Here is a 131643-nt window from a genome sequence, read left to right as displayed (position 1 = left end):
GGGATGTGTACATTGTTTACGGAGAGTTTTTGTTTGGCTCAGGCCACACTGTATTCCACCCTATTTTGACCTGTGTTTTAATTAAGGGCAATTCCTATGCAAGTTTAGGCAGAAAAAACCTACAACTCATCCAAGGATTCCCCAGCCAGTATAACTGAATTCTTTTCACATAAGATTGTGGAGGATTACACCCTAAGACATTAATTTAAAAATGGGAAACTTAATTCCCAATTTAATTTCCTAAATTAATTTGTTTTTAAGAACAATATGGAAGGGTTTTTCCTCTGACTGGCAGAGGCTCCCATGCAAAGCAGGTTCTCTCTCACAAAACTACTGTGTGCTTGTACAGCCATTTTGTCTTGTTTTCCTTAATGGGTTTTCTGCAGTGAGAGAAAGAGGGAAGACACATTTGGAAACAATGGGAGGATTCACGAAGAAGATGTCATCATTTGGCCTCCCTGAAAAAAATGTGAACAAGGCAGAAATGAGGTGATAAAAGCTGTACCCAAAGTACTCTGTGTCTCCTTCCCTGTCATCCATAGATCGTTGTCATTATGTTCCATCAAGTTATCTCCAAGTTATGACAGCCCTCTGAATGAGTGGCCTCCAAAACGTCCTGTCCTTGACAGCCCTGCTTAACTCTTGTAAATTCAAGGCTTTATGGACTCCATCCATCTAGTGCTTTGGTTGTCCTTTACTTCTTCTTCCTTCAACTTTCCCTAGCATGATTGTCCCCTCCAGTGAGTCTTGCCTTCTCATGACATACCCAAAGTATAATAGCTTCAGTTTTGTCATTTTTGCTTCTAGGGAAAGCTCTGGATTGATTTGACCTAGGACCTTTTTGTTTGTCTTTCCATCAGTCCAGGGCATTCACAGAGCAGTCCCCCAGCACCGTATTTCAAAAGCATCAATTTTCTTCCTGTCTGCTTTCTTCCAGCTTTCACACCCATACCGATTGCCAATCAATAAAACTGTTCTGTAAGGGCATAGTCCTGTACATGTTTAGACAGAAAAAAGTCCTGTGAGTCCAAACTGGTGGGGGAAAGCTGGGAGTCACAGTACTTCTTTCTGTCTAAACATGCATAGGATTGAGTCCTAAGGCAATCTGTACTGAGATCTTATCAGCCAGCAAATACAAGATTCTGCCATGTTCTACCAATGTTCTATCAGATTCGGCATACTTCAGCCGAAACACTTTCATTTCAGTATGATACAACATATTTAACACATTTTCCCAATGGTTTGCCCTCTGGCTAAGGCATTGGTATATTTTCAGTTCAAAGAGTGCAGCCATAGAAGTCTTCAGATAATGTAATGTGCCCTTGTTTGGATGCAATATTCTCCAACCTGGGGACCTCCAGAGCTTTCGGATTACAATTCCCAGCATTCCTGCCCACTGGTCATGCTGAGTAGGACTGATGGTTAAAGTTTGGAGGGTTCTCAGTCTGGGGAAGCCTGGTTTGGTCTTATATAAACAGTCATTAGAGTAAAAGAATGACCCTTTATGGTGACTCTTAGAAGCATCTGAACTGACAATTTCTAGACTGCTACTGAAACTACAGATATCCCACTTTTTTCATCATAGCACCAACAAAAAGGCTTAGCTTTTTCTAATCTTTACTCAAAATAATTTATGTCACTGAGCAGTTGGAATTTCCTGTGGGACAGGAAATCTATGTCCTGTCCTGGCTCTTGTTTTGACTTGACTGAGAACTTGAAATCATTACCAGGGCCCTAGACTTATTCTGAAATGAGTTGCCCTACTGACTGTAATCCTTTCCAGCAAACAGATTCTGTTCTTAGATTATCAGATCACCAGATGTAGCACTGAGAAGGCTGTAAAAGTTTCTTTCCTCCTACAAAGGATCACATCAGGAATGTTTTCTGAAACATTCCTGAACAGCCAGAAAGCCACGGTTTTGATCCAAAAAAGAGAAAACATCACAACATAGTTGGGTGGTTTTATGAGCTAAGATAATTTTGTCTCCTCCATAGCCCATGACGGGGAATTTATAGTAGGCAGGGGCCTAGATTATATATACTTGAAAAGTATTCTAATTATATGTCCCCCCAGGGCAATAGACAATATGCATTTGTTGTGAAAGCAACAGGACACAAATGTGATTACATCTAAGAAGGCATTCACAGCAAGGAATGCAAGATATGTGTGGTTGAAACTTTACTGCATTTCCTCCTTTCTTTAAAAAAAAAAAAAGATCACTGTATAAGAATTCCTTAGAATTTTCTGTTCAGAAAAACAGTCAGACTAAAGTATAAGACCATCAGCACTTGCTGCCTGATGTACATATATTTGCTTAAGAACACATTCGAACACAGCTTTAATGAATAAATGAATGAACTAAAATTATTCCTGATTAATCATAGTTACAAGTTTTAAGCAGTGGGACTGTCAATTATGGCATCACTATTTATTTTTTAAAGTTATATTACTTCTGAAGTATTACTGTGATAAACACAAAACTTTAACAGATGATTGATTTCATTTATTAATGCTATCTCATCCTTGCAAAAATGCCTACATTGAGGTTTTGGTAACATATCCAGAAAGAGGCATGAGGTTTAATCAACTAAAAAGTTTTTTATTTGTTACCTGTACTTTTAAAAAAATGTGCATGTTTTCATCTGAAGCTAAAGGTGCAACACATTCTCATGACAAATGTTCACACAAGCAGTTTCTTTTACCTAGGTGACTTTGTGTAATCCTACAACACATCTGTTCAGATGCAAATCCCATTAATTCAATGGAGCTTCCAGGTAAATCTGTAAAGAACTATAGCCTTTTTTAACAAAGAAATGTCCTGCTATTTTGAAATTACTGGTTTTACAGAATGTTAGAGCCAACCCTTGAAATATATTGGACTTAGATTATACTAACATGGGATACAATCTTATGGGTGTGTTTGCATGTAATGGCAACCTGCAAATAAGCTACGCAGGTTGTGGGTTGATCATGAAACAACCCACGATATTCCTGACAGATGATCAGACTCATTGGGCTTAATGCTGTTCTTCTCCTCTGTGGTGTTTCATAATTACTGAGTTGAGAGTTAGAGGATCTTGCCATGAAAGGGATGAAAGGGTCACTCCATTTACAAACAAAAGTCACTCATGACTTTGGTTTCCCTTGACAGTTCACCTTGACAACTGTCAAGGTAAAACAAATCAAAAAATGAAGTCCTTTGCAGACTCTGACAGCGAACACCCCCAGGATATTACCTAGCTGATGCAAAAGTCATCCAACTAAAATAATAGTGAAATTTTAAATGGGACAAAATTGCACAAATTTCTTGTGCCAAGAAAGAAACTTGGGCATTTTGAAGGGCTTGTCACTAGCTGCCAACTTGGGATCATGAAAAGCAGTAACTAGGGGGAAAGGGTAAAAGTGAGGTGGAGGGAGAGCTCTGACAAGCATTAAAAAAGCTCACTATTGCAGCAGAGGGCATAAAACAAATGGTGGCTGCTCCACTGTGTTGCTTGGACATCACTGGGGCAGCTGGCACTGGCAATGGCTCAAGTTGGTCTGTCAAGAACAGCAAGAGCTTTTCTGCTTTTGCCAGGTGCCTGACTAGCTGCCTCCCACAAGCCACAGTGGTGTTCGTCACATAGGTTCAGATGACATGACAACCCATTTTAGGTCCAATAACTCCAAGGACAATCCATGTGTTGTTGGGGCGGCGTATTGCTCATGAACAAGCCATCCTATTGGAGTTGGTCCAGGTTCACATGACAGAACCCCCCATGGCTTGTCAACCACAATGGGCTGTCATGTTGCGTGAACTCAATTCGTGATTTCCAAATTTCTATTAACTGGAAGAAAGCGAGAAACTGACCACTAGATTATGTATCGGCCTAATAGTTTGCATAAATTGAATACCAGCTTTCTGCAAGCAGTGCCTTCAAAATGTGTTGAACTAAAACTTTCACAATGATCAGCCTGGAAGGTTGCCTGGAGCATTATGGAAACTGTAGTCCAATACCTCTGGAAGTGACAAGTTGAAAAAGGCCATTCTACACTATTTGCCTTGTGATAAGCCTCCATTCCTGTGTGTTGAATCCCTTACAGGCCAAGGGCTCCTCTTCTCAAGCAATGGGTGACTTAAAAAAAAAAAGTAAACCTGTTGCCCAAACCAAAGTAATCCCTTCCATGATGTGTGTACTGAATATTTTGTGGCTTCTCTGGATTATCTTGAAATGACTAAAATATTATAAAAGACAGTCATGTTTTAACCTGATTCTTTGGATAAACCAGCTCTAAATAATGTACGTGTGTTGGGAGGGGGGAAGGTGGTTAAGAAGAGTTCTTTGTTGTCTAAAACATTCTCATGACCTTTCAGGTGACCGAATGCCTTTGAGACCCCCTGGATCGTTTTTTTTTTTTTTTTTTTTTTGAATCCCAGGTGTTAGCTATCCTGGAGTTCTTTCACATGCAATGACTCTCAAAGTCCAGAACTTTTCTTTTCTTTTTCTAATTATAAACCTTCTTTTTCCCTGTTAATTCCCAGAAGCCATCAACAGACTCAGCAGGAGAGAAATGCTTTCATCTTGCATAACACTTTACTTACCAACATTTATTTACCAGTGTGCCATTTTCCCTCCAGTAATATCCTAACCTTGGAGCCTAATGATTAAACCCATATGCCTTTCTGAAACCTGGAGAGTTTAATAATTAGGTCAAAAGAGGAGGAGGAGAAGTTGAGAAAGGGCAGCTCAACCCACACTGCCATTCCCCTGCCCCCAGCCCTCACCTCCATTCCCAAATTGATTGATGAGGAAGCAAGAAACTTTTTAACGCTGCAATAATAAATTTGCTCTTTCTCATTAACATCTCCTCTTGCCCCCACACAAACTCCAGGAAAGAAGCAAAAAAAAAAAAAAATGCACAACCTCTGTGATATTGTTTGGTGGAGTGGTACAAGAGATTTTTTATTCTCAGATATCTGTCAGCAGGGTAATGTCTGCCCTAAGCCACCTCAGCACCCAAATTCCCTTGCTGGTCCACTTCCTATCTGTCTGCTAACACCCAATCAGGACTGACTGTACCACCAGGTAGACTAGAGTGAGGCAGCTGCTTCAGACATTATGGAAGGAAAACAACTGGATAGTTATTTTATTTATTGTGATAACTTTTTACTGCCAGGAAGGGAAGAAGCACTTTTTCATTTTTCTGCCTCACCTGCCAAAGTAACTTGAGCAGCCTGGGTTACTATGCAACATGACTTAGATAGATACTTAGATTTAGACTCGGACAGGTACTAGATGCTAGGCACCTCAGGCAACAACTGTCTTGGGCTGCCCCAAAGCACAATAAAACTGCTATCTTTGTTCTGGGCTCTTCAAATCAGGGGTAAGCGATCCAAAGCCTTCCAGATGTTGCTCCTGACATCCCCAAGTATTGGCAGTGCTGACTGTAGTCCAACAAGATATTTGTGGCTGCAAGTTGCCCACTCCACTTTAATTTAGTTCAGGGCTATGCAGAAATATAGGCTAAGATTTGCATTGCAGCTTCCGTATGTTGTGAAAAGAGGTGTTTTACCATTTGGGATGCTTCAACATACCATTAATTGACTCCCCCAGATTGCCTGCTTTCTGAGCTGGGCAAGTAATGGAGCATGCTTTCCTGTACTACTGGGAAGGGCAACAGCTCAGTGGCATGCAGAAGATTTCAGGCCCAGTCTCCAGCATCTCCAGACAAGGCAGAGAGAGACTTCTGTCTAAACTCCCGCTACTTATTATAAGCAATCGTGAGCTAGATGGGCCAAAGCTCTGACTCAGTGTTTAGGTTCAGACAACATGATAACCCACACTCAGAGGTTGTATATGAGTTCCATGTGGCTGTTATTGAAATGTGGGCTATTGCATTGTTTGAACCTAACTAAGGTAAGAAATCACGGTTAACAGCCCATGATTCAAACCCAACAACAAACCATGGTTTCATGGTTTATTGGCACAGATGGGTTCAGACAACTTGATAACCTACAATTTTAACATCAACCAATACTTAACCCAACTCAGCTCATACTCAACCCCTGAGTGAAAGTTACCATATTGTCTGAACTCAGTCCATATAAGGCACTTTCTGATATTCCAATTGCAGTTTTTACAGCAGAACCCTAATAATGTGAACTGAATTAAATCTAAGCAACTGAAGTAGCAACAAAGTAATTTGTGTGTGAAAACAGTCTTTTATATGTTACTATTTATGAGTACAAACAGATATGTTCACTGTATATAAGAGGGTGCCTTATAAGCAGGGATGCAAGCCAGAACTGACATCATATTTTAGTTTAAAGCTCTTACTGTCAGCAAGATTTAAGAAGAGCATTTCAACATGAACGTAACTCCATGGAACATACACACAGGAAATGCATTATATCTCTCAATAGTGTGGAAAATCCATTGCAATTTCATTTGTAACATACAACAGAAGGGTAATTATTTATTAATAGTGGAAGCCATTCATCTGGATGCATCCCAGAAATATTTCCAACCTAATTTATCATTTTATACACTTTGCTTCTCCAGTCTAAATAAACAGGCACTTTACTTGTCAGGTTTTTCTGCATTCATTTCCCATCTTCACTATATATTTGCATAACTAACTATTTTTCTCTAGCATAATTTTTCTCATTTTACAGTGAGTGGCAAGTCACTAAGTGATAAAATAGGATTTAGAAAATATGGTATCTCACACTGATGGGCAGAATATGGATGGGTTGTCATTGGGCCATGTGTTGTTCTTGAAATGTAGGTTATTGTGTTATCAAGCCATGGCTTGCCAACCATGAACATCCCATGGCTTGTTATGGAGTTGTGAACTGTGAGTTGTTCAATATGGTTTGTTATCACAGTTGGGTTTAGAAAAACTCCTTGCATGTGGGTTATTAAGTTGTCTGAAGTCAATCATGGAGTGTGTGTGTGGAGTGCAAGTTGCAACACAGAGGTGCAAAGATTCAGTCACAGTATAACAGCGCAGGCATGCTTATTCAGCAGCAAGTTCCATGTAGTGAATACAGCTCACTCCCACACAAAGCATGTAGAGGATTGCAGCCTAGTACTAGAATTATTATGGGCATGATCCTGTTCACCTTTTACAAAAAAAGAAAATAGAAAGTAAGAAGTCCTACGAACCTGGCAACTATAAGATTTTTTTTTCTTTCAACATCCATAGGATTGTACCTTTAATACAAGTATTAATTACCCCACCTCCAGAGCCCAGACTCATGGTGCTAACACTACAAAGGCTTAGAACCTGCAATAAACAAGGTTGAAATGGAAGAGATGCCAAGGTATACTAGATAGGAAAATATAGAACATGCCCCATTACTTATCACAATAAAAATACATTTGGCAAATAGACAAATTGCTTGAAAAGAACTGTATTAACATTATTTAAAACAGCAAAAACAGAATCCTGAGGCTGCATGAACTTTCATAGAACTTAATGAAGGTAGGTTCTCACCTTTCAAAACTTGTGCCATATGTGAGGCATAAGCATTACTGCAGCTACAAAGGCTACAGGCACAGGAGTAAAAACATGAGTCTTGTGGCACCTTAAAAACTAACAGATTCCTTATGGTATAACTGTTCCTTCAGATGCATCTGATGAAGTAGGCTCTAGTCTAGGAAAATTTATGCCCAAGTCTTTAAAGTGCCAGAAAACTCTTTGATGTTTTGCTGTAACCAACTAACAAGGCTCCCCCTCTGGAAAATATCTATGTGCGCAGCAGATGTTAAGAATTCATCTGGCTCTATTGTGTTGTCATCTTAAAAAAAAAACAGTTTACAGAATATAACAAACTTTGTGCCTGATCCTACAGATGCTTTTAAAATTGTGCAAGTTTAAAGAAACAATGTTATCCCTGATGAAGTACTTAAAGTCTGTTCCTTGCCTATCTACTTAGCTGGTTAACTAGCCTTGCCTATCTGTGGCTTTTAAGAACCTTCCTTGCTCTCTTATGACTCACCTCTCACTATGGTCAACTCAATGGTGATTGCCCTTCCCCCAGCCTATAAACATCTTCTGGACACAAAATATACTCAACAGGCAGCTCCTGATCCCAGTAGGGCATTTTCTCACCATATATGGAAGGGGGATGCTATGTTAACTCATGGTTTTAAAGACAGAAATTGAGAAATCTACCAAATGGTTCCCATATGGCCTAAGATGTGGTCAGGAAAAATGTGTAAGAGAGAATTCCAAATTTCATTTTTTAAAATTAGTACCATAATCAGTTAAATCTGTATTAAGTATTGCAGCTAATTGGCAGTATCACTGGAGTTCTGGATCAAAGTGCAGAGGCACCTTTGACATTTGCTAGTTTACTGTGGTATGTGTTCCCATGAGTGGCAGCTTAGCAAGCTGCTTCAGAGGGGTGGCCAAGCTAGTATGTTGCAGCAGAAAAGAACAAAGACTCACAGTTAATTTTGAAAGCTCCACAAGACTCTTTGTTCCCTTTCAAATGAATTGTCACAAACTTTGCATAACCTCATCTTTTTTCCCCTCCAACTTGTTAACTGATATATATGTAAAATAAGCACAGAGACTATTCAGGAGTAATAAGTAAAGAAACAATCATCTTAGCACAGGGAGGAGGTAATTAACACATGTCCCACTAGTCAGACATACTGATTGCATTAGGAGTGATTGTGTACTAATTCAGCATACTGAATGTTGTGGATGGTCAGTCAATGTGCTTGTTCTGTATATGTGTGAGTTTTAATTGAATTGTTGCACACTGTAGTTCTTGCATTTCATTGCCACCTTATGCCCTCTTTTACATGCAGATCCCAAATTCTATCCCCTGTGCCCCCATCTATATACTTGCCAACTGAAGATAACATTTCATGTATTGATGAAACAGACTCTATTCCCAAATCTTATGTCAGTCTTTAAAGTGCCACAAGCCCATTGTTTGAATTTAGGAGGCATGGGATGCACAGTGGAAACTGAAAAGGCTTCATGGGAACAATGAACTGATCAGCCAAAATAAGTGACATGGAGAAACCAATCTGTAATTGTGTGCCAACTTTTTCAATGCTCTTGCTGCTCCTATGCTTTTAATAAGACACAGAGACTTTTTTTGCTAAATAATTCTAACAAACATGTCAACATCCAAATATTCATAAATGACCAATCTGCCATGTATTCCAGATAAAGGGATGAGCTATAACTTTAAACATTATGGGACATTAGGGTTTGATGCAGGACTTGAATTCCTTTTCTTTCTTCAACTACCCATACATCAATCCAGTATTCCAGAGTACTGAATCTAATGGGCAGACAACAAGATAGCAGCATTCAAAATAATCCCACAATTGCTTATGGTTTTGCTAAGTGATCTGTGATTCACACACAAGAAATATTCAAAGGCCAAGAACATTATAGATGTTTAACATTAGCATCACTTTGACCCACCCTGATTATGAATGAAAAGATCCTTAATCCAAAATTCAAGTCTAAGTAATGAAATTGCCTTTTATTAGGGACAACTAAAAGCAAGCTTTTGAGTTTTTCACAACCTGTCTTCTGGCTGGAAGAGAAAAAGTACCAGAAGATGGTTGGGCATCTTATTTAAGTTCCAAAGATTACAATTCGTTAGAGTTTTCAACTGAAATACAGGAGGTATTAAGCAGACTAACAATGCAATCCTGTTCATGTCATGTCATAAATCATACTGACTTCTAAAGTAAGAGTGTATGGGGTTGCAGTCTAATGCTAAGCCTAAATTTTACTCATTCACCAGGTACTCTCCTGGGAACAAGCCTCACTGAACTTATCTTACTATTGAGTAGACCTATAGATACACTGTGTAAGATTGAAATCCCACCTCAGTTGTATAGTAGAACTTGTAAATAAAGGTATATAGGGTTGCACTGTTTGTTAGGTTGGCGTCTATTAAGAACAAGACTGATTCTATTTACCAAGGGCTGTTAGTACAAAGAATTTATAATGGCTGTTTTCCCACTTTTACCAGTGCATTTTTTTTAGTATCAGTTACATGGATCTGAATCCAATACTAAACAGAACACTTGGGCCCTGTGAGAGAATGCAAAAGAAATCTGGCAGTAAAACTTGAGTGCACACAAAGCAAATAAAAAGTATTTTGAGTAAGACACTGAAAAGGAGTCACTTTCCCTTATACCATACATGGCTACTATAGATAGCTACTTAAAAGAAATGTAACATATTTTGGCTAAGGCTACCCCTGCTCAGAGTTTGTACACTACATATATATTCGCAGGTACATTTAGTATGAGCAGAGTACTTATATACACACAACAGTCAAGTACTACAGTTGAACTGTTCCTTAAATCTTCAGGAACTGAAAGTGCATAATTCTAATGGCAGTAATATTATAAAGGCTTCAGGGTGTGAGTCCACTGAGATACTGAACAGTATTTGATAAGGTGAATTCAGATCCTGCATTGTCTGTTTTGAATGCAATCTCAAAGTGTTCTGATGACAAAGTTTCGAAGGTCCCCTGTTATAGCAATGGGCCAAGCCACAGGCATACTGAAGTGAAGCCCTACATCTAAATATTTGTCCCAGAAATAATCTGAAGGGGCTAAGTTCTTTGCCTGATTGTTAGGTAAACAACTGTCAGGAGGCAGCATTGGTGAGGAGACAAAGGACAGGAGTTCTTGTGCTAAACTCAAGGGTCTCTGCTGCAAGCAGCTCCCCCTGAATTAGCCTGAATTGCAGGCTCTTGCCCACCCCCTCTAGCGCTTGCGTGGTGGAGCCTGCCTCTTTTTAGTTTCCTCTCTCCCAGTGTCAGACTTGCATTCAGGCTGGAAGGAAGAAAAAAGCACTAAAGGGTAAGGAGAGCAAAGTTGCATGCATCCTGGTTCGGGGCAAGGAGAAACCCTGCAATTTCCTAATTTTCTTCTTCCTCTGTAGATAGAAAGGTGAAGCTGGGTGGCTCCTTTCTTCTTCCCTCTCTGGCAGAAGTGATGAGATGGGGTTCCTCCAGGTGCATGTTTGCTGTTTCCTAGGTAATAAACTCTTGTTGTTGTTGTTATTATTTTGAAAAAGTAATCTGATGCCTTACTACTTTAGGCAGCTGTTGTAATGGAAGACAACTTTGTTGCATTGGAGAAGTTGCTTTTGTTTTTCACTCAAAAAACCCTTTTAGGGACAAATTTCAGATGTGGCTGTAGCAGGAGAAAGTGCTGTAGCATGAACTTTTGAAGGCAGTGTCATTCGATCTAGTATGGGAAGCTGCATTTGTTTCTGTTAAGTGCCTACTCTAATTCCCCCCCCCCCCCATTTCTTACTGTTCTCTTCCCTACGGCTCTCCTGAGATTGCAAGCTCTTTGGGGCACAGACCCTAAAGCACTCAAAACCTCTATAAAACATTTTTATCATTCTGAAACTTGCTTCTGTGTAAACAAGTGAGCTGTTGCCTACAAAAGGGTACGTTGCAATGAAAATCGTTCTAACATGTTAGCTTAGGAGTTCGTTCAGTGGGACATTTACGATTCAGAATCATACGCCTACTGCCACCGGAGTCCATACTGGACATAGTCCATACTGGACATAGTCATTTAAACAGGAGCAAAGCTGCGTAGAATACGCCATGTGTAATCATGTACACAGCGATATGGGCGTAAATTGTGCTGAATCCCGCAGGGTTACTTTTGAATAGGCATGCAGAGGATTGAATGGTAAGGGTTACATTTCTGTGGGAGTCAATTTTTACGTGGATTGTTTACTCAGCGTTTACTCAATAGGCTTACTTATGAGTAAACGCCGCCAACTGCTTCAGTTTGGGACTAAGCTGCGGAGGAAAAAGATGTGATACTCTACATATTTTCATTAGAATAACCTTTGAACAGTTGGAAGTTTACTCGTGAGGAAACATTTCAGACTATCTTAGGCGTTACCTCTGCCCTACATTGGGGGCAAGCTTGTCCGCATCGTCTGAAGAGTCTGTCCCGCCATCCAACTTGCACTCACTTCTTCCCGTGTTATGCCAAGAGCAGATTTTAATCTGGAATGTATCATGCGGGAATATTACTTTGTGGACGCTAAAGCAGAACAGGTCCAATGTGAGGCTGACATACCCCATTCATTGTAATAGGTCTGCTCTAAGTAGGACTTAAATCGACTATGACCCTAAGGGCACATAGTAGCCAACAGAGTTTTAAGGACTTGGAAACGCCACCGGTTTAGTCTGCAGTCCTGTGATCACTTACCAGAGTAAGCGGCATTGAATTCAATAGGACCTATGCCTGAGTAGTCTTGCATGGGATCGGGCGGTTCAGAGAAACAGATGCATGCAATACGCAAAAGCTGAAAACCTAATTAAAATCATATTTTAAAATAAAAATTATCCGGTCTAATAAACATCCCTTTGGTGCAGCTCCCCCAAAGGGAATGAACGCCCTTATTGGAAACGGGATCCGCTCCACACACACGGGATTTCTTGCAAGTCTCCCGCCTTAAATCGAAACTACCCCCTAACTTTTCCACTCGTTGCGCGGCCGGCCACGCGATCCTAGCGCTAGCCGACGCGGAAGTTAGGCCCGCGGAGATAGATCCGCACGGCTTGCCGCTCCGGACTGCGCGCGTCCGAAGGCGGTCGCCGTGGCGGGACCGCCCACCGGCTCTCTGCTCTTCCCCGAAGCCGCGGGTAGGGGGCGGCGGCGGCGGCGCGGAAGCTCCAGTCGCCCGCCTGGTGCCTGTGCGCGCGCCCCTTCCGCGCAGGAAGGTCGGCGGCGCGGAGTCTGCAAGGGGCGGGCGTCGTCTGGCGCCAGATGGCTTTCATAGCCTGCCTGTGCTCCCTCGCTGGAGGGTCCCCTTCGCAGCTGGGTTGTGTTCCCCTCGCCTGACGGGGGCGGCGGGAGGGAGAACCGGATGGGGTTCCTCGCAGGGGGGAAAAAATTTGCGGGGTTTTTCGAGTGCCCTGCGTGGTCGCTTCCCCTTCAGCGAGGCGATGTGGCCGCCGGCGAGGCGCTAACGCCCCAATTTTATCCCAGCCCTCTCCTCCCCGCGCAGTCTTCTCCGTGTGTATTGGGAGCTAAATCCCCTTTGATTTCAATGGGATTTACGTTCGCTTACAGGAGGCATGTACTTATCAGGGAGAAAATCCCTCTGCCTCCGGGGGCTTACGTTTGCGTAAAAAGCCCTAATCTTGAAGGGGTTTCCTGCTGAGTAGATGCATACAGTTAAATCAGTGAAACACACAAGCTGTGATCTGCCTGCGCCTAGACCTGACCCATGGGAGTTCAACCTTACGGATATTTAGAGGAAAATATATCGTCCTTTCCTTATTTCAGCTATAGCTTGCTGCGGCCTTTCCTCCACCTTCTCCCCCATTTTACCTAGTTGTAGGAACTCTAATGCTCATTGTGTGTGACTGGCCTAAGAGTATTTTATGGCTGGTGTTAAGGATTTTAACTGGGATTTCTGCATTTTGGTCTGGTATCTGTATAACACAGTGTACTTAGGGACACCATTACTCCAAGTAAAGGAATGGAGAGGGGGTGGAACATAGTAACAATCCTAGGCACGTTTAAAACAAAGCATATGGTAACTCTGTTTTGGAATGGATCTGAGGGAAAGGATAAACATTCATGTGAAATTGCCTTAGAAATCTTCCCAGCAGAAGGTTCTTGTGCTAGTGGGTAGTGTTATTTATTACTGAATCTCCATACCAGAAAAACTGTCACATGTTGAATTCTTGCCTGCTCTGCAACTCTTAAAGAGGAAGGACCCTACTAGAAAGAAAGAAAGAAAGAAAGAAAGAAAGAAAGAAAGAAAGAAAGAAAGAAAGAAAGAGCTCCCTGACTTCTTTTGTTTTTATCTTAACATATTTTAAACCCTGTATCAGATTTCTAAAATGTGTATTGCAGACAGCTAGAATGAGATGATGTGTGTGGATTCCCCCCCCCTCGCTTTGGATGCACTTAATAGAGAAGTTAACAATGAGGACAATAAATAATTAAAATGTGTCACTTTTTGTACATCTTCTAACTGAACATGGAGACTAAATTGAATGAGCCAGTTAATTCATACTGTATATGGCCAGGTTGTACATCATGCATTTGAGTTCTTTTTCTGTTTGAGGTGACTAGCTGAATTCATCATCATGGATGGAGAATTGAGATCCTCCATGAACCCATTTTCCAACACAATGCACTCATTCAGACATCTTTCTAAACAGTTTAGAGTGGTGTATTCCCTGCAGCCTCATAAGTTGAAATGCTCAAATATTGTTACCTCAACTCAATCTGCTATCCAGATGCATTGGTCTACAATCCTGATCATCTCTAGCCAGTATGATTGCGGGTGACAGGAATTGTAACCTGACACATTTGGAAGGCACTAGGTTGGGCAAGGCTGGTATATTTCTTAATCTTGAATAACACAGATCAGATATTTATCTTATTTTTATGAAACTGAGATGGTGATACTAATATTCCCAGCACTAAAGTGTTTCCCTTCAGCAGGCTAAATTCTTAGCCCTTTCTCTTTCTCCCTGTTTCAGGCCTCTGGGCCATCACAATAGCCCAGGAACCAGAATATAGCTATGGATGTGCTGAGGGAAGCTGTTATCCAGCCACAGGAGACTTGCTGATTGGCCGAGCTGACAAGTTAACTGTCACCTCCACATGTGGGCTCCACAAGCCTGAACCATACTGCATTGTGAGCCATCTCCAGGTAAGCTGTAGCAGAAGGGGATCTCAGAGAAAGCATCCAATTGATATAAATGAAGGACAGCTGATCATAATAGTGCTGCCTGCCTCCTCCTTTCCCCCCTTGGTTTATCAAGCAGCCCCACACCCTCTGTAGATAAGTAGAAACATCTGGTGCTGTCTACTGGTTGAGAGGAAGCAGACTCTATCCCTCAGGCTCAGATTTGTTTGTACAGTTGTATGAATCCCACTGTTTCCTGTCCTTGTTTGTTTTTGCTCCCTGAATGCACAGAACAGCCTTCTCCCAGGCTTATTAGGAGTGTGAACCTTCCTTTCTGACAGTCCCAGTTTAAAAAAACCCTTATCAAACTCTTGGGAGTTCTATCCCTAAATACAGGCAATTCTAGGAAAAGTTCAAAACTTGTTATAGGTAACACTATTAAAGCTCTAGCTCTAATTAAAAAGAAATTGTCTTTAGGCATGATTACACAGAAATGTATTCCATTCCACTTTCCTAGTTTAGCTTCCTTTAGTGCTAAAATGAAATCTTTTAGCATCAAAAAGAAGATGCAGCAAGGTAGTACAAGGTTTATGCCACAATTCTGTTTCAACTTATTGGTCTGTGCTAGCCCAAGATATTTGGCTGTCCAGAGAAACTGGAGAATGCAATTCAACCAATTCCTCTGAGGAGCCTTCTTGATACTACACTGAAGTGCAGCTCCTAAGTTGTATACCGCTTCAGTGAGGCCTCTAAAACAGAAAAAAAAGAAAAACCAGTTAGGAACCAGTTAGGAATATTATTTTATTTAATAATATTACTTCATACTACAGTGAGGTTGTAAGCCACATTTTTTTTGCAAAACAGACTAGCTGAAATCTTCAGACTAGCTGAAGCAGAGGTCCTCAAACTTTTTCAACAGGGGGCCAGTTCACTGTCCCTCAGAATATATATAGACTATATAGTTTGAAAAAAATGAATGAATTCCAATGCACACTGCAATTAAAAATTAATTAAATTTAGAATTAATTTAAAATGAATTAATATTTTAAAATTAATTAAAATTTTAAATGTTTGCTCGCTTGCTCAGAAAAGGCCGGGGTGGAGGTGCAGGAGCCCCGCAGCTTTCTCCAAGTAAGCTTTCTCCAACATGGCTTTCCCCAAGTAAGCCGCTCCGCCTCAGCTTGTCTGCCCCAGGCTTGGCCAGTGGCGGCTTGGTTGCTCGGAGAATGCCATACGGCCTGGCCACTCCCGGACTCGGTGAGGCGGTGGTGGTGGCTTGCTCCCCTAGAGAAGGCCAAGCGGCCTGGCTGCCCATGGGCTTGCATAATTAAAAATAGATTAAAAAGGTATTTTTCTTACCTTTAATCCCTGTTTTATTAGTTTCTTCATCATCTTTGTCTTCATTTTTCTTTCTCTTCCGCCCACACTCTTCTGTTTCCCACTCCATATTCCCGTTCTGTGTATGTGTGCAATTGGGGCGGGGGGAGAGCCAGCGCACATGCAGTTGAGCTGTTGCAATTTGGTGCATGCACCAGCTCTCTCTCTGCTCAGTTTTAAAGAACGTCTGCACCAGCTCAGAGCTTTTGGACTCACTTGGAGATTGTTTTCTCCGACTGAATCCAAAACCTCTGAGGCGGGCTGGATTGGGCCCATGGTCTGTAGTTTGAGGACCCATGCTCTAAAGCTTATGTGAAATATGTGGCTTATAAATTACTGCAGAAGTAAGAATTGAGCTGTCATATCAAAGTGAAAACATTAAGTTGAAAAGTTGTATTGCTCTTTGCCCAACCAACATGGTGCTACAAGAGAATTTTATGAACCAGGGGTCGGCAACCTTTAACACTCAAAGAGCCATTTGGACCCGTTTCCCACACAAAAGAAAACACGGGGAACCGCAAAACCCTTTTGACATCTAAAATGAAGATAACACTACCAATACCGGTTTTTACCTTAATGCTATGTATATCTTCATTATGATTTAGCTGCAGTTCTTGTTCAGTCACTAAAAACTGTTATTTTTAATCTTACATTATAAACTAGTAGGACTCCTTTCATATATTTTGAATAGGAGAACAGCTTCCTGCAGAGTCAAAGTCAGTGCTAAAGGGCTGCATGCATTAAACAGCAAACCCCATAAGTTCGTCAGCAGTAAAAGCAAATGAATCTACGCACATATCATTAAACATTTGTTTTTCTTCTGAAACTTTTCTTTTCTTCGATTTATCCATGGTTGGCCTACGGGGAAGGGGGCGGGCTCAGTAAATCGGTACTGGTCCTCAGATCAGCAGCTGTGCTGGAGATATAGGTGTGTTTAGTGACTGATTAGCAGATAAACAGTCAAGTGCTGTGAATTGTGACAGGTCCCAAGCACAGCTTTTAACATTCAGATGAAGGAGATTACATTGGGACAAAGAGAATCTTTTCAACAGCTTTTGTGTAACATGAGAGCCTGCAGGAAGCTTGTTTAGCAGAGGAATGTAGCGATTTACTTAACTAGCTAGTGCTGAGTTCCTGAGTGGAGCTTGGAGCAGATCAGCGGCTGTGCCGGCACGTGTTTTGAGCGACGGAGCCGCAGCAGAGGGGTTCAAGAACCACATGTGGCTCCGGAGCCGCAGGTTGCCGACCCCTGCCCTAGACCAACAAAAAGGTGAACAAGTGGGTCCTAGATCAGATCAAGCCAGAACTTGCCTTGGAAGCAAAATGACCGAACTGAGGCTGTTGCAATTTTGGGCACATCATGAAAAGGCAAGTCTCACTGGAGAATAATGTTAAGGAAAGTCAAAGAAGGAAGAAGACGACGACGAAGACCAACAATTAGATGGATCAGTTCTATAAAGGAAGCCTTGAGTTTACAAGAGCTGAATGGAGCTGTCAAGACAGGACATTTTGGAGGGCCTTCATTCATAGGGTCGCCATAAATTAGAGACAACTTGATGACATGTAACAACAACAAAATTCTGCAGGTTCTGCATTAACGATCATGAATCCTAACTGTAACAATGTTCAGTTTTAATTTTAAAATGGTTTGAAAGTTGGACATAGCTTAACTATTGTGGAAACAATCTTCAGATAACATTTCAAAAAGGAAAACTATGACTTTTTTAGAAACACAATGTGTGACTGCAGACAGAGTAACAATATTTTATCAAAGTTAGTAAACAGCCTTACTGCCTGAGTAGATCTCATAATCTGTATCCCTGGAACTGCACCAGTGCAATCCTATACATGCTTGTCTACAGTCCTGTGCACACGTACACAGGAGCAAATCCCAGAGAACACATAAGATTACTTATGAATAAACATGTAGGAACACAATAAACATTGTGTTGTCAGTATCTAGTTATTCTTGTACCTAATAATCCTGTGTGCTTTGGAGGGGGAATGAGGGTGGGGGTGAGCAGGGGATTGTATCAGGGTCAAAGGGTATAACTGTTCCTAACTAGTCATGTGCAAGAACCCAGGTTCCACTGAACTGTGAACATAAGCCTAATTTCAGCTGATGTTATTAATACTCTCAAATTAGAATTGTTTACACTTTGGGAAAGTTATAATGCATTTACAATGTGTCCAGATATATTAACACAAAAATCTTCTGATATATTTCCTTTTGAGCATGATATATGAGAGCTGTCTAGACTAGTTCGTCATCCGCAGTCCCTAGCAACATCTGTAGTTAAAATTCTAATAATTTCAGGGAGTTTATAGGTGTAAATTTAAGTGAAACAATATAAGTAAATCATTTCTTTCTAAACCACATAGAAAAACACTCTATTTTTAATCAACAATAAAAAGAAATACTTATTTTAACCAAATATAAAGTGATGCAGCTCAATTTCACATTTGTAAAAGAAACAGGAAAAAGATGAATACAGATTTTTCTTTTTAAAAAATCAGACCAGGTAATACAGCAGCTCTTAAAACCAATTTCTAGTGAAAAACAGGCATGTACTGGGGTGCATCAAGTTTAGGAAGGCTCACAGATTAGGAATGATAACAAAAATATTTCAAGTCATCCAAGTGGGCACAGGGTAAAACTTGGCAATAAAGATATGGAAAGAAATGTAAGTTGTTTAAAGCACCAAAGAATTGTAGGAGGAAATGACTGGGATAACTTATGGAAAGGTTATTTGTTTATCTGAAGTATTTTTATACCACTCACCCAAAAAGATTTCCAGTGTGGCTTACATATAATCAATAAAGCAAGATAGTCTTTGCCTGCTAGTTTGCAATCTAAAAAGGCACAACACACAAGGAAAAGGAGTGGGGAAGGAAGAGGGAGAAAAATAATTTTAGCAGGGGTGGTATAATAGCCCTGTCTTCCCTCCCATCTCTCTCAGCTGCAATCAAAAGTTATTTTCTCTTTCCTTCCTGTCCTATTGAAATTGAAAATGTCCTATTGTTTTTATTGTAATTTATTGCTACATCATTGTTAAATTTTGTATATTGAAAACATTATGTATTTTATTGCATTTATAGTCAGTGTTTTTGCATATTGCTGTGACTCACATAGAGAACTTTGGCTGCTGGATGATAAATAAATAAGAATAACATGCTCATTTTTTTTGCATCCCCCCATTTTCTTTAACACCTAGCTTGATAAAAAGTACTGAACTGCTCAAAAGCTAGCTCATGACTTTGTGACATTATAACTCTAATAGAATTATTATCATTATGTGGCCTTTAGATTTTTTCAAAGAAATCAAAACTATAGCCCTTCAGATTAGTTGTGAAAGAAACCAGTGGTTGACAGAATGGCTCATCCCCTTATTAAAAGCACCAGATAGTATCCTACTGGCTACTAAAGCTAACATAAATTGTACTGCAGTGGGCTAAACTCTCATTACACATTGCCAATAGCTTTTGCTGGAGCTTCAGGTTCCCCATTGCAGCATGTACTATTGATAAGCACCAGACGAAGTTTAGGTTAGCCCAACATAATTCACATTCGCGCTTATGAGAAACAGGATTCTGTCTTCAGAGACCAGTAAAATATAGTACTAGGTTCAAGAATCTTTGATAGGATAATTTTGCTAGAGTAGGCTACCTATCCATTTAAAAGAAAGGATCATGCAAATATCTTTAGTCATATGCAAGTTCTACTACCATTTTCAAGCAGCAGCTGGAACTAGTTAAGGCAACAAGAAAAGACAAATATGGAAGGTCAATGAAATGCATATTTCCAGGAATGCTTGGAGGCTGGCTCAGATAAGATGCTTAACCTCTTGAAAAGAATTCTAAGTTATATGAGTAAGCTGAAATAAATGAGAAGATGGAGGTGATGCTGGTTTTAATTCTGAAGGTGCTCAGAATTAAGCCATATGAGTTGTTAGGAGACACTGAACTTAATCCAGTTCAACATCTCTATAAGTGAAAAGTTACCCATCAAGTCCCAAGTTGTTCTCATTTAATTTCAAAAGCAGTAATTTTTCAGAACTGAGATCATTTTATTAAAAGTTGCAAGGGAGAAAGTTAGAAGGTAAAGTCTGTTAAGAAGCTTATAGATTGTTTAAAAGAAAACTCAGGAATAAAAGATAGAACGTACACAGAAACCAGAAAAGGTAATGAGAAAATATGAGTACAATTAATGAGCACAGTCATGGAAAGAATAAAAGACAAAAAGGAAGACTGACCCAAGTCATTTTGCAGCCTCCCAAAGGGAGCAGCAAATGGCATCTCCACCCCAGTCAATGTGTAAAACATCCAAGGCCAGTCTAGTTATTTTGGCATCTGAGGAAGAAAATCCCACAAGGACTCTTCCCATCCTTGCCAATAAAAAACGAAACAAAAAACCCCTCAGTAACTACAGAACAGCTTGCTTCATTTTCATGATACTCAAAATCAGCTGCTAAGTGTCATTTTGTCTTTTGGCAAGGCTGGTCCTGGCAAGAAATCATTACTTTCAAAAATGGAAGTTTTGCAGAATGCAAATCAAAAGTAGCACACACTCAAGTTAAACAAATAGAAAATGACAATAAGGCAGGTTAGGAGTGCAATCCTATGTCCTCTCAATGTTGTATAGAACACAGGATTATTTGGTGCCTCAGTTCTTTGGTGCTTCATCTAGATAGTCAAGATTCGTCATCTAGAGAGAATAGAGACTGAGGTGTGGCTGAATTAGAATTTACCATCTAACTCCACCATACATTGGATGCATGTTAGCTTCCAAATGTGCAGGCTTAGGTGCAACTGAAGTAATGGAGATTGGATTGAACCTTGAAAAGGATTAAGGAATGATATAGCTAAGGGAAAAAGTGGACAAAGGCAGGAATATGTGGGTGTTCAATGGCAAATCCTTAAGTGTGGTTACAGACTAAGCTACAGCCTTTTCCACTGTGGTGTCTCAGATGTTTTGGACTACAACTCTCAGAATTTTAGATGGTTTATTCTAGCAGTGGCTGATGGGAGTAGCCCAAAACATCTGGAGGGTACTAGGTTGAAGGGGGGTATGCCAAAACCCACCTTCACAAAGTAGGTTTTGAGATTTTGGATGAAGTAAAGAGGGATTCCTAGGAGGCAATTCCAAGGATTTGGTCACCAAGGCACATCTGAGGAATTAAGGGAAACTTTGAACAGTGAAGGATTGTAGAGCTAGAATGAAGATCACAGGCATGTATTCGGATATAAAAATAGAGATATAAGGCTCAGGCAAGGGCATGGAGGCCTTTGAAAGTAAGGAACTTGAATGGGTTTTAGGAATGGACAGAAAAGCAGTGTAGGATTTAAGGAAGGGTATTACATGAACAGAGCAGGGGGATAAGTGAATAATTTTGGCAGCATGGTGGGTTCTGCAACATTTGTTTAACCTTCAGAGAACCCGAAATGATCAGGCTTGTATGAAATGGCAAGCACCAACCCCTGATTGCAGGTTGCATATTCAAAATAGTGACTGGCACATGTCATGTGGATTAAATAACCCACACTGAACATGGCATATCACAGAAACTGCCCCATCCCTTTATCTTCACACTTAAACGGTCTATGGAAACTGTGTGCATGTTATTTGGGATTTGCCAAATACTTTGTTACAATTAATATGAGGTGCCAGCCGCAAAAGTCCATCACTTCATATGCCCTTCCCATAAGCCAGTGCAGCCAGCTGAGATTGGGATTGGGTTACTATAGTCAGAAAGAGAAGTTTCTGCATTTTTAATCTGTTTGTTTCTTTCAGGAGGACAAGAAATGCTTCATATGTAATTCAAGAGACCCATTCCATGAGACACTCAACCCTGATAGCCATCTCATTGAAAATGTGGTGACGACCTTTGCTCCAAACCGTCTTAAGTTGTGGTGGCAGTCAGAGAATGGTATGCTATTGAAGTGAGAATTCTCTTAGAATGTAACCAGTTGCCCTTGTGATCTTAAATGTTCCTGTGTGCTCATAATTATCTATACATCTGCCTGCCTTGTAATTACGGCTACTGCTTCATAGTGTTTTAATCCTTTGAAGAAAGGTTGCTTTTCTTTTGTAAAACTAGAGCCTTAAATTTGAATTGAGTTTTTTTAAATCTTAAGATCTTGTTAGCACAAAAAAGGAGAAAAAAGCATTTCAGGAGCAATCTTATGGTGTTTAGCATATGATAGGGTGTACAGTATTTTAGATTCTTGGATCCAAGGTGAGAAACAGCTCTTCAGTTTCAAGGATTGGATTGTGATCACAGTGTTATAGTCAAAAATATAACTTTTAAGTATGGAGCCTGATCTTTTCTTTATAGATTAGATTAGATTAAAGCATATGAGGAAATGCTTCATGAGCAACAATCTCAAGATTAAGTTCTTAGAACAGTTCCTGCATTGAATTTTTAGTACAGTCCAGACCTTTTCAGTAGGTGCATGCAGTGTTTGGAACACAATCCCACCCAGCTTTTAGGAAGACTAAAAATTGTTTAGATATGCTTCTGAGATTGCCTGATGCTCAGAGTTTGATGATAATTCTTCTCTTATGTTAGTGGTTTTGTTTAATTTTATTGTTAATTTTAATTATATTTGTGATTTGCCTTGGAGGCCTTATGTGGGGTTGAAAAGCAGCTTAAGAAAATTAATGTAAATAAGTCTCACTATGGAATAACTGGAAAACATAGTGCAGAAAGAGATCTCCCTCTCTTCTGTCATGCCTTTCTCCATTCTACCATTTTGGATGCAGAATTGGGGCATGAAGACTTGGGAGGAGAATGTCTGCAAGTCTTAAAGAGTCCCACTGGTATCTACAGCCATTTAGGCCAAGTTTTTATGTGGAAGACTCTTGGCAAGCCTTTTCTGTTCCTGCTCCAGAACCTCAGGCCCCCTAAGCTAAGCCCCTCCACAGTGGGCTGTCTGCTCACTAAAGATTTGTTGATAGGCTCCAGCAGTATGCGGACTGAGAACTACCAGAAGTACAGACAGGATTTCGAAGAGGGAGAGGAACCAGGGCTGCCTTAACGCATGGGACTGATGGGCACTTGCCCGTGGGCCCCATACTAATCTGTGTATGTTAACCCTTGGAAAATTGGAAAACTTCCAAAAATTAACAGTAGTTGCAGTTGCTGTAGCGGCCCCAGTACACTGCTTTGCCCAGGGCCCATAATGCTGTTAAGACAGCCCTGAGAGGAACTAGAGATCAAATTGCCAACATACACTGGATCACGGAGAAAGCTAGGGAGTTCCAGAAAAACATCTACTTCTGCTTCGTTGACTATGCTAAAGCCTTTGATTGTGTGGATCACAGCAAATTGTGGCAGGTTCTTAAAGAGATGGGAGTACCAGACCATCTTATTTGTCTCTTGAGAAACCTATATGTGGGTCAAGAAGCAACAGTGAGAACTAGACACGGAACCACCGATTGGTTCAAAATTGAGAAAGGAGTTTGGCAAGGCTGTATACTGTCGCCCTGCCTATTTAACTTATATGCAGAGCACATCATGCGAAAGGCGGGGCTAGATGAATCACCAGTTGGAATTAAGATTGCTGGGAGAAATATCAACAACCTCAGATATGCAGATGATACCACTCTAATGGCAGAAAGTGAAGAGGAACTAAAGAGCCTCTAGATGCGGGTGAAGGAGGAGAGCACAAAAGTTGGCTTGAAACTCAACATTAAGAAAACTAAGATCATGGCATTTGGTCCTCTCACTTCCTGGCAAATAGATGGGGAAGAAATGGAGATAGTGACAGATTTTATTCTCCTGAGCTCCAAGATCACCTGCAGATGGGGACTGCAGCCAAGAAATTAAAAGACGCTTGCTCCTGGGGAGGAAAGCTATGGCAAATCTAGACAGCATACTAAAAAGCAGAGACATCACCCTGCCAACAGAAGTGCATATAGTCAAGGCTATGGTCTTCCCAGTTGCAATGTATGGCTGTGAAGGTTGGACCATAAGGAAGGCTGAGTGCTGAAGAATTGAGGCCTTTGAATTGTGGTGCTGGAGGAGACTCCTGCGAGTCCCTTGGACTGCAAGACGATCAAACCGGTCAGTCCTAGAGGAGATCAACCCTGACTGCTCTTTAGAAGGTCAGATACTGAAGATGAAGCTCAAATGCTTTTGCCACCCAATGAGAAGGAAGGGCTCCCTGGAGAAGAGGCTAATGCTGGGAACAATAGATGGCAAAAGAAGAATGGGACGGCAGAGGATGAGGTGGCTAGATGGAGTCACTGAAGCAGTTGGTGTGAACTTAAGTGGAATCCAGGGGATGGTGGAGGACAGGAGGGCCTGGAGGAATGTTATCCATGGGGTCACAATGGGTCGGACACGACTTCGTGACTAACAACAACAACAATAGAGTACTGTGTGGATAGATGAATTATAGAATTCACAACCACAGAGTTAAGGGTTTAAGCAAAGCAGTCTTACAAAATGGTTGTATTTACATTTCCAGTTTATCGATGACAGTTGTCTTATCAGTCTTTATCATCTTCAGATTTTATTTCAACAAAGCAGCATGAATCCTGCCACCATCACAAATGCAGTTTTTGAAAACAGCAGACGAGATGGAGCAAAAGTTCTCTACTTGTATATCTGGGTCAGTTATGGACAAAGCTGGGGATCCTGAAATAGTCCAATGGTTTTTGGACTACAGTCACCATCATCATTGGCTATGCTGGCAGAGACTATGCTGGCAGAGTTGGATTCCAATAACATTTGAGTGGACTCACTCCAGGCCTTGATGATAGTACTACCTTGTGACAAAGTGTTGCACTGAATTTCCCACTTTTCTTTTGCCAAGAATTACTCATTTTTCTTTCTAGCAGAATTTGGTCATGTCAGGATTTATTGGAGGAATTACTTAGAGCCATACTAAATATTCAGTTAATCACACATATATCTGGTTCACACAGGTTGTCACCCTTGTTTGTTTTATGGTGTCTTGTCATGACATCCATATTTAGTGCCAGTTCCTCAGGACAGTTTGTTATCCACACATAAACCATCCTAAGGGGAAAAAAAGCCCCTTGAGATCTCACTAATACCATGTTCTTCTTTCCTACGCAACTACTTCTCTGTTGTATTGCTAGAAATGACACTTACTGATTTATTTCTTCTCTCTGTTGCCTCCCTAGATACTGATACCTTTCTCTCCACCTTTGGAGAGATTTGCACAAATTTATTCTTTTAAACTGTTTGGGTTTTGCATACATTTGTAGTAGCAACTACTTATTCACAGTAACTACTGCAGTTTAGCAAATTTGTGCAGATCACACAGAATATTTTTAGTCTAAATTTAAAAATATAATTGAATTTGTAAAAATCTCCCCAAAAGTGAAAAAGTCTATAAAAATCCTTCTATTCCAGCAAATTTGTGCTCATTAGTGAACTAGAGGAATAGACTGCTGGGCTTGTGCTGCAAATGTACATAGGATATATACTGGAAGTGGGTGGCAGGACTAAGGGGGAAATATATGTAAAGTATAAATGTATAGTGTAATATAACTGCTAATGTAAATCATATTATGCTGGCATAATAAAGCTCTAGTGCAACACCAATAATGTTTGATACTGTGCTATTTGCACTGTACTAGAGGTTGCTATATATCATGTTCACTATACATAGGATAGTTACTATATATCAGGTTATGTAGGATAGCCATCATGCTATGTAAATTTGGGATTTTTATTAATGGTTTGGTTTGTTGTTTGTTCTGGATGTTGCATTTTATGACAGCTTTTAATTATTGTGTTTAGCTATTTTGGGTATAAATAATGGAAAAATTGGCTCTAAATGTATATGCCTAAGTATGGCTATGGATTCTCAGGGGAATGGCTTTGAGAACTGACAGGCCAGTCTCAGCACTTCAAAGTATCCCACCATGCTTCTGTTCTCAGGGCCATCCATGAATGCTTCCAGATAAGGCTTTTTTTGTGCAATAGCTCTGCCTCATTCATGGAATTATATAGGGGTCCAAGCAATTACAGAAGGGATATCATTGGAAGTACTTAAGCTTTGTAAGTAGTTTAAGATCCCATCAGTGAGGTTGTTCAAGGATAGGCTAGACATGCACATGGTAGGCATGTCGTGAGCAGAGCTGGCTAGGGCTGGGGTCAGACTAGATGGCCCAGGAGGACCCTTCTTACTCGCTCTGTTTCTGTGTTTCTATGTTTCTTTAAATTGTAAAATGTTTGTCATTCATGTACTACTATTATTTTTGCAGTTATCTGAGCCATTTTGATCATAGTAACATGCTTGAATAAACTATTAATATTATTGCTGCTTATTCATATTAAATGTTAAATAGTCATAGTAGCAAGAAGTATTACAGCTCCTATGTTAAGAATGGTTCTGAGGTATATGAGAATATAAGAATTGCAAATATGCATTTTGTGGGTGCTGTCTCTATATTTTAAAGCATTTTGCTGGTTACAATAATCAAGTCTACTAGTTGGTCCTAAACACTTTTATTCAGAGGTCTTATTGATTTTTGTAGAATTTGTTTCCAAACAGATGAACTAAATATTACAAATAGATATATGACTTTATACCTACTTTCCTTTTATCTACATGGATATTTCCCATATTGACCATCTTATAAAATAATATCTAGAGAACTAGCAGATACTATGCTTGTCAGTTTCTACATCAATACTGATTATTTTTGTAGTGATATTAGTCTATATGATGCTCTTTCATAGCTCTGGGAACAAAGACTGACAACAGCAACAACAAAAGTCTTTACTTTACTTCGTTTGACCAGACTGATTCCCTCAAGGAAAGAAAATGAAATTTGACTCTTGACAAATGTTCTTGTTTACAGTACAACTTCCCCCTTTCTCTCTCTTGGTCCTGTAGGAGTAGAAAATGTAACTATCCAATTGGATCTGGAGGCTGAATTCCATTTCACTCATCTCATTATGACCTTCAAGGTAAAGAATCCATAACATCTGCTCAAATCACAAATAAGCAGTGTATAATCTGGTCTTGGTCATGGGTGGTACTTAGAGGCTTAACTAACTATTTAAGAATAGAACAAGTAATATCCCTGACTTTGAGGAGATGTTCTTTAAGGCATTTTAAAAGTTATTAAAAGTGGAATGCAAGACAGAAGACAGACCACAGCACTGTTAGTTTTACAATGGATGTTAATTGGCTTGTTCTGTATTCTCAGATAAGTCTGCTTTGAATAAATCCCAAACACTCATAAAGCAGAAGAAGATTAAAATCTTCTCTTTGTAGCAGTGATACGTAGCTTGCCTGTTTCTGAAAGTAATGGTTGCATTTCTGCTGATGTAGAATTGAGAGTTGTATTATAAGACCACCTAGATTTCTCTGTGGTCTTATATCTGTATCAAAAGCCAAGCCTTAGTAATAGTATTCTCTAAGACAACAGAAATATTGGCTTTAAAATTCATTCGAATTTGGCAGCTGAAATCATCTGCAGGAAAAGAGAGAGAGAGAAAACATCTGTATATAAAGTGCTTTTGTTTCCTTTAAAACAGATGTCCTGGCAGGACAGATGCACCATATGGTTCAAAATACATTGTATTTGGGAAGAACACAATAGTTTGATTCTCCTGAGGTTTTTTATTGAGAATATCTCCATGTGGATTCCATTAGTTTAAAATCAGTGTGTAGTTTATCTGAAAATAATTTGGATAGTTAATTTTGTTCCTGGTAAACAGGTTATTTTAAAGGAGATCTTTATGATTTCCCTTAAACATTTTAAATAATTAGTCATCTGCCTTTAAACAATTATCAGTCAATACATTTCCTAAATATTAACTCTGTTTGCTATTTATCATAACATAGTTGCCTGTATAGATACTGAAGGATGTGTAAGAAGGCTTACAATTTAACAAACAAAAGCTACTATTCATCTGATGAAAATAAAATATTCTGTATTATAGAAATAAAATAGAGCCAATAACTTCAAACAATAACCAAATGTTTCCTTAACTTTCAACTCCATCCATTAAAATAGGGTTCCAGTTATTAATCAACTAAAAGCTTTAGGAGACAATCCACTTGGGATGCCCATAACCATCTAAACCCAGAAGATTATAGGCTTCCTAATCAAAGAGGAAGAAATGTGAAGGCAAAGGTCTCCATGCTTTTTTCTCCCTGCAAAGGAGGAAAGGAACTGAGGCACCACAAGGATACATTGTACCTTGGTGGTGCTGGTCTCCTCCCTTTGGTGCACTGCAGAAAACCCCCACCTCCAGCATCACTTTTACAACCCCAGAGATGTAGCTGGTATAGTTTTTTCCATGTTGGTTGTGAGGATGTGGGAGAAGAGGATCTGAATGCAGATCTGAATAATTTCCCAGTCTCAGTAGCTGAGGATCTCTGCAATTCTCTGGCCATTTTGATGGTCTCTAGCAATTAACCTTCCAATTAAGGCTGCAATCCTGAGCCACTTAAATTGGGAGTAAGTAGCACTGAACACAGAGGGACTTGCTTCTGAATAAGCATGTATGCCTTGGTACATAGCACACCATTTAGATCTTGCTGGCCTGAGAGAAACCTAGAGATATCTTGAACATAATTTATTGGGAAAAATGTTTGTAAGAACAGTTAAATGTTGGTACATAAAGCAAACAAATATAGCATGTGCTAACCAGGAATGGGGGGACACAAATTTATACTGTAAAATACAGACAAATTGTGCAAGCAAACCTTTGATCTTCCAATGAACTGTAGCACTTACAGTTCTAGAGTACTCCAAGTTCTCTTTTCCAGTAGTTAGGCTACTGGAAGTTACAGTAGGATTCAGAGAAGTAAGCCGTCAGGTACACCTTCAGTTTTATGACAACATTTAGCCTCCCTAACTCTTCATGGTGACCCTATCAGATAACACCGTTCCCATACAATTGGGAGATTTTGTTGCAGCAGGTACATCTTGTTCTGGCAAAACTTGGATTATTGAATTAATACTACTATTAGCATGCTCTGTGTCCCTATGACTCATTGCTTGTTTTGTGAACCTGTGATTACTAGAGGCTAATTGTTGTTTTAAACATATTCTGTAGATTGATATACATAGTCCTGATCATTATTTTTTAAGAAGAAGAAGAGGCAAAGAAAACAGAAAAATATGAAAACTGAAATGGATACTTGGAAGTTATTTCAACATAGGCCCAAATGTTGGGGCATTGAACCCTACTGCTCTTTTTTATTCTTAGACATTTCGTCCATCTGCCATGCTGATTGAAAGATCTTCAGATTTTGGGAAAACGTGGCAAATATATAGATATTTTGCCTATGACTGTGAGAATTCATTCCCAGGTGTTTCCATTGGACCTATGAAGAAAGTAGATGACATTATTTGTGATTCCCGCTATTCTGATATTGAACCTTCAACTGAGGGCGAGGTTGGTGGATTTATGTGTGATTGAACTACATTATTTGTGAGGTAGTAATTTGTGTGGTACTGATGAATTCTCATGTTTCTTTCAGGTCATTTATCGTGTGCTGGATCCTGCTTTTAGGATAGAGGACCCATATAGTCCAAGGATTCAAAGTACTTTTATAATCTTTTATCTTCTTTTATTTTTTTATGCTTACACTTGAACTGCTTTGCAATAGTTTCCTTATATGTTTGTTGTGCCTGGTGGACTATTGTTTTATTTTACAGACAGAAAAATAAGGCTGAGAAACTTTTTCAGGGTTGCTATAACAAGGACTTTGAAATCATGCAGCCATATAGTGAACATCATATTGGGTTTGAGGGAGGGAAGGTAGTTTGTTTCTTCACAGCACAGGTGACTTTAGATGGACTTCATGTGAGTTCAAAAGTGTATCTGATTGCAGGAGTGAGGACTGAAGAATTTTCATGAACTCCAACCTGTGTTCCCACTGACATCAAAGGAACGGTTAAACATGCATGCTTTTAAGCTGATGAAAGAGTGCTGAAATGTCCTCAGGTGTCCATCATGAAGAAGAATTAATGCATGCACACTGAAGTTTTAGTGGCTAAATGTGCTTAAACTCAAGCATATCAACACATCTGCCGTTTTCATTTCAGTACATCAAATTAGTTAATTATTTGTATAGGCCACTGCTTCTGGGTGATCTTCTTTCCCTCCCTATCCTGGAGACTCAAAGGGGCTGGGGAAACAGGATCTTCCACTTAACAATGTAATGTTATCCTTTCAACTTTAAGTGTTGAACTGACACATCTCACTATCCTCCACCATTTCAACACTAGTCTCCAGCTAGTTTGTTTGTTTGTTTGTTTAGGATTTTTGTATGCCATCCCACCGCTTATAGCCTCGGGACGGCTCACATAAATAAATAAACATAATACAAGTACAATTAAAAACACAGTTTAGAAAGGGAAGATACTGGCTTTCCCCTGCAACACACTTTTCACAGCTTTTTTTCAGGGTGTTTACCACTACAGTTTCTGCAGTTCCCTGAGGATTCTAAAAATCACAGAAATATGCATACTTTTGAGAACATAAGAAAAACCATTCTAGATTAGACCAGTGCTGCGTCCAATCCAGCACTCCATTCACATGGTGGCAAACCAGTTCCCCACAAGATCCATCTAACAAGAGAGCCCAAATTCCTCAACTTCCACTTCTGATAATGAAGCTAACACATATGTAGCTGGTAAAGCTAGTAGCCATTGACAGCTTTCTCCTCTATGAATTTTTCTAATCTGTTAAATCCATCCAAGTATGTGGTCATCACAGTTTACAGCAGCAGGAAATCTATAGTTTTATTGTGCATCATTGGAAGAAGTGCATCCTTTGATCTCTCCTGAATCTCCCATCAATCATCTTCATGGGATGCTCCAGGTTCTAGTATTACTGGAGAGAGAGAGAAATATTTCCACCATGAATAATTTTAAACATCTCTCTTATATCTCCCTTTACGTTTTTATGAGCTAACCAATCCTGGTTGTTTTAACTGTTCCTCAAAGGGAGTTGCTCCAAGTCCTTAATTGTTTTAGTTGCCCTACTTTGCACTTTTTCAACTCAATAATGTAGTATAAGGGCAGTATGATCTTGGCATTTGCAGTTCCTTCCTTAATTATGCCTAATGTACAATTTACCTTTTTCACAGCAGATGCATATTGGTCAACATTTTCATCCAGTTGTCACCATAACTCCAAGATCCCTTTCTTAATCAGTCATTACTAGCTAAGATCCCATCAACCTTTACTTGAAGTTGGTATTTTTTGCCCCAACATGTGTTACTTTACACTTGCTTACATTGAACTGCATTTATCATTTTCATGCTCATTCTCCAAGTTTAGAAAGATCCCTTTGGAGTGTCTCACAATCCCCTTTTAATTTTAATTACCCCAAATAATTTGATGTCATCAGCATATGTGGCCACTTCACTGCTTACTCTGAATTTCAGATCATTTATGAATAGGTTGAAAAGCATTGATCCTAATACTGAACCCCATAGGTCACCACTGGTTAAATCCCTCCACTGGGAGAAATTAGCATTTATTCCATTCTCTGCTTTCTGTTTTTTAACCAGTTGCTGATCCATAAGAGGATCCTCTCCCCTTTATTTCATGATTGCTAAGTTTGTTCAGGAGTCTTTGGTGAGGAACTTTTTCAAAAGTTTGTTGGAAATACAAATATACAATGTCTACTCAGTTGCCCCTGTCCATGTTTTTATTCCCAAAAAACTTAATAAGTTTGTCAGACAGGACTTTCCCTCCTGGAAGTCATGCTGACACTTTTTCAGCAGGACTTGCCACTCTATGTATGTACTGACTCTTATTTTTAATAACACTTTCAACCAATTTACCCAGAACAGATGTTAAACTAAGTGGCCTGTAATTTCTGCAGATCCCCCCTGCATCCCTTTAAAAAAATGTATTTGTATTGGTGTTACATTGACTGGTTAGGACTAGGAGAACAGGAAATTTGCACCTTTCGTTGCAACTGCTTTTGCCATTTATTCTTCCTTTTTTAGTGCTTTTCAACTGACAACTTTTTATTTATTTTTTATTTAAAACATTTCTATGCCGCCTGACAGTTCTATACAACTGACAACTTGACAATTGGACCCTTGGCAACTGTACACAAACCAGCCTATATGAAGTATCTCCTTGTGAATTTCTATGTATGTTCCCTATTCCACTTTGCCACTCTCTTTGATAACTAAAACATACAAAGAAATTGACAAGGGAAGACTATATATATTGGAGAGCCTTAACAACACACTTGTGAAAGACCAAGAAAAACAGTAATTGAAATTATAAACACAATTGTGCCATTTTTGGGGCTGAAAAAGAATCTTAAAAATTAGCCCAATCACATATTTGAGGAGCTGAAAGAAAAGAGAATGAAAAGAGACAGCAATTGGCGTGGGGAGGGGAAGACAAGATGGGTTCTGCTGTGAAGAACACTGGGATACCTGCTAGAAGACCAAGTAGGAAGGAATGAGAAAGAAACCAGTTGTTTGTCATGTGCACCATGGATTGCTCTGTAAACAACCCATGCTATTTAGCTTATTCAAAGGGTAGCTTACTGTGTTGTGTGAACAAGACAAAGGTCCAGGGCCTAGAGTGAAATTATGTGATTTAACTTTGCTGAAGCTAAGCGGGTTTGAGTTTGATTAGTGGCTGGTTGGGACATAGTGTTAGAATCTGTGCTGCTTCAGACTGAAGATGAAACAAAGGAAGAATGCAGATGCAATAGAATAAATTTAAAAACAAATAAACTTAACAAAGGAAATAGTTCTTTAATAACAGAGTGCTTAATCTCAGCATGCCTTAAAACTATGTTTAAGTCAGTCTCTTGTTTGGTTACAGGAGTAAGGAAGACAGTGCTTCCTTATAAGTGCTTGACATTTGTATATGGCAGGGGTGGCCAAACTGAGACTCAGGAGCTGCATGTGGCTCTTTGAGATTATTTTGTGGCTTGCTGCTTGCTGCTGCAGGTGCCCATGGGAGCCTGCTTGCCCTTTGCTGCTCGCTGCTGCCAAGCACCCACTTGTGACTCTCAAACATCTGACATTTACCCTATGTGGCTCCCATTGAGCAAGTCTGGCCACATCTGGTATATGGCAGAGAGCTGGTACTACTACTAAGACATGCTTATCTGAATTAAATATGTATTAAACAAAATTGAAAGATGGGTTTTTAAATATATGAAATATTTTAGATCAATAGGCATTTCCAATAGCAAAATACAAAGCACAGTGTAACTAGTAAATCTGGAAATAATAAGTTTCAAAAAATAACTGTAACAAAAACAAAGAGACTACATAAGTCCCTCCTATTTCCCCCTGTTCCCCTCACATAATGAAGCTGTTTCTAGGCCTGGGTTGCAACTCCCCATCTTAGCTATTGTCTGTGCTGGCTGGGGTGATGGAGTTGTAGTTCAATGCATGTGGAGGACACTACATTGAAGGAGGCTGATACATCAGGCCACTAGCTGCCATCATTGTTGTCAGCATTTCTTTTATATATTTATACAAGTAGATTTACTGTGGTTGAAAAATAGCAACCCAGATTTTTGTTTTGTTTTGTTCCTCCTTTCAGATATGTTAAAGATCACAAATTTAAGAATCAATTTTACCAAACTACACACCTTGGGAGACAACCTTCTTGATTCTAGAATGGAAATCAGAGAAAAATATTATTATGCCATTTATGACATGGTGGTTCGTGGAAATTGTTTCTGCTATGGACATGCCAGTGAGTGTGCACCCGTGCATGAATATGATGAAGAGGTGGAAGGAATGGTAAACTGCCTATATTGCTTTTCTAACAATTTTTGCTAACAACCATTTTGATTATGATTCTGCCATTCAGACTTAAGAAATTTGTTTCTATAAATAATGCCTTTCAAGATGTACCTGTGTAAAAAGAGGTAGCAAAAATAGTTTTCATATGAACTTAAAGGTGCTCTTGTGTTTATTGAATACTTAGGGTCAAAATAGGTGAGGCAATAAAAGACCTGTTGCTAATCAGATCTACCTCATGTATAAAACAGGGTATATCCAATGTCCAACTTTTAGAACAGGAGTAGGATTTAGCATGGGTGGGCAACATACAGTCCATGGAGCACATACTGTCCCCACTGCTCTCCTGAACACAGGGACACATAAATAGGCATACACATGTATACAGTGCATTGTATCCATGGAGCTATTAAGCACCAACATTTGCTTGCAAGCTAATTGTGACCTTTTCAGGGTTCCATAACTGTGACAGAGCATGAGTTAATTTTTCATTTAATTTAGATGCTGGGGGGATAGCCCACAAGAGGGGAGTCCAGGGGATGAAAATAGCCCACAGATTCCTGAAATTGTCTGCCTCTGATTTAGCAATCCCTGCTTTTGGGGGGTTTAAGTACTGGGTATCTCTCCCATCTCTATGCATCATAAGGACAGACTCTAAATGTTTAAATAAATGGGGCTGTCACCATCAAATCTAATTCATTTTCATAGCATCTTTAGTTTGTTTTTCTCTGCATGTAATATTTATATTTCTGCCTTGAGAGGGTGAGCTTTTATTGGTCTGCCAATCAACATGCAATGTTCTTCGTCGTGGCCTCTGTGCATCACACATATGGGTTGCTGCGCCTGCGCAGTGCCTAGGCCGGAAGATTAGAAAGCTAACGGTTTTTTGGCGGGAAAACTCCGCTCCCCTCCCCCTTTGTGGTATAAATAGAGTGGAGTGTCCGCCATTTTGCTCAGTCTTTGTGACCGCCGTTCGGTGTGCCTCGTGCCTGTTCGTCTCTCGCTATAGATCTGTGCCTCTTTGTTGTTTTTTCTCAAAAAGTTTAAACTTCTCTTGCTCCAAGTTTGTTCTTCTCCCCGATGCTGTCCGTTTTCTTCTTGAATTCTTTCTCTCTATATAAAAAAAATATGTATATATTATCTTACCCTTTATACTGTCCACTTTTCTTCATTTTTCCGCAATGGCGCAGTGGGCGGCATTCCGCAAATGTATTGAATATGGATCTAAAATGTCGCCAGCCAATCCACATGATCTATGCCTCCTCTGCCTCGGCAAGGGGCACAGGACCGACAAGTGCGGTCATTGCTTGCCGTTTACCAAGCAGGCACGGAAAAATAGGGAGAATCATCTCAGAAAACTCCTATGGGATCAGGCATTAATGCAGTCCGACCAACTGCTCCTACGGCCTGCTTCCTCTTCGTCCGCACCTCCGCAGCACTCCTCCTCCACTGTGAGCGCTCCAGCGAAGTGTCCTTCCTCGACCTCTGCTGACCCTCCTCAGCGTCCGTCAGACGAGGGCGCCGCTTCTATGGGGGCTCAGTCTCTGCCTTCTCCCCCAACTAAGAAACGGGAGAAGCGCAAGCATACCAGTCTGGATAAAACTTCCACCCATAAGAAGCTGAGGAAGGAAAAGGTGGATAAGCCCGCTTGCAAGAGCAAGAAACCTGACCGCCCAAAACAACGAGGCTCAGGTTCATCGGGCTTTTTGGTACCGACGGCCGCCACGGTACCGACCCCCTCGGGACCGGCCCTGCAACTCGTTATGCAAGTGACACCACCGGGATCCCCCAGGCCAGCCGCTCGGCCTGAGAACGTGCCTTCCCAGCAACAGGAGGAGCCACTTCGGGAGTCCATCTCTGATGGCAAAATCAAAGACTCTCCGCCGAGGGAACGCTCACCAACACCCATGCCACCTACTGAATCTCATGTGGCCTCACCATTACCTCCCAGAGGTCGCAGCCGTTCATCCGAGCGTCGAGATGAAAGTTGGTTGATTCCGGGATATGGTGCTCCCCCCGGTTGGGGTGGGTGCCAGCCATATCCCTATTTCCCTCGTGAGCATAGATCACCATCGGTCCTGAGGGATGTGCCATCCACCTCCAGGCATACGGAGACGAGGCGCCCAGCCTCCCCTGAAACCTCCTCCTCCTCAAACGATGACCGGCCGCACTACGTGGAAGACTCCAAGGACTCGGAGGTCGACTCCACATCCCCTGATGTGGCTGTCGCATATCAAGGGCCTGCTTCACCCGACGAACCTCATGTCTCATTCACAGAGCTCATGTCCCGCTTGGTTTGTTTGCTTGAAATCGAAGCCCATCAACAGCCAGGCCCTTCGATAGATCTCTTCTATGACGTCGTTCGGGGAGAGCAGTCCGCATCCATAGCTCTGCCGCTTATAACTACACTGCGCCAGGCTATGGTCCAGCCCTGGGACCAACCGGCCCAACCACAAGCGACCTCCCGCAGATATGGGGCTACGTATAGAGTTCGGGACGATGACATTCCCTTCCTGCTCCATCATGCAAAACCGAACTCTCTTGTGGTTGAATCCTCCCAGGGCAGGGAGTCCAGGGGACATACCGCTCCTCGGGACAAGGAAGGGAGGAAAATCGATATGCTTGCGCACCGAGTCTATGCGGCCTCTGGACTCGGCGTGCACATATCGAACTACGAAGTGACACTGGCACGTTACCAGTACTTTATCATGCAGAAACTGGATGACGTCGCTTCCTCCCTTCCACACCACCAAGCGGACCTTGCCAGGGTTTTTATTAAGGAGGCGATGCAGGTGGCGGTACAACAGCTGTCTACCGCTCGTCACCATGTAGACACCGATTCAAGGGCCCTCGTCAGCGCCATCTCGATATGCCGACATGCGTGGCTGCGCAATTGTAATTTCCCCGATGAGATGAAGCGCAGAATCGAGGAAATGTCTTTTGATGGTACCAGTCTGTTCCACCAGAAGACCAACCAAAAATTAAAGGCGATTCATGAATCATGCCTAACCGCACGCCGCATGGAGCTCCCGCAAAAACGTAAGTGGCAGTGGCCCCGGTCGTCCTACCGGAATCAACCATATTATCCAGGCCAGCAAAACTACCCTTGAACCCAACAATACCAACAAAGGCAGCGTCGCAGGCAGCAAGTACAACAGTGATTTTCCCCAAGGCTGTAGGCGATTCAATACCGATAAACGCTTACGTTGACGGCTTGCGCGAACCATCCTCTCTATTCCAGTACCACCTTCCCTTCTCCCTTTTGGGGACCGGCTCCAGGGTCAGCTCCCCATGTGGGAGTCCATTACATCTGATAGGTGGGTGTTATCTATCATCTCGTTCGGATATAGGATAGAATTCGATGTTATCCCTCCTTCGAACCTGATTCGCTTCACACCTTCTTCATCGGTGCTACGCGATGAAGTCTCACAGCTACTTCTCAAGGGAGTGATTCGAAAATTGTCCTGCTCGGAAGGATTGCATGGATTCTATTCCAGATATTTTACGGTCCTGAAAAGGGACAGTGGTCTCCGTCCGATCCTGGACTTACGAACTCTTAACAAGTACATCAAACCAAGGAAGTTCTGGATGACCAATTTACAGAACATTCTTCCATTATTGAAAAGAGAGGATTGGTTCGCCTTACTGGATTTGAAGGATGCTTATTTTCATATTTCCATACATCCTTCACACAGACGCTTTCTACGTTTTACTGTCGGATCCGACCTGTTCGAGTTTAATGTCCTACCCTTTGGCTTGGCCACAGCCCCTTGAGTCTTTACAAAGTGTATGGCACCGGTATGTGCACACTTGCGGACTCGCGGAGTACAGGTTTACCCATACTTGGACGACTGGCTGATCGTCTCGCAATCCGAACAAGCTCTCCTGTCTGATATACAAATGACCTGCGCTTTGCTCGATGCTCTTGGCCTCTGCATTAACTGCGACAAATCGACCCTTATTCCCACGCAGGTCATCGATTTCATTGGGGCACGACTCGACGCGACACGGGAAAAAGCTTTCCTCCCACCGGAATGTCAGAATGCTTTATGCAGCCATATTCATCGGATTCGACTACATGGAACGCTTCCAGCCTTGTCCATTCAGAGACTACTGGGGCATATGGCTGCTGCTATTGCCATTGGCCTGTATGCCAGGCTACATATGCGATCCATTCAACTGTTCTTCAACGCTGCCTTTCAACAGCAATAAGATCCTGCCACCAAGCAGATTCGGATACCGCCTGCAGTCCTTCACACTTTAACGTGGTGGACCATCACAGACAACCTGTCGATCGGCACCCCGTTTCAACCACCTCGGCCAACGACGACTCTGTACACCGACGCATCCCTCCTGGGATGGGGTGCGGCATGTTCGGGACTTTGGGTCCAAGGTACTTGGACCCGACGAGAGGTGAAGAAACACATCAACTTCCTGGAACTTCTGGCGATTTTCAACGTCCTCAAGGCTTTCGAGACTGTGTTATGCCGTCAAGTTGTCCAAATTGCATCAGACAATATAGCGGCAGTTTTCTACATCAACAAGCAGGGGGACACAAAATCTCCTGCCTTAGCACGCCTATCGATGGACATTTGGGACTGGTGCATACCGAGGAACATCACGCTTATGGTGGTTCACCTGGCTGGAACCGACAACGTTGAAGCAGATACATTAAGCAGACAGATGTCGACAACCCACGAATAGGAGTTGGACAAACAACTTTGTGAGGAACTCTTCCACTTGTGGGGTTATCCGGATGTGGACCTGTTCGCCACGCGACAGAACAGCCTGTGTGCCCTTTACTGTTCCAGAGCGGGTGTTGGGCCGGCATCGATGGGAGATGTTCTCATGGTCCCTTGGAGCAACATGACTTTTTATGCATATCCTCCAATCCCACTTCTGACAAGAGTGGTAACAAAAATAGCCCAGGACAATGCCACGGGGATACTAGTGACTCCGTGGTGGCTGATACAACCATGGTTTACCACTCTCTTGCTGCTGTCCAGAAGAATGTTCCTTCATCTACCAACTCTCTCGCACTTGTTAACACAACAAGGAGGAGCGATCCGCCATCTGGATATATTCTCTCTGAAGCTGACGGCATGGTGAATCACCTGATTCACGTCACCGAGTCGGTACCGGGGACACCTCACGCTACGGCTGACCTCACTAAACACATGTTATATGCAGCCCTGACTTCGAATTCAGCAGCGAATATCACGATGCCGATGCCTACTGACAGAGAAATTCAGGCAGTTATCGAATCTGCATTAAGACCGTCCACTCGTCGTTCTTATACGGCTAAATGGAGAAGATTCTCCTCTTTTGCGGAGTGCCATTCGTTCTCCCCTGCAATGGCTTCAGTCACCAATATCTTACAATTTCTTTTACATTTGCATCATGAGGGACTTAAACCGTCATCCATCAAGGTTTATGCAGCCGCTATATCCCATTATCGTGGCACTATATCAGTCTTCTCACAACCGCTGGTTCGGTGCTTCATTAAGGGACTACAAAATTTACATCCGTCTATTCGCCCTGCCATGCCGACGTGGAGTCTTTCTGTAGTGCTCCAAGTGCTTACCAAACCACCATTCGAGCCTTTAGCAACTGCGGACTTACGCCTGGTGTCATGGAAAACTGCCTTTCTAGTAGCGGTTACATCAGCACGGAGAGCTAGCGAACTTTGTGCTCTCCGCATAGACCCACCATTTCTGAAGTTCCATGAGGAAAAAGTTGTCCTTCGGATGGATTTCTCCTTTTTACCCAAGGTGGCCACATCGTTCCACCTGAATCAGGATATCGTTCTACCGGCTTTCTTTCCATCGCCGTCGACCCCGATAGAACGTGCTCTACACACACTCGATGTTCGCCACTGCTTGGCTTTTTACAGATCCCGCACTGAATCTTTTCATACTACTAATAGACTTTTTGTTAAATACGCCGAGCAAAAAAAGGGATCACCGATATCATCTCAGATACTCTCAAATTGGATCACTCAGACTATTGTCCTGGCTTATCAGCTATCGAAAATAGACTAACCTGTCTCTCCAACTGGCCATTCTACATGAGCAGTAGCGACCTCGTCCGCTTTTGCTGCAGGGGTTCTGTTGCAAGACATCTGCAGAGCTGAGATCTGGGCTGGTCCATGTACTTTCACCAAGCATTATCAGCTTGATGTACGTGCCAGACGGGACTGCTCTTTTGGTAGAGCTGTTGTCTCATCCGTTCTTTGATGAAACCTCCCTCCGCCGAGTCTGGTAAGCTTGCGAATCACCCATATGTGTGATGCACAGAGGCCACGACGAAGAAAAGCAGTTTGCTTACCTGTAACTGATGTTCTTCGAGTGGCCATCTGTGCATTCACACAACCCACCCGCCGGCCCCACTCAGTGTCGGTGAGTGGATATCGTGTTTTTTCTCAGTACCATACTATAATTTGCATCGGTACCATGTGGATTATGTCGCTGGGTGTATTTTTTTTTTCAGTACCGAAATATTAATGGCATCGGTACCGGGGGGTTATATCGCTGACTAGAGATTATTCTCGGTACCGTACTATAATTCACATCGGTACCATGGGAATATAACTGTGCCTTATCATTACTTTATTTTTAACCTCTAGAGGGAGAACGTGCGGTCTTCAAGACTGAGCAAAATGGCGGACACTCCGCTCTATTTATACCACAAAGGGGGAGGGGAGCGGAGTTTTCCCACCAAAAAAACGTTAGCTTTCTAATCTTCTGGCCTAGGCACTGCACAGGCACAGCAACACATATGTGTGAATGCACAGATGGCCACTCGAAGAACATCAGTTACAGGTAAGCAACCTGCTTTTATCACTTTCCCATTAAAAGATGTGAAATAATTTATACTTTGTCCTGCTTTACTGTTTCCAATCTTCTCAATGAAAAAAGCCTCTACACTTTAGCATGTATTTTGCTCTTACCTATCAAAGACTAATGTTTCAGTATATGAACCTTCATCAATAGAAGGAAATGACCTTCACTTCTGCACTTAATATAGTGAATTTTTATATGCATGCATTTCAACCTCTCTTTTTAAATTAAAGGTCCATGGACACTGTATGTGCAGGCACAACACCAAGGGTTTGAACTGTGAACAGTGTTTGGACTTCTATCATGATTTGCCATGGCGTCCTGCTGAAGGTCGAAACAGCAATGCATGCAAAAGTGGGTGTAATACATTTTATAATTTGTAGAGTCAGTGATATTAAATTCTCATGTGCTTTTCATAAGAACCTGTGCTCTTTTGCTTACAGATAACGCTCAGCTAATTTTGCTGAAGAACATTGTTCACAAATACTGTATTAATGAAGTACAGAATACACAAAATGCAAATGGAAAACTTTGTATATGAAAACATTTTTGATCAAACTGCTTATGTAGCTACTAGTTCTATAGTAAAATGTGGCTTTTAACTCTGTTCTCTCTGAAGAGAACTATCCTGCCTCCTCCACCCCATGTTGCTGAGCAACTTGTTAAAACATATGATCTGGCCAGGGCAACTTCTTCTTCCTTCTCTTTCTCCCCCCTATATTTTTATTTTATACTGATAATTTTAATTTTATATTTGTAAATCAATGTATTTTTTGTATTTTTATATTTAATGGTAATTTATTATGTACTATTGTATTTCAATGTATTTTATCATGTTGTATGCCGCCCCTTGCCGAAACCTCGGGGCGGCTTAGAAATGTTATAATAATAATAACAACAACAACAACAACAACAACAACAACAACAACAACTTGCTTTTGAAATTTTGGACATCCAGCAGGATTGTAATGATCTTGAAAGGACAGTGTATGGGGCTATTATGCCACCACTTCTCCAATATTTAAAAAGCTAGTGCTTGTTAAGCTGATTCCAGAATCTCTGATTGAATGTAGAAGGGAAAAAAATCAAAATGAAGGGGGAATAATTAGTAGAAAGGATCTGGTGGATCTCAGTAAAGTCTACTGGTAGACACAAGTAGTCCCCAGGCATAGGCCTGCATTTTCAATTTGTTTCATTTAAACAAATGGAGACCTAGTTCTAATAATATGTATTTGGAAGTATCATCTCACATTGCATATCCAAATTTTTATTGTTGCTATGTAGTTGTTGTTGTTGTTGTTGATGATATTATTCAACAATTTTGCACACTCCTTAAGAAAAGTATGGCAACCCATTATCGGAACTTAGCCAATGGCAAGTTGTGCAAATGTGACCCAATAGTGTGGCTTGATTGGAGGCAACAAGCTATTCTGCTTGTTTTAGAGGTTGTTGGACCCATGAAGGGTTGTCACATCATCTCAGCCCAGGTGACTGATCCCTTTGTGGATCCAGGGATACAACAAGTGAGCAAAATAACAAAAGCATATCCACACTTCTGCCAATAACAGCAGCTCCACCAAGAGCCAGGCAGCACTTTGGAATTGCTCTCATCAGTTCACCACCTTTAAAAAAAATTGTGTGCCAGAACTAAGCAGAAGCTGTTGCTGTTAGCAGTACGGAGTTGCACAAGTGCACAAGTCCAACTACCCAAAATGTGACACCTTGTCTGGTCAGTATCCTGGTAAGTGCCTGCTGTCAAAGCTGGCACTATCTATGGGCAATGACAAAGCCAGACTTCAAATCTGCATATATCCCTATCAACAGCCCTGCTTAGCCCCATCAAAAACCACATTTTAAAAGAAACCCCTCTTTTTGAGTACTGCCAAGAGCAAGAGCTCCTTTATGTAGCACCTAGAGGGTTGGGAAAGGATAGAAAAAGTAGAGTTCACTGAGAATTGTCATGTTCTCATGTTTCTTGCTGCAAACATGCTTTTTTTTTTTTTGCTTGCTTTTTTTTTTAATATGCGGGATTTTAATGATTGTAAGTCGCCCCGAGGCTTACGCGATGGGGGCGGCGTATAAGCTGTCTAAATAAATAAATAAATAAATAAATAAATGCAGCCACCACCTCCTTTTGCAAGCAAAGTCCTTTTTGTAGTTTTACTTTGTGCTGCCCAGCTCACCATTAGACAGCTGTCAAGAAAAAATAATGTACTGTTCCACAAACAAAGCACACTGCATAGTTTATTTGCAGGGTGTGTTGTCATGTTGTATGATTATGACCAATCTATAGTTTGAAGAATTGTATATCATGTACTCTTCAGAAATTCACAGGCTATAACAGTAAGGAACTGGAAAGTAAAAGGTGATTATGAAATAAATGATTGGTATAAAGAAGTTTGGAATATAGCTATTAATGATGAACAAACTTGTGATATTAAGTGGGAAAAGGGTTGCTAAGTAAAAAAAATTAAGATCTTTGGACACCATTCATTGAATATGTTTTAATAAAAGAAAAATGGTATGAGCCATCACAAGATTCAATGCAGTTCTGGAAGGGGAGTGGGAGTGAAGCAACCTGAATGAATCAATGATTTTACACTAAGTAGCATGTATCTGTTGGTCCTGGTAGAAGGTAGCACTGTTACTATTCTATTGTTTTAAAAAATATAAAAAAGAAAAAAGAAATTCACACACTAGTTTAACTACCAACTCCTGTTTAGGAAAGATCTTCAAAAGATAGCTTCTTCCCTATAGTTCCATGTGGGATTTTTTAGTTATAAATGTCTATACCAAGTACATGGCATGACTAAACAAGCTGAGCAACCAAGCTATAGCAGAAGCAATAACAGGGAAACTATATGTGTTAAATATAGTATTGACAGGAGGACAGTTGGCATTCAAAATAAATTATTCAATGATTTCTGTCTTTCTGAACTAGAGGTGGGAAATATCCAGAGTTGGCGAACCACTTTTCCCCACCCCATACTGTGACAGTTTTCCATTGAAACAAGGTGTATGGGTTGTATATGCTCTGTTTACAAACACAAATGCACTTCCCAGAGGTTTCCAGAAGCATCCAGAAGTTACTTTGTGCCATGTGCCTTGTTTTAGTTTTGCTGCAGTATTGACCACTGTCCTAACATTTTGGCACACAGATTGAGCAGTAGGGGCTACAAATCCAGTTGGGGGATGCATTGTCTATTGCTCTTTTATATCAACTCAAGATTGGTGCAAGACTGTGAGCAGCTAACCAAAGGCAGGTATAAATTATTCTAATGGATTATGCATATCTTTATCTCAGAAAAATGTTCTGTGGAACCATCACTGCTTTACTGTCAACAAGGTTTTTAAGGCTTGAATTTGGAATTATCTTATGTACTGGGTAGCTAACATACACTTAATCATGGTATTACTTAAAAGAATAAATACAGTTATTGTAAGAGCAGATTATCATTTGGAATTTGTCTCTTTATCCTAGAATGCAATTGCAATGAGCATTCCACACAGTGCCATTTTGATATGGCTGTTTATGTGGCTACTGGAAATATCAGTGGAGGAGTGTGTGATGACTGCCAGCATAACACAGTGGGGCATAACTGTGAGCAGTGCAAACCCTTCTATTTCCAGCATCCGGAAAGAGATATCCGGGACCCCAACATATGTGAGCGTATGTATACCCTCCTTTAATGCGGAATTTTATTTCACAGCCTTATGAGAGAGAATCAGTTAACAGCCCACCTGGATTGTCACCTTTCTCATTTCACTCATAGGCATTTAATATATGAATGTACATCTAAAAATCCTCAATATAAGTAAGGTATGAGGAAGGTTTATCCTAAAGTCTACTAATGGGATTTTTTCGAGTCACCCAAAATTCTGGAAGTACAGCATGCTTTTTATTACATTAGAACTGCCTTTAATGGTCAGGATTGTAAAGGTGCTGTGCTGTCAAAATATTTTAAGATATGATAAATGGAAAGGCTATTTACTAACTTTAGACTTAGATTCAGATGTTAGATTTTTTTATAAATGCAAGCGCTAATGTCTTCTATACAGTAGTTTAAGATTATACATTAAATGGTTTTTTGTCTGTCTCTTTGCTTAGCATGTGACTGTGATCCAGTTGGCTCTCAAAATGGTGGCATATGTGATCGTTACACTGACTTTTCAACTGGTCTCATTGCTGGACAGTGTCGTTGTAAATTGTATGTGGAAGGGGAACGCTGTGATTTCTGCAAAGAAGGATTCTATGGATTAAGTGTAGATAATCCTCTTGGTTGTCAGTGTAAGTAAATAAAAATGAAACTATTTTGTAAGCTTGAGTGAGAAGAGTAGAGGTGGTTCTGCTCTTTATACATTTAATTAATTTAATTTCATAATTTTTAGACCTGTGAATATTTAATTTTCCTTCAAAAATCCATTGTTCACTTTGCTATTGTTTATGTTTGATTGTTTCAGGATTTTGTAAATTCATGCTTTCATGGATCATTTAGGTGGACACAACTATACGATATCCCAGCCTCTTTGCTTGAATGTTCAAATTTCATGCTGAGTGGGAAGGAGGATGCTTTTGTTTCTATTTATTTTGTTTTTGATATAAAACTCTGCTATTTGTGGAAAGCATGCTGAGAATTGTAGGCCTTCTTCTGTCTAAACATACATAAGATTGCACCTTAATATATTAGCCTATTTGTGTTTTGTTTTTAATTGCAATGGCCATTCCAGTATATCATTAGGGCCCACTACCAAAAGAAGTTCTGACTGTAGGTCTTGTACTTTTGGGTTATACGTCTATGTTTTATATTTTACATTGCTTTTTATTATCATCTCCCCACCGGTTCTGCATTTAGAATGATTGTGCTTTTTATTGCATGTTTACAGTAACATATGTCTGCCTATAAGCAAAGTCAAGGAGTTAGTAGTGGTGAGTAGACAGTGGAGCGGTTGGGTGCAGTGAAACATGAGGGACAGCACTGAGGTAAATATGAGTATCAAAGGTTGTGTGAATTATAACCCAGACAGATAGTTCCTAATATATTTACTCATACTTCCTAACATAGCTTGCGCATGTAATCCTTTGGGCACACACCCTGGAGGGAATCCTTGTGACTCTGAAACAGGAAGCTGCTACTGTAAACGTCTTGTTACAGGACAGCACTGTGATCAGTGCCTGGTAAGTTATATTGCTTAAAAGAATAGAGATTTTATTTATTTCATGTTGAAACCTCTTCCAGATAAAGTATCAAGTGTCACATGTCTGTTTGGCTTCCTCAGAAAGGTCCAAACTGATTTGCAGCAACAAATGAGTCCCTATATAAAAGGCCATGTTTTAGAAATATAACATTAGCAATGTTGTAATTTCACAGCAATGAAATTTTACATTCTAAGGCTTAAAGGTTGAGCTGGCTTGCCCAGTGATGTCCAAACCATGCGGCTGCATCATATGGTAGCCTGTGGGGCTAGGCATCCTCTTGCTAATATCAAGCACAGCTAAGCCAGAGATCCCTAACCTTTTTGGATTCATGGGCATATTTGAGAAACTGTTATGGACACCAGCACAAATTGTCAAACCAGTGGTTAACTTTGGCATCTACCTGTAACATCTTTGGATCTTACAGTTTGTCTTATTTAACAAAAAGATGTGGCTGTTGGATTTTATCATTTATCTAATTCCTGGTTGTGTAGTAGAGCAAATACTTCTTTCAAATAAATGATTTTGCAACATATTGTAGTTGCATATTTTTGGGAAGAGATTTCTAAACAGATAAATTCTATACAGGAATAGACTTTAATATTAACTGAGATACTCTCTCCTTTATATGATTTACCTGTTTCATGGAAAATAACAGTCAATTGACATGGATTCTCCATGACTCTTGGACAGTTAAAAGACTCATAATACAACATTGGAAGGATAAACATTCACTTCCTATAATGCAGGGGACTGAGGACCTTCCAGTGCTTTCAGTATTTGAAAGGGTGGCATATAGACACCACCTTCAAATGGATACTTATTTAGGGACATTTGGCTTACTCTTGTTGGAACCTACTTATAATTGCTTGAAAGTTGTACACATTTCATATTCATTACCATGATAAATACAAATCAATTTATATATATTAAAACCCTCTCTTAGTTGCATACCTTATCACGGTAAGGCAATCTGAGAGTATAAGAGAAGCCAGGAGCAATGCTGCCAGGGACCAGACCTGCGTTACTGAATTCAATTTAACATGAACCAGAAGAACTGTGGACTGAAACCAGAGACACTATTAGAGAAGAATACCAAAAGGCAATTCCTGCAGCCAAAAAAATAAAAATGACAGACTCCTTGAAGAGGAATCTGATGAAGAATCTTCAATATTGGAAAGTAAAAGCTTCTCTGAAAGCAGTTGGAAGGAATAAAGCACCCAGAATAGATAGAAACAATAGAACTATTCCAAACTGCAAAGACTGAAACAAGAATCTGCCAATATTTATTGAAAACAAACAATGGTCCACAGATATGAAACATTCAATATACATTCCAGTTCCCAAAAAAGGAGATGCTAAGGAGTGCAGCAACTATAGAACACTATACTAATTGCCCATGCAAGCAAAGTGATGCTCAAGGTCTTGCAGTTCTTGTTGCAACAAAAACTATTAACTCTATTTGGAGCAGGAAATGCCTGATATTCAAACTGGATTTTGAAAACAAAGTGGCGCTTGAAATTATATTTCAAATATATGTTAACTACTGGAGCACACCAAAGAATTTCAAAAGATCAGTCTATGCTTTATAAAGTATATCAAAGCCTTTGACTATGTGGATCATGAGAAGCTATGAATGGTCCTGAAAGAAATGGGTATGCCTCAGGACTAGATTGTCCAAATGCATAAACGATGTTATGGACAAGAAGCTACTGTTCTGACAGAATATGGAGAAACAGAATGGTTTCCTATATGTGAAGGCATTAGACAAGGGTGTATTTTATCTCCCTAACAGTTTGATCCATATACAAAACAGGAAAGGTAAATTAGTATCAGATGGAATGAGTGAAAACTGGTAGAAGGTACATAAACAATCTAAGATATGCAGATGATGCCATATGACTGGCACAAAGCAACAAATTGAAATCACTCCCGTTGAAAATGAAAAAAGAAAGTGCAAAAACTGGACTGCAGATGAACATGAACATTAAATAAACAAAAATCAGAAGAATGATATAATTTTAATGTCATCAATGAAGAAATTGAAAATGTGGGATACTATGGTTTACTTATCATTTCAAAGGGAGGCTGCAGCCAAGAAATTAGAAGAAAGCTGAGACTTGGAAGGGCAGTAACAAAGGAACTCAAAGAACATTTCACTGGAAACTAAGGACAAGAACATGCACACTATTTTATTCCTGATCATTATGTATGGATATGAAGTCTGGATAGTGAAGAGAACTAACAGGAAGAAAGTTGATGCATTTGACATAGGATACTGAAGGAGAGTTTTGCAAATACCTTGGACCTACAAAAAGGTGAACCATGGGGTCCTAAATCAAATCAAGCCAGAACTTTCTCTGGAAGCATACTTCCAGCTTATCAGGAGAAGCCAGACTTCACTGGAGAAGACAGTAATGTTAGGGGAAAGTGAAGGTGGAATAAAAAGAGGAAGGCCAAATATGAGATGGTTCAATTTCATAAAGTAAAAGTACATGAGGTACAAGAGGGGAGCAGGGCTGTCAAGGACATACCATTTTAGAAGGTTTATCATAACTCAGAGATTACTTGTTGGTGTGAAATGACATATTGAAAAAGGAAAACATCATAACAAAAATATTTTATGGGTTTTTGGAGGTTCCACATTGGGGACACCTTCATGGGTGCCACTGGAGGTACTTTTGGCCACCATATTGGGAACCCCAGTCCTGTGCTGAGGTGCTCCTGTCCTGTGTATGATTGTGGTTGCAGTGGAAGAAATTAACAGGTTTTCTTCTTCCCCCACCCATGCTGGCAATGTATTAGAGATCCATAGGGTATCCCTTTCATATTTCTTTCCTAACAGACAAGTGAGCACTTAGCTATTACAATGGTTTTAAAATAACAGTGAAAGGGAAGGCATTGTTCCTTACTACTCATGCATAACTAAGGGAAAACAATGGCAGATAGTTGTATTAGTGCTCAGTGTTTTACCTGATCATTTTTATACTTTTTGCACTGCCTTGAGTTTGATTTGTGCTTGAAGTTCAGAGCTTCTACCAATAATGGCCAAAATTTTGCCATGCAGCCTGAACATTGGGGTCTGAGCAATGATATGGATGGATGCCGACCATGCGATTGTGATAAAGGAGGCGCACTAAACAATAAGTAAGTCTCATACTAATGAGAAACTTAAACTTTTTCATTTCTTAATGATCTGCTTCATCTGCAATTTGGTTATTTGTTGGTTTTTGTTTTTTTAATAACAGTACTCTGCATTCACACAGTGACTAGCATTTAAAGCACTTGACACAATAATATTTACAACAGCCATTCATGGTGTAGACCAACATTATACCTATCATTTTGGAAATTTAGTGGCGAGAATAGAAACATTAGCAGCTTGCCTGTAGCCATGCCACACAGGGAGACAGCTGCCCACCACTTTCTCTAGAGAAACCTGTCCCATCTAATATTCCAGATTAGTTGTTCATATCTCCATTCAATAAGTGGGGAAAAGCAAAATTATGGGGCCAAAAATGTACTTCAGGCAGAACATAAATTATTTTCTTTTCACTTTATGTAACTTTGGGTTACATAAAGAAAACAAGAAACAGATCTGGGGATACTGAAGACTAATCTTGAAGACTAAAAGAACTACTTAACTGAATAATGTAGTCCAGACTGACACCCTCTAGTCCTTGTGTTGGACTACAACTACCATCATTCTCACAAAGCAGGGTTGGGATGATGGGGTTGTAATCAAACTCATATGGAGAGGTTGAGAGACTGCCCCAATCTTTATTTCAAGCTTAATTCTACTGTGTGTTTGAAAATGACCCATTTAACTGAACTTATTGCTCTTAGATTGCTTATTTGCCCCAAGCTATTGGTTCATCCTGCAGACATCATATGCACTTTTATTAAAATTGTGCAGTAGAATAATGAAGCTGCCTTTGAATGTGTCAACGGCACTGACTGCAAAAACATCTGGAAGTGGGTGTCACTCACCAGCAGAAACTTGAGCCAATATGCTTTTCCTTTTTGGCTTTCTCAAGAAAATGGGCTCATTCATCTCAAAGATTTTGCTTAAAAACTGCTGCACTTGAGATGCCTATTTTTACAAGCCTGTTTCTAATTATTCACCAGCATGTTTGGAAAAAAGGAAGTTCCTAACTGCTTCTTCCAGCATAGAGTGTGGTTACAGCACCTGAAATGCACAGCTGTGGTTGAAAGCCTAACTTAGCATTCTGAATGCTGGAAAACAATCAGGAAGGCATAACAAAGGATCAAGTAATTGTCCAGAGAACAGGAAACTTCCCATATTTGTTAAAATCTATCTGGGATAGATATGATAATTTCACAGGAAGAAAGGATGTTTAACAATGACAGTTTTTTCCATAAATGGGGAGGGGGAATTTTTTTGCCATAAACAGTATCTTTCCTCATGGTTTTCAGCTGGCTCTGTACAAGAAAATTACTTGCATCTGAACTTAAACGTCTGTGTTAGGGTGTCTGCCTATGGAACAAGGCCTTGGAGTGTCATGTTGCCGGAGTGTTCAATGGCCCCTACAATTACTTGTACAGAAATTCCTATGACTGAATTGTTACTGGGTCTTGTCTATATGTATGTATGTATGTATGTATGTACTTTTGCAAAGGCTTTTTTAGGTGATGTGCTATGTAAATTCTTTTTCTCCTTTTCAGCTGCTCAAGTGAATCTGGTCAATGCCAGTGCAGGTCCCATATGATCGGCCGTCAGTGTAATGAAGTGGAACCAGGGTATTTTTTCATTTCTTTAGATCATTATGTCTATGAGGCAGAGGAAGCCATTTTTGGCCCAGTGAGTACCAGCTTTAACAGACAATCAAGAGATATCAGTTTTGTTGCCACAGTTTTACTTCTACTGCCTTACCATTTCTGTATATTCTGTTCTATTTATGTCTTGCTGGATTATTAGCACACAAGCCAAAAACTTGACAGAAATAAATGTGAAGTATCTTGGGTGGCAAAGTTATAAATACTAATGCGCCAATGGTCCACCACTGGATTGACCACTGGACCTTAATGGATGTGTTTGTGGCTACCCTAAGAAGGCACACAGTGCTTGTGCCAGCATCAGGACCTGTTGAGGGGCTCTCAACCATAATGCTGTGCATATAAATTATATCTTATTATATATACTTTGAATGTCCTTCATCTAGGTTATAGAATCATAGTTAGAAATTATTGATCTTGGTTCACTGGCCTCGAAGTGATAGATTCTAACCCACAACTAAGTCACACTAGCAGTTATAACCATGCTTCAGGAGGAGGGAAAGAAAGAAAGATGCAGTCTGCATGATCAAAATAAGCAACCATGGCTTTTTAAAGTAATGGCTTATGCCATTTTGCCAGGAATATAAAGGACCCAATTTCCATAATTGCTGCTTGGTCATATCATTTGAACCTGTGCAGTATGTTGGAAGGGCAAAGAACATTCAATAATTCTACAAAACCCCATAAGTTATTATAGAGCTCCCCCCCCCCCCCATCAAGCCATGTCCTCCTGGTTAGAACGTCATGGCAAACCACACCTAGGTGGCAGTTACTGAAATTGTATTCCACATGTGCCCAGCACATACTACAATGGCTTATTTTGATAATCCAAATAAAGTTTCAGAAAAGGGCGTATGGAGAAGAACTAAACAGAATAAAGGAAAATAGATTTTTAAAAAACTGTTGAAAGTGAATCATATGATGTAGTTAGGGTTATAGTTGGACCATGGGCCAATAAAACTTCAAGGTAACTTTTCTAGTCCAGAGCTTGTCATGAGTCACCTTAAAACATCTTTAGATAGATTCCCACATAGCTTAGCAGCATGCCTGACTGCTTTCCCTCATATAGAACTGTCTGAAACTTGAGATCCTATTCTGAGATTCTGTTCTGGGTGTCTTCAATTAAAGGGAGGTGACTACTAGAAAGAAAGCATTTTCAGTGGTGGCAACCCATTTATGAAATATTTTCAGAACAGCTTGCCTCATGCCTTCTTTATGGCCATTTCAGGACCAGGTGAAGCATTTTAACTCTCCCTGGCCTTTTAAATGTTGTGATCTTTCCCTTTACCCCACTATTTATGAGGCCTGATTTTTTAGCTCTTTTGCCAAACTAGTTTGCTGATAATTCTGTACTGAAATTGTTTCTCAGGCTGCTCAGAAAAAATATTTTTTTAAAAGACTCAAACACATTTCATTAAAGAACTTCTCATATAATTAGGAAGGACTTCTCCTGATTTCTCAGATATTTGACTTGCAGCTACATGTCAGGATACATGGTCTTAGATATTCAAGGAACATTTGATGTTTCTGTTCCCTCTAAATGTATTTTGTGCCTGATAAATAGGTTAATGTTGTTAGTTTATATATCAGCTATCATTTCATTAAATAAAAGTGGATTTATGCAATGTAATTTCATATCAGGTTTCCATGTAAAATAGTTACTCTAACTACGGGACAAGATATACGTTGATATAAAAAGCATTTATCGGCAAACAGGAACTGGCAAGGAATGGATGTGGAAAGAACCTATAAAACTATACTTCTAGCATTTTTTGCCTACATTCTTCACAATACACAATTAAAATACTATCTCATAATTTACTTCCTATTTTGCAGGGAGTGAGCATAGTTGAACGTCAATATTCTCAGGATCGTATACCTTCATGGACTGGCATAGGATTTGTAAGAGTTCCAGAAGGAGCATATCTGGAATTCTACATAGATAATATTCCATACTCAATGGAATATGATGTTCTGATTCGCTATGAACCGCAGGTACATGGTCACCATTAAGACACATGCTACTTCAACCTATTTCTTCTGAATTGAAAATAAATATGCTTTCAAGAACTCTTAGGATGTGCTTATGGAGGTTTGCCTACTTTTTATATTAATATTGTGCAGATAGTCTGTTGACTACCTAAAAGATCTGAAATCAGAATCTAAATAAGCCATTAGTTTTATATATAGCAGTTGTATATAGTTGTATATACTTGGATATATCAGGTATAATAATATTTTAATTTTTGTAATTAACAATAGACATCAGGAAATGTGTTGAAAGTGACCAATTGCATAGATCTAGGCATAAATATAGGAAACAAACTACTATGCATGTTTTGCATAGGCATTTTGAATTTACATATTATCATTAATATTTCAATAATTTATAAAGATTTTTTGCACATATTAGTGTGTTGGCAGAAAGAGAAGGTTGCATAAATTACAAGTCACTGGGATATAACACTGCTTCGTAGTATGGGAAAAATTAGCGTAATCCTGCAAGGCTCAGAAAAATGAGCCCTTGCACACTGGAACCTAGACTATTTAAAAAACCATGGGAGTACTAGACAACTCTGACACCTATTTGCCGTAAGTAGCAATGTTAGTGCAATCCCATGCATGTTTTTTTGAGAAGGAAGTCCTGGAGGCCTAGTCTGTATGTAATGATAGCCCTTGCATTATTTAAGCCCATGGTTTTTGGGGGGGTTAAAATTCTTCCATCCTCAATTCAAAGTACTGGGTCCTACTGTTATGACCAGGGGTCAACCAAAACATGAAAATCTGGCACACCTGAGCACTGCTAATTCATGCTCACTTCCTAAATACGCTCACATGGCACCTAAATATAAGCGCCTAAAACTATATTCTAAAACTAAGTCCTGCACTTTAAAATATGCTCCTAAAACTATATGGCTCTAAACAAATCAGAATTGGTTAGTTCAGCATGTATTGTGCTACAGCCATGTATTTTTAGGTGCTTATTTGCACATTTTTTCAGTGGTTAAAAATGTGCAAACCATGCCCTATCTTAGAGACAAAAGTCCATAAGCTGGATCAACTCACTCTACAGGCAGTTGGTGCCAGTGTGGGGTTAATGAACTGGAATATGGGGGTAGGGAGGGAATTGTGAAAATCATGTCAGATTCCTCACATATCCTAATCATGACTAACAACCCAGGAACAACTCAGAAGCCAAATCAAAGCAGAAGAGAAAAGCAAGCAAGAAACAGCATGCTTCTTGCTTTCATGGGGCCACACAAATTATTGGGCTGTTTAACCCATTTATTGCCATTACTTATGAATCAGGACTCTGTGTTGAATGAGGCTTAGTCCAACATTTATTGCTTATAGAGTTCCAGTTCCTGCATCAGACTAAATTCGTTCATATCCATGCAGAGTTCTTTGAGTGTAGAACAGTAAGATAAGCTAATATGGAATACTGTTCCTCAGTTACCAGATCAATGGGAAAAAGCTACCATCACTGTATACCGCCCAGGCAAGATTCCTACTAGCAGTAGATGTGGCAATACAGTTCCTGATGATGATAATCAAGAGGTATCATTATCTCCAGGTTCAAGGTGAGTATAAGAATAGGAATAAAATAGGCTGATATAAAAATGATAAAAAGTTGGGAGGTAAAGGGAAAAGGAAAGATTTGATCCCATATAACCATCTCAAATGATCTATTGTGCTTTAATATTTCTCTACTTCTTGCATACTTAACCATCAATGTTCTTTTTTCTTTGTGGATGTTACATCTGCTTGTGAATACAGATATGTAGTCCTTCCACGACCAATATGCTTTGAAAAGGGGCTGAATTATACTGTTCGATTGGATCTACCACAGTACTCTTTGAATACAGAGGTGGAAAATCCATACACACTCATTGATTCAGTAAGAACACATTACTTTTGACTAAATTATTTATGCCATAGGAATTGAGGGCACAATGCATCCTTTTCCATGAACTTGGCTCTTAGCATGAGTTTCCTGCCTTTATGACAACCTCAGACAGTGTAGGGTGAATGGGTGCCTCCACATGAGACATGCAAAGTCTTTGTCATAATGGCTGGATTTATTGCAGTATACCTGGAACAAAGTATGTACATCTGAGTGGCAACACGCAGAACAGGAAGAATAGTCTCCCTTGCATTCCACTTGCAAAGGGAGGGAATGATTGTGCCTGATTTTACCAGAAAACAAAACAAAACCCTCTGTAACTATTGCTACAATATACTGAAGAATATGCATGTCAGGAGAACTATGTCTCCAGCAGAGTAGGCAGGTTCACTCATCTTGTGAAGCTATTCTGCAAATAAGCCACCTTGAGCTGGTTGTTCACTGAACAACCTACAATACTTCTGTGAGAGAATTGGGCTCCATTTGGCTTGTCCCCCACTTCATTTCCCCTTCATTCCTCTTCCCAGTTCAGGCACGTAACCCAGGTGCCTTTGTGGTAGAAATCCTAGTTGCCTCAGTCACTACTCAGCTCAGTTTCTGGCACTGGTATGCTGGATTTGCTGGCTACTGAGGGAAGCTCTCTGCACATCAGATTTGACAGCTTTCCCCTGCACCCGTGACTCCGATTGTTGCCCAAGAGTACAAGACCTTCTTTCCATTATTTAGGCCAACATACTGATACCCTTCACTTGTCAATGTCATTGATAATTTCATCTTTGTTCTTGCTCAGGAGTAACTTTACCCATGAGAAATTCTTATTCTTTAGGTAGAACCTTTTCTATTGAGCAGTGGCTGAGCCTGAACTTTTCAGTCCCATGTGTTCCTTGGGGCTAGGTAACTTTTTGTTACCAAGGGAGGCAAATATGAGATCTTCAGAGAAGGGTCAGTGGCTATTTCCACGGAGATCTCAGGATCCCCTATTGTCCCAAGGCACATTGACACAAATAGTTCCCTCTTAGAGGTTCAGTTCAGATATTCCAAGTCAAACTTCCAGAAGTTTATTTTAAAATAAAATCTTGTAGACATTCTGAAAAATGTTGCTCATATTGTATTTTATATAATGTATAAAATTGTATTTTATAAGAATGGACCACAGAGCTTAAATAATAATATTTACCTGCTAAATTTGTTCTGCAGCTTGTTCTCATGCCATTTTGCAAATCACTGGACTTATTCACAGTTGGAGGCAGAGGTGATGATGTAACAACTAACAGTGCCTGGGAAACCTTTCAAAGATACCGGTGCCTGGAGAACAGCAGGAGTGTTGTGAAAACACCTATGACTGATGTTTGCAGAAATATGATTTTTAGCATCTCAGCACTGTTGCATGAGACAGCACTATGTAAGTGTGCTTAGCTAAATATAAGGCATAGATTTCCAAATGGGGGCTGCAGACAGCAAGAAGGAAATTGTGGTGGCTACTATGTAGAAAACCATAGTTTCATGTAACTTCTGAACAGCCCCACAGGTAGAAGACAGAACACTGGAATCAATGAACACTAGCATATAAGAAAATGAAAAGGTGCAATCTTTAAAATATATGAATATTTAAATCCCAAATAATAATTCAATCAACAGAAAATAAATTACAATTTTCCAGCTGTAGTATTTTCTGCTTATGTCTCTGCTTAGCCCTAAAACTATATAATTCTAGACATAATTTCCCCTCTCATTTCTTTTAAAAGGGCAGAAGCTATGCAGTCTAATTATGTTGTTTGTACCGCTATTATCTGTCCTATCAGGTCTGCAGAAATCAGTCTTTTAATCGCATAATAAAAGCTTGTAGAGTACTATTGCTATATATAGATGGTCTACATGTCTGTTTGTAATGCTTCCAAAACTAGTGCCACTGCTTTTTTTTTAGCTTGCCAATGTGACCCACAAGGCTCATTAAGTTCTGTGTGTGATCCCAACGGAGGCCACTGCCAATGTCGACCAAATGTTGTTGGAAGAAGATGTGACAGATGTGCTCCTGGCACCTTTGGATTTGGACCTAGTGGATGCAAATGTAGGTTGTTGCTTTATTCTAATAACAATGACGAAGATTGCTGCTACCTAACCTCGCTCAGTAATGCTGGGAACAATAGATGGCAAAAGAAGAAGGGGGCGGCAGAGAACGAGGTGCCTAGATGGAGTCAATGAAGCAGTTGGTGTGAGCTTAAGTGGATTCCAGGGGATGGTGGAAGACAGGAAGGCCTGGAGGAATGTTGTCTATGGGGTCGCGATGGGTCGGACACACCTTCGTGACTATCAACAACAAACCTTGCTCAGTAAGTTACTGAAAGAAAGAAAAAAGCAAAGAAGCATCCTTTGAATCCTTTATTTCAGTACATCTGTAAGGATCCTTATAAGCTTAGCTAGGTAAAACTACTTGCCATCTAAATCCTCATTTTTAAGTAATTTGAGACTTCAGGTGTTATCACCATATAAGTGTAAGCAATGTATCTAGTTTTAATTTAATTCAACATGTGTCTCTGTGGTGTATTTTAGCTTGTGAGTGTCATGTCCAAGCATCTGTTAATCCTTTCTGCCACCCGGAGACTGGACAGTGCCACTGTTTCCATGGAGTATATGGCCGACAGTGTGACAGATGCTTACCTGGTTACTGGGGATTTCCAAGCTGCCAACCCTGTCAGTGCAATGGCCATGCAGATGATTGTGACCCATATAGTGGACAGTGCTTGAATTGCCGTGATCACACCTCTGGCCACAACTGTGAAAGGTACTGTTTCTGTCTTGGTTAGCTGGAATATGTGTTAATTTTTCAAGCAAGTTTTTTCATATTGTATGCTGAAATGCTTAGTTCTGTTTGTTTAGACTACATTTGCATGGGACATTTTGGAGGTCAAATGGATTCATTGCCACAAGACACTTTTATCACTGCTGAGTCCACACTGATTTCTGTCTGTTTAATGGAAATAAATCTTAGGTTTGCATACTCCCACTTGTAAAATGGTTTTCCAGCTTTGGCACTGTACCTCAACTGCCTACTTTTTAATACTTTGTTTTATTTTTTGCTTAATGGGGATTTCTGAACTACTTGGTTTGTAGGCAAGAACATCTTTTTGCAGAAAGAAGAGGAATTAAGAATGCTATCCAATCCAGATGTCTATACCTATATGAACTTGGAGAATTATAGGCCTCTTATGCAGGGTAGAAGGAATACAAACGATTTCCTCCATGCTCCTCCCACTCTGTAAAAGATGGCCAATTTCAGCCAATTGTTATGCCTCAGACCACAAGGAATGGGAAACTGAGGTGCCAGGATTCCGTTTTTCATGGTGGCATCTGTCTCCTCCCCTACCTGCCCACCCCCAGAATACCTCCTAAACTCAATATCTGAGGTTGCTGTTACAATCTTGGAGACACAGCCAATGTGGTTCTTTCCATGTCACCTGTGCAGACAGAGAGTGAACTCTAAGCTCAGAGACCCAACTACAACCTCATAGCCGGGTCTCCAAAAAAAAATCCTATGGCTTTCTTGACACTTCTGAATGGCCATATGATTGCACTCCCTGGCTACAATCCTAAGTACATATACCTAGAAGTAAGTGCCTTTCAACTCAATGGCATTTACCTCTGAGTAGGTATAGGATTGTGCTATAAATCTAGAATGGTATGGTGGGAAGGTAAACCTTGGGTAGAATTTGTCCATACACACTTTTGTTTGTTTAAAAATTTTGTATCCTGCCCCTTACAGTGTCCCAGGGCAGCATTGTTATCTATGCTTGTAATAAATGGTTAGATAAAATAACTTTGATTACCTGTATTTTCAGAATTTGATGGTTGTATTTTTATAATAATTACTGTATTTTTTGCTCTATAAGACGCACCTGACCATAAGACACACCTAGTTTTTAAAGGAGGGATCCACGGAAAGCTTCCTGATAATCACAGGCACATTCCCCATCACTTCCCCATGGGCTTCATTAAAAGACGGGTTGCCATTTGAAAACACACACCGACCTGTGATTAACAGCTCTCACCTGCGCCGGAGGAGGGGGGCGGAGCAGGGCGTGCTAAGCGCTTGCCGGCTAGGTGTGGTGCAGCTGGACCGACAGCGTGCCGGCAGTGGTCTTCTGGGCGGCGCAGCGGTGGCAGGTCTTCCTGGGCGGTGGGGGTGAGCAGTCCGTCTCTCCGTGCGGCTGGCGGGTTAAAGCCCGCGGCTTCTCCTCCTCCGTGGCAGGTCTTCCCGGGCAGTGGGGGTGAGCAGTCCGTCTCTCCGTGCAGCCGGTGGGTTAAAGCTCATGGCTCCTCCTTCTCTGCACTGCTCCCCCTGAGCGGCACAGCTCTCACCTGCGCTGGAGGGGGGGGATGGAGCAGCGCGCACCGAGCGCGTGCCGGCCAGGTGGTGCCACGTGGTGCAGGCGGGCCGGCAGCGTCCCGGGCATCGGGCACACACACATTCGCTCTCTAAGACGCACAGACAATTCACCTTACTTTTGAGGGGGAAAAAAGTGCGTCTTATAGAGCGAAAAATACGGTAGGTAAAGTTAGACTTGAGAAGTGTACAGTAGAAAGAAATTGGAAAAAATGTCTTTTGCATAGTAAAGAGATGTTAAACTAGGTCTCATTTGGCAAAGTGTCATTGTGCATAATTGAACCTAATTTATCTGGTACAAACGATGACAGAGGCTGGCATTTGTTCCAGAACAGTGATTTTATGAGCTGAATCAGGACAAAAGGAAAATGAATGCAGTGAATTACAAAAAAGAGTAACTTGGTGGGTTGGTATATTTGTTTCAAAGACTACTCAGGAACTGGAATGTAGTTTGTGGAGGAATTGGGAGGGGGGGATGGTGGAAAAGAGAGTGGAGCTATTCTTCACATGATTCTAGAAACACATTTTACCTGCCAACATGCATATGGAATGGCTTGATCTAAGATTATGCTCAGAGCTTATTAGGAACATAGAGCCTGGACTTGGACTTGCTACATGTTTATGGAGAGCTTAGAGACACAGTTTAAGCAGCAAGCATTGTGCTACAAAATATTGTACTTCCACCAGAAGCTTTCCAGAATTTCACACTTGTTTGTAAATTAAAGTGTATTTATATTCCATATGAAAAGATGGAATTGGCTTGGCTTGACACTCCATCATTAATAGCAAGCAAGAGCCAATAAAAATATCTGTAAAATAGTGTTATCCAGCTGGTGTGTTTGAGAAATCCGTACTCATGTATGCTATTGGTTGTTACCTTCTTGAGATATGCAAGTATCTCTATAATATTCCCTAGGTAGACTTATCAGGCATTTTACTGTAACCTTAGGTGCGTTGGTGGTTATTATGGAGATCCCGTGCTGGGATCTGGGGATCACTGCCGTCCTTGTCCTTGTCCGGATGGACCAGAAAGTGGTCGCCAGTTTGCCAGTGGCTGTTACCAAGACCGTATTACACTGCAGGTGGTGTGTGTCTGTGAGACTGCATATAAAGGTATAAATGAAACCTTTTGTGAAATGTCCTACAGCTAAGTTATATGTGTATGTCTGCGAACATGCGTGTTTGAATTACTGCCATGAACAATAATTTATAGCATTCACATTTTTAGAGATGAAGTATAACTAGACTGTTTCTCATGTTAATGGTGTTCAAGTATTATCCATCTATAAGGTGCTTTACAAAGAGCAAGAGATGGGTCCAAAATTCTGATCTGTACATTTGGGTTTTTTTTATACAAGGGTCACCGTTACATAAAATGATTGCATTTTCAGCTGAATGTGACTGGATTGTGACGTGATAGGGAGATTACAACACATTAGTTTTTGAGCTTTATGACACAGGGCTGGATGCTCAGTCTAAGTACTTTGTGGGTTCAGGCACCATATAACCCACAGTCAAAGGCTTGACCATAGGTTGTTGTTGAAATGTGGCTTATTGTGTTGTCTGAACCCAGACTACAGTTTAGAATGCAACAACAAACTATGGGTTCTTTTCACAGTTTGTTCATGGTTAACAACTCACATGTTAATACAGCTGAGTTCAAACAACAACCCATACTCAGTTCCCCAATGTGAGTTATTGTATTGTCTGAATGCAGTCACTGTCTCTTCTTTGGAATGAATCATTCCATGACCTAATAGTAGCTCACTAATGTCCTCCATTTACTATTTCTCTCTGAGGTTTTTCTGTGTCTTGTGTTGTAATTTCTCTGAACACTTCCAATCTTATTTCTTAGCACACTGAGTTTTCTCTTTCTTGCCTTTTCCATGCTTTCCTTTTCAATTAATGATTTATATATCCATGAGGGACTGCAGCTCCAGGTGACAGAGCATGTGGTTTGCATGCAGAAGGTAGAGCTAGAAAAGCATTCTGCTTGAAACCTTGGAGAGCCAGTCAGTGTCAACAATTCTGGGCAAGGCAGTTTCTGATGTGCCTAAGCTCTTTCTTTGTCTTGTTGCACAGGAAGCAGATGTAGCGAATGTGCTTCTGGTTACTTTGGAAATCCTGAAGATGTTGGTGGGAGTTGCCAGCCTTGCCAGTGCAACAACAACATTGACTCAACTGATCCAGAAGCTTGTGACAAGAAGACTGGATTGTGCCTGAAGTGCTTGTATCACACAGAGGGTGAAAACTGCCAACTATGTAAACATGGTTATTATGGGCGGGCTCTTCAACAAGACTGTAGAAGTAAGTGGAAGAAGGACCCTAATGCTGATCTTTGCAAATTTCATTTGTCATCCTTGAAGCTCTAGGGCAAGGCTGGACAGACTTCAGCCCCCCAAATGGGAGTCTGTCCCTTAGATAAAGAAGTGAAAAAAATCTGAACTCAGGAATTTGTTTTGAGTACTAAAAAGGCTCCAGGAATCCACCCCTGCTTACCCCAACCATTCTTCATTTCAGCAGTTTCATTTGGAGGTGGGTGGCATTTTTGTTGTTGCTACTGTTAAACAATTGGAAGTCAGAAATCCTTACTTATTTACTGCTTTTAAGCAGAAAATTTACCAGGAGATCCCAATCTAGAAGCATCCTACACCTGCACTAGAGTAGTTTCTGGTGCTAATGTTGGAAATTCATCAAGCAGAAGGAGAACATAGCACTGAAAATAAATCAAGATAACAGATAACTCAAACCTAGTTTGAAAGGTCAATTGACTGCAGTTTGTGGGCCTTTTGAATTTAACTTAATACCAGAAACCTTATTATAAAAGGTAATCTTTGGTATGCAAATGGAAACATTTTGAAATAGTGGCTCTTAAATGAAAAAGCAGTCCTGCCTAATCCACAGCTTCTGCATATCCTGAAAAGATGAACCTTTTGTGTGAGAGAAGGCTTGTTAGCAGTTCTTGTTTCCTTCTTATCAAGGCAATAGTCCAGGCTCATTCCTGCTGCCCCTTAGGCTTTGGAGGGTGTGGGGGGTTTGTTTACAGAAACATTCCTACTATAGAAAAGAACAGAAGAGGATTTCTAATAAAGCAACAGAGAATATTGTGGTAATTTTATGCTTAACATTTAACAAATTTATTGTGGGATAAGAATTCATGCACTGGACACCTGTCATCAGACAAATGCCAGCATGTACACACGTGAACATGTGTACATGTATTTAAAACAGCCTTCTCCAGCTTGACTACCTTCAAATGGGTTATATTACAGTTCCTATTATCCCCAGATATCATGGTTTTGAGACAGTGGGAGTTGTACTCCATCATACCCAGAGGATGCCAGAGTTGGGTAATCTGACTTGAAAGCAATTCTGTAATTTTAATTTCATACTCTGAAGTGTGGCTTGGAAACGAACATTTAAAAGGAAACATTTAGAAGTACAAACTAACCGCTCAGGGTGTTTAATAATATTTTTAATCAATTTAATCCTAACAATTACCAAAGTAGCTAAGTGGCATTCTCATTTTACACTTTGAGAATGTGTACCAAGAGTCTCTTAGACTGCAAGGCGATCCAACCGGTCAGTCCTAGAGGAGATCAACCCTGACTGCTCTTTAGAAGACCAAATACTAAAGATGAAACTCAGATACTTTGGCCACCTAATGAGAAGGAAGGACTCACTGGAGAAGAGCCTAATGCTGAGAACAATTGAAGGCAAAATAAGAGGGGGACGGCAGAGGATGAGGTGGCTAGATGGAGTCACTGAAGCAGTTGGTGTGAGCTTAAGTGGACTCTGGGGGATGGTGGAGGACAGGAAGGCCTGGAGGAATGTTGTCCATTGGGTCGCGATGGGTCGGACACGACTTCGACTAACAACAACCACCACCATCATCAAGAAATAGTTGCTTACCCTCAGAATTAGTCCATGGCTAAATGCATATCACATAGATTGAAGTCTTGATCTCCTTCGATCCCCTGGAATGAAAGATCTAAAGTAAGTGAGTTTGTTGGAAAAATTAATACTCACAAATGAGGTGAGTATTTTAAGTGGTATAGTGGATAAGAGTGCCAGATTGGGATTCAGGAGATCTGGGCAATGGAGCTCACTAAATGACTGGGCCAGTTACTAACTTACCTCATAGTTTTCTTGTTAGAATAAACTGGGGACAGGGAGAAACTTGTAAGTTGTCTTGGGTTCCTTACTGAAAGAACAAAAGCTGGATGTAAATGTAAAAATAATAATTTGAGTGACACAGATGTATATTCAGGCGTGCGTCACTGGGTGGCTCTGATAATGAAACCCATCTTGGTCCTCTGGAATAAAATGTGGGAAAGAATGGAAACCAAAACTATGGCCTGTAGGCAATAAATTTACCTTGCTCTGACATATATTGACAAAGTGAGAGATGTTTCAGATGCTACTTAAGCTTCTATGTTTGGACCAGGGAAATGACTGAAATGCAGCCCAGCAGCTACAGACCATTTTTGTCTGTCTGATGGAGACTTCTTTTTTCTTCTTTTTTCTAGCTAGAAATTCATTTTGGGAAAGAGTTCAAAGTAGGGCCTCATATAATATCATATAACACTGTCCAGAAACTTGCCCCATTTCTAGGGCTTTTTGAAAATATTTGGATGGCTATAGAGTAGAAATGGAAAACATGACTCCTTGAAATGTTGCTATAACTATAACTCCTATCTGATATCTTTCATGATTGGTTTTGCTGGCTAGGGCTGATGGGATGGCTACATGTTTATTTGTTATATTTTTTCCTTCAAGGTACTCAAGGCTTCTTACATAATCCTCTTCCTCTTCTCAACAGCCCTGTGAGCTAGGGTAGGCTGAAAGTAAGTGACTGTTCCAAAGTCATCCAGTGAGCTTGCAAATGAGTGGGGACTAGAACTCAGATTTCCTGGATCTCAGGCCAACCAGTATACTCTAACCAGTATACTACATTGGCCCTCTCCATCCATGTTTTCCAAGTTTTCCTTGTTCAGTTGTGATTACTTTCTTGCAGCAAGCTGTTATATACATTTGTTATGGTTTCCAGTTTGTTGACATACTTCTTACGTATTCATGCTGCAGCATATCACCCTGTCCTCTCTTCCATTCCAGAGTGTGTCTGCAATTACTTGGGAACAGTTCGTGAACGTTGCAATGACACTGAAGACTGTGAGTGTGAGAAAGAAACGGGTCAGTGTGAATGCCTTCCCAATGTGATTGGACAGAGCTGCGACCACTGTGCCCCAAACACATGGAGACTGGCCAGTGGGACTGGGTGTGAACCATGTGACTGTGCCACTGAACGTTCCTTTGGCTCATCTTGCAATGAGGTAAGAAGCCTTTCTTGTTGCTGTAGATGATTCAAGGTTAGCTCTGGCTGTTTGAGAGTTCTCAGATGAATGTCTAGATATAATTAATAGTTTCTCCTCCCATTTGGCTTGGACATAATCAGATTACTATTAAATGTCCTGTACTTCACCTTTCCTATAGCTGACAAAAATGCTAGCCAGCCAAGTGTGGTACATAGCACCCTGTACTCCTGTTAGCTGAATGAAGCTACATATAGGTGACTACTAATCCACGCCTCACATTGTAATAAAGGAATAGTTAGTGCTAGTGACAGCCCTGGTAGTTGTTTACATTCCCAACACACGAAGGTGGTATCAAGAACTTAAATGCATGCAGGCATTAATGCAAAAGAAATAAACCAATTTCAATATAAGCCACAATCATATATGGTTTACAAATAATACAAATAAAAATAAACGTCATGAAAACTAATGCTAAAACAATACAAAAAGTGTTCAGAATCTTTTCCCTCCCCCACCACAGCATGCACAAGGTAGAGGGTGGGCCAAATTGTATGTTGAAAAGGTTTTTTAAATAATGATATGTTTTTATACATGAAATAATATGTATCTTGGTATGCCCTATGGAAACTTGATAGACTGTTAATGCTAAAGGCCATAGTAAGGCTACCTAAACTGTTCTGTTTCTTGAGCCTGATAGGAAATACAAACAATGGTTCTGTTGTTTTGTCATTTTTTTGTAAGAATATGACAGTTACAGTGAATTTTCCATCATACAGAAAGGACAAAATCTGTATGGAAAATAAGATTGCATATTACAGACCAAACTAAATATGGTGTAGGAGATCCAAGAATAGGATTTTCCACATTTTCAAAAAGATTAGTAGCAAGTGGAGGTGAGAGAAGAAATTCAAATCAGCTTGTGACACTGTAACCCTTGCTTCTGCACCATTCTTTTCAGTGAAAACCTGAAAACCACATATACACAGAGGAAGCTGCTGTTTGCCCTGTGGGGCAAAACATTAGTGCCTGTCTCCTTCCATGGAGAAAACAGGATCAAGGTGGGACAGTTTTCCAGAGGGAAATTAGTGCTGGGAAAAATGTTCTCCTGCCTTTTCTGTTCTATGTCATAGATCTGGTTCACAGGAACCATCAGCCCATGCTTAGCAAATCAATCTGAATTTCCAGTTAACCTTGGAAAAGCTATAAGCTTTACTTACAACCTCCTGCATAGTATATTAGTTTGGCCTTAATGTTGATAGCACCCAATTACATTTGTAGTTCTTCAGACATTTAATTTAGCCATCTGAGAGATAATTGTGATCACTCAATAAATTGTTTGTGTTCAGTTCATTTAGTAAATGCATCCTATTTAGTACATTTTATTGCATTTCTTTGAATTAACAGTTTTCCGGGCAGTGCCAATGCATGCCAGGGTTTGGAGGACGCACCTGTAATGAATGTCAGGAGCTTTTCTGGGGTGATCCTGGTGTGAACTGCCAAGGTGAGCATATTATTTTAATTATCAATATGCAATATTATTGCTCTTTTGAAAGGGCACTTCCAAATGGCTAATATTCGTATGTTTCTGATATTGTAACTATTGCTGGGAGCCTGATGGCTGTAGATAATTTGCTATATTATGTGTGTGTGTGTAGAAGGAAACAAAGCAGCATTCATACTGCTAAGATGCAAAGAACTGGATACAAGAGAACAAAAATCTACAGTGCATTCATTAACTTCTTTCTTAGTGTTGCAATATTTGTTACTATACAGTACTTAACAAGAAACTCACTGATCTTGGCCGGCTTTTTTGATGTACTATTTTAGTGAAACAAAATTTAATTTGGTTAAGAGTTAACAAAGTAGAAATTTGCTGCTTTGTGACAGAAATCGTTAATTTAGATATGAACTATTCACATAGTATTTCTTTTCTTGACTTTTCCATACTGTTACTAAAATGTTATAAGATTATTTTCAAGTTTCTAAAAGTGAATATTGCTTTTATTTAGTTTGTCTTTTATAGTCAATCTTTGCCACTTTTTTTGAAAGGTGTTATTTCCCAACAAATATAACAAGTATATATAAGAATGGAAAAGAGCAATACACAAGAAAACAAAGGCTCCTCATAGTACTCAGTCCTGTAGCCTATGCCGTGCTGCATGTAAGCCTCAGAACTTGGAGGCTTATGTTCATCTTGTCATGTAAAAACAGTGGTACATGGCAATTGCTGCTGCTAGTCCTCATGCCATATGATTTCTCTAAATAGTTATTTTTGGGCCAGAGACAGGGGTGGGCACCACTAGGAATTTAGTAAGTCCTTGGCCTCAGGCTCCTCCCTGCCCTGCCATGCCTCTTTCCCTTGCTCTGAAGCCCAGTAATTACCTCATTGCAGAAAACTAGTGTGGTTCTTTCCACCCCTGTTGTGTTGGAGGTGGGGACAGACAATTGTCTTTCAACGTCTCAGCTCTAAACTGCAGGATCTCAGAGCTGAGACACAGATACCAAGGCTTGCTGCCCCTTATACACATAATGCTTAACCATGGTTTAATGTTGTATCTAATTTGGGCCCAGCAACATCCTTGAAGGCTCAAAGAGTCAAATACTAATTTGACACTGTGTGTGTGTGTTTACATGAGCTGAGCTGAGCTGTCAAGGACAGGCTATTTTGAAGAGCATTCATTCATAGGGTATCCTTAAGTCAGAGACTGCTTAGCAGCACATAAGAACTACAGATATATACACACAATTAGATTGTGCCACTATGATTTAAAATGTTATAACTCTTATTTATATATTTATTTATTTATATTGTGATTTATATCCTGCCTTTTTCCTACAAAGGACTCAAGGCAGCTTACATTATCTCTCTTCCTCCATCTTATCCCCACAACAACAACCCTGTGAGGTAGGTTGGGCTGAGAGTCTGTGACTGGCCCAAAGTCACCCAGTTTGCTCCATGGCTGAGCGGGGACTAGAACCCAGATCCTCTGAGTCCCAGCCCCATGCTCTTAACCACTACACCACACTGGCTCTTCCAGAAATGCTTGTAAAAGTGGTGTTAGTAAAATCAATTTCAATGAAGATATTTTTCCTGCAAGAATATATTCCCATCATACATGAACATTGCATGCAGGATTAGTAAATAAGGGAATTAGTAGACTGAGCATAACAGTTTCCTGTTTTGGTGCTACTTCACACTGTAGGCAATATAATTGTCATGGGTGGAATGTCCCTTTGGTCATGGAAAAAGCAAACTATTCTTGATTAGTTATGTTCAGAAAGTTAAATTAACTATGCTAGTTGTAGTTATAAACATGTGTGATTATGGAATGAAACTTCAAGAACTTTCCAGAACAGAACAAATTGTAGTTTGTGTGTGTATTTAAATAAGATTTAACCTGGCCATTTTGCCTCTTAAATTAAAAACAGGTGATGTCTCTTCTATCTGTCATGTGAATGGAGAACGTTTATATATTGAAACACATCTTAAATAAACATGAATGCCTCTTGCATTACTAAAGTTACTCAGTGTCTGGTAGATGGCTGATTAGAAGTTTCCTTCTAAGAGAAATAGTTCATTACTTTGCTTAGGTATTTAAAGCCCTGGTATTTCTCTTCAAGTGCTTGGGGAAAGGGAGCCACATACCTTCCCTCCTACATTTTACAGATGAAAATAGGATGAGTTCTTTTGAATGTATCACATCCCTATATTCTAACACCAAGGATGGCTGCTTGAATCTACCCTGCTGAAGGTCTGCTTTGCCTTTGTGTGCTGCTCCCTGTATTCATTTACTCAGCTGTAGTCTATCCTACAGTAATTTTTGAAGCAGGGGAAATAGTAAAGTGACCATAACACTTTCCTTCTGTAAGCATTTTAACAGAATGTTTATAGCTCTGCTTGGGTTTAGTTGACATTACAGAATAGTACCAATGTAAACACATCCAGCAGGAGTTTGCTGTCTGGATAGGCAGCTATGAAAGTATTGAAGAAAAGTTAATGTACTTCAATACAGGCTAACAACATTTTTAAAGATACATTTCCAAACATGCATTGCTTTATTAGGAACAACTACCTGGTAAATACAGATAGGTTGGAACATACAGAATGGGAATTTATTTTTGATAGCATTTTCCATCATAGTGGTTAATATCACCAAGACCCCACAGGTTGGTTGATACCCTCCAGACAGATAAGACTTCATCACCATATGTTGGCAAGAGCATGGCTTTTGCTATCACTTGGGTGTTAATTTGCTTCTGATTATCATACAAAAACTAGGAGGGCTTCATAATGATAATTAAGTAGATTTTTAATGCATTCTTTTAAACAAATAAGCAGATCCCTGTGTATTCAGCTGTGCATGCTGCCAGTGCAGGGCCCAGAGGTGCATTTGGCGTCTTGAAGAACTTAACTTTCAAAAATAAAAAAATAAATGCATGGAATTCTTTGGCATTCTTTGGCATTGTCACAGCTGCTAAAGGTCACAGAAAGCCTCTATACACCTTCCTACATGGTTTGAATATTTTGATTATAATAAACCCTCAGGTATTCTTCAAGTTTGTTTTTTAAATACAGGAGGAGGGGGACATGCTAGCCCCATGACCCTCCATCATCACTCTCACCATGCTCTGTATGTGGAGGGTGACTTTGTGAAGAGAAGAGCCTGTAATTGCAGAGGGGGCTCTCCACTTGATCTGGCTCACTGATTATATATGTAACAAGAATGCCTATATAGGGGCATTAATCCATTTGATTTGGAGTTGATCAAAAACTAATTCCACTAAATATCCTTTCAGTTTTTGAGAAAGTCTGTCTGTGCAAAGGCCAAAAATAAAAATCTAGAGGTTTCTTCCTGGGGAAAGGCTGTTTTCCTGATGCAGTTTTTTGTTTGGTTGGTCTTGTATTTATTTGTATATATATCACTTCTGCTGTTATTTCTACATGTAATATATATTTTAACTTAAGTCAACAAATGTTGATAATGAACACATGTTGCTAATGTAGCTATTATTGCTGCAGTAGCACTTCAATACATTTCACAAAAAAGGGTGCCAAAAACTAAACTAAACTAAATCCTTCCTCAAGAAGGGATGATTTCTTGAATCTGGGTGTTTAGAAACTGCATTCTCTCCCCACCCCCACCCGCAAAAAAGCAAATAAATAAAACCCAGTAACAGTTAAAAGGCATAAAAAAAGTTTTTTTTTCTTTTTTTGGGGGTTTTTTTGTGGGGTGGTGTTGGCATCACTCATAGAAGGGATTAGCAGATACTTAGCATATAAAAACAAGTAATGCTTAATGGATAATCCTGGAATCAGGTCAGAATTCCACATCTTTAAGAAGGACTGACTTTGTTGTAAGAGTCCGAATCCACAGATTTGCCTCTCCTTCTTGGAAGAGTATGCCTCAGACAATAATACTGCTAATTCAGAGATTTAATTCTACAATTGGGCATATTGCCAAGAACTTCCAGAGTATTGTGTGTAGATACAATAGGTGCACATGTCTGTGCTTACCATAACGTAAGATATAGCTACGACTTGCCATATATTCGCTGTTGAACTAAAAACCTCAAGAACAGGAAGAACAAATGGGGGAAGCGTTAATGGTTTTTCTTTTCTGACATTAATAGTTACTGTAGTTAGGACATGAAAATTATCACAGCACCCAGCACTTTAATAAAAGTACATGTAGGTGTGTCTTAAAGCTTCCTATGATCTGAGATTTCTTGTGGTTAGGTAACATTCAAGCTGACTAACAGGTAATGTTTGTGATCCTGCAACCATGGTTAGAAGCTTGAGAACATACTCACATACTTTCCCTTCCCTCCTCACAAGCACATGTGCTGAGAAAACAGATTTCTTTAAGTTTCCAAGCCTGGTTGGGAAAGCAAGGACAAACCATACTTGCTGGTGTAACAGCAAATTTTACATTTGGAAAGAAGCATTTGTGAGGAAGCCTCATTTAGGTTGCATTTTATACAATTTAGACCCATGGTCAAGTTGGAATATTATGTATAGAAAGTACCCTGATACATCTGTCCAACCTTTTAAAAAAGCTTTAATTTTAAAAAAGATTTTACTAAGTTCTGTGTATAGCTTTTTCTATTATTGAATTACTGTTAGAGTAGTCTGTTCATATTTTTATATTCAAATTGGGGTAATTTGAACTTAACACTGTTAGTTCTTAGCTTAACTCAAGGCTGTTTATCCAGCAATTAACTCACCAGGCATGTGACCTGGCAGACTGTGGGCTAATTAACCCACAATTTGCGTCCCTTAGGTGCAAACAAATAGAAAGACTTTGACTGTTGATTCAAAGACAAGACTTTTAGTCTTGCTTGAGAAACTTAACCATCTCAGTTGTATCATTATTTCCCATAGGAAAGGATTCCTACTTCTACCAATTAAAGTATTTAAAGAGAACCAAACAGTAATAGTCACTGAAAATGTTAAATATTTAATTATAAATGTTTTCTCTGCAACAAAATTTCTCATCTTTTCTTTTTAACTTAATGCTTTATTTACTGCTTAAAAGGACACAGCTAATGACTTCTAAAGCACCCAGCACCAATTCATTCTGAGCTTTCCTTCGTCTGCCCCCTTTGAAACATGCTCTTCCCTGCACAAGTCTGATACAGGAATATTTGTCATTCTCTCCCACTCCTTCTTTCATGTACCCTCAGCTAATCTAAAATTCATTGCTTGTGGGTGACTCTGAGATAAGAGACCAGATCCAGATAAACTTGAGTTGGTTTTGCATAAACATTGTTATCACTCTCTTTTTTACCTATCCTTAAGTTGTTAGCCCAGTTATCAACACTTATTTGTGTCTCTTCTTCAGTAAAGAGTAGATAATAAAAACACATGAACTTTGCTATGGCATATATTTTCATGTGTGAGTACAGCTCTTTTGTATCTAAAATAGCATGTATTCATATATCTTTATCAGTGGACTGTGGCACACTATTATCAAGCAGGGGCTAGGTTATGCTGGTTCTATTTTGGGTGAATCACCAGTTGGAATTAAGATTGCTGGGAGAAATAACAACTTCAGATATGCAGATGATACCACTCTAATAGCAGAAAGTGAAGAGGAACTAAAGAGCCTCTTGATGCGGGTGAAGGAGGAGAGTGCAAAAGTTGGCTTGAAACTCAACATTAAGAAAACTAAGATCATGGCATCCGGTCCTCTCACTTCCTGGCAAATAGATGGGGAAGAAATGGAGGTAGTGACAGATTTTATTTTCCTGGGCTGCAAGATCACTGCAGACAGGGACTGCAGCCAAGAAATTAAAAGACAGTTGCTCTTTGGGAGGAAAGCTATGGCAAATCTAGACAGCATATTAAAAGCAGAGACATCACCCTGCTGACAAAAGTGCGTATAGTCAAGGCTATGGTTTTCCCAGTTGCAATGTATGGCTGTGAAAGCTGGACCATAAGGAAGGCTGAGCGCCAAAGGATTGAGGCCTTTGAATTACGGTGCTGGAGGAGACTCCTGCGAGTCCCTTGGACCGCAAGGCGATCCAGCTGGTCAGTCCTAGAGGAGATCAACCCTGGCTGCTCTTTAGAAGGCCAGATCCTGAAGATGAAACACAAATACTTTGGCCACCTAATGAGAAGGAAGGACTCCCTGGAGAAGAGCCTAATGCTGGGAACAACAGATGGCAAAAGAAGAAAGGGACGGCAGAAGATGAGGTGGTTAGATGGAGTCACTGAAGCAGTTGGTATGAGCTTAAGTGGACTCCGGGGGATGGTGGAGGACAGGAAGGCCTGGAGGAAGGTTGTCCATGGGGTCGCGATGGGTCGGACACGACTTTGCGACTAACAACAAAAAACAACTTTGGGTGCCCCCATCAGACCTGTAACTTGCCTAGGGAGCCATGTGGCTGATGAGGCAGGATAAAAATATAATAATAAATAAGACCAGACTATGCTGTTCTATTGCCAGTTGCAAATGTATCCCTAGAGAAAATGCATTCATGTTTAAGAACTGTATCTCTGTTTATGCATTTAATGTTTATGCATTTTTTAAAAATCTAAAACCTATGCCAAAATAACACAACTTTTAAATAATATAAGCAAATTTGAATATGTTTGTATTTCTCATTCTGCTGCCTCTAGTAAGTGGAATAAGTTTTTCAGAATTATTCTGCATCTTCCTTTAATATCCTGGAAGATAGGTTTCAGAGATGTTTTTCCCCATTTTCAAAACACTGTAACTCCCACTGCTATTCCCACAATATAGTTATATAATAGTGTGGTTTTCTTAGTATTTTTCTAAAACTGTGTAGCACCAGTGAAGGCTGGCAGGTGGGAGGGGAGATTTCCTTGATCTCTTTCTGACTACTGAAATGTATCTCCCAGCCCCCCAGCCCCAAATCTTAATAGCATACAAGGCTCCTATTCAAAACTGGCTGGTGCCTTCTCTTTTGGCCACAAGTATACACTGCAACATTTTGTACCATGTTCCACTTTTTAAGCACTTGTGGTTACAACAAAGTGTAGAAGACAAGAAAGCATTTCAGAGAAAGGAGAGGAGAAATACAGAAGTTCACAGCATTTTCCTGATTTCCAAGCCATGTTTGAGAGATCAGAAGTTCTTCGTTGTGGCCTCTGTGCATCACACATATCGGTTGCTGCGCCTGCGCAGTGCCTAGGCTGGAAGATTAGAAAGCTAACGGTTTTTGGCGGGAAAACTCTGCTCCCCTCCCCCTTTGTGGTATAAATAGAGCGGAGTGTCCGCCGTTTTACTCAGTCTTTGCGACCGCCGTTCACTGTCCCTCGTGCCTGTTCATCTCTCGCTATAGATCTGTGCCTCTTTGTTGTTTTTTCTCAAAAACCTTAAACTCCTCTTGCTCCAAGTTTGTTCTTCTTCCCGATTCTGTCCATTTCTTCTTAAATTCTCTTCTCTCTATATATATTAAACAAAAACAAAAATATTATCTTACCCTCTATACTGTCCTCTTTTCTTCATTTTTCCGCGATGGCTCAGCGGGTGGCATTCCGCAAATGTATTGAATGTGGATCTAAATGTCGCCGGCCAATCCACATGATCTATGCCTCCTCTGCCTTGGCAAGGGGCATAGGACCAACAAATGCGGTCATTGCTTGGCGTTTACCAAGCAGGTGTGGAAAAACAGGGAGAATCGTCTCAGGAAGCTCCTATGGGATCAGACATTAATGCAGTCTGACCAACTGCTCCTACGGCCTGGTTCCTCTTCGTCCGCGCCTCCTCAGCACTCTTCCTCCACCGTGAGTGCTCCGGCGAAGCATCCTTCCTCGACCTCTGCCAATCCTCCACAGCGTCCTTCGGACGAAGGCACCACTTCTATGGAGGCTCAGTCACTGCCTTCTCCCCCGGCTAAGAAATGGGAGAAGCGCAAGCATACCGGTCTGGATAAATCTTCCACCCATAAGAAGTTGAGGAAGGAGAAGGTGGATAAGCCTGCTCGCAAGTGCAAGAAACCTGATTGCCCAAAACACCGGGGCTCAGGTTCATTGGGCTTTTCGGTACCGACGGCCACCACGGTACCAACCCCCTCGGAACCGGCCCTGCAACTCGTTATGCAGGTGACTCCACCGGGATCCCCCAGGCCAACCGCTCGGCCTGAGAGTGTGCCTCCCCAGCAACAGGAGGAGCCACTTCGGGAGTTCATCTCTGATGGCTAGATCAGAGACTCCCCGCCGAGGGACCACTTGCCAACACCTATGCCACCAACTGAACCTCATATGGCCTCACCATTACCTCCCAGGCGTTGCAGCCTTTCATCCGAACATCGAGATGAGAGTTGGTTGATCCCAGGATATGGTGCTCCCCCCGGCTGGGGTGGTTACCAGCCATATCCCTATTTTCCTCGGGATCATAAATCACCATCGGTCCCGAGGGACGTACCATCCACCTCCAGGCGTACGGAGACGAGGCACCCAACCTCCCTTGAAACCTCCTCAAGCGAAAACCAGTCGCGTTACGTGGAAGACTCCGAGGATTTGGAGGTCGACTCCACATCCCCTGATGTGGCTGTCACGTACCAAGGGCCTGCTTCACCCAAGGAACCGCATGTCTCTTTCATAGAGCTCCTGTCCCGCTTAGTTCGTTCGCTTGAAATCGAAGCTCATCAACAGCCAGGCCCCTCCACAGATCGCTTCTATGACGTCGTTCGGGGAGAGCAGTCTGCATCCATAGCTCTGCTGCTTATAACTACACTGCGCCAGGCTATGGTCCAACCCTGGGACCCACCGGCCCAACCACAAGTGACCTCCTTCAGATATGAGGCTATGTATAGAGTTCGGGACGATGACATTCCCTTCCTGCTCCATCACCCAAAACCGAACTCTCTTGTGGTTGAATCCTCCCAGGGCAGGGAGTCCAGGGGACATACCGCTCCTCGTGACAAGGAAGGGAGGAAAATTGATATGCTTGCGCGCCGAGTCTATGCGGCCTCTGGACTCGGCGTGCGCATATCGAACTACGAAGTGACACTGGCACGTTACCAGTACTTTATCATGCAGAAGGTGGATAATGTCGCTTCCTCCCTTCCAGACCACCAAGCGGACCTTGCCAGGGTTTTCATTAAGGAGGTGATGCAGCTGGTGACACCAGTTCTCCGTCAGCTTCACTGGCTCCCCATTGAAGTCCGGGCCCAATTCAAGGTGTTGGTAATGACCTATAAAGCCCTAAACGGCTTGGGTCCTGGTTACCTGAAGGAGCGCTTACATCCATATTTGCCCAGTCGCCCCCTGAGATCGGCGGGAGAGGCCCTTCTCCGGGAGCCCTCCGTGAGAGAAATTAGGAGGGTGGCTACTCGGAGAAGGGCTTTCTCAGCGGTGGCGCCTAAGTTATGGAATGCGCTCCCCAGAGAGGTCCGCCTGGCGCCGTCGTTATTTGTTTTTCGGCGCCAGGCTAAGACCTTTTTATTTAAGCAACATTTTAAATGCTAAATACAATTGAATTTTATCTGGCCAGGGCGGCTTATTTTATAATGTGAGTTTTAATTAAGATTATTTTATATGGATTTTAACTTGTTTTATCTATGTTGTAAGCCGCCCCGAGGCTTCGGCGAATGGGGCGGCATAAAAATGTTTTAATAAATAAATAAAATAAACAGTTGTCTATCGCTCGTCATCATGGAGACACCGATTCAAGGGCTCTCGTCGATGCCATCTCATTACGCCGACATGCGTGGCTGTGCAATTGTAATTTCCCCAATGAGATGAAGCGCAGAATCGAGAAAATGCCATTTGATGGTACCAGTCTGTTCCACCAGAAGACCGACCGCAAATTAAAGGCGACCGCAAATTAAAAGCAGTCTTGTCTGGCACGTACATCAAGCCAATAGTGCTTGGCGAAAGTACATGGACCAGCCCAGATCGCAGCTCTGCAGATGTCTTGCAGCAAAACACCTGCGGCAAAAGCGGACGAGGTTGCTACTGCTCGTGTAGAGTGGCCACATGGAAAGACATGTAAGTCTATTTTCGGTAGCTGACAAGCCAGGACAATAGTCTGGACGATCCAATTAGAGAGTCTCTGAGATGATATCGGTGATCCCTTTTCACGCTCAGACTATTTAACAAAAAGTCTATTAGTAGTATGAAAAGATTCAGTGCGGGATCTGTAAAAGGCCAAGCAACGGCGAACATCAAGTGTGTGTAGAGCACATTCTATCGGGGTCGACGTCGATGGAAAGAATGCCGGCAGAACGATGTCCTGATTCAGGTGGAACGGTTGTGGCCACCTTGGGTAAAAAGGAGAAATCCATCCGAAGGATGACTTTTTCCTCATGGAAGTTCAGAAATGGTGGGTCTATGCAGAGAGCACAAATTTCGCTAGCTCTCCGTGTTGATGTAACTGCTACTAGAAAGGCAGTTTTCCATGACACCAGGCGTAAGTCCACAGTTGCTAAAGGCTCGAATGGTGGTTTGGTAAGCACTTGGAGCACTACAGATAGACTCCACGTTGGCATGGCAGGGCGAATAGATGGATGTAAATTTTGTAGTCCCTTAATGAAATGCTGAACCAGCGGTTGAGAGAAGACTGATAATCCGTGGATAGTGCCACGATAATGGGATATAGTGGCTGCATAAACTTTGATGGATGATGGTTTAAGTCCCTCATGATGCAAATGCAAGAGAAATTGTAAAATATTGGTGACTGAAGCCGTTCCAGGGGAAAAGGAATGGCACTCTGCAAAAGAGGAGAATCTTCTCCATTTAGCCGTATAGGAACGACAAGTGGATGGTCTCAATGCAGATTCGAGAATCGCCTGAATTTCTCTGTCCGTAGGCATTGGTACCGTGGCAGTTGCTGTCGAATCCGAAGTCAGGGCCGCATATATCGTCTGTTGAGTAAGGTCACCTGTAGGGTGAGGTGTCCCCAGTACCGACCCAGTGGCGTGAATCAGGTGATCCGCCATGCTGTCAGCTTCAGAGAGAGTATATCTGGATGACGGATTGCTCCTCCTTGTTGTGTTAACACATGCAGAAGAGTTGGTAGATGAAGGAACGTTCCTCTGGACAGCAGCAAAAGAGTGGCAAACTATGGTTGTCTCAGCCACCACGGAGTCACTAGTATCCCCGTGGCATTGTCCTGGGCTATTTTCACAACCACTCTTGTCAGGAGTGGGATCGGGGGAAACGCATAAAAAGTCATGTTGCTCCAAGGGACCATAAGAGCGTCCCCCATCAATCCCGGCCCAACGCCTGCTCTGGAACAGTATAGGGGACACAGGCTGTTCACTCAAGTGGTGACCAGGTCCATGTCCGGATAACCCCACAAGCAGAAGAGTTTCTCGCAAAGTTGTTTGTCCAACTCCCATTCGTGGGCTGTTGACATCTGTCCACTTAATGTATCTGCTTCGATGTTGTCGGTTCCAGCCAGGTGAACTGCCATAAGAACGATGTTCCTTGGTATGCACCAGTCCCAAATGTCCATCGACAGGTGTGCTAAGGCTGGGGATTTTGTGCCCCCCTGCTTGTTGATGTAGAAAACTGCTGCTATATTGTCTGATGCAATTTGGACAACTTGACGGCATAACACAGTCTCGAAAGCCTTGAGGGCGTTGAAAATCACCAGAAGTTCCAGGAAGTTGATATGTTTCTTCGCCTTTAAAGTGCAAAATCAAGCATGTGGCATGTTTTTTCTGTGTTTTTCACTTTAAAAATACTAATGCTTTCTCACATTTCTTATATAGCATTGGTTCCAGACTTAGTGATGCTTACAGTAGAACCATTGAAATTGATGGGATCAGTTAGTCATGACTAACTTAAATCACATTGATTACAATGGATCTACTCTTAAGTAAGACTAAGTCTGGACCAGCAGTTTTCAGTATTAATGTCTATTACCTTTAGTCTCAAGTTATTAAATCATTTCTAGCAATTAAATATATATTTTTCATACCCTAAAATCCCAGAAGTCTTTGCAATGTGCTTCTGTCTTCTGGGAAAGTTATTACTGATTTTCCCCATGCTCATAACCTGTAAAATGTGTTTGAGCTATATGTAGGTTGCCATTTAGACATTAGGAAGCTAAAACAAAGAATTTTGATCTCTTCTACACCAGGTTAGGTTAGGCAACCTAGTATAACATTAAGATACTTTGGACTAGAACTCCCACAGTCCTTTACAATTGGCATCCTGGCTGGGACATATGGGAGTGCAGACCAGCATATTTGCAGGGCACTGCTGTTCCACAGACTGTAAGATATTCCTTTTGTTCTGTGAAAGTTCATCTTTATGGGGATGCCTTAAATAAAGGTAATTTGACGACCCAGTGTTACATACATTAAAATGGCATTGTGAAGTCACTGAAATTTTGCTTCTTTAAGCTTGATTGTACTGTTGTGTGCTCCAGTGGTCCAGATGTAGTATGTGGAGATTGCATTGAGTACATTTCTTGCATTCCTGTATTTGTCATGTGCTTTGTACTAACCTAATAGTAGATGAGCTAGCACCAATTCATATTCCCAAATTGTTCCCCGTTACTAGGAAGTAAGCATGGATATTTTCCAAGTATGTTCTGTCCTGGTTTTGTAAGAAAACAGTCTGCCAAAAGGAAGGGATAACATTCCAGTGTTGATTCAGAGGTCAAAAATGGGTGAAATCAGTCTCCTGTGTAACTGTAGCATACACAAAATTTGTAGTGTGAGGTTTGGCTCATTGTTAGGGTTTGCAGTTTAGAGATGGATGGATATTGAAACCTTGTTCTTGCAGAGATTGTCAGATTTTCAATTAAGTTTACTTTGTCCCATTTCACATGAGTTTTTTCCAACATGAGCATTTTCCCAAGTATTAAAATTAACTATTAGATTTCCGCACACTTTTTTCATATGTATACATTTTGCGTGCAATTGTCACTAATGTGTACACATTTGTTCTCCCAAAGAGATCCTTCACCAAACTCTGTTTCCACTCACCTAATGGTCTGGGAGATGCAAATTTGCCACATTGGCATAGAATGCATTTCTTACCCATCCCTCTTCCAGCCACTTCTTTCCAGTCTTCCCCAGCTCTTAGCCCACTTTCCCCAGAACAAGTCAGTCACCCTACTGTGGCTGCAGAGCACATTCAGTCATCAATGTACCTTTTTTGCTTTTCTATTTCCCCTCTGCCCTGAAAACATTTTGTACCTTTCCAAATCTTGAGGCTCCTCCTAGTCTGTGGATATTTCTGTTTTCAGTGTAGCTGGTGCTGTTTTGGCTACAGAAGAGATGGCACTCACAGACCTGACCATCAGAAATAGAGAGACCAAGAGGATTATATTAGATTCTGTGTGTGTGTCAGAATGATTATACAACACAATTATATAAGGAAATGGCGCCCCACTAAACTCTATATAGGCACTAGGCATTCATAGTACCCCGCAACAGACCAAAATGACTATTTTGAAACCTTTATTTTAAGGGTAACTTTCTAGAACAATTTATACAATATTTTAATTCTTACGTAGTTTTTCCTACAAATGCTGAATTTTATTCACAACCATGGAAAATGAAACATGAGTTTCCACAGCTAATGTTCTATATTGAATTCTCCCTTATGATCTAAAATAATATTTTTGTATTTTTGCAAACCTTGTATTCTCTAAGCAAGCTGACAAATCCCTCTTCTTTCTCGGTGTTTCTGTGTTGACTAGTCCTATCAGCACTCACCACCTGAGTTTGCTATTAGAAGGAATGCTAACACAATCATAGTACTTAAGTGATTTTCAAGTGCTTACTTAAATGATCCCTATTTTAGAATTTAGGCTAACTCCGGCATTGCACTAGCTGTTAAACAGACAAGACGAACAAGCAAAATAAAGAGGTGGAGAGGAGAGAGAGCTGCAAGGCTAGGAGCTGCAAGAAAGGGCAAAGAGGTGGGTTGTGGGGAAGAGAGAAACAAGAAGGTGAAGGGTGTGGAAGGCTAGGAGATTGGAAGGGAAAGAAGGAAGGCCAGGGCTAGGGAAGGAAGAGAAGTAGCAAACAGAAGTGTTGGTAGGACAGAGCTAGTGAAGCTGAGAGTGGAGAGAGAGTGAAGAAGCAAAGGTTTGAGTGGATGGAAGATTTGGTGTGCCAGGAAGCAACTCTTTCCATTTCCCCTTCCTTTCCAGTCTCTAGCCTCACTATTTCTCTCTTGACTAACCAGGCCCACACAGCATTTATTATGTGACTAAACACATCTTTCATCAGAACCATTTTGTAGTGGTGCCCACAGCAGGTTCTCGAATTCCCAAATGTGCCACAGTCCCAAAGGTTAGGAACCCTGCTCTACACTGCCCTAAATCTTGTTTTCAAGGATTTCTCTGGAGCAGGTTTTGAAGGCATGTGGGAGAAGCTTGATCTCATTGGTGGATTTTTGATGATTGCTAGAGACATACTTTAAAAACACTTCCTAAGTTGTTGTTCGAATCAAGAACTACACATGAAATATTTTTTTCTGAAATGAATTTTGAAATTTACTGTCCTTCCCAGTATGTTTAATATCTTCATTTTTTACATTATCCTTGTTCCTATAAGAATTTGGACTCATATACTGCAAATTATGTGTTCTACTTAACTATATTTTTGGAGCTGCCTCTGAAGCATGCACATTTGAGTGAAAATCTTGATGCATTAAAGAAAAGTTAATAATAAAAATGCCCATTCATTGCATAGTGATTAGAATTGTGTGCTTGAACCAAAAATAGCTTAGTGTGGTAATTTAATATGCTAGTGTGTAGTGACTGTTTAATCTGATACAATCTTCAGATATTCAAGAGAAAGCAACCATATTGTAATGGCTTTTTGTTTTTGTTACACCCAGAGTAGCTAGCCTTTATCCTGAGCATCTTATTCCTAGAAACTAATAGTTTGTGGTGGAAAGGGTTAAGTGGCTCCTTCCCCCCCTCCCCCCAGCCTTCAAAGAAGAATGAATTGCCTGAGGGGGTTTAGGTTCCCTAGAAGCCATTCACTGTGGGAATGCTGAAGTTCCTTTGATGGAAATAAAACCCCTTGTGTTGCCATCTAATGTTGAGAACAAAAGGGCCATTTTGTTAAATTGCACCAACATAAGTTGAACAGCGGGGACAACACTTAAAAAAAATCCTCAATGGATTGAACAATTCTCTACAAGAGTACCGCTTTTGTTTATGGTTCTTTTAAATGGCCTTTTAGCAATTGGCAAAGAAATGTGAATATATTTAAATAACTGCACATACAGAAGTAGCATGATCTCCCAAGTATGGCCCTTCTCTATGTATTTTCTTCTTCTAACTGCATCATGTTCTTCTGGAAAGTTGGAATATTTTTTCTTGTGGAAGAAACCTCAACAATTGACTGAAACTCTAATCTAGATAATACTTTGCAGGACTCCTGATAGATTTATGGAGTATTTGTACGTGTTGAATTTATGAGTCCTTCTTTAAAGAGGTGACAGGCTTTCATCTGCTGTGAGTTGAAATCCTGTGAGATTGGATGGCCGTACTACATTCCTCTGATCTATTTTTGGTTCCATTTCACCACATTGGTACCTATCACTGTGGTGGAAATACCCATTTTTTTTGTCTCTTATGTAAACAAAGCCCTTATGTGAACAAAGCTTTTCAGCATTGTTCCAGTTTTCTTGTCCTACCTGGCCATTTCAGATAGAGGATATTAACCTGTGTGGAATGCACACATTTCTGGCCCCAAGGGCTACAACCTGTGTCTTTTGGGGTGTTGAGGGGTCACACATATGTACACAACTTACACATGCTGTTCACGCACATTCATACATGATCCCACATTCATCCCAGCTCGTGGTCTTGCAGTAAGAGCAGTAACAGCACAGCAGCAAGCCCCATCCCTAACTAGACATGGTGTTATGTGCTGGCTGACAACGACTGGACCCCTGCATCTTTCATATGGAGCCCTGAATCTGTGGGATACTGTCTACACCACCTGCCTGCTGTTCCATGGCCAATTATTGAAATAGAAGTTTTGGGCCCTGATAATCTCTGCTGTGTCTGATCACCATGCATTTGCCGGCTTTTTGCCCACATGTGCTATACCTCTTTTTGCCTGTACCCAACCTTTCTGCCTGAGTTTTCTTTTGGAATCAAATGCATTTCCCCGCCCCCCACTGTCCCTAAATCCCCTTTTACAAATAGGGGTATTTTCAGAATGCAGGCTACTTTAAAGACACACACCCACACAGACAGGGACTTTAGAGCACATGTAAATGTGTGTGTGTGTGTGGGGGGGGGTCTTGTGGGCCTGAGGAGCTCCCTTGCCCTAAACCCATTAAAAGGTGTTCAGTGGTTTCTACCTTAAAACTGAAGTTCCGAGAATACCCCTATTAGTGTTTTAGGAAGATGGCAGGAACCATCAAGTACTTTTCCAGGATCACTCTAGGAACAAGGCTATGGCCTTTTTGAGGACACTATAGTTTCTGCCTTTCTACTTCCTTCTCCCTCCTTTCCTTTGCCAGTGGCAGATGCTGGGTGTCTATAAACTGTAAAGTTTAGAATGTAATTTCAACGCCTTATTATTTTTGATGATGGAATTTAACTACTACTACACCCTATGATAATCAGTTCTGATCTACCATGTGGAGAATATGAGTAAGAGGAGCAAGTGAATGCTTCTTTCTGCCAGTTTGCTTGTGAATTTCTCTTCCAATTTAAAGTGCAGGTATTGAAGTGGTTTGGGGACTTACTTCCCTTCTTCACCCATATAAACTCACCTATATTTTGGGATTGGCAGCTGTTTTGCCCCACCTTTAACAAAAGCAAGAACATTTTTGGCAATGGCCCTATATTTGCAGATTGCTCTGACAGTTGGGGTATGTCAGCCTTCTTTCCTGCTCGTTTGTTTTGTACTGCTTTCCCTTAAATTAACAAATTGTGTTAATCCAGCTTTGAAAATATTTCCACCAACTTTTTTTGAAGTAGAGACTCCTTATGTATGTGGCTAGTTCTACACCATATGGTATATAGGCTGATTTGGGAATCCCAAGATTTTAAAAAACCTAGTAGTCATTCCTTGGCAGAACAGCCATTTTCTCATCCAGTGGTAAAACAGTTTGCCTATTTGCTGGTGGTGTGTATTGTTTTCTTCCTGGCTTTGACACTTTCATTTATTTCTGTTCTTTTCAGCTTGTGACTGCGATCAGCGTGGCATTCAGACCCCCCAGTGCAACCGCACAACTGGCCAGTGCATTTGCAAAGAGGGGGTTGAGGGACCTCGTTGTGATAAGTGCACCCGAGGCTACTCTGGCACCTTCCCAGATTGTGCACCTTGTCATCAATGTTTTGCTCTCTGGGATGTCATCATTAATGAGCTGACTAACAGGACACAGAGATTCCTGGAAAGAGCAAAAGCCCTGAAAATCACAGGGGTCAGTGGTCCTTACCAGAAGACTCTCAACTCTGTGGAGGCAAAACTGAATGAGATTAAAAGTATCGTTGCTCAAAATCCTGCTGCTGAGCCTCTTAAGAACATTGGAAATCTCTTTGAGGAAGCAGAGTAAGTATGGTATAAAATAATGTCCTTTCCATTTGCTCAGCATGGGGAACTGGGTATCTCAGCATCATTCAGTGACTTTAATGAGAACTGTAAGCAGAAAAAGAAAATTGAAACTGTGCCATACAGTGATTATGGAAAATATGAAGGAAACTGTGAGGCTGTCTAGCAGTTAGCGCTTGTTGATTCCTACTATTCTTCTAGTTTATATGGGGAATGTGGGATGAAAAATGATGTACTTGAAATGTTTAGCCTTTAGCAGATTAGCCCTTCCCATCTGGCCTTTCAGTCTAAGGAAGATGAAATGCCAAGACTGATGTGGTCTGTTGATAGGAACAGTTGTTTCTTCAGTATCCTTAATTGCCTTTAAGCTGTCAGTTAAGAGATAAATTAGGTAACTGCTGTTGATAGATGACCATGTAGGTCTTTCAAGTTTTCAGTAGAATCAAACAGCCTGTGTACTTTTCCAACAGAAGTTGGTCTGTGTAAAAAAACCCAAAATACAAATATTTTACTACTTAATGGTTTTGCACAAACTGTAACTAGGCATTGCTATTCTCTTGCTGATTTCTGTGGTCTAGTGCATTTACTTGGTGATCCTCACATTACCATTTGCAAGAGTGCTGGTTCACAACTTGGCTGGAGTTGCAGGGAAGTTCCTTTTGGATAAGCCAGTACTTTTATCTGTGCAGGAGTGATGTGCCACCACTGCAAACTGGAGAATCTACTGCTATAATTTCACCAGTTGTGATGTCTGTGTATCTGTTCTGCATATTATTATTTCTATATGTAATATAGTATATTACATATATACATTATATAGTATACATTATTATGTATTAGTGAATCTTCTCCAACACACAAAAACTGAATCAGTCCAACTCCTAACAACAATGTGCCAACTCATGGAAAACGAAACAATGACCCACAAGCTAGAAAGATTCAATATTGATTCCAGTCCCTAAAAAGGGAGATGCTATGGAGTGCAGCAACTACGGAGACCATTACAACTAATTTCCCATGGAAGCAAGGTGATGCATAAGGTGTTCAACAAAGAATTATACCCTGTATAGACAGAGATATGCCTGACTTCATGTGTGTTCAAGTGCAAATATGCATTGGCTACTGGAATGCACCAAAGAATTTCAGAAGATTGATGTATAGAATACAGCAGAGCCTTTGAGTGTGTGAATCATGAGAAGCTATGAATGATCCTGAAAGAAACGGGTGTGCCTCAGGACTTGATTGTCCTGATGCATAACCTATATTATGAACAAGAAGCTATTGTTAGAACAGAACAAAGGCATTAGCCTTGTATTTTATCTTTTTATCTGTTCAGTTTGTATGCAGAACATATAAAGAAATGTGGATTAGGATAAGATAGAGGAGAAGTGAAAATTGGTGGAAGATACTTCAATAACATATCATATATCATTAAAGATATGCATGTGATACCATATTGCTGGAAGAAAGCAACAATGAATTGAAACATCTTCTGAATAAAATGAAAGAAGAAAGTACAAAAGCAGGATTCCAGCTGAGTTTTTGCATACCTTGGCTTGGCATCAATTCAAATGTAGTCTACAGCCAAGAAATTGGAAGAAAGCTGAGACTTGGAAGGGCAGCAAGGAAGCATCTAGAAAAACAATTAAAATGTGTGAAGATGGCTCATGGAAGAACAAGGCTAAAATAATCCATACTATTGTTTTCTCAAACACTATATTTGAATGTGAAAGTTGGCAGTGAAGAAAGGAGAAAGGAGGAAATTGATGCATTGCAAACATGGTGCTGTAAGAGAGCTTTGCAAATAGCCTTGGCTGGCAGAAAGATGAACAAGTGGGTCCTAGATCAAATCAGTCCAGGCCCTTCCCAGGAAACAAAAATGAAAAATGTATTTCAGGTACATTTTGTGAAGACAAAACTCACTGGAAAAGATAATGATGCTGAGGAGGCAGAAGAGGACCAAATATGAGATGGATCTCTTCATGAAGGAAACCACAACCTTGAGTTACAGGAGCTAAGCGGAGTTGTTAAGGATAGGCCATTTTGGAAGTAATTCATTCATAGGGTTTCCATAGATCAGAGATTACTTGAGAGCTCATAACATCAACAAGTGAGATGTTCTCATATCCTACGGTGGAAGTTTTCAAGTTTTCTTCATTGTGGGAAACCTGGACCAGGGCAGTGTCTGGACCCTTTGTGATTCCATTTGAACAGTGAGTGTGACCTAGAACATACACTTGACAATACCATGATCTAGAAAAATTACAACATAGTTGCAGGAAAAGATCAGTGATGATGGGTAAATTGCCTTTCAGGGAAGTTTCTTCACCATTTGTAATATTTTTGTAAAGAAACCCTTGACAAGGTAGCGAGGAAACCCAGGGATCCCTGGAGCACTGCAATAGAAATGTATTCTACAAATTCTAATGTCAGAATGAAAGTTATTCAAAAGTGAGTGTCTAGACATAACTTATATCCAACCTGACTTGCATTTTGTTTGCCGTGAAGAACTGCTGTTCTTTATACAATTTTACACCAAAAGCAACTAGGCTTGCACGATCTTTGTATCTGGCATCATATTCTCCAAGTGCTGCCAAATGTAAGCAAATCCTCTGTGGATTAGCCTGTGTGGAATAATAATTTTCAGGTATTATCAATGTGGGGTGATTTTTTTTCTTACCCCGTTTGTTGGTTTCTCTTGCTGTATCATCTATCATACTACTAGGACACAATCCTATACATGTTTAAGACAGAAAACAGTCTTAGAATTCTGAGCATGTCCCAGCCAGCTTGGCTGACCGGAGGGATGCTGGATGTTGTAGAACTTTTTCAAGTACAAATGCACATAATTTTACCCTTAACATATTTTAAGCCTCCAAAGGACCCGTGCACAGCTCTGTAGCACTCTCAAAGAAATTCCCAAGAAAATTTGCAAAAGAGCCTTAGTACACAATCTTAAATTCACTTACTTGGGACTAAGGTCCATTGAACATATATGCCCTCCCACCCCTTGGGATCAGCAACGGATGCCCTTCTCCGGGAACCCTCTGTGAATGATAGTAGGAGGGTGAGTACCTGGAGGAGGGCTTTCTCTGCGGTGGTGCCCCATCTATGGAATGCGCTCTCCAGAGAGGTCCGCCTGGCGCTGTCATTATTTGTTTTTTGGTGCCAGGCTAAGACCTTTTTATTTAAAACTTATTTTAATTGCTAAATTATTGTATTTATTAGGATTTTAAATTAGCCGAGAATGCACCGGGGGTTTTAAATGTGTGTGTGTGTGTGTGTGTGTGTGTATTTTGTGAGCCTCCCCGAGGCTTTGTTGTGATGGGGGCGGTGTAGAAATTTTTTAAATAAATAAATATAAACAAATAAATAAACATAGTTTATCTTATTTCTGAGTAGACATAGGATTGTACTGTTACAATTGTCATTAACTAACAGGTCTTTAATATGTGTTTCCCTTTAAAAAAGGGAAGTTCAAAGCTGTTGTACTAGCAGATGTCTGCTCCTGAAACATTGGATCCAACCCACAATTTGCACAGACTCCATCACTGGTTATGCTGAACATATATTGGGGTCAAGGCTAGTGGCCAAGATCCCTTTTTATATGCATTCTATGTAGCATGTAAGTAGGCTACATGGAGAGTACAGAAGGATAGAAATGCCTGAGGGTGGGGTGGGGGTATTTTCATTTTTTTAGCAGAACAGTCATAAGGAAATAAACTAATATTCCACTTCATTTGTTCAGATGCTGACTGTGCGAATAATTTGCATATGCATGGTGTGATTCCTTAGGTTTGGGCCATGGACTCTAAAGCTCACTTTTTAAATGTATATACTGCGCTTCAGTTTACAAAACAGTTTATAACACAAACCATAAGAAAACAATTTTATTCATTCCATTCATTTCATTTCTGTATCCCCCAATAGTCAGAGCTCTCTGGGAGATTAAGAACAATTAATAAACACTGTACACTAATATAATAAAGGTAACATAAGAAGAGCTGTAAAAGCCGCACATTTTTTCCAGTATACATAATTTAAAAAGCAGCTAACATAAATGCCCAACATGCTATTAAATATCCTTAAAATCCATTAAAAGCTTGAAAGAAAAGCGCTGTTTTACTCAGGCTCCAAAAAGGTAACAGAAGTGCTGTAAAGCAGACTTCCTTGGGGAGATCATTTCATAATTGAGGGATCATAACTGAGAAGATTCCCTCTCCTATTGTCACCCTCCAAGCCTTCCTCAGAGGTGGCACTTAGAGAAAATCCTCAGACACTGACCATAGTGTCTGTGTAGACGGTAGCGTCCAGGTAGGCTCAGGTTTGGAGAGTTGAATATTATTTGCATTTTAATACTACTAAACTCTAAAAAATTCATTAACTCCACCAGAAACAATATAAAAGTTACTTATACCCATTACAGTAAAAACTTGGCCTTCAAGTTAGGATAAATCTGCTGCACAGCAATTCTCACATTTCTGTGTTGTTGCATATTTTAAGTAGTCTCAAAAAGTTTGCATATTTTACAGAGTCTTAAAAATCTATTGAAATGTTATAATAATAATAAATAATAATAATATTTCACTACCACCTCCCAAACTAATCTGTTCCATAGTCTACAATGTTAATGACACATTAATTTGGTAATTATGAAACGAATTGTTTAGGTTTTCTAAGAGTCAATGCCCTGACCTGTGCAGCTGGCAAAATCCTTACAGCAGACTTCTGGAATTTAGATTGCATTAAATCTAACACAAAACAGCTGTTTTCTGAACTCCTTGCTGCTTTGTGTTTATAAAATTATGATGATAAAACTGGTATCTTCTGATAAACCAATCATTTAGCTAGGGAAGTTGCAGTAAAAGAATCTACCACATTGTTGAGGAGGAAAGGAAGGCATTAACCTATCATTTTGATTCATTTTTTCTGTTTGATTCAAGGCCGGTAGGGTTTTGTTCTGTTAAAGATAATGGAGGTTTTGTTTCGTTCACAGGAAGCTAACAACAGATGTCACTGAAAAGATAGCTGAGGTAGAAGAAAAAGTATCCAAGGTGGCAGCAGAAAGCAATATTACAGATGCTCAACTGAGTGCATTGGAGGCAGATGCAAAAAGCCTAGACAATGTTGTAAAAGAACTTGCAGAACAACTGGAATTTATAAAAATTTCTGATATTCGGGGTTAGTTGTACCTTTTGTTTGTTTGCTTTTATCGTGGCTTTGTGTATTTTTTGCTTTTAGTAAGAATAGAAGTAAAGAAAGGGAAAGATTCCTAAATAAATAAAAGGGGTCTCCAAAAAGTTTCCACACTTCTATATTTTAGAAATATATTTTATTTATTTTTGCTGATAGCATTAAAAAGTTGGTACGATGCTGGGAAAAATGCATCACAAAGGAAGGTGACCATGCAGAAAAGTGATGTGATTTGTTTTTCAAATTATTAATAAATAGAATTTTTAAAAGTGTGGAAAATTTTGAAGAACCCTCGTACATGTAGTATATGTTTTATTTAGGGCACAATCCAACAGAAATAAAGCAGAGTTAAGTCCCATTGTTTTTGGTGGAAAAAATATATTGGTACTCACTTTCTCCCAGTGAAATCAATAGGGTTTAAAGGCACTTAATTAGGATTGCATCAAGCCATGCATTTTCTAGGGCAGCCTTCCATAATCTGGGTCTCTCCAGGATATTTCAGCTGCAATTCTCATCAGCCCCAGTCAGCAAGGCCTAAGGTACAGGAATTATAGTCAAAAAATCTTGAGGGAGCCCAGTCAATGAAGATTGTTTTAAGGATACAATACAGTGAAAAACCTGATGATGTCTTATTGACTTTAGGTGGATGAGATTAGTATGATAATTGTCCCCTGGGCAATTTTATATTTTGATATTGTACCTGTCCATGCTATGCTTACTAAAGAAATGTAATTCTGAGCATGTATTTTTCATTTCTAGCTATATATAATGTTCAAAACTTCAAGGGCAGGTAGCGGAATATAGTATCATCTATACTCACTGGCAAGAAATATAAACACAAAGGTCACAATCTAACTGCCTGCACACAACAGGTACTGCTGTGCACATGGTGCACTCTTTAAAAAAGTTGCAGTGATATCTGTAAACCTTTTGGTGGTGAACATGAGACATGGTGCAGTTCTGTCTGTTTCCCACCCCAGCACAAGCAATAGGTAGATACACACAACAATTGACTGCTGCATGGCAGAGAGAAACCACATGCTCAACAAATGGAAATGTGGCTCCTGTCCATGTATCCATGGGCCTTAAATGGATCAGGGCAAAAAATGCGGAACCAGGGTCACTTAAATCTGCTAATATGAATCTGGGAACTGTCTGTTTCACTTGGAAACTGTTTTCCAGTATCTTGGGCAAGGTTTTTTCCTAGTCCTGCTACTGTGATCCATCAGGGATTGAATCTGGGACCTTCTCCATATAAAGCATAAGCTCTGTTCAGCAGCAGCCGGATGTGCACCTAACACTGTGTTCATTTATGCTAGTACTCACAGGAAATAGGCTGCACAAGATAAGACAATTTGCTGTGAAACATGTGAATTAACCCAGCATTGAACAAATCCATAGCCAACAATTCCAGTAGCCATTTTGGAATAGCTTTATGGAAGAAAAACCTGTCATAGCTTTGCCATCAGCCAGATTCTCTATGCATTTGATTTTTACAGGAGCCCTGGACAGCATCACCAAATATTTCCAAATGTCCCTGGATGCAGAAAAGAGAGCCAATGCCTCTGTGCTTCTTCCTGGAAGTCTAGTAGAGCAATCAGCTGAAATGCGGCTAGAAGTGGAAAGTATGATCAATGAGACAGAAGCAAACTTCAAGGCTAAGCAAGAAGAGCAGTCACGCCTCTTGGATGAGCTTGCAGGCAAGCTGCAGAGTCTGGATCTTGCAGAAGTGGCTGAGAAGGTACATAGCAGAGGCTTCAGTGTAAAAGTAAAGTCTATGGACAAGGATCAAAGATGGTGATGCAACAACAGGGACTAGAAGACAGGAGTGGATTGGAAGATGTTATATGTAAATAGAATAGTGGGACAGCTTATGTTGGACAGATTGCAGCCAATTACAGAGACCAATCACCCTTTTATTAAAGATAATACCTTTACTGTAACAGACATGCACATGAAAGGTTAACCATAAAGTTTAGGAGAACTGGAGCCATCAAGTTCAAACACCATCTGGTGACTACAGTCCAGAGCACAAAAATGCACATGTAATTTCCGCTTTAACATCAATGGGGCTTATATGGCCAAAACATCTCCTCCTTAAATAAGCTGAGTTTCACAAGAAGGCAATATTAGTTGGGACTGTTATTTTGTGATCAACATGAAATAATCAACTTCTGCACGTGCACAGAAGAAACAGAAAGTCTGTTTTCTCTGTTGCCAAGTAGCAGATCTCCCACCCTCCAGCAGCTAGAGATGGAACCTGTTTCTCTCTGCTGGACTGAAGACAATGGCAAAGACAAAATCCCTCTTGCATAAACAGAATCAAACTCACATCAGTTAGTTCCAGATTTAGTAGCAACTCTATGGAAATCAGTGGTACCTATTAGTGTTAACTACTAATGGCTCTATTCTAGACTAAGCCTGGAGCCATTCATCTCTATTCATATAAAGAGAAAGAGAGTCAGACTTGAAAACTGGTTATGCAACAAAAAAGACTGAGAATTGCAATGCTTTGGATCATTTGGTTATGCCTACAAGACAGCAGGTCATTTTTTCATGAGTTCTGTGTTTACACCAAGAAGGAAGCTTTAGGTTAAAGCCTCATGAAGAAAACTAGAATGTTCTATAGTTTTAGAAATTGTTGCTTATTGTAAACCATCTCGAGACTCTGGTAGATGAATGGTCTATAAAAGCTTTAAATAAATAAATTCCAGTAACAATCTGAGTGGTAGGTTATAGTAGGAATTAATGCCATGCCCTGTATAACTATACAGAGTCCTTCACTGGCCTGTTTGAGAAAGTTATGGTAGGACGATAAGGTGAAGTAAAGGAAATGCTTACCTTTCAGTAATACGTTGTTCATTCTCTTTTGGGTTGCCCAAAGGAACCTGCTCTTTTTAACACTGTCACATACAATTGTAAGTGATATACAGTAGTCCAGTTTATGCATGATCTCTTCCTGAAGGTAAAAAGTCTGACTTGGGAATTTATCTTTCAAGATGTAGAATTTCATTCTAATCCCTTCTCTGTGCACTTACCACTAGAAATACCTCAAGTGTATGATATTTGAGAAATATCAGAGGGCAATGGTAATCTTCCCTCCCCCGCCACCCCCCAAACCCAGTACAGTAATGTGAGGCTAAGTCTGACAGGGTAGGAGCATCTACCTTATGAGGAAAGGCTGCAGTGTTTGGGGCATTTTAGTTTAGAAAAAAGGCAATTAAGACATGGTAGAGAAATAGACAATTATGTGTGGTATACAAAAAGTGGATAGAAAGTTTCCCCCCTTTTCTCTTAATATTAGAATTCAGAGGCAATGCAATGAAGCTGAAAGGCAAGAGTTTCAGGACAGAGAAAAGAAAGGCAGCACATAATTAGGCTATAAAATTTGCTACCTCGAGGTGTGTTTATAGACACCAAGTGAATGGCTAAAAGGGGACTATAGCATTCAGGGTCAATAAGGCTACCAATGGCTGCTCCTTATAATGCTTATATACCATCTCCAGAATAAGAGGCAGCTAGCAGAAAAGGGCTGAAATTTGCATTCAGCACCTGAACTTCTTATAGGCATTTCGTTTTCTACTATTGGAAACACGATGCTGGACTAGATAAGCCTTTGGTCTGAACTTAGAGCATAGACTTATCCCAAATCTGGCCAACCAGGGCCAAAACTATTTTGAGACTAGAAATTTGTGATGAAATATTTGCCCTGGATACATCCTGGTTTGGGTGCAGGATGGGGTGGGGGATTTTCCCTACAAAATGTATCCCACTCACTCTCCCAACCATTTACCTTAGAAGAACACCATCATTTTTCCTTTGGAGCAAACACCTGCAGAGGTAAGGAAAAGGCTACTTAACTCCCATTCCCACACCGTAGTTCCTATTTGGATTGGGTGCTCCCATAGCATTTTTTTAAAAGTTGAAAAAAACAGAATTGCAGTCATGCATTTCTCAGTCTCCTCTGATTTTTCTTTTCAAGAGTGTCATCTTTACTTATGCCAGGCCTTGAAATGACACAATACTCTATCATGCCGGATTGTAAACTGATTCAACAACAAGGGATTGTGGAAGACACCCAAGTGGCTTAATTTCTCTGTCACCTGATCACTACATTCTTGGGGACAAAACATTTCCTAGTAGCTGTTTCTTTCTGAGGGGGCTCTGGAAAATCCCAAATCTGCAAATAGGAGGCTCATTTCATTTACCATATTCCTGATGCTAGTGACTTAATGAGCTGGCTCTTGATAATATTTTGAAAGAGAGATAACCTCTGACTTGTTCCTCTGTCTAATCCTGCCTGCTGCAGACTTGTGGAACTCCCCTGGGGGCTTCCTGTGCTGATTCAGAATGCGGTGGCCTGAACTGCCGAACCGAAGATGGGAAAAAAAAGTGTGGAGGGCCAGGCTGTGATGGATTGGTTACTGTGGCCCACAATGCTTGGCAGAAGGCTATGGATTTCGACAGAGACATACTCAGTGCTTTAGCAGAAGTTGAACAGCTCTCAAAAATGGTAATTATGATTTTTAAGGTAGCTCAAACATGAACCATTAAAGTGAAAACAAGATTACCAGCAGATTATACAAGTCTAGACAATGAGAGGCAAAACATTTTGCTTAAATACTTTCTTGTTTTCGGTTGCATGATCCCAGAAAGTGCCCTCATGAAAAGAATTAGGCACAGAGATTCCCATGTGTCAGTGTCATGCAATAGCTCAATTTTTTAAAAAATATAGTGGTGGTTATAGAAACCCACACCATTTTAAGTATATCTTCATTTTGTTGTTATTATCAATGTCTCACATTATTTTAATGACAAATAATTGCTTTGTCAGTTTTTTTCTGGATCGGGTTTTTTAAATGTAAAATTGGCTTTGTCAGAAATTGTAAATAGCAGCCTACTTAATTTCCACTAGGTCTCAGAAGCAAAACAAAGAGCCGACGAAGCAAAACAAAATGCACAAGAAGTTCTGCTAAAAACCAATGCCACCAAGGAGCAAGTAGACAGGAGTAACGAGGATCTGAGGAAACTAATTAAACAGATCAGGGACTTTCTAATGAGTAAGACTTGTTCTAATATGGTTGGGCAGCTGTGATATATATTTTCTGAATAACTGCTTCTTCCTAACCTGAAACTGCTGCTGGTTCATCCTATTTTGAAGCTTTAAAGCACTGGATTTTTCAGCCTGTAATTAAAGATTACACTGGATGTCTTATATTTCATATGAAGTTATGAGTATTAGCCTTCTTCACCTCTGCATTTATTAGCCATTTGCACCTTTGCCTGTTTTCTTGTCCCATTCACTTACATCATTCCTGTGCATGCAAAGGGAGAGATGGTTAGGCAGCTTTAGATAAACATCAGCTTTTAGTGGCCCAAATTTTGCATGCAGAAACAGGACAGTTATCCTGCACATGCAGGCTATGTTTTGCAATCTCAACTTCTACACCTGAACAAGCTACTTTAACTTGCATGGACTTATGGCTTATAAAGTCATTTGATTAAACAGAAATCAAACTAAGTTGAATGTGAGATTGCAATAAATTTCATTGTTGGGCATTTTTACTTCATCTCTCTTCATCTTCAAATGAAGAGGCTGTGTCAACAGCAGAAAGCCATCTCGTTATCAGAATGGATAATCAGAATTCACTCCACCCTGGAGCCAGATGCTCATTTTTTTCTGACATGACTTTTTACCCAGACTTGTCCTTGTGGTTGGCCTTTCTTCCAAATGCTTGATGAATATAAAATGCCTGTAACATCTTGGAAACTAAAGTTCTTCCTGTCTGAAAAAAGCAGATGTTTCTACCTTACATTAGTTCACTCTGGATTGTTTCCTACCATTTGTGCTCTACAACCCTTTGCCTGTGCTATGTGGATTTTTAAAAAGTGGGGGAAGCGAAGCATTCACCTTCAGTTGTACCACTTTTTTCTGCTCATTTTCTTAACAGAAGACAGTGCTGATCTCGACAGCATTGAGGCAGTTGCCAATGAAGTGCTCAACATGGAGATGCCCAGCACACCTGAGCAATTACAAACACTGGCAGATAATATTCGTGAACGGGTGGAGAGTCTTTCTGATGTTGAAACTGTCCTACAGCAGAGTGCTGGAGATATAGCAAGGGCAAAGATGCTGTTAGATGAAGCTAAAAAAGCCAGGTACTGTATGATGTCTCTACAGCAAACTGTCTTTTAGCTCAGCGGAACCCTAAAAGAAGCTGCTCCCCGAGGCTCCCAGGGACATTCCCCAAGAACAGATGGCCAGGGTCAATCTTCATTGATTCTGCAGGGGATAGCTCTCATTGCCCACTCAGATTGGCTCTGCATAGTGAGCCAACACCTGGGTCTGGATGGAGCTCCTAACAGCCCAGCTATTTATAGTGTTTTCCAGGGCAGGACTAGATAGCAAACACCAGGCCCAACCAGGTGGGTGTGGGGAGCACAAATGTAAATGCTAATGTACACATACCCTAAAGTCTCTCTGTGTGTGTATCTTTTAAAGCCCCTATCTCCTAGGGACACCCGAAATTGTTAGTAGGGCTGTATGGGCAGGGGAAAGGATGGCATTTGATTTCAGATAAAAAAACCTTACGCAGAAAGATTAAGTGGAATGAGGAACAGCAGGAGATAAGCCCATGTGGGCAAAAAGCTAGCCAGTTCAAGGGGATCAGATGCATCAGAGATACCCACGGCCCCATACCCTTATTTGAGCAAGTGCCCATAGATAATTTCCCAGGGATTCAAATGAAAGATATGGTGCTTCAAACCTACTGTTTTGCAAGAGAACCTTCTTCTAGCCTTGATCTCCAAACATCCTAATACACCTGCTACAGATAAAAATAAGAAAAATTCTGTGACTTGTTTTCACTAAAAGCATTCAAGGGTCAGATGCAATAACTATGTTCTTTGAAAAGAGGAAAAGGCTTTTTTTAAAAAAAAGAAAAGCCTATTTAAATTTGTTTGCTATTGTGGATTTCTATTAAACAGTAAAAGTGCAACAGATGTTAAAGTCACTGCAGACATGGTGAAAGAGGCTTTAGAAGAAGCTGAAAAAGCCCAGGCTGCAGCTGAAGAGGCCATCAAACTAGCTGATGCAGATATCCAAGGAACACAAGACCTGCTTACCTCTGTGAGTTTTGATTACCAGAAGGCACAATCCTAGCAAGATATAGGTATATGCTGGCAGTTGTAGGTTTTTTCCCTGTTTAAACTTGCCCTAAATGTGTTAGAAACGATGGGCATGCCAGCACACAACTTGTGTGCATTTCCACACCATTCTGCATTGTCCTTCTCTAAACCTGGAACAGAAGCTACAGCAGCTGCCAGCAACTCTTGTGACAACAAAAGTATAGCAATGGATTGCCAGGCAAGGAAGGCAGCCTCACCTTGATGTGTTACAATCTTATGCTTCACCAAACTAACATTATTTACCAATCTAAGTGTGTGATCTTTGAATGAGAGAATCAGTTTATTCAGGCTCATTTAGAAGATTATGGAAACTGGACAATAGCAATAACCAGCAGGTGGTTGATGAGTGGAATGGCTGAGCAGCCAAAATTCACTAACCACCTCAAGCAGCATAGCAAAAGAGGATGGAGTGGAAAAAAACTCTAAATGTTAGCACACTGTCCTTCTAATGGGCTCTTTGCCATGCTCAGGGAGATATGCAAGAAACATGAAGTCCTTGCATTCTTTCTTGCTGCTACAATAGTCTCAGCTTCCTTGCATACCTGAGGAAATCATAAGGCAGCAGGAGAGGAGCTGCAGTATCGGTGGTTCAGGTTAGCACCCACCCATTTTATTCAGTCAGGCCTTGGTCATGTATAGTAATTTGTAACTTCATCTAGTCTCAAAGCATAGGATGTTCTGCGCCTCCCCAGTAAATGGCATTACTAATTGGCAGCCAGAGGCAACATTCAGCTTGGGGTATGGGTTTAAAATAGCCTTCTCCAGCATGGTACCCTCCAGATCTTTTTCTCTCCAACTCCAGTTGGCTGTGGCCAGGATGGTCAATGGTCAGGAATGCCAGAAGTTATAGCCCAAAACATCAAGAAGGGACCAGGTTAGGGAAGGATGACTTAGAAGGTATCACAGCCCTGTTGCCATCTCCATCTTCTTCCCTTCCTTCTAACATGTGTCATCTTCCTGACCTGTTTTTCTCACAAATATGGTAGCCGCCACAACTGAAATGAAACCTAAGCAACAAACTGGTGTGTGCATACATACTCTGCATCACCACCCCATTCCTGTGATGACACAGGAAGCCTGTGTTCCCCACCACATGTGTAGTCTAGCATGCAAGAATACACGCAGGCATACACCTCAGGTACCATGCCATAAGCACTATGGGGTAGTGCCCATGTGCTCCCATTGTATTTATGATGCTTTGAGACTGCACGTGATTAACCCTTAGGTGGAATAAAATGCTTGCTGCATTGCACCCCATAATCATAGCACATATTGAAGAGTGGCACATCATATTACTGCACTATTAAATTTAAGGAAGGGGGAAATTTTTCCTTTCCACCTTTCCTTTCCAGTGACAGTTCATTATGGATGCTAGATTTTGCACAAGAATAAAAACATCCTTCCTCTCACAGGCTAACAAAGGAAACGTTTATCACACTACAGTTTGGATTAAATCTGTGTTTTTCTCCTTTGTCACCCCTTAGATTGAATCTGAAACAACAGCATCAGAAGAAAATCTAAACAATGCCACTCTACGCATTGCTGAACTAGAAAAGAATGTGGAAGTGCTTAGACAAAAGGCTGCAACAAACATAGAAGACATTGCAGCAACAGAAAAAACTGTTGCTACTGTGAATCAAACTGCCACAGAGATCAAACAAGTGAATCTTTACTTTTGCAATTCTTTTGTTTTCAAGTCTTCAGAAACTAAGACATTTTCTTCATTAGCAGTTTGTACTATCAGAGTTGCTCTGAATGTGTAGATCATATGAGGTTTGGCCAAAAGTATCAGCACTATTTAAAATGCCAAAGATTATTACTGAGGCAGGTAGCTCATTGATTGATGTATTTGTTTGTTATATGTGCTAAGAGCAATCCATGGTACAAAACCTGGCATTTTAGCATGCCTTACAAAGCTGGTGACCTCAGGATGTTTTGATGGTGACTCTTGTAATACAATGGACAGAACATACTCTAGCCACTCTGACGAACTAGGTCAGTGCTAGAATAGCGGGATAAAAGCATCCCATAAAACCATAAATGCCAACTCTTAGTGTAGGGTTCTGTGGAACTGGGTGTTCTCTCGCATCTGCAACTCCAATTATCATACAAAGTATGTTCTCTTTCCAGTCTGCATGGGAGCTAAAGTCTTAACAGATCTGGAGGCCACCATAAATTGGCTGCCTTAAATTAACAATTGCAAAGTGTCTTTTTCTTAAATTAACAATTGCAAAGTGTCTTTTTCTTAAATTAACAATTGCAAAGTGTCTTTTTCTCCGAACTGGAAAAAGTCTTTCTTGAGGCAGAGGACTTGGATTCATCTCCTGTTTCAGCAACATTTTGTATTTTGATAACACACAATACTTTATGCAAGCAGGCCCTAGTGTTGAGTCATGCAGGTCAGGTAACATGAGACTATAACTCGATATTCACACCTCACTTCTGCCCCGTCCCATCTGTCATGTTCCTTGTGGCTCGGCCCTGCTACTCTCCATGTATTGCAGCTAGAATTGTGAAGCAGGAGTCCCTCTCTACACACATGGATTTTTCAAGTATTCAGAACAAGACAGGATTGAGATATTAAATAGTGTTCAACCCTATATACTTCCCCATTTCACAAATTCAGTCCCAGTGTGTAGCAAACCCCATGGTTAGCAAATGTACATATCTGTTCTCCTCCTCACATGACAGGAATTGCATGAGGCTTGAATGTCTGGCTAGAGCTCAAGTAGGAGTAACGTATTGGTCAGGGAGGTATATCAACCTGTGAGCACCCAAGCAAGAACAGAACTGTATGGGAGCTGTTAACTAGCTGAATGCTTGAACAGATGTCAGAAAACATTCTTTGAGTTTTTTCCTATGAGGAACTCTTGCAAGTTTCCTATTTTCTGGTGGTATGGTTTATGCAAGACAATGGCTTATGAAAATGAGCCTAGTTACTACACTGCATGTCTCCTAAAGGAAGATAATTCAAGAAATGTGGGTCTGTTATGCACACTTTAACATTAGAATAGACCTCAATTTTTCCCCCCAGTGGTAAAAAAAAATCATGCTTACTTTTTCTCAGTTTATTTTTTCATATCTATAGAGACGTATTTTGGAAAGGAACCCACTTATTTACAAAACAAAAGATATTGGTTTATTGCTATGGCAGGAGGAATTCCCAGTTGAAAGAAACTTTGTTGATTTGATTCACTCTTTACTGAAAGCCACTTGCTGCCAAAAAGACAGCAATATTCTTTTCACTTCCAAAAATAGTATGAACATCCTATCTAGTCTAGCTATGACTCATTTGAAAGGATGGTAACAACCAACCACGACTGATAAAAAACTTCATTACTTCTCTTTGGATAAAGAAGTTAGCAAGAAGAGGGAAGTAGTGTTTTGAATGGTACCAAAGCAGCAATCATTTTCTGTGGAGTGTACTTATGATATGCAAGTAATCAATGCTCAGTAGACACCAGTTGCATTGTAGCCATTATTAAAAGGCCAAACTATCAAATAAATCAATGAAGAATGCATTTGGTTTCTATACCCTGAGTAATATTGCCACCTTGTGTGTGTCTCTCATATTGCAGATACTAGATAATGATGTGACTGACAAATATAAAACAGTAGAAAGCTTAATTGCCAAGAAAACAGGAGAATCTGCAGATGCCAGGAAGAAAGCAGAAGCACTACAGAATGAAGCGAAAGTACTATTAGATCAAGCAAACAGCAAACTTCAGCAACTCAAAGGTAAAATTTAACAGAAACATTTTTCCTTTTTTTATGTTTATGTTCTCAGTTATAGCAAAACACTCTCCTCCCACCTCCAAAGCCAATTGACAAGAAGTACCAAGATGCAAGAACACTATCATTAAAAGTAGCAATTTCTGTCTATTATTAGAAGTTTATCTCTTTTGTGTAAGGCAAACAACTGGCTTGTTTTCAATTCTACTTTGATATTGCTTCCCAACTATCCCACATCCCTAATCTGTAAAAATAATTCATGTTCCCTTTTCATGCAGAACTGGAAGATACATATGAGAAGAATCAAAGAGTCCTGGAAGACAAAGCCAAGCAAGTGGTGCAACTAGAAGAAACAGTCCGTGGCCTTTTACAAGCCATCAGTCAAAAAGTTGCAGTTTACAGCACCTGCTAATAACTGAAAAAGGAACAAAAAATTTAGGAAAAATGAAACCAAAAACAGGCTTAAATCAATACAAGTTCTAATAACTTGACTGAATACCAACTTTTGCATTATAGAAATAAAACAAAGCTTTAGTAATGAAGTATATGATTCATTTAGCCAATGTTACTTTAATTAATCCAAATGGTAATTAACTTTTTACTCTGCTAATAAAATCTTAGCTTCAAAGATGGGACTTTTAACCAATTAATTTTCATTTAGAGGGTCCTACTTTCTTATCTTGAAAGATTGCACAAGCTGCCATGATTTTGTACAGGAAAAGAGATTTCTTTGCTGTCCGTGTTGATTAACTCATCGGGATTATAGGCTGGAGACAAGCAATTCAAAAGTTGTGACACATCACTGGTATCTACAGTGCTGGTGCTCCACTGCAACAAAGCGTATTTCCCCAGAAATCAGCCTTACTGATACCAAACATAAAGCTTATGGAGCCTGCTCTTAAGACTCCTGCTTCAGCACTGCTGGTATTTTAAGAGAATTCCCTGTAATGATTTTGGAGCTCATACTGCGTTCATTGACCTGATTGGTACATAATGGCAAATTGTGGGTTAATCCATGATTTTCTGTGGCTACGTGAGCATGCTGCCCCCTTTGTGCAAGTCACATCCACTTTTAAACAACAACCTACAATCAGCCAGGTCATAAACAGTTGAGTGTAACATACAAACCTGGAGAGCTAAGTTACTTATGAGCTAAACAATCCAACAGTTAACCCATGGTTTATTGTTGGGTTAACAGCGAGGCTGTTTAGCTCCTAAACAATGCAACAATCCAGGTTCATATGTCACACTCAACAATCATTAAGAGTCCCAAATGCCCCTGTTTGGGCATCACAGAAAAAACTATGACTGCTTCATTCACATCTTGTTCTAGGAAACTAAAAGCAACCTGTTTCTACAGCCATTGCATTCAAATAGGTCCATTCTGCTCATGTACAAGTAACATGGAGAAAATATTATGGGTTAAAATCTGCTATAGTTACACAAAAGGGTAATGTCATTCATAAATGAATCTCAAACCTATTTGAACAGCAATTTCAGTTGTTTCCTTTGACTGTTCCTGTTTACATGCAGATCAATGCTATCAAAAATAGCTATGCAAGAAAGAAACAGGGGAACTGCAATTCTTGGAATCTATGAACTGGATTCAAATATGTATTTGTGCTCATGGAAGGTGCTTCCAACTTACAGTTCATGTGAGAAGAGTGATGCTAACTCCAGAGATATTGGTCTATTTGTATAACACCTTTCAAAATCTTCACATTGTAGTGTTTTAAAAATAGTCTGAGTGGCTATTTTTCATTCTACTCAGTATTGGTAGGACCCACCCAAAACAATTACAGTATAGACTAGTTTACATGACATGTTTTATTTCCAGGTGGTATCTTACTTACTAATATATCATGTAGTGATTGTTTTGTCATAGTAGTACTAAAATAATCATTCAACATATACAGGGAACCTTGAGAAAGTGCTTGCTTTGTGATAGTGTTTCTTAAACATTTCTCTGTTTGTATTCCAATCATAATTCCACAACCCCTGACCCAGTCCCTACAGTGACCAATTTATTTCTCCGTTAAGACATATCCAGCAAATACATTTAACTCTTAGCTTAGCATTCCTCTTACCAAGTACAACACGTGTTGAAAACGGTGGGAGTGAGGGGGGCAGGGGAAAATCTCTACAAACCTTGCTGCTGAACATTACCATTCATACTCTACTATTAAGAAAAAAACCATCACAGGGCACTATGCCAAGGCATTTAAAAGCTACAACAGGTGAACTGTGTAGCCAGCACATGGTACAGGAGAATTTAAAAACTCATCTCTGTACAGAGTATCCAACCATTCCAAGTGAAATTATTTAGCCACTTGCAATTTTTCACTTGCCACTCCAGAAATATTTTTAAAATTTTGCAACCAAGAAGCTTCACAAGTAAAATTGAGCATGAAAAGGTTTTTGGCAATTGCTTTGACATTCAATTTTATTTTTTCTTAACACCTTCATGTTACTTTACAAAGTTCCACTAAAATAGAAGTGCTCCCAATATGCAAAAAGCCTGGATTATTAATATTCTTACAGCCAAATCAATTTCATTCTTTTTAAAAGTCCACTGCACCATAATTAGGGGAAAAAAGCTTAAAATAAGTGTAGATTTAATTCAAAATAACTAAAAGTTTGTGCTATGATGAAATCTGCTTTCATCAAATTTCCAAGAGTATTGTACAAAGGTAACAGGAGCATACTTTATGTCATGACATGGCAATATCAACTCCTCAGCAATGACAAAGCAACATGACCAGATAATATTAGCCATTGTATTTTGTCCAGGTACATGATGGAACCATGTAATTGCTCTACAGCCTTGAGCTGTCACCTCTGCAGTTTGTCTTATGCAAAACTTAAGACTGTACAAACAAGCAGTAATGCAAATACCTTTAATATACAACTGTTGGGTGATTTTCCCCAAACCCCTACTTGTTTTAAATATGTTACTTTTAAACAAAAGTTCACTGAGTTAAGTCCAAAAGACCCTGTTTTCCACAGAGCCTTTAGTCAATTTTTACAGGAAAATGTGCGTGGTACATTGTGGATTTCCCTTCACTTTAGAAGTTGATAGCTTTGCCAAATGAGGCTGCTAAGTTGGCTTCCCTGAAGGCTTCAGAAACAGTCTGTGGGGAACAAAAGAAAACCCATTAAGAAATGGACTGCAGGAAGGGTGGAGAAGAGCTTAATAGAAACAAAAAGATGCAGTGGTCTGGAGCCATACCTAATCCACACAAAAACAAGTAACTAAACAGCTCAAACCAACTTACTGGGTGTGCGTGACAAACTCTGGCTACATCTTCACAAGATGCTCCATATTCCATTGCAAGAGCAGCTTCATTAATCATTTCTCCAGCACCCTGGAGAAATAATCCAAGTAATAAATGCAAGTAATAAAAGAAAAAGGCAAACTTAGAGTGGACCTACAGGGGAAATTATAGTGCTATGTACTCAGTTCTTCTAAAAGATCTATCAAAATTTGGTGCCACGGAAGGCTTGAATTATGTATCATACACACATCGCATTTTTACACCTGGCACCCAATGGAATATTAATTAGTTGTGTTTTTAACCACTGAAATTTACATAGTAATCTATTTATTTTCTATACTGGCTGCTAATTGAAATGAGACTCTGGACAGTTTACATGATTAAAATGTGCAAATAAGCCTATGAAACAATACATTAACATTAAAGATAAATAATACATCAATACAACAACAGTAAAATAGCAGCAATAAACCCATAATGAACTCACAACAGTAGCAATGAAGATAACAGGTACTACGACTTCCCAATACTCAGAAGGGAAGACACGAAGGATTTTGCAGTATCATGACACAAGAGCATTATATGGTACTCACTGAGCCTAGAATATGAGCTCCGAGCATCCTGTCTGTTGACTTCTGACTTAGTATCTTTACCAAGCCGTCTGTGTCAGCATTAGTCTTAGCTCTGCTGTTCGCAGCAAAAGGAAACTTGCCAACCCTGTATTCTATTCCCTAAAAAGCAAAAGGTAGCTACAGATTACTGGAACTTTGCACCTTGAAACATCTGAGTAGCACTTGCATGGCTGTATGTAGCCAAATTTTTTGTCACACCAAGTACCATTCCTAAGGCCTTGTTCACTTGGAAGAAGTAAACCTGTGCCAGAGCTGTACCATTCCAAGGGCAGGTGGACACTCAAATTGAATGATTCTCTGTACCAAAACAAACAAACAAGCTCCTATGCATTGAAAACTTTATTTCAAAAAAAGGAATTCTAGACTTGCTTTCCCATGATAACCACTTTTCTGAATGTCTGCAATATCTTTGTATAAAAGAACATTCAAAGATAGATGGCACACCTGACATTGAATGTGGTACAACCCATTGAGTTAAACTTTAGTGAGATTCTGAACTAGACATGACAAACAAATCTCCGTACAGGATCTCCTGCAATTTCATTAGCAGTGGTTTAAGAAACAAAAAGGGACACACAAGCGAGAGACCCATTCAGCAGATTTAGCTCTTCACATCCATATACCCCTTCTGCTCCTTAAATTGAGTCACCCACTCTTCACCCCTTTCCCCATGATTGTGACTTGCCACTGTCACGCCTAGTTTAGCCCTAAAAAACTCAACCAAGAAAGGAAGCATCTTATTTTTAAAGACATTTCCCATCAGTACCTATCAAAATCACTTATTGAAAGTGGAGCACACAATTCAATTACTTTCCAGACTCTTCTTACAAAAGAGACTCCTCTTATCTGCTACACTGTTTCCTTTTAGTCCTACCAATGCCTTGCCATGTATAATTTTGACTGTGGTCAGTAATGATGCAATATTATCTGAACAGAGAAAAACTGAAATGAAAAACAATTTCTTGAAGTACAAATCTCTGTAGGATCAATTCATCAACTGACCAGGTTGTGTGAGGGACTCAAATCATTCTATCTGTTATGTTCAGATTATTACCTTCAAATTTTATTTGCCTTTACAAAGACACAGGTGTTAAACAAAAAGCAATATTCTTGATTACTTTAAAAGACAGGCAAGATCTAGACTCAGTTCAATGTCTTAGGTTACAGCATGATTCGCTTTTCTCATTGATTTCACTGGTACCAAAGCATTACTAGCTTAGTCTGTATCCATTCCATCATATTTCTATATTACAGGCATAATAAAAAGTATGTGAGAGAAGCCTCTGGGTAGCGTAGGTAAATACATGAGGACCACAAGGATGCACACGCCACCTGCTGGTGCAAATATGTTTGACACTCAGACCACAGCAACAAAGCTCACCTATGGCTCTCTTCCACTAGTTTTCAGTTTCTGAACAATGAAGGCAAAATACAGGGTGCTTGCAATGAAACTCCCCCCTCACCCCACAAATCCCATCACACATTTAAATACCCACATCCCTTCTATAGTCTTCTAAAATTGTAACCAAGGAGGCCATCCCTAAACGGAAAGAACCAGCTTTCCTGTACTTTCCCTATTAATTCAAACATGGGTATTCAAGTGCATTCCTATTATTACTTCCAGCCCCATTAACATGCACCACTCTAGCAAGCTGATTTCATATTTGCTGTACATTTTGAGTTTTCAGAAAGAAATAAAAGACACACTACTCCGCTAGGAGCAAAATGAAAGAAACCATGAAAATTACCTCCTCTTTCAGCTGTTCTTCAGATTTGCCAATCCAGGCAACTTCAGGGTGTGTGTAAATGACTGAGGGCACACAGTTGTAATCAATGTGAACTGCACCTCCAGCTATTCCCTCAACACACAAAATCCCTTCATCTTCAGCTTTGTGCGCAAGCATCGGTCCAGCAACAACATCGCCTATAGCATAGATGCTGCCAGATAAATGAAGTCAAGTGAAATAGTGCATATGTTTAAACTTATATGTAGCAATCAGAACCCTAGACACACTGATTTGAATATACAGTATTTGTAGAATAAGCCAAGAAAACTCAAACAACATTGTGAAATACAGTTTGATATTTGTAACCTTATTTGACACTTTTTATTTCCTATGATAAAACAATTTCCAGCCACAATCTCTTTTAATCTGAGGGCAAGTGTGGGCCTTTTTGTCTTCTTGTGAGAATCATTAAATAGTAGAGTTGGAAGGACCCAAAAGGCCCAAAAACACCCTGCTGAATGCAGAACTCCCAAGTTAAACCATCCGTAATGGATGTTCAGCTGCTTCTTGAATATCTTCTATGCAGGTGAGCCATAAGCTCCCCAGGTAACTGGTTCCATTTTCACACTGCTCGAACAGTCAGAAAGTTCTTCCTGATGTTCAGCTGAAACCTCACTTCCTGTAACTGAGACCAGTATTCTGTGTCCTGCAATCTGGGATGATCAAGAAGAGATTCTGCTCCCCCTACCCCACCCCTCTGTGCAACATTCTCTCAGGGACTTGAAGAGTCAGCCTTCTTTACTCAAGGCTAAACAAATCCATTTCTTTCGATCTCTCCTCACAGGGTTTTGTTTCTAGTCCCCTGATCACCTTTGTTACCCTCCTCTGAACCTTTTCCAGTTCGCCTGCGTCTTTCTTAAACTGTGATGCTCAGAACTGAAAACAGAACTGAAGACGAGACCTAACCAGTACTGAGTAGAGGGAAACTGGTACACTGCTTGATTTAGATGTTATACCTTTGTTAATGCAGCACATATTAGCATTTGCCCTTTTTGCATCTGCATTGCACTGCTGACTCATATACAACTTGCGATCCACAGTGATTCTGAGATCCTGCTCACTTGCAGCATTATTGAACTAAATATCCCCCATCTTTGTACTTTGTTTCTTTTTCCTAGGGTCAGAACTTTGCGTATATGTCCCTGCTAAATTTCATTCTGTTGTTTTCAGCCCAGCACTCCAACCTACCAAGATCACTTCTGGGGAAATAGCTATCCCATCCAATTTTGTGTCATCTGCAAATTTGATAAGGGATCTCTGTACCTCCTTGTCCAAATCACTAATAAAAATGTTGAAAAGAAGCACCAAGCCACAGACTGAACATTGCAGTATCTCATTCCTCTTACTCTCCCCAGTTTGAGAAGGTGCCATGGATAAGCTGTCTTTGAGTCTGATTATGTAGCTAACATTGGAGCTACCAATTGGAGTTGTTCCACCAAGCCCACTTTTAACTAGTTTTCTAGTCAGGTTATTATGGTGTACTTTTCAAAACTTTAGTGGAAGTCATGATATATTATGTCCACAGATTCCCATAGTCCACCAAGGAGGTTATCCAATCAAGAATGAGATCAGATTAGTCTGGTAAAATTTGTTATTGACAAATCTATGTCAGCTTCTAGTATTACAAATTTACTAGACCACCATCCATGATATAACAATCTGCATAGTACTTTAGAGCAACACAAGCAAAACCAGGAATTTAATCTGATAAATTATCAATCTTCCTTCACTATTGTATCATTTTTAAAACCATCTTGTTAGCAGGCTTGTAGAACAACTTTGTGCATTCACACTTGAAATTGCAGCTAATAAAAGTACATACTAGACTTCTAATAACCCAACAAGATCATCTGGTTATTTCACTTACTTTGGAATTTTGGTTTGGAACCGGTTGTTGATTGGAATTCTACCCCTGTTATCTAGTTCAATGCCCACATCTTCCAGACCAAGATTCTTTGTAAAAGGACGCCGACCAATACAAACTAGAAGCACATCACAAGTAATTACTTCTGCCTTGCCACCAGCAGCAGCTTCAATACTAATGGAAAAAAAGAGTATCAAAGTTCCAATGATGCCACACAAAGTTAATACATCAGTTGGTACTGAATCCTACCTGCTTCCTTTTATCCTGTAGTTATGCAAAACTAAACAGATCATTATACTAAGGACCTGCAAAAACCTATTTCAAATTATGGTAAAGCCATATCAGGTGTATACGTTTACTGTATATGTTTACTTCATTCACGTCATACTTCAAGTGACTACCTGAAGAATGCTTAATAATTAGCTCAAAAAAGAAGGCACATTACAGTCAATTCATTATGGCTTTACAATAAAGCTATCACATTCATAATGGATGGATGAATGATCCCCCAGATTCCCGTTAAGCTGCTTCAGCCTACAGCTTCCCCAGATTTTTTCTGGATCTTGACTACTGTGTCACAAAACACAACATCCTGGATTGAATGCACCACTTCTACCTCTGTTTCATGCCCTATTCACAGTTATCTCAAGGTGTGGAGAATCTGTGAGGGGTAGGAAAGCAGGATTATGTTCACACATACAGTCTGCTTGCTAAACATGCATACATACTTTGGATGTAATACTTGTACAGCATTAGCATCTCATCTATTTTTACCCATCCACCTCAAATTTGTGGGCTAACAATCATGCAATGTAATTCACAAGTATTTGTGAATAGGCTACAAATCAATCCCCTTTACATCAGAAATGTTACTTAAATTTGTGTAATACGAGGGGCAGATGGTATAAGTGGTTCTTGCCATTCTCACTATCCAAGATAAGTAATTCTCTGTATGAATGAGAGTGCACACGACTGCAGCAGCAAAGTAACAAGGACTCTTCTTTGTTAGTTTTTTCAATGAACTACTGCATTCACCAATCTACAATTTCCCTTTTGGAAACTGAAATTTTCAATATGAAATGAAAATATATTTCAACCTATCCTAATGATAGGTCTCAGATACATTGGAATACTTTCTCTGTATTATTTCTGTGTGTCACTTTTCTGATCACAGCTATTTGAGATTTTCTAGAAGACAACCTATTCCTTAAGTCAAATAGTCAATACTTACGACACATCAATCTTTCCATCTGGTTTCTTGATAGCACCAGTAACCTTAGTATTTAGTTTAAATTTCAGTCCTTGTTTCTGGAGAATACGCTGGAAATTCTTAGAAATCTCCATATCAATGCCCAATCCACCAACATGGCCCAAGAATTCCACAGCTGTCACATCTGCACCCAGACGCTGCCAGACTGAACCCTATGGAGAATACAACAAGTGCAACATTTTAAATGACTGTTCAAAAAGAGAGAAATAAGGGAGAAATGCTATGTTTAGCTTTGGCTAGAGTTAACAGCAATGTCAACCATGAAAAGCAAAGAAACTGCAGAGCTAGAAGAAGAACGAGAAGTAGAAATTGTCTACTAGAAATCATTAAACAGGCTGGGGAAATTCTGCAGTTTTCTGCAGAATGGAAAACTGGTACTAACCATGTGGGTTCACATGACATGCTAAGCTTAGTCCTCCAGGTAGTATTGCAGTGTTCTTCACTGCACAACCCATCCTGTCCTTCCCACCCTTGTTCTAACACCACAGAGATTTTTTCAGAGCTTCAAAAAAGTGGCACTAGCAGGAGGCTCAGGAATTGTGGAAAAGGGCACCTAGAAGTGTCAGTTCAACACTAAAATTTGAGAGTATTACATGGTTAAGGGGAAAATCTTAACCCTTTTACAGAGCACTCCCTGTGTTTTTCCCCCATTTTGCTGGTGCTTTCCAACTAACAGCTACGCAACTGACAGCTATGCACAGTTCATAATTTAGCCTAAATTGTTGAGAGGCAAGGACACTTTTTAGGAATTATTTTGCTAAGCAGCTCACTAGAAGATAAGGTAACCCATAATGGAAGTGCAGAAAGTAGTACTGGTACAGATAACACACACGTCCTCTGTGGCTATTTACCCATGATGAGCTGCTTTGTCATGAAATCCCAGAGACCCTGAAAGTCCTTTCTGGGTTGGTATTGCAGGTGGAGATAATCCATTCTGGATGCCTTCCTCAGTAGTACTATGTCATTTTTTCTCTTAGAGTCTCAATTTTACTCTTACACTAGAACTAAGGTACACCCTTAACAGACCACAGCTTTGTCATATTCTAAAATACATAAGGCAAAACAAGATGGAAGAATAGCCTTCTAACATGGTAGCATTCATTTTCTGTTTCATTTTGACCCCAGTAATAATGCAACCTCAAAAAATTATGCAGGACGAATTAGGTGTTTGCAAAGAAGTTATTTTGTATCTGTATTCAGAGAAGACACTATGCAACAACATGCATTGGAAGTGAATATACAAAAGCTCAATCCTGAAGGCTTCACTGTTGTTTTAGGGCTGTCTGCAATAGAGAAGTGGGTCAAACAAGCAAAACACCACATATTTAGGAGAAAGAGATCTACACTCCATGGAATGTCCCCCTTTTCTGAACAACTCTGCTACTTTCTCCCTCCTCTTCTGCTGCTATATTCTTCTTCCCTGCAATTTCATCATCCTTTTCTGCTTCCATGAATGTTACTCCTTACGTCAATAGTACTCATTACTTTGCTCTTTACACATCTAAGAATTCTTCAGCCCTGAATCTTCTTCACTCCCACTTTGTCTCATGCCAAAGCACATTTCACCAGCCCTGTACAGGGAATGTTTTCATGTAGCATTCATAGTAAGTGAGGAAGCGAGTTAAAGAGCAACAGTCTACACCACTTAAACCAGTTGAAAACCACATGTAACTTCCAAGCTGGAGGATGCTTATCAGGTCTTAGAATGGTTAAAATGACAGTAGCAGTAACATTATTAAAACTCAGTCCATTGCACCACGCCCCAGTACATACTGGCCCAATACAAAGATTTGCTGGGTTCCATGTGGACAACAATGGGAGTACCAGGGTTACCACTCAAGACTGCATGAAAACATAGGTTGTATGAGCTAGCATTTTCAAACATGGAGTAGACAAACAACTGTCATGATTTGCATAATGCTGTCAATTGAAAAAAGAAGACTCCTGAAACAGTAGGAATTATAGCAGCTGCCCAAATAGCCTCCATTAGAAAGCCTGTTCATACAACCAATGCCTTCATACAACCTTGGCTGGTTTGTAAAATTACTGAAAGCTAAATCAGTCCTCTACAGGCATTTGCTGGGAGGCCAGGAAATATTTACAGAGGTCACTAGCAATATTTTATAGACACTGAAAAAGAAAAGAAAAGAAAAGAAAAGAAAAGAGAAAAGAGAAAAGAGAAAAAAGGAAAAAGAAAAAAGAAAAGAAAAAGCATTTCTTACCAGTTCCACACCAATGACCCCTGCACCAATCACCACCATTTTTTCAGGGACTTGTTTCAAAGACAGAGCACCAGTAGATGAAACAACTGTGTCCTCATCAATCTAAACAGATTTAACAGGGGATGAAAATTAATTTCCCCAATACGTTAAATACATTTGTAGAAAACTATACATTGCACACAAATACAAGTATAATAGTCACCACACAATGACGGCACAACATTTCTGAAAACAGAACTACTTTGTAAATATATAATGGTTTTATCTTATTTGCTTGTTTTATGTGTGTATTGTTTTAAGTTGTTGTACATAAACCTTGATGGGTTTTTAGCAGTTAAGACAATATATAAAAAGTACATGCATTGTATATGCTCTGTTAAAAATATTCAAAGTCAAGCCATACCGTAATCCCTGGAAAAGGTGTTACTTCTGAGCCTGTAGCTATGAGAATGTTCTTTGTATTAATAACTTGAGTGCTGCCGTCATCTTTGGTTGCTGTGACCTGGTTTTTGCCAGTTATTTTTCCAAACCCAGACACATGCATCACCTCCCAAAGAAGAAAACAAGTTTACTCTTAAGGCCAACATTTCAGTCTGTTACTAATCATACCATCAACCGCAGGAACACTATTCTTTGTACTTTTTGAAAGGAAGTTTTGAATTCAACAAACAAAGCAAAGTAGAAGTTGCTAGGGTATAGTGGCATTTAGGTCTTATTGGGACACACTCTGAAGGAGCCTTCTCCAACCAAGTGCCCACTGTATCTTTCACACTACAGTTTCCAGCCTTCTTGACAAGTGGCCATGCTGGCTGGGGCTAATAGGAGAGGATAGCCAAAACATCTGTAGGGTGCCAGGTAGAGGAAAGCTGCTCCAGTGGATGTTTTTATTTTATGCAAACATCTCTAATTTTACACAGAACTCATGAGCAAGTCTTTCTTCTATCAGCAATCTGAAGGCCTTAAGGAGAAACAAGCCAGCCTATTTTTAAAAAATATGAAGAAAGGACTCACATTAACACTTCCAGTTCACTACTACATGGCTGATAAGGATTTTTTTAAGTGTGGACACTCAAGCAGTGGCATGTAACAGTGTTAGAGGCCCCACCTTCAACAGGTAGTAAACTCTAGAATAATTCTAAAATAAAATAAAGCAACTGAGTCAGCACTATTTCTTGCCTGTGGTTCTTGCAGGCTATATGAACCACTATTTGTCTGAGATCAAGCTTATTGTTATGGATTCTCCACAGCATGCATCCTCAAACTACGGCCCGCGGGCCGAATCTAGCCTGCCATGCTGATTTATCCAGCCCGCCTCGGAGCTTTTGGACTCATTTGGAGAAAATGATCTCCAAGCAAGTCCAAAAGCTCTGAGCCAGCGCAGGCATACTCAGTGGGAAGTCAGGCGCGATCGTGGGTGCACTCGTGAAGGGAAGACGGGCCCACCACCGCCACCTCGCTGGCCCACACCTGCACCCACCACCACTGCCTTACAACTGGCCCCCTGTTGAAAAAGTTTAAGGAACCCTGCTCCACACAAACCACTGATGTGGATATGGGAGAAAAGTCACTTGTGTGATCCTATACATGTTTAGTCAGAAGAAGACTTAGAATTCTGTAGGTCAGGGGATGTTGGAATTGTAGGATTTCCATCTGTTTAAACATGCATAGGATCGCACCCTTAGGAATCTTCTATTAATGATTGGAAATTGTGTTTCTATACAGGCAACCTGATCAGTTCATTATACAAAAGTTATCTCTGCAGACACAAAATCTAAAATAAAGTAAAATAACATTAATTAAGTACAAATTGTCTAATAACTGGCCAGGAAGAGTGAAAACAAAAACTGATTTTGTTCATTACCAAGCATACCTTATTCTGTTTAAACAAGTGAGCAATTCCACCTGTTAAAGACTTCACTGCACCACTCTTCTGCTCCATCATCTTCTCTAAATTCAACCTGAGTCCTGTAACTATTGAATACAGACTTTATTTTAGTGGTATATTGTAGTCTTGACCACCAAGCACTCCTAAGGAATGTTCACTGCTCAATTAGACACTACAGTAAAATATCTAACAAGTGTTATAATTCAAAATAAACTATTCATTAATTTTAAATGCTTAGGATACCATGTTATTCATTCTGCCCTTCACAGAGATGATGCAGGTGATGACTGGGAACAAGACTGGGAATAGTACAGTTTACAACCAATCTACTAAAAAGGTCCCTAATCAGGAAGCAGGCTTCATAATATTGGGCTGGCTTAGCTTTGAGTTTCCTATTCTGACAAACTTGTTTCATTTTTTGAAATTTCAGCTAGGCACTACATTTAAACCAAGGATCCCAGGTCAAAACAAATTCTGGCCATTTGCTAAACAAGCCAACTTCAACCCATGGGTTCAGAAGCTAAGTTATCAATGAGCTTGATTTAAAATCAGAATGTGATTTGAACACAATGAGATTCTTTAAATTGGAAGCATAGGTCTCATGTAGCCCTGTTCTGGATACATAAGAGGAAAAGAGGAGAGGAAACAAAATGTCAGAGCATGTAAACCCAACATTTCCCTCAGATTTGTCCAGGTTCATCCACATAGAATGAAAGCATAGTTTACTGTTACACAGAAACTGTGGAAAACTATATACTTTTGAATGTATAAACACTGCAAAATCCTAAAGGCTAGTCTTAAAGGCACTCCCCCTTTGTAAGAACACATCTGCTAAAATGATGCCTGCACTGTGCGGTTCTTACTTGTGTGTGTGTGTGTGTGTGTGTGTGTGTGTGTGTGTGTGTGTTTGCCCGTGCGTATATGTGTGTGTGTATGCTTAACTAATTGACCAAAACTTTTATACTTCATCAATTAAACAGCTGTCTAATCATGCAAAATGCCTAAAGTTATAAATATTGCATGGGATAGGACTACAAATCCAGACACAATCACTGCAAAAAGAAAATAGATCATTTTACAATCTAACTGGCTTACACATTTTGCAATGATTTAAATTTGATTTAGGAACAGGGCTTTACGTATGGTATGACCTGTCCTTCACACTGACAATGCAGACTGCTTTGAAAATAAAAGACAGGTTCAAAGATACATCTGCTTGTTTATCTGCAGGATGGGGAAGGGTTCACCCCTTCACATCATATAGAGTTCTAGTAAGGAGCAGATGGAAGAAGGTGACAAAGGACTGCATTTAGGAAGCAGAAGTGGGAAAGTCCTATTTTATGTAGGGAGTATCATTCATAGATTTTCTGCATTCAAGTGTATTTCACACCTTTGTCATCAGATAAATAAAGAAAATGCATGGACAACACTCTCTGCAATTATTCGGAATGAAGTAATGAGATACTACTTGGTAGCATTCTGGCTAGCTACTGCAAAAGCCCTGGGCTGATTGATAAGTTACTGGGCATACAAGTTAACTGACACTATTTAACATATTAACAATAAAACCCTTAGCATGTTTTCTCAGAAGTCTCACCAAATAAAATGGAAATTATTCCCCCAAATAATTAAGGTTACATGTCAAAAATTGCCTTTATTTAGGGTTTTATAAAACTTATGATAGACACATAGAAACACAGCAAGTCAGAAGGAAACTCCCAGGCCATCTAGTCGCATTCCCAGCTCCATCCTGCTCTGCTCACGACTTGCCTATCATGTGCATGTCCAGCAGTTTGAAGAAATACCTCCACCCTATTAAATACATGTCTATGGAATATCAACAGATGTACTTCATACTCACTTTCAATTCCCCTACTAGCAAAGTCTTTTCCATGGGCCAAATGATATAGGTGTGAATTGTTTAGCAAGGCCTGTCACATAAAACAGAGTTATACCAAACATACAATCTACAGACAATATTGTATTAAACAACATAACAGTTACTCTTTTCAATGTCACTGCTATTTATTCTATTTATTCTAATAAGAATTCATCTTATTATAAGATTAGTTATTAACATAACCACTTCACAATGTTCGACATTTGATGTCTACAATACCAATGTAATGAATGCACATACCAAGCTTTAAAGTGCCACGAAGGTGCAATATCAATTCATCAACAGCATATAATTATCCTTGGCATTAACCCAACCTAGCTAATTGGAAAGTTTAACAGATTTTAAACAAAAGTGATGCTTCTGGTCACCCAAGAAGCAAAAGGCAACTACTTCCTTCACATCTAAACAGAAATGCCTGTTTTTAATCCAACAGAGATCTCTTTACTTCTATGAAAGTTAGAGTAGCTGTATTATTCCACTGTGCCAAAACTCCCTCCTATTAGAGGTCATGTGACTAGAAAACTGGAATGACTCTTAGGTACCTTCCATATCTTCCAAATGACAATCCACCCTGTAACTACCAACACAAATCGAGATATTAGGCAGAATCATTTTTGAGGTTATGCTCTGCTTTCCTGAAATAAATCTTAGTTAAAACTTCAACAGTAGTTTTCCCAATGCATTATTTTTGCCACTCCCACAGCTCTGCTCAAACACTAGAATATACTATAATGTGCAATGCTGGCCAAACACAATCCTCTTGCAGCTAAAACTAGATTGTGTATATACCCCTATGAGTCCCAGGAAACCTAGAGGGACAGAAATTTCATGACTCTCCTGGAACCCAGGAGTGTTTCAAAATCACCCTGGTGTCATTTTTGGAGTTTGCAACCATGCCACATTCGTAACCACTTGTTCTTTCTTGTACTGAAAAGAATCTATTCCTATATGAAAATGAAGTTTATATTTTATTTGTTACAAATATTTCCTGCAGTTTCTCAAAGGGGTTCCTCTTCAGAACAGCCCTGTGACAAAGGCTGAATGAAAGAGATGTCAATATGAGTGGATCCTGGGAATTTCTTTCCTAATCTTCCTTTGACATGTCAGCTACTAAATGATATGAGCTATTAAACACTTACTCTCATGTTGATCCATCTCATTTTTCCCACAATAAAGTGTGATAAGCCCCAGTAGTGTCCCCAAACAAAAGGTAGTGCATATTTTCATATAGTCCTCAATACAGATACAAAACAATAAACTCGATGCTTACCTTTGAAGGTATGCATCCAACATTCAAACAAGTTCCACCTAGTGTTTCATTTTTTTCCACACAGACAGTCTAAAGTGTAAACAGAAAAGGGAATTTTATCATCTCAAATAATTGCCACTGAGAGAGTGCATATTTTTGTAGTTTTCTTGCAGAAAATTGATTTCTGGATTTTTAGAATTACCACTGGTAACATTTCTCCAATGGCAAAAGTTTCATTTTCAGCTCAGAACTTCCCAGGTGCCAAATGTCATCAAGAATACTTTCAGAAGTGATGCTAAGAACACATTGCTTGGGAAATTTGTGAAACTGAATTGCCACACATCTGTTTCATTGTTTGTCTGAACTGGCCCTGTTTCCCAGACACAGACAGAGCTTCCTTACAGAAACATGGTGTTCTCCTTCTGAGGACGTTCCTGCTTTAATCTTGAGTAAAATTTTGATTTAAATCAAAAAGAAAAAAGTCAATCTCCCCTCAATAATCATTTGAACCAGGTCAAGATTGAGGAGTTGATTCTCAAGGCTCTTACTCTAAGTAGGATGCAATCCTGAATCTATTTAAATAGAAAGAAATATTTCTTAAGGCAGACATTTTTCTGTCTAAATGTGCACAGGATTGTACCCTATGTGTGAAGTTTATAATCTTGTATGTGAAATTTGTGCATTAGCCTTGCATTTGCAACATCATTTTGCCAAAATGTGTAGCAATTTCTTTGAATTTCAGGTAATAAAGTTTCCAAAGGGCAAATGGACAAACTAAAAATGTATTTGCCTTTTGACAATTCTTTGAAAGATTATCCAGATTATGGCTACATTATTGGGCCATATTCGCTCACCTTAAAACCAAGCTGAGCAGCTTTGATTGCTGCAACATAACCCCCTGGGCCAGATCCAACAACAGTAATGTCTGCATCAACTGAAAAGAAAAGAGAAATGCATTTTTAAATTAATGTGGGAAAAGATGATGGAAAATATTTCACACTTTAAGATTTGCTATAGAATATAATTTCACATATATGTTTAAAGACTGATGGTAAAACAGATTTAAAATCTAAGTGAACATTCTTCCATTATTATAGAATAGTATTTTATCACCTTTTTATTACAATTAATAAAACTTACCACCAAAGCATGTTGCAGCCACAGTGCCCATTCCAGCAAATTATAAATGAAATGACTTACCCAAGAGATTTTTTCAGAACAAGACTATTTCTTCTATGTATTTTATCAGCAAGTTAATCAATTTCTGCTATTTCTAGTATCTTGTCAGCTGCTCTGAAGCTGACAGTGTTCAAGAAGTTTTTCTGTAGCTTACAGAACTATTTTTTTCTGACTCCAGCAAATTCAAATTCAATTACTTAACTTGGGAATCCAACAAAATCACATAAATAATTCAATCTGATGTTAAAGTAGTTTCAGTTATTTGAAATGATAATGTTCATCACCTGATCTGATAGTCCCAAGTCTGTTGCCAACCTACCAAAAATTATTTTAATCTACTTGGCATTTCCAGCAAAAGTATCACCATAATTTATTTATTCTTGGGTGACTTTAATAGCAACTCTCTATTACTTTGAAATTAACACTTCTCAATTATAACTATAACAAACATGAGTAGAATTGAATATATTCATCAACAGATAAAACAAATTCTAAATTTGTGACCAATAATTGGTCACACAGTTGTCTAGTTAAATGGAATTCTAAAACCTTTTATTTAACTCTGATGGGATAAATTCTCTCTGCCTGCCTTGTCCAATTAATTCTTCACAGACTACTCTTGTAAACCTATCACATGAGATTGAAACCCTGGAAGGACTAGAATCGCAAAGTCTCCAAACTGCATTTGTTTTGCTAAGGCTGCAATCCCATGCACACTTACTAGGAAATAAGCCTCAATGAATGCAGCAGGCCTTATGTCTGAGCATATATGTGTAGAAGTCCACTGTCAATCTCCTTTAGGGTAATAATCATAAGCAGAGCAATCATGACTGCCTCGAGATTCCGTCAATCTCCAGCAAATAGTTGGAAAATTGTATCAACCTTGCAGCTGGGGACTGGAGAACAAGCATGGAAAGAACTGTGACAGATGCACCTCTGAGGTTCCAAGAACAGCATCAGAGAAGGGCTTTTCAGGGTTTTTCAGTAGGAGGAAAGGGAAGAGACTACTGCTGCCAAGATAGAGCATATCCTGGCAGCACCTCAGCCTCCCTCCCACTCCAAGGCACTCACTTGAGACAGGGCTCTAAGCAGCATTGGGCCTAATATCTCTTTTTTGCACAATGCTTAAAAGTAACACTAGATTAGTGGTTTTGTAATAAATGTTAAACAGTGGCAACCTGGTACTGCTCTAAGGACTACTCAAGAAAAAATAAACTGTTAGGGCCATTTGGGAAAATACTGCAAAATTGATTTTGGCATATTTTGTGGCATGATCTTAGATAGGTAATGTTCTGTACTCAGGTATGGAAACCCAAATATGAAATATGTAGGTAATATGCAAAATTAGAAGAATTCATAATATTTACCTTGGTCCGCATAGGTTCTTAATGGAACTGCAGTAATGCCTTGTAAGCTATGTCGAATCCGACTAAAATGGCTTCTCTAATTTAAAAAAAGAGAGTAGTAAGAAAGTTTAAGTTCTCCCAGAAGGATATTACATTGAAGAACATACATAAATCAAAGCAGAATATATTGATTTGCCACTCAGGAGATACAAGTACACATAGCCCAGTACATGCATTGTTACACTGACTAAATTATTCATTATTAAGTGGAACAGAAGTTAAGGTAACGCAACAGTCAGACATAGGGAGAAAACATTGTTCCCTCTTGTAACTTTATGTCCTCAAATCTCCAATGTCTGCCTTTTTAAAACAAACTGAATCAACAAAAGTGTATCATATTCTTACTTCATAGGTGCAATTTTTGTGCACTGAATGGTACTTCTGTTTATTACACACAGCTAATGTATACAATTAGAAAGTACAAGTTGGAGAAATTCCTTTGAAATGCTTTTTGATGAGTGGCCACTTCGGAGATTTTCTACTGCAGATAGACATAGCAAAGTCTATGCACAGATAAACTCTCAAGCCAGTATTTCCTCACCAATGTTTAACATTTGCCTTTGGAATTAAATCAAAGGCCATATTCTATTCTGCGTATATAGCAAGGAGCTGACAACTTCTGAATCTCTCAGGCATATCCCAGACCAGTGCAACATGTAAAAACCCCTCACAGATGACCAGACATCCCTTTTCATGAAGTGGTATTCTTGACTGTAAAATATGTGTTTCAGAACAGTGCAGGAAAAAAGTCACAGGTCTCTTATATCTGAATTTTTAAATGTAGGAAAACCAAGGTAACGAGACATTTTCCATTATTTGGAAAAGGTAACTTGTGCACTGGAGAACTAAGTGCATCAACTGTCAAGGTAAAGTTTGAAAAATAAGAACTGTTCCTTAGCTTTGACAAAAAGATGTGATGGATGGATTTTCATAGAAAATTAAATGTTGGACCTTTCTTTTTACATAGGAGGATCTGCAGGATAAAAATATACCATGCTACTACATATGCTGGCACAACAGTTGCTCTGTTGCTGACCTGTGCCTTGGTTAGGTCTTCTACTACCACACACTATATCAAACTCCTTAATAGACTACTAATTCTTAACAGACAAATGGCTAACTTGTGGCAGAAGTGACAATAAGGACTTGGAGTCAAGGCAGAGATTATTTTAAATCTGTGTCTAGCAACAAGATTTCTTTTTTCAGCCATGCTCTGGAGTACACACAACCCATTTAGATCAGGACAGTAGTGTTAAAGGATAAGTAGGGGGCTTTTAAGATTACAGTAGGTGCGAGGAGCCCAAAGCAAAAAGACAAATAAGAATATGTTAACTTTTAGACTCAGATTCAAAGCAATGTCTGTTCAGTCCTCTGCTGTCCAGAATATTAGTCAAACAGCCAATTGGGCTGACTATGGCATAATCAGGGGCATGGTCTACCTGTCTTTCCCACACAATTCTGCTTGTTTACTCTGAGTACTGATCTAAAAGCATCCCAGTGCAAGTAGGGAGGATTATGCATTTATTTTCTCACCTACACCAGAGTAACACAGTCCCATACCTGGGCTTGCAGCATACTTGCTCACTGGCACGAACAAGAGCTGGGCTTACTGTGCTTAAGAGGCTTTTCCCAGCACAGGGCGCCATGGGCCAGCTCCACCAGCTGAACAACTGCCTGCCCTCGCACCTACAAAGGCACAGGCCAGGAGGCCGGCCAGAGGGCAGCCCGATCTCCCCGCACAAGCGCAGTCTGAGCTGCCGGGCAGCGGGCCTACGAGGGGTCGAGGGTGCTGCACTGCCTTGCCGTGCCGCTTCAGCGCCCCTCCCGCGGCGAAGACGGTGGGTGTGTCCCCCTGTCAGGGCAGGCTCCCGAGCGGCAGGCCTGCAACTGGGCCCGGCGCTCTCCCTCGCCGCTTCCCGCCCAGCCCGCCCGTGCCAGTACCTGGGCGAGAGCGCAACAGACGCGGCTCCAGCTCTGCATGTTGGCGCTGTGGTCGTTGCCGCCACCGGCGTCGGCCCGGACCACCCCAGAGGTTCACCCGTCCGCCAAGTCTCCGAGGCGGCAGCGGCGGCGGCGCCAAGGACTCCGAGGACTCGCGCAAGCGCAGGAGCCACGCAGCCGACGGTGAAGCCCGGCTCGGCCGAAGGCCTGCCTCGTCCTTCCCGGCGCGCGGGCGGGAGGCCTCTGAGGCTGCTGCTGCACGGCGTTCCCCCTAGCGGAGGCAGCCCCCGGTGCAGCTGGTCGCCAGTGCCAGGAAGTGTCGCCGATGCTGAGGAGGCCACCTGGAGCCGGACGAAGAGGTGGGAGTGGAACCCACCTGCTCCTCCTCCGTGCTTGTGAGCCACCAGGGGGCAGAAAACTCCATGGCTCTCCGTTTCTTCCCATTTTGGAACTAAAGCTGAACGAAAAGGAATAGATTGCAGCCCATTAGAGAAGGAAGGAAGATCGGCTTTCGTCTCCTCCCTTCTCACGCTGTCATTTTAGACACGCAGGTCTACAGTCTCCTATGAAGGTGTGTGCAATGTGTAATGTGAGAATATTAGAGGTACGTGGTACGTTTTAAGCCCAGGGCACGAATCTGGAAATAGAAGCAAGGACTGGGTAGTAGGCACGTTGATCAGCCTTTAAAAATATTTTAACTATGGACATAACTATGATTCCAAGACTGTGGTCCTAAATACACTAGGGAATAGTAACCTGCATTGGAATACAGGCATACCTCATTTTATTGCATTTTGCAGATATTGCGTTTTTTTTACAAATTAAAGGTTTGTGGCAACCCTGCAATGAGCAAGTCTATTGGTGCCATTTTTCCAGCAGCGTTTGCACACTTTGTGTCTCTGTCACACTTTAATAATTCTCGCAATATTTCAAACTTTTTCATTGTTATTATATTTGCTATGAGAATCTGATCAGTGATATTTGATGTTACTCTTGCAGTTGTAGAGGGGCACCACGAACCATGCCCATGTAAGATGGCAAACTTAATCGAAAAATGCTGTGCATGTTCCAACCAGCTGTTCTTCCATCTCACTCCTTATCTTCTGGTCTAACCCTATTCCCTGAGACACAGAAATATTGAAATTAGGCCAATTAATAACCCTACAATGGCCTCTAAGTGTTCAAGTGAAAGGGTCGCACATCTCTCACTTTAAATCAAAAGCTAGAAATGATTAAACTCAGTGAGGAAGGCATGTCAAAAGCTGAGATTGGCCAAAAGCTAGGCCTCTTGTGCCAAAGAGTTAGCCAAGTTGTGAATGCAAAGGAAAAGTTCCTGAAGGAAATTAAAAGTGCTACTCCTGTGAACACACAAATGATAAGAAAACGAAACAGCCTTATTGCTGAAATGGAGAAAGTTTTAGTGGTCTGGATAGAAGATCAAACCAGCCACAACATTCCCTTAAGCCAAAGCCTAATCCAGAGCAAGGCCCTAACTCTCTTCAATTCTATGAAAGCTGAGAGAGGTGAAGAAGCTGCAGAACAAAAGTTTGAAGCTAGCAGAGGTTGGTTCATGAGGTTTAAGGAAAGAAGCTGTCTCCATAACATACAAGTGCAAGGTGAAGCAGCACACACTGATGCAGAAGCTGCAGCAAATTATCCAGAAGATCTAGCTAAGATAATTGATGAATGTGGCTGCACTAAACAGATTTTCAATGTAGATGAAACAACTGTATATTGGAAGAAGATGTCATCTAGGACTTTAACTGATAAGGAGTTGCCTCTTATGGATGAGCAAAGAAACTTGTTCCTTGAGATAGAATCTACTCCTGCTAAAGATGCTGTGAACATTGTTGAAATGACAACAAAAGATTTAGAATGTTACATAAACTTAGTTGACAAAGCAGCGGCTGGGTTTGAAAGGAATGACTCCAATTTTGAAAGAAGTTCTACTGTGGGTAAAATGCTATCCAACAGCATTGCATGCTACAGAGAAATCTTTCGTGAAAGGAAGAGTCAATCGATGCAGCAAACATCATTGTTGTCTTATTTTAAAAAATTGCCACAACTGCTCCGACCGTCAACAACCACCACCCTAATCAGCCAGCAGCCATCAACATCAAGACAAGACCTTCCACCAGCAAAAAGATTACGACTCACTGAAGGTTCAGATGATAGTTAGCATTTTTAACAATATAGTATTTTTAAAGTAAGGTATGTACAATTTTAGACATAATGCTATCGCACACTTAATAGACTACCCCAGGGGTCTCAAACTCAACTTACCTGGGGGCTGCTGGAAGTAGAGTCTGGGTGAGGCTGGGCCACATCAAGTATTCCACCACCGCGGTGGTGGTGGGCCGCTCATCCCGCGGCCGGCCCAGGCGCCGCCGGTGCTTTGAAGGCCACAGGGCCCCTCCCCCGTGCCCGTCCCATCCCAGCAATTGGCCCGCGGGCCGTGAGTTTGAGACCCCTGGACTACAGTGTAGTGTAAACATAACCTTTATATGAACTGGGAAACCAAAAATTCAGGTGACTTGCTTTATTGTGACATTCATTTTATTGCAGTGGTCTAGAACCAATCCCGATATTTCCAAGGTATGCCTGCACTGTCAAGTAAGCATACAAAGACTTGCAGTGCAAGCCATATACAGGTATATGAGATACTGCCCTACCCATGTGTATTTATTCTGAAGTAAGTAGTTCTGAATTCAAGGAGGCTTACTTCAATAAATTGAGCTTGTGATTGCTACCTGAAACATCACAGTAGCAAATTCTTTGATCAGAAAACTATATCTTGTCATCTTTCTTGAAGCAACTGCTAGCATCACCACAGCTGGTTAACTCCACACAACTAACTTTTCCAAGCTTCAGGCATGGAAAGCAGAGATGATTTCAGTGCCAGTGATTAACATTGGGAATGTACCTCACAAGGATGATCTGCAGATAAAGTGGGAGAAGAGAATCATGGATACCCCCTTGAGCTCCTTGTAGAAATGGTAGGATAGAACACAAACAAAGGTTCCAAACTCCCAGTTCCAATATCCTTATCAAAAGTTGTGCACTATGGCATAGTGAGGAGGGATTGATAATCACCACTACCAGTTAGTCTTGTGCTCAAAATCCACCAGCTAAGGGGCTATAGGATTTGAGGAAAACCTCACCACACTGTTAGAATGCCAAATCTGACTGTGCCATGACAGATCATGCTGGGTGACCCCACAACTCAGGCCACACCATCTTTCTCACCTCACAAACTCCTGCATGGAAGCTGATCTGTTGCTGAAAGGAATTTCAGTCGGTTGGGTGCTGCTTCTCTCTTGTATCATATGTTTGAATTGTGTTTTAATTTTAATCAAATGCCTATTGTATTTCCTGACTATGTGCACCAGCTGCTGCCTTTGTTCCTTTTCTTGTGTCTTCTCTTGCTTTCCCTAGGACAGATTTCTATCCTGTGTCTTCTTCTGTGGTCCACACAAAGAAATCCCACTCCTAAGCAGTAACAGTTGACCAGGATTTTCCTAGCTGATCTACCATGGGGTTGTTGAGCTCCATGCTCCAGGCAGGCTCCTGTACAGAAGTGAAATTTAGAATCCTGGCACTACCTGATATCTTGAAAGGTTACTGTGTTAAGGTTCCAATCTTTTACAATATAATTATTTAGACAATTAAATTTCAGTAGTGTGCAGTATAGCATGTGTAAAACAAGTAGACATTTCTAACCTGCTCAGCTTTGTTAAATATGGAGGAACAGAGACATAAAAACCCAAAATTGCACTACAGAGTGTTACTGTTTTTGGGATAGAGTACATTTTGAATGATCAGGAAGACAACTCAGTATGATTCTGTAACATTTTATGCTTGTTGCCAACATGGGAAGGATTTTCCTCTGTTTACTTTCTGGTTTATTGCAACAAAGTAACTATTGAACTGTTCCTCTCCATAACTAATTATTTTGTAGGCTTTCGACAATGTTTTATTGTTAGGTTTTATTAATGCTCACTATATCACTGTATTGGAATTTTATTACATGAATTTTGATGCTGTAAGCAGCCTTGAGAAGGCTTCTGCCATGAAAGGTAGCCTTGAAAATTGTTAAATAAATAAATGATATAAATTAACACAGACTTCCATAAGATGGCAGTATGTGCTCACTTCAAATACTATTTCTGTTGCAGTGATTTGATATATCTACAAATTATAGAACTGTTCTATCCTCTTGTCGGACGGGATTGATTCTTAGAAACTTGGTTCCCCTCACTGCATACATTAATGCAAGGCCTACAAGCCACCACCCACTCAAAGAGCAATGAAAGTTTTAGAAAGGAATCATAACTAATAAGCCCAACAGTTGAAAACTGATTGTTTTCTGGTAACAAATGAAAACCTATAGAACAACTATATGTTCCAAGGACAAGAATTCTAAAATATGTATCAAACTTATGATGAAAAGCCTGTCTGTGTTGTACACAATTTAAACAGCATTTTTATATTATTGTTATATTTATAAAATAAAATACCTGTTCAAAAGGCAAATTATAAAGCTACTCAGCTACCAGTTCTCTCAGTTCTGAAGCTGCCTCTGGAAGTCCTGAGTAACACTGCTAGGTAGACAGTCATACAAAACAGTAAAAAGACTGGAATAGCTTCTGAAATTTTCCTTCTGCAGCCTGCCTCCTCTGCCAGAAAGGACACTGTATTTGCAAATAAAAAGAAGAGTAAAGTCATTTGCTGGTTGGAACCTACAGCCATCAGTCTTAGAACTACACCACCTCCCTCCCGCAACTCTTTGCTGGTGTTACTGTTTATAGAAAGCCTGGAGATGTGCTTGTGGGGGTTCAGTAATTTATCAAATTGGCCTAAACAGGAAGTAAAACAGTCATTCTTTGCTCCAAAGCATCAGAATCCGTGCACGTCACAATGGACCCCTTCTGACTTGTGTTTCTTCGGCTCAGATTCCTGCCTCAGCAAAGACTTTTGCACAACCCTAATCCAAATATTATTATTGCATGTGGAAAGATCACATGCCAGGTGATAGGAGACATAGAGCTATAACTCTCTGGCCTCATGCTGCATGCTACATAGCTAAGAGGAATTTTGATGAAGAAATAGCATTTTGCACAAAAGGGAATATTTTGTACAGCCTGATCTCCCTACATGCATAGGAAAATGAGCACACTGCTAACAGCTCTTTACCTAGAACTCTGACAAGTACCTCATCTTGAGACTCCATACACAAATAGCCCACACCAAACTCCATTCCAGAACCTAAGGGGACAGGACAGATAATTGCGCACAGGTAAGCAAGGCAAAGGAGAATACATGCTGTAACATGCATCTGTGACAGCTGGAGGTGCTTTCACCATCACAGTTCCTGATTGGTGGGCTATGATGGTGTTTTCAATAATCCTGTGAAGGGCATCTGATTTCTTGCCATCTTTGTACACTCAGTCCCCTTGTTACAAACATCTGAGTTAAGAACAATCCCTACTTACAAACAAGCAAGCCAGCCTAATCTTTGGGTGGCAAGCAGGCTCTGGACAGCAAGGAGATGAAGGAAGGAAAGGGAAAGAGGAGGGGAAAAAGTGGAACTGATGAGCAGTGAAGTCAGAACTAGAAAGCAACTACTGTGGTAACCACTCCCCTCTCCAGCCGTGCAATCAAACCCTGACTCTCCAGCACCAGTCCCATATGAATCATTATCCAATTAATGTTAGGCTTAATGTTAGCTCAAGCTCAAGTGTTAACCTTCTATAATCTTTTTACTAGTCTTTCTATCTTTTTATCTAAACTGTTTTAAGAACTGTACTGTACACCTACACACATACATACAGATACTGTATCTCTCATTTCAGTACCTGTAGTTACTTTATTATTCCTGTATTATTATAATTATTAAAATGTATTGTGTTTAAGATATTGTAGTGTATATGGAAGTGTTTGTTAAATGTTTATATGCTTTATATATGTGTGTGTTCCTACTTGCATACAAATTTACTTACATACAAATTTGACTTAAAAATGATCTCAGAAACAGAACTTGTTAATCACAGTAAATGTACAAAATTGTTCTTTAAATATGTAAATATATCATAAATGTATATGTGTACATTTGTTTACCATTTAGCAAATGCTTCATCACATGTAAAAAATAATAATTTGTTTGCCACACACTGTGTCAAAAATCACTATGTAAACATTATTTCAGTCCCCTGACCCGGATAAAACAGCACCAAGTACCCTCCAGAGTAAGCTTCCAAAACTTAATATTTGCTGACTGCTAATACAGTTATGTCAAGGATCACTGCCTTGTCACGGCAAAGGGGCTTGCGTAGCTCAATGAAGCTGTGAACTATGCTGTGCAGGGCCACCCAAGACAGACAGGTCATAGCAGAGAGCTCTGACAAAATGTGATCCACTGGAGGAGGAAATGGCAACTCACTCCAGTATCTTTGCCATGAAAACCCCATGGACAGTACCAAATGGCAAAAAGATATGAAACCAGAAGATGAGCCCCTCAGGTTGGAAGGTGTCCAATATGCTACTGGGGAAGAGCAGAGGGCTAGTACTAGTAGCGCCAGAAAGAATAAAGCGACTGGGTCAAATCCGAAAGGACACTCAGTTGCAGATGTATCTGGTGGTGAAAGGATAGTCCGATGCTGTAAAGATCTATACTGCATAGGAACCTGGAATGTAAGATCCATGAATCAAGGCAAGCTGGATGTGGTCAAACAAGAGATGACAAGACTGAACATCGACATCTTAGGAATCAGTGAACTAAAATGGACAGGAGTGGGTGAATTTAATTCAGATGACCATCAGGTATACTACTGCGGGCAAGAATCCCTCAGAAGAAATGGAGTATCCTTCATAGTCAATAAAAGAGTAGAAAAAGTAGTACTGGAATACAATCTCCAAAATGACAGAATGATCTCAGTTCGAATCCAAGGCAAACCATTCAACATCACAGTAGTCCAAGTCTATGCCCCAACCACTGGTGCTGAAGAGGCTGAAGTTGACTGATTCTATGAAGGCCTACACCACCTCTAGAATTAACACCAAAAAATGATGTCCTTATCATCATGGGGGATTGGAATGCTAAAGTAGGAAGCCGAAAGATAACTGGAATAACAGGCAAGTTTGGCCTTGGAGTACAAAATGATGCAGGACACAGGCTGGTAGAAATTTGTCAAGAGAATACGATGGTCATAGCAAACACACTTTTCCAACAACTCAGGAGATGACTCTACACATGGACATCACCAGACGGTCAACACAGAAATCAGATTGACTATGTGCTCTGCAGCAAAGATGGAGAAGCTCTATACAGTCAGTACAAACAAGACCAGGAGCTGACAGTGGCTCAGATTATGAGCTTCTTGTTGCAAAATTTAGGCTTAAACTGAAGAAAGCAGGGAGAAGCACTAGGCCACTCAGGTATGACCCGAATCATATCCCTGATGAATATACAGTAGAGGTGACAAATAGATTTAAGGAATTAGATCTGATAGACAGAGTGCCTGAAGAACTATGGACGGAGGTTCACAGCATTGTACAGGAGGCAGCAACTAAAACCATTCCAAAGAAAAAAAAATGCAAGAAAGCAAAATGGCTGGCTTTACAAATAGCTGAGGAAAGAAGGGAAGCAAAAGGCAAGGGAGAAAAAGATACACCCAATTGAATGCAGAATTCCACAGAATAGCTAGAAGAGATAAGAATGGCTTCTTAAATGAACAGTGCAAAGAAATAGAAGAAAACAATAGAATAGGAAGGACCAGAGATCTCTTCAAGAAAATTGGAGATACAAAGGGAACATTTCATGCAAAGCTGGACATGATAAAGGACCAAAATGGCAGGGACCTAACAGAGGCAGAAGAGATTAAGAAGAGGTGGCAAGATTACACAGAACTATACAAGAAAGAGCTTAAAATCCCTGATAACCACGATGGGGTGGTCACTGATCTCGAGTCAGACATCCTGGAATGCGAAGTCAAATGGGCCTTAGAAAGTCTGAGCAACAACAAAGCTAGTGGAGGCAACAGTATTCCAGCTGAGCTATTCAAAATCTTAAAAGACGATGCAGTAAAAGTGCTACATTCAATATGCCAGCAAATTTGGAAAATTCAACAGTGGCCACAGGATTGGAAAAGGTCAGTTTATATTTCAATTCCAAAGAAGGGCAATGCCAAAGAATGTTCAAACTACCGCACCATTGTGCTCATTTCACAGCTAGCAAAGTTATGCTCAAAATCCTACAAGCTAGGCTCCAGCAGTATGTGGACCAAGAACTACCAGAAGTACAGACAGGATTTCAAAGAGGCAGAGGAACTAGAGATCAAATAGCCAACATATGCTGGCTCATGGAGAAAGCTAGGGAGTTCCAGAAAAACATCTACTTCTGCTTCATTGACTATGCTAAAGCCTTTGATTGTGGGGAATCACAACAAATTGTGGCAAGTTCTTAAAGAGATGGGAGTACCAGACCATCTTATTTGTCTCTTGAGAAACCTATATGCGGGTCAAGAAGCAACAGTGAGAACTGGACACGGAACCACTGATTGGTTCAAAATTGAGAAAGGCATTCGGCAAGGCTGTATACTGTCACCCTGCCTATTTAATTTATATGCAGAGCACATAATGAGAAAGGTGGAGCTAGATGAATCATCAGTTGGAATTAAGATTGCTGGGGAAAATATCAACAACCTCAGATATGCAGATGATAGCAGTCTAATGGCAGAAAATGAAGAGGAACCAAAGAGCCTCTTGATGCGGGTGAAAGAGGAGAGTGCAAAAGTTGGTTTGAAACTCAATATCAAGAAAACCAAGATCATGGCATCTGGTCCTCTCACTTCCTGGCAAATAGATGGGGAAGAAATGGAGGTAGTGACAGATTTTATTTTCCTGGGCTGCAAGATCACTGCAGATGGTGACTGCAGCCAAGAAATTTAAAGACGCTTGCTCTTGGGGAGGAAAGCTATGGCAAATCTAGACAGCATACTAAGACGCAGAGACATCACCCTGCCAACAAAAGTGCGTACAGTCAAGGCTATGGTTTTCCCCGTTGCAATGTATGGCTGTGAAAGTTGGACCATAAGGAAGGCTGAGCACCAAAGAACTGAGGCCTTTGAATTGTGGTGCTGGAGGAGACTCTTGCGAGTTCCTTGGACTGTAAGGTGATCCAACTGGTCAGTCCTAGAGGAGATCAACCCTGACTGCTCTTTAGAAGGCCAGATACTGAAGATGAAACTCAAATACTTTGGCCACCTAAAGGGAAGGAAGGACTCACTGGAGAAGAGCCTCATGCTGGGAACAATTGACAGCAAAAGAAGAAGGGGACGGCAGAGAATGAGGTGGCTAGATGGAGTCACTGAAGCAGTTGGTGTGAGCTTAAGTGGACTCTGGGGGTTGGTGGAGGACAGGAAGGCCTGGAGGAATGTCGTCCATGAGGTCGCGATGGGTCAGACACGACTTTGCGACTAACAACAACTATACAGTTCTGAAAGATCAAATCTTATCCACACACTGGGCAGTTTCATATAACGCAGCAACAATGATGCTTGTTGTTGTTGTTGTTCCATCATGTTATCCAAGTCCAGTAGTGGTATTTCCGTATGCTATGCCTGTTTTTGAGATCTGACCCAGAAACCACAATTCAGCATGGTACTGAATCTATAATCATAGAACTGTTTGGCAAGAGCGGCCCATTCCCACCCTTGCTGAAGGGCTAACCAGAGAGCACCACTAGCAGCTTCCACTTGGCACAACTGTCAGAGGTGTTCTTGGTCCTCCCACCTCTTGCCCTAAGGATCATCTTTGGGGTAGAAGAGGGACTCAGGTGGTGGCACTGGGAGAAGAGCAATGCTCTTGATTTCCCTACTGCTGCTTCTCCAGCACAAGCAGGAGCAGCAAGAATCCATTGGGCATCCCTCATGCTACCCCTTTGCACCCACCGGAGGGAAGCACCCCACTTTGCTCCTTGTGAGTCAGCATGTGAATTCTGAATATTTTATTTATTTATTTATTTATTTATTTATTTAAACAACTTATATGCCGCCCCATCTCATGAGCCTCAGAACAGCTTACAATCATTAAAATCCCATATAAAATACCAAAAAAATCATCAAATAAATAAAATACATAAAATAAAATAGTGGATCCAGCCTGGTCAATTTAAACCAACAAACCATTAACAGTTAAAATAGCGTTTAAATAAAAAGGTCTTGGCCTGGTGCCGAAAAACAAATAAGGACGGCGCCAGGCAGACCTCTCTGGGGAGCGCATTCCATAGGTTGGGTGCCATCGCAGAGAAAGCCCTTCTCCAAGTACTCACCCTCCTAATTTCCTTCATGGAGGGTTCCCAGAGAAGGGCCTCTCCTGCAGATTTCAGGGGGCGGGCAGGCGGGCATATATGGACGCAGGCACTCCTTTAGGTAACCAGGGCCTAAGCCGTTCAGGGCTTTGTAGGTGATAACCAGCACCTTGAATTGGGCCCAGTCCCCGTCAGCAGCCTGGCAGCTCTATTTTGCACCAATTGAAGTATCTGGACCGTCTTCAAGGGCAGCCCCACGTAGAGCACGTTACAGAAGTCTAATCGGGAAGTGACCAATGCATGTGTCACTATTGCCAGGCAGTCGTTCTCCAGGTGGGGACACAGCTGATGGATCATATTATATTATATTTTTAATAAAAAAAATCCTTGCATCAGGTTTCTGATTTGCAGGATGATCATGTGGGCAGTTGATCTAAAACTGCACTGTAAACTTGCTGTTTATTTGTGAACAGATAAAGTGCCCTTTAAGTGCATTTTTTAAATGGAGACATATGATTTGAAAAATAGCCTTCTCTGTACATTTTAATCTCACATTCCTATACAGAATTGTGGGATGGGGTTGGAATGGAGGAACCTTGTCACACCTCACTGAGGTAATTTCCCCCCCCCCCCCACTCCATTGTCCCTCTTCTCTGCTCTCTAGTGCTGAAACTGAGATGGTTGTAGGAACGCTTCACTCACTCTTCTCTTCTTCTCTTTTCCCTGATGCCATAATTGGTGTTGTTAGTCCAAAAGAGGGTGGCAGCTTATGGGAAGGGGATTCCCTCATATTAGCACAGATGCATACAGTAATACTTCAGAAACTACAAGTCAAGGTTTCCCCATATTCTTGTTTGTTTCACTGGAGAGCAGAGGTAGGTTGATGTAGAGAGTAAGGAAACAGCAGGCTGGAAAGGTACCTGTGCAACTGCACCTGAATCTGACCAGGACAAGCAGATAGCAGGGTAGTTATCCCATGCTAGCTGAAAGGGAGCTGGTCACATCTGAAGTGAGAGAATATAACCTGTGGACAGAAGAAATCCAGAATGTGTGGAAGCTGGGAAAGATTCCCAAATTATAATTAATATTTTTCAAATATGGATGTGATTTCAGCCTAAGCTACCCTTAGATGGTGTTGAAACATAGTGAGAATGTTCACAAGAACTTTTTGATGCTGAGTCACTGCTGCTGAGTCATAAATATTCCTTCTAGAGTAGATCACAGCCAGGATTCAGGGAAACAATACTGGCTATTGTAAATGAAGAGCTCTTCAACCTACTGCTCCTAAATTAAAGCTGCTCTTTGTCCTGTTGTTTCCCCTGATGTTAAAGTGGGTGGCCCCGTGTAATTCCAGGTAGAGACTGATAATAGAGGGACCTCCTTGCAGGTTAGAATTGCCCCGTCTCTGCCTTAAAGGTAAAAACAAGGAGTGTGAACTTTGCTCAA

At 40.3% G+C, this 131643-nt stretch overlaps 3 protein-coding genes across 4 annotated transcripts; 2 read left to right on the top strand and 1 right to left on the bottom strand.

Annotated features, from left to right (window-relative positions):
* Positions 1-10722: 10722 nt before the first annotated feature.
* On the top strand, positions 10723-99911 carry LAMB1 (laminin subunit beta 1). Of its 2 annotated transcripts, none has more exons than XM_044423292.1 (34): positions 10723-10836; positions 10919-11013; positions 14511-14683; positions 21828-21963; positions 26915-26988; positions 29245-29433; positions 29519-29582; positions 33576-33778; positions 40851-40971; positions 44099-44287; positions 44726-44905; positions 45681-45793; positions 48879-48958; positions 50498-50633; positions 52445-52603; positions 54062-54189; positions 54386-54506; positions 55710-55914; positions 56437-56580; positions 57063-57294; positions 59843-60006; positions 60976-61200; positions 64009-64226; positions 65613-65709; positions 82799-83168; positions 88165-88349; positions 89861-90102; positions 92671-92874; positions 93277-93421; positions 94313-94520; positions 95349-95490; positions 97034-97210; positions 99128-99287; positions 99560-99911. In XM_044423292.1, the coding sequence occupies exons 2-34, from the start codon at positions 10977-10979 to the stop codon at positions 99691-99693; spliced, it is 5355 nt and encodes a 1784-aa protein (XP_044279227.1). In that variant the 5' UTR covers positions 10723-10836; positions 10919-10976; the 3' UTR covers positions 99694-99911. The 2 variants fall into 2 exon arrangements, with proteins under 2 accessions (XP_044279227.1, XP_044279228.1); XM_044423293.1 differs by having other exon boundaries at positions 10819-10836; positions 10923-11013.
* Positions 99912-101090: 1179 nt separating this feature from the next.
* On the bottom strand, positions 101091-120064 carry DLD (dihydrolipoamide dehydrogenase). The gene is made up of 14 exons (XM_044423294.1): positions 119892-120064; positions 117912-117987; positions 116220-116299; positions 115387-115455; positions 114078-114147; positions 112202-112302; positions 110735-110878; positions 110332-110433; positions 108071-108261; positions 106843-107013; positions 104937-105126; positions 103150-103287; positions 102557-102646; positions 101091-102412 (listed from the first exon to the last, which is right to left on the bottom strand). Exons 1-14 carry the CDS (start codon positions 119928-119930, stop codon positions 102347-102349), a joined length of 1527 nt encoding a protein of 508 aa, XP_044279229.1. The 5' UTR covers positions 119931-120064; the 3' UTR covers positions 101091-102346.
* Positions 120065-120135: 71 nt separating this feature from the next.
* LOC123020000 (tigger transposable element-derived protein 1-like) lies at positions 120136-125718 on the top strand. Its single transcript, XM_044423295.1, has 2 exons — positions 120136-122102; positions 123327-125718. Exon 1 carries the CDS (start codon positions 121120-121122, stop codon positions 122068-122070), a length of 951 nt encoding a protein of 316 aa, XP_044279230.1. The 5' UTR covers positions 120136-121119; the 3' UTR covers positions 122071-122102; positions 123327-125718.
* The last annotated feature ends 5925 nt before the right edge of the window (positions 125719-131643 follow it).

The sequence above is a fragment of the Varanus komodoensis genome, unplaced genomic scaffold (genome assembly GCF_004798865.1).
Source record: "Varanus komodoensis strain SLA01 unplaced genomic scaffold, ASM479886v1 scaffold13_3, whole genome shotgun sequence".
Classification (NCBI taxonomy): Eukaryota; Metazoa; Chordata; class Lepidosauria; order Squamata; family Varanidae; genus Varanus; species Varanus komodoensis.
The sequence above is the reverse complement of the archived record's forward strand: the minus strand, read 5'-3'. Positions and strand labels throughout refer to the sequence as shown.

Excerpts from the sequence above, each read along its gene's own strand:
- LAMB1 (XM_044423292.1), top strand. The coding sequence starts at position 10,977 with ATGGGGTTCCTCCAGGTGCATGTTTGCTGTTTCCTAG. Across the intron at positions 54,507-55,709 it reads CATACACACTCATTGATTCA|CTTGTTCTCATGCCATTTTG; the intron begins GTAAGAACACAT and ends TTTGTTCTGCAG. Across the intron at positions 93,422-94,312 it reads GATCAGGGACTTTCTAATGA|AAGACAGTGCTGATCTCGAC; the intron begins GTAAGACTTGTT and ends TTTTCTTAACAG.
- DLD (XM_044423294.1), bottom strand. The coding sequence starts at position 119,930 with ATGCAGAGCTGGAGCCGCGTCTGTTGCGCTCTCGCCCAG. Across the intron at positions 112,303-114,077 it reads TGCTAGTAGGGGAATTGAAA|TTACAGGACTCAGGTTGAAT; the intron begins GTGAGTATGAAG and ends TGTATTCAATAG. Across the intron at positions 110,879-112,201 it reads ACTTGTTTAAACAGAATAAG|GTGATGCATGTGTCTGGGTT; the intron begins GTATGCTTGGTA and ends CTTCTTTGGGAG.
- LOC123020000 (XM_044423295.1), top strand. The coding sequence starts at position 121,120 with ATGATTAAACTCAGTGAGGAAGGCATGTCAAAAGCTGAGATTGGCCAA.